Source organism: Acomys minous, assembly GCF_964271855.1.
Source record: "Acomys minous genome assembly, chromosome: 16".
NCBI classification, from domain to species: domain Eukaryota; kingdom Metazoa; phylum Chordata; class Mammalia; order Rodentia; family Muridae; genus Acomys; species Acomys minous.
This window is the reverse complement of record NC_140498.1, coordinates 37,778,845-37,923,023: the sequence shown is the minus strand read 5'-3', so window position 1 is coordinate 37,923,023 and position 144,179 is coordinate 37,778,845. Positions and strand designations below refer to the sequence as shown.

General features: G+C 45.7%; 2 protein-coding genes and 2 long non-coding RNA genes across 10 annotated transcripts in view; 2 read left to right on the top strand and 2 right to left on the bottom strand.

The window, feature by feature from the left end:
* LOC311587059 overlaps positions 1-1,838 on the bottom strand; it is an 11,472-nt gene extending 9,634 nt beyond the window's left edge. The window contains exon 1 of the long non-coding RNA XR_014775764.1: positions 1,706-1,838. This is a non-coding gene — a long non-coding RNA (uncharacterized lncRNA). The remainder of the gene's footprint in view (positions 1-1,705) is intronic.
* Positions 1,839-16,439: 14,601 nt separating this feature from the next.
* Positions 16,440-19,194, top strand: NKX2-5 (NK2 homeobox 5). The gene is made up of 2 exons (XM_084761190.1): positions 16,440-16,848; positions 18,173-19,194. Exons 1-2 carry the CDS (start codon positions 16,515-16,517, stop codon positions 18,793-18,795), a joined length of 957 nt encoding a protein of 318 aa, XP_084617316.1. The 5' UTR covers positions 16,440-16,514; the 3' UTR covers positions 18,796-19,194.
* A 34,989-nt stretch (positions 19,195-54,183) lies between these two features.
* Positions 54,184-129,516, bottom strand: CREBRF (CREB3 regulatory factor). 7 transcript variants are annotated; one of them, XM_084763851.1, is made up of 14 exons: positions 129,387-129,516; positions 105,348-105,544; positions 103,054-103,179; positions 99,699-100,785; positions 86,638-86,832; positions 84,861-85,050; positions 83,172-83,245; positions 81,956-82,078; positions 64,888-65,159; positions 63,028-63,120; positions 59,721-59,812; positions 56,856-56,957; positions 55,675-55,793; positions 54,184-54,794 (listed from the first exon to the last, which is right to left on the bottom strand). In XM_084763851.1, the coding sequence occupies exons 2-14, from the start codon at positions 105,354-105,356 to the stop codon at positions 54,598-54,600; spliced, it is 2,679 nt and encodes an 892-aa protein (XP_084619977.1). In that variant the 5' UTR covers positions 105,357-105,544; positions 129,387-129,516; the 3' UTR covers positions 54,184-54,597. The 7 variants fall into 7 exon arrangements, with proteins under 7 accessions (XP_084619977.1, XP_084619979.1, XP_084619978.1 ...); XM_084763853.1 differs by having other exon boundaries at positions 105,348-105,515; positions 129,387-129,474; XM_084763852.1 differs by lacking the exon at positions 129,387-129,516 and adding an exon at positions 128,023-128,606.
* Positions 64,305-67,597, top strand: LOC311587264. Its single transcript, XR_014775807.1, has 2 exons — positions 64,305-64,738; positions 64,940-67,597. It is a non-coding gene; the product is annotated as an uncharacterized lncRNA (long non-coding RNA).
* Positions 129,517-144,179: the final 14,663 nt, after the last annotated feature.

Genomic DNA, 144,179 nt, shown 5'->3' with positions numbered 1-144,179 from the left:
GAACCTAAATTTTCCAAAGCTACTTCCCCCCTAATGAAAACAGACGGCTAGGGGCGGCGCTCTGTGCTACTCTAGCGTAGCCTGGGTGCTGTACTCAACACTTAAACAGTCCCCAACGGGAAAACTCGGCCATTTCATCCCTGGCGCCTGGCTTTAGGTCTCAGGACAGAGAACAACCACCCCGGCTTGGTGGAGGTCTGTTTCTGGGTCTCGGAGCTGATGCGGAGCCGTCTTCCAAGTGAGATCTGTTTGGTTTTGCATGGTTTGTTTTGATTCGCTTTGGTTTTTTTGTTTTTTCCTTTGTTTTTTCCAAGGGCGTAGTTTGCAGTTTTAAGGAGTAGGCGGGGCTGCATGCTGGGTGGTTCAGTGGCAGAGCACTCCCTTAGTTTACCTCGTCGCCGTCCCGCCCAATGCCCCACCCCCACCCCGCCTTGAAATAAAGGAAACAGAACAGTGTCTTCAAAACTGTGATCTCAGCAGCGGGTGGGTTTTGTTTGCCTGTGTATCTCATGCGCACTGGTCCCTCTGATGGTCTAGGAGGATTTAAGGAAGAGAGTGGGGAGGAAACTTCAGGGTTACCCTGACCTGCGTGGTCATCAGGACACTAATTCCCCAGCCATTGACAGGGGGCATCCAAACTTTTCTCATCTTCAGCAGCATTTTTAATTGACATATCATAATTACATACATATGAAATTACATATATGTACCATGTGATGCTTTGATATGTGTGTACATTGTGGAATGACTAGATTAAGCTAAGGAATATGTCCACCAGTTTGCCTAACTCTGATCTTTTATATTGAGACATTTGAGATCGACTCAATATGAAATTTTGAATACGTTACTCCTTTCTTATATTTGAGTTGTGTAGAACATTATGCATTACTATACAATCCGTAATACACTAATGATTATTGCTATATCAGCGTACAACAATATATTATGTATTTCATAATCAATATTAATATTTATATAATTATATATACACAACAATTATATATTGTCAAATTCACACTGCCATGGAGAAGGTCTCTAAATACATCTCTCTCTTCTCCCTTAAACACAACCACGCCTGGCCCAGACACACTTTTCTTTCTTTCTTTCTGTCTGTCTGTCTGTCTTTCTAAGGGAAAGGGCTGGCTGTGCACAGGGCTCATGGGCCAGTTTTCCCATAGGCTCCTCCTGGCACTTTAGTCCCCTGCAGACCTAAAGTGTAACTCAAGGGATAGGCAGGTGAAGAAATCTAAGAACCCCCTTCCCTGGTACCAGCCTGCCAGTCTTGGGGGAGGGAGGGAGGGAGGGTTTCCATGCATTGCTGGAACCTTCTCTCAAACACAGAAAGTTTGGCTCCCCTAAAAGTACTCCCCCTTCTTTTCACCTATGCCCTACTTTCTCTTCTCAATTTTCTCTCCCCCTTTCTTCCACCCTTCCTTTCTCCATCTCCTCCCCGCCCCCCCCCCCAGGTGCTCTGGGACCAGCAACCCGAAACACTGGCTGAGCATGCAGCCTGGCTAAGGCCAAGGTAAGAGGACTCGGTCTAGGACAAGGCCCTCGAGGCCTGTGAGTGTGGAAGTCTGGGACCACTTAATGACCTGTCCAGAAGTTCTTGCCAATTGTGGAAAATCTGCCGGTGCCGCTCTGCAGGCTGCAATTTCCAGGACCAGCATCCTCAGGGAGCTGAGGAAAGGTGGCACGCACTCACCAGGGAAACAGAAGAAGATGCCCATAGGGTCCAGCCCTAGGATGCTAAAGCAAAGAAAGCCAGAGGGCAGCTCACCGGTCCCCTTGTACTGGTCTGAGCCTCTGCTGCAGTAGCCAACCGTTTCTTCCTCTCTGAGCCCCTGGGAAAGACAGAGAAGCAGTGTGGGAAGATGCATGGGACTTGTCAAAGCCTAAGTCAGGAATACACACACACAGAGAGAGAGAGAGAGAGAGAGAGAGAGAGAGAGAGATCGAAGGAACCTGGCCTAGCCTGAGGGCTGAGGCAGGGGGATTAAGGCCACACGCAGACCCCCCCCCCCAGTCCTTTGCAGTGCAGCCTGCAGGAAAGCAGGCCCTTGGTGAGTCCCTGTACTGCTCCCTGTACGGGCCAGCAGCATTGAGCACCTGAAACCCTGCCCAGAACAGGTGTCAGCTAGGCAGGGGTGTCTACCTTCCCTCCAATGATTCTAGGACTCCTGACCTTTCCTTGGCCCAGGATCCACATCCCCAGCCTTAATTCTCCAGAAGTCCTCACAGGCACCAAAGAGGTGTATGGTGACGAGGTGCCTCAGTAGTTACAAGCAAGGACTTCTCTCCCCATCCCAAGACCTGAGGCCAGTCCCCAGCACCCACAACTGGGAGGCTCTAAACCTCCCAGCAGCACTAACTCCAGCTGCTGGGGACTCTAACACCCTCTTCTGTGGCCCTCTGTGTTCACCTACCCTCCTGTGCACACATAATTAAAAATGAAATTAGCCATAAAAAGGAAGGACGGGGCACCAAGGTGCCAGAAGAGCCTCTGCTGTTTCCATGGTGACTTGCTGTTTGGAGCTCCGGAGATGGGGAAAAGAGAAGCGAACACTGAGGGCCAAAATGAAGACATCTCAAGTAGAAAGACAGATGCCTGGGGTGGGGTTGGCTATCCTGCAGTGAGCCTCTGTGCCTTTTCCCATCCGGGAGAATATGCTCTTATGTTAATGCTTACGGTCTTGTGGGAAAGTGTGCCTGGTTCCTTCTTTTATAGGTGAGGACATCAAGGTTTGGGAAGGGCAAGCTCTGTCCTGAAGTAAGATGCAGCCTTAGCCCAGAGCCTGGGTCTCCTCACCAGACTTTTCTGCAGTCATTCGCCTGAATGTCATCCCAGACGGACTCTTTCCTTCCCCAAGCCTGACTTCAGGAGCCTTCCCCTCTCTCCACTGGTTGCTTTGCCTACTAGAAGTTTCTTTCTGATCTTGGAGAATCCACTAACATTTGCTCTTCTGCCTTCTCGGATTTGCTGCCTAGGATGGAAATGCCAAGGTTAGGCTAGTCTCTAAGGACACTTACCCTGGGCTCCTGGTACTCAACCTAAGGAAAGCAGCCTGTGACCTTTGTCCTGTGGTGTCTCCTCCACTGCATGCAGAGCCCAGTCAGTCTTTGCCCCCTCCATGGCCCACAGTAAGTCCTAACTAGGAACCAAAGCTCTACTGTGTGTGAATATCCATTTTATAAATTACCAAGTACCCCAAAAGCTAAATAAAACTTTTAAGAAAACAAACAGGAAAATGGTAAAATAATAATAATAATAATAATAATAATAATAATAGTAATAATAACAACAACAACAACAACATGAAAAATGACAAAGGGTCACTAGCTAATAGAAAAAAAGACTTCAAATATCAGTAAGAAAAGAAGTAAAAGGCTGGGCGAGTGGTGGGCGCATGCCTTTAATCCCAGCACTTGGGAGGCAGAGGCAGGTGGATCGCTGTGAGTTTGAGGCCAGCCTGGTCTGCAAAGTCCAGGACAGCTAAGGCTACACAGAGAAACCCTGCCTTGAAAAACAAAACAAAAAGGAGAAGAAGAAAAAGAAGAAGAAGAAATAAACATCCCAATAGTTAGAAGATACAAATAAAAACATTAATGGGTCACAGACACTTTAAAATGATCGAAATAAGCCGAGAGTAGTGGCATGTCTTTAGTCTCGGAACTCAGGAGGCTGAGGGAAGTGGATGGATCTCTTCAAGTTTGAGGCCAAAATGATCTACAAAGTGAGTTCCAGGACAACCAAGGCTACACAGAGAACCCTGACTCAAAAATAAAATAAAATAAATCAAAACAACTTAGAAAATCATATGCTGTTTTTACCTAATATTCCAAAAAAAGTGTTTAAGAACTACCAACTTGCAGGAAGACTTTAATAAATTATGCTCATATTTCACTCATATTCCAAGAGAAAGGGGTGTGTGTGTGTGTGTGTGTGTGTGTGTGTGTGTGTGTATGTGTGTGTGTGTGTGTGTGCGCGTGTGCGCGTGTGCGCACGCGCACATTTTGGGCCTGCAGCCATCACAGTTCTTTAAATGCGTGAGGACATTTGAGACAACCTGGGGTTCAGTGGGAAAATGCACTTGCCACCAGCCTAACCACCTAAGTATGATTCCCGGACCCCACAAACTGAGAGAGAACCCATTCCTGACATTTGTCCTCTGGCATCCCTGTGTGCACTGCCATGGCATATACACCCAAAATAAAGACGTTTTTAATAAAAGTCTGAGAACACATGGAATTTAGGACTTAGGGGCATGGCTAGGTGGACCGTTGCTGGCGAGGCCTTAGATCCTGTTCTTACACCAACTACAAGACCAAAACAACAGCCACAGCCACGGGATTTAAAATCTGCTTAAACTGCTTGGTAGGATCTGGCCCATCACTGTATGCCAAAGAGAGGGACACATGGTGATAAAATTAGCAGATGGTTCTATGGGCATCGACCTCCCCCTAACCCAATTTGATGGGTCACTGAGGCAGGCGGGGATGTTTTAGCAATTGTGGGGAAAGCAACCGGAACTAGCTCTGGGTTCTGTCTTCAAGGCTTTCCTCGGTTGCAGGTGCTGTAGTCCAGAGCCAAGAAGACAGCCCAGCTGCAGACACCCAGACACATCGTTAGTAGGGCCACAACTTCAAGGCTAGAGGAAGCATTGTCACTGGACCAGAGGGTTTTTTGAGTTTTTGTTTTGTTTTGTTTTTAAGGGTTGTCATATTCTATTAAGAAAAAAAATTAAAAAAAAAACAACAACAACAACACCTCAAACAGGAGCCATGTCAGGTAGCACATGCCTATAAGTTTGAGGCAAGCTTGGTCTACATAGTGAGTTCCGTGCCAGTCAGGAGCCTTGTCTCAAATACAAACAAAAGCAAAACAGCAACATTAAGGCAACAAGGTAGGTAGAGTGGGCAACCGTGAGAAGCTGCTGGCACAGCAGGAGCAAGCAACTGTGCGGTAAGCGGCTGTCTCACAGCGGGGCGATTGTGCAAAACAGCAACAGAGTTCAGAAAGCCCGGAAGAGTGTATTTGAGGAAATAGGTATGTTTAACCTGATTTAGGCACTTGACAAACCATCTATGTAATGGGAGCATCACATAGCACGTGCAATTGTTATAAATATTGTACCAGATAAAATAAAGCCTTAAATGAGCAATTTTAAGAATCAAATAAAAGCACACTAATGAGAGTGAGAGACAAAAGATATAGACAGGCACTTGGATAAATATGTTAAGAAAGCCAATAAGCTAGATAGCCTCCCCCCCCCCCACCGCCAGAAGGCCTTAAACTTTTTTAAACAGCGTTGAAGCTGCAAGTCTCATCCGCCCTCAGAATGAGTAGACTTTCTTCCAGCAACGTGGAAAACTGCTGAGAATCAACTAAAACCATGTCTGTGAACAATCCTATGCCCCAGCAATGCTACTTCACGGGTGTTTATACAACAGAAAAGTACGTGGAAAGGCAGGCGCTAGAGTGCTCAGAACAAGCACAGTGATAGTCAAAAAAAAAAAAATTTTTTTTTAAACCAGGAAATTTTACAAGAAACCCTGGCAGGCCAGAAATGGCAACAGTGCATGGGGCAGAGCACTCCTTACCTGAACCACCTCCCGCCAGAGCGATGTGGGCTCAGATTGCTTCAGACGTTGGGATACTTGCCTGGGTAATTGCTAATAGCGAGCCATCCCAGAGGTAGAATTCCACTACCAACACGAAATCCATTTGCTTACGGCACATACTACCTGACCTTCCTCAGGTCATTTTATGCTGTACGTTGCTGTCCTTTCGGGTTTTGATTGGAGCACAGAGCTTGGGTGTGCCGGGTACAGGGGTTGTTTCAGACTGTGGGCACTTGCTCAGGGATGGCCAACCTCGAAGAATATGTTAACACAATACAAGCAAGAAGGAATTGAGAACTACATCTTGGCAGGACCTCATGAACAGACATTGCATATTGTCAGGCACACCGTCGTCTCCCTCCCTTGTGCAATGAAGCTCAGAAGTGGGTGAGAATTAATCTGGGCTACAAGTCAAAGTGATACCGGTGTGGCGGCCACATCTGTAATCCCACATCTGTAATCCCACACTTCCCTAAAGCACAGGAAAGATAACAACAGCGGCAACAACAAAATAAAAATTGGGAATTGTTATTACCTGAGGGAAAAAACAGGGCTCAAAGGGGCTCTGGGTATTATGTTTCTTAGATCAGGTGTTCATCGCCTGTGCTCAGTTTGGGGAAATGTAAAATTCCATTCACTTTTATTTTATGTGCTTCTCTGTCGGGGGAATCAAAAAGTTCCTGAGAAGCAGGAAGGCTTCAGAGAGCAGAGGGGCGCTGTGGAAGCTCTGCACCTGAGGTGTTCCTGTGGGTGGCAAGGTAGGGCACAGGGAGAGCCTCCCAGAGGTGTTACTGGGAGCTCTTCCCTGGGTCACCTACCTCACCTCTCACCTCTACTGAAGAGGCAGCCTCAGTACAGCCTCAAGAAAAGGTCTGAGCTGCTGCCATCGCTCTCCAATCTCCTACTTTTTGTTAGAAGGAAAGATGTCCCTAGTATTTCTTCAAACACAGCTCTGACTGAGTGTGGGAAGTAGCCTTCTGCCGGTCTGCCAGAAGGGAAGACCCAGTCCTCAGAAAAACCCGCAGTGGATAAAAGCCATGGCTCCCAAACCGGTGAGGTGTTCAGCTTGCAGTCTGCCGGTTTCAACACAGCACAGCTAAGAATCAAGTTCAATTAGGGCTGGGATAATATGGACGGGGCCGCCAGGGAGAAGAAGGAGATTCAGAAAAGCTTCTTCCTTAGCAGGAAGAAGGCAGTGATGTTTGCCTCTACTTTGTTTCCTTACAGAAACTGCTATCTTAGGTAAATAAGCCCTGATAAATGACGAGCCAGATTTTCCCAAGGCCTTAGATTATCCTCTCGCTGTGTTTTGGTGGGTGGTCCTCTCTCAGCAGTTGCAGTAATCCAGAATGATCCTGGGCAATTGGAACGGAGCAAGCCTGTATTGAAGCCAAGCCGAGATCTCCCCGACAGAAGCTCCCAGGCCCTGTGTATCAGTGTGAAATAAAGGAGGTGGGACATACCTGAGGCCGACCTGGCTGGAGGGTACTGATGGGGACTGGCAGCATCTGAGAGGCTTTATTTTTCTTTGTTTAAAAAGGAAGCTACAACTGGCTGAGTATTAAAAGAAAGAAAGAAAGATGAAGGACGGGCACACAAGGGTGCTGAGAGACAGCCAAAAGGATCAAGGCCTTCCATCTTCTGATAGGATGTCTAGAAACACAGGCAGCTGAGGCCAGGGCCCAAAAATTTCACCAGCACTCCCTCACTACCTTAAGAAAAAACTGGCCAAGTGCCGGCTCTTTGACACCTCTGCGGGCCTTTCTTTGTTAAGATCATAAACCCACTCTGGTTCTCTGCAGGCTAGGAGTGGAGCAATTGACACAAAGTGGGAATGGAGCGATTCTAAGGTTCCCCCTGACCCTTGGGACCCTCGGTGACTCAGGAGCTACCATCTCCCTCCCCTACCAAAGTCACTTAGAGTTAAGGAGAAGCTCTCTGAAGTCCAACTGGCCCCTTCGAAGGGTGGGCCTGATTTTCCTCCACGTAGAAGGTCAACACGCTGTTACGCTTTCCCCATGTTCCTGGTTAGACAACTGACCAGTGGCCCCTTTCTGACAGTGCACTGCATTGACCCCATCCGCGTCCCAGAACCTTCACCGAGCCCTCGCAGCATCTCCTCCCCACCTTCCAGGACCACAAAGGACAAGTGGAGCCGAGGGGGCAGCGCCTGACCCCCAAGCGGAAGGGCCCCAGTCTGGGTCCTAATGCGGGTGGCGTCTCTCTTGACAGGCAGCGTTTGGGGACAACAGCGGGAAAGGGAGATAAGGTGACATACCAGAGCAGATTTGGTGTGCGCGCTGATACTCCTGGCCCGACAGGAAACTCGGAGCTATTTAAAAAGACCCTATCGATTACTTTATCTTCCCTGGAGGAAAGCTTCTTGCCGAGAGACAAAAGATGCCCCCTACCTAAAGATACAAGGCCACACAGCAGAGGGGTTTGCACAGGCGAACTGCAAGTAGGGCTCTGGGAGCGCAAAGATGCGTTAACACTGGCAGAGAGTGCCTCTGGGTGCCCGGGACGGCCAGGCTGGAAGTGGCAGGAGCCGCGCGTGTTGTGCACACTAACTGGTGTGCCTCTGAGTTTCATCCGTACTCCTCCCAAGTTTACATGCTCCTTTTAAGGGCTTGAATGTCTGCGGTCGTCATGTGCACCTTGAAAGCGTGCCGTATGACATCGCATTCGTTTAGCGTCTCCATCCCGCTTTCCTCCAATTCGTGTGCTGTGTGCTCTCGGTGGCTCCGGAAGCTCGGAGTTCGATGTCTTTCCCCCCCCACCCCCCCCAAAGTACCCAGCCGCCCAGATAGCCTCTGGGTAGACCCTGATTCCCAACGCTCCGCAGTCTGGGCTTTCCCCATCCGACACTTTGCCACCTACCAGTTCACAATCCGCTCAGTCCGTGTGGAAGAACGAAGCATTTCCTGTGGGACAGCAGCTTATTTTATGCACGCAAAGGGTTGTAAGGCACAACCTGAAAGGAAGGATGGTATGGCGGGAAAAGGGGGCAACGACGATCCTAGAAACGTGACCACTTACACCCGGACTCACGCCCACCGCCCACCGGAGACCGCAGCAGTCCTTCAGTCAGGCAGAGGCTCGGCGGCTGCAGTCTGGGTTTCAACCGCCGCGATCAGTTAATGACTCTTCGACTCCCACTACAGCCTGCGGTGCCTCGGAAGCCCAGCTCGCCGGCCAGCGGCTCGAGAAGCGAAAACACACTCACCACCCGGCCCGCAGGCAGCACTTTGCTCAATCTGAGCTCTCACGCCCCAGGCGTCTGCAGAGCTGCCTCCCCGGAGCTCCACGCCGCCGCTCTAGCATTCCTCTAAAAACGTTGTTTTCTTCTCGCCGCAGTTTGAATCCTTGTCCTGACTTTTCAAATTATCACCTCCTGAGAAGGAATCGGAGGGAGCCGCAGAGCCTCCACCTCTGCGCGCTATTTATGCTGTAGCAGCTTGGTGCGGTCCGGGCAGGTGGGAAACTTTACTGGCGCTGCGGAGCCCAGAGCTGGGCGAAAAGTGGATGAAGATAAGAAAACCCACTTCAGAGGTCGGAAAGTGGCTCCCATCGGATCTATCAAACCGATCCAGGGAGCGACCAAAGAGAAATATCGCCTTGGAAACACCCCCGCCAACAGCGCAAGGAAAGTGCGCGCAGCAAGATACTCGGGACAAATTTTGGGTGTCTGCAAAAATAGAAAGGAGCTATCAGAAAACATCCTGCAGTTTGACACATTTTCCATAAACATGCAAATAAATTAAATCTGCAGAGGATGTACTCCTTCAAATCTGTGACAGACCCTCAACCGGCTAACGCGGAAAAGCTCACTAAAAATGTCAGCGTTTTTCTGTATTTCTCCGAACTTTCCACATGCCCAGACTCACTTACTTCACGGCCCAGATGATTGTATCCCAGACTTACTATGTCTCAATAAAAATTAATAGTAGTCGGCACTTAATAGGCATATGGGCCCTTGAGTCCAGTCGCCAGGACAGGAACAAGTAAATTTTTTTTTTTAATTTTTTTTAAGCCTTGGGTAAGGCAACTGGGAGCTGAGGAGCTTGCCATAAAAGTCATCCCTTTCCATATCTGTAGTATGGTTTTTACGATGTGGTACTTTTATTTTATTTTAATAAAGGTAGTGGTTGCCTCGACTGTTTTATTTATTGCTAAGGAAACCAATCACACTGGGACAGGATGCAGGTTTCCTCAGCAGGGACAGGAAGCAGCTTGAATTGATCAAGCTCATTAAATTCTTTGGGAAGAGGGATATTGTTCGGCTTTGCTTTCTATATTGTTTTGTTTTGTTTGTTTGTTTGTTTTTTCATATGTTTAACCCTAAGGAGATAGGAGGACCCAGAAATTTTCTGGTGGCTACGTGTGGTAAGCACACATATCTCCTCTGGGAGCCGAGGGCAGTTGGACTGAGCGATTGAAGGCTTGGGAACTCTGTGTTCGGCTCCTGAAGCGGCAGCTCAGTCCCGCTCTAGGCAAAGAGACCATTCTATGGGATGGCTGGGGTGGCATACCTCTACCAGGAAATCTCTAGTGAGAAAGTGGAATCTGAAAGTGGTGTCCCTATGGGTTCAAGAGGTCCAAGCCAAGGACCCCAAAGAACCATGACAGGTGGAAGAATTTAGGACCAATGGCCACAAAAGTCCCCACCGTATACAAGGGGGACCCTGTAGGAAACATTTGTACCAATTTCTGTACCCCAATATAAGAGTCACCTCAATCTTGTTAGTAAGACTATAGATCTAGCTGGGGCTTGTCAGAGAGGTGCCTTGAGTTCTCCACTCATCCGCTCACCCGCTCACCCGCTCACCCAGAGAAGAATGGACAAACAGGCCTAAACTAGATTAGGCTGTCAAACTCCGCTCCCATCGGAGGCAGAACCTGGCAGAGGGGTGTGTGTGTGTGTGTGTGTGTGTGTGTGTGTGTGTGTGTGTGTGTGTCCACCCCTGTTAGACAACCTCCTTCTCCCAGGTTAATTGTAGAATATCAACCACCTGAGCCCCTTGGCTCACTGATAGATGTGAGAGGTTGTCTTTCAGTGAGCCAGCACTCCAGTGTGCCTTCAGGTGGGCTCTGGGGACCAAAGCCCACTTCAGGAAAAAGTCAGAGGTCAACTTTGCTGGGGGGAGGGGCCGGGATCAAGTCCTGCTGGACAGAGGACACACACACACACACACACACACACACACACACACACACCACTGGGGCCCTTCTCCACCCTTTCTGACCCACCATGATGAGTTCACTGGACTGTCACTTGGGCCCTCTGCTATAAACTGTGCTCACCATTGAGTTTTAAATTTCCAAAATGAGAGGAAAGGCAAATAAATCTACATTTTTAACAGTTGCCTCCTAAAAGTCTGGTCCAAATATTTCCACAGCTTCAAAAGCAAAAACAAAGCAAACGAACAAATCTTGTCCTCTCAAAATTATTATAATACACTGTGATGTTTAACTCTTTACCCTCCCCTCATTTTCCTCCTTTGAAGCTTCCTTTAACATTTTTTAAATCCTTAATTTAAAAAAAATCCACAAAGTACATGCAGGGATAGTGTCTCAGACCTATCGGTCCAGCACTTAGGCTAGAGGATTGCTTTTAGTTTGATGCCAGGCTTGGCTTCAGGACACCAAACAACAACAAAAATGGAGAGTGTTGGTGGAAGATTAATATAATCTCAGGACTTGGCAGGAGAACAGGAGTTCAAGGCCAGACTTTTGAGACCCTGTCTCAATCAATAAAATCCCTGAATGCTGGTGATTGGTCTCCTCGGTAGTTAAAAGGTGGTCGCTAACAATCCTGAGGAACTGACGCCTATCCACGCATTCGCTCACACACAAATGTTAAATAAATAAATTAAATTAAAACTTTCAGTGTTGCTCGGTGGTGGAGGGGTTACTTGCAAACACAGCTCATCAGAAAGGTTTGCTATTTAATGTGTCACAAAACGTATCCATACTGATAAATAGAAATGCAACTCCTTCTCTCTTACGTGGTATACTAGTATAACATGACTTTTAACTAGTCTTCCAACATAAATATACTGTATTGGTTTTAAATATTTTCATCCTTAAAAAAAAAAACCTAAAATGCAAAGAAAGTGTTTTCTTTGCCTAGGCGTGTGTATCTGCAAAGAGATACCGATACCACCATGAACACATCCATGCGTTTTGCATGTCGAAAGAACCAGACTGCTCCAGAGAGGCTTCTCAATTTATTCTTCCACTGAACCACAGAGAAGGTCACTGGGCAGAAACCATCAGCCCTGGTCTCCAGGCTCAGGCCTCAGGGATGTCCACTGTACAAATGGATGTGTAGGGCTTTTTTTTTTTTCCTTCTTCTAATTTTGTTCAACTTCATTATTTGCTAAGATGCTAGGGATATGTTTGTTTGTTTGTTTTACATTTGTCAATTTGATATATAAAGTATTTTAAAGTATTCACCTCTCTGATTTAGTTGATACCTCTTAGTTTTATTTCTTCTTTACTTTTTCCCAGCAAGTCTTGTCCAATATTTCAGTTGTTCTTTTGAGGAATTTTCTTACTGATTTACCAGAGGAACTCTTTCTATTTATACTATTAAAATTCATAATTTTATCATGTGCTCCTAGAATTGTTCTAGGAGTGTCAGCATTTTTACCCACCTGGCCAGTGGGGGTTGACTCTGGAGACACTGGGAAGCTGGAAGACTTCTCTAGACAGAAAGACACACACTCCTTTATCCGTTGATCTGTTTCTTCTTCTGTAGTTTTCGGTTGCTCCTGTGACTGGGATAGCTTTGCCTGAAAACAGCACCTTGGGGGCTGCTTGCTGCTGCCTTAGTCAGGCTGCCTATGCCTATAGCGCTGTACTTGGGGTCCATGGAAGCCTAAAGCCAGGCTAGTGATCAGGACCTCAGATATATGGGGTTAATATTGCCGGGGTTCTGTCTGACAACCTAGAAAGCAGGGCCATCAACAAATACTGTGGGCTCAGCCGGAAAGGAAAATCTGGAAACTTGTTTCAAAATCAAGATAGAGCAAGAACAGAACGCTGGGGAGGGTGAGGTTGAGAGTAGGGAGAACAGAAGGTTTTCCCAGGCTGTAGGGGTGGAGTGGTGGGCTAGAGGTTACTCAGAAGAGCAAAAAGTGAAAACACCCAAATGTCAATCTAACTTACTAATGAACTAGTAAAATAAAGGCCATATTCGCACTACTGAATATTACTTAGGTGTGCTAATAAGTGTCCCTGGGTGAAGGAACTTGGGAAACATTATTTGAGAGATACCAGACACAGAAGGTCATGTAGCACATGATTTTATTTGTGTGAACCACTCAGGAGAGGCAAAATGAAGTAGATTAGTGCTGACTGGGGACTGAGGGGGGCGGAGAGTGGGAGTTGACTGAAAGTTGCAAGATTCTTTGCAGGGTGATGAAAATGTTCATAAATTGATTGTGGAGTATCTCAGTAAGGCCTTAGCAGGAAGTAGAAGGAGAAAAAAAAAGCAAGTAGTTACATCTCAAAAATCTTCCCCCCCCCCCGCCCCCACTTGTGCAGAATTCCTACTGACAAACAGGAACCAGCCCAGCTCTGGACTCAGCTATGTAACCACCGTTGCTTCCAGTCTGAGCGTAAGCCTTGAGTGAATCAATCCCTCCTGCGACCTCTTTCTCTTAGCCGAGGGCCTGGTTACAGGACCGGAGACGCACCTCCTAGGGCGCTGGCTGCGGTGGAGAGGGGGACTGGGTACCTGCAGCCAGGGGCATCCCTAGTTGCAGAGCCAGCGGCCCTGCACGACCCTCGGGAAGGAAGCACGGGCCAGGCCAGGAGGCGGCCGTGCTGCTCATCCATCAGCCCGACGAAGAGCAGAGTCGCGCTCTCGGCCCTCTGTTTGCTTTCTCGCCAATTATTGCCGCGCCGCGGCCCCTTTGTTGATACAGTAGTCCGAAAAAGTGCTAATGTTCATTTATCAGGGGGCCCGCCGGGGACTCCCTAGAGTTGCGATTCTTCCCAAAATATAAACATGGGGCGAGCGTCCCAGACAGAAACCCCCATCTGTTTCCCCGGCGCGGGCCAAGAGAGCGAGGCGTTGTTGAAGATAAAGCTACGGATAACGCTGCCTGTCTCCAATGGACGTCTCCCCGGCGCATTAATGACATTCCGGGTGATAGTTGCAGCTTATCTTTCAATTAATCATATATACCTTTTGCGGCCGGCGCTGCTGATTGCAGGGAAAGGGGGGGCAGTTCAGGCTGCGCTGATCGCTTTTCAATCAATAATTTATTTACGCAGAATGCGCAGGAGCTACCTGGGATTTGACTAATCCTAAAGCACCAAGTCTTTAAAAGGCGAAGAAATAGCACCCGCAGATTTTCGCTGTCTCCTCCAGTCTCCTTTGTCTCTCCCCTCTTGGCAGACGGTTGAGTGTTTGGCCAAGTGCTTCTCAGAGCACACTGGCCAGGTTGAGCCAGGCGCCCTTGGGGAGAAAGATGCTTCCCTGTTATTGTAACATATATGTGTACATTTCTTTGGTAGTGGCTTGAAGACAGGCCGGACAGAAGCCAAGTTGGAAAGTGCTCTGGACAGCTCTCTGCAGAAACCCCCATTGGTCACTCTAATTCTGTTTTGCCTATTTATCTCTCTCTGTCTTGCTTCCTCTCCAGAGAGAAAGGCCAGGGCCTTTTCACCGAGGTTGTAGGGAGGGTGGGAAAGTCACTGATTCTGTTCAAATTAGAAGGGTTTTCTTCCTTTTTCTTGACACCTGACCTATAGATCTGTCAGCTCCGGGAGCCCTTATATCCGAAAATAGATGATAATCCTCACCACATTGATTTGCAAAGGAAATGCCCCTCCATCAGAACTATTAATTTAAAAAAAAAAGGCTTAAAGCAGAGATCCCGGATGCAGCCCCGATATGCTCCTCCCCCATTAAACGGTAATATTTCAGGCTTGGGCTCACACTAATCTTTCAAACTGTCATCGCGATCCGCAGGGCCAGCCTATTCACTTAACAGGGCTCCTAGGACCCTCGCCCGAAGCTGTTTTCAGCAAGACATTTAATTGAATCGGATGTGGCTCGTTTGCCAGACGTCACCGCCTGGGTGATAGGCATCCCCTCCAACCCCCAGAAACCAATCCTCAAAAGTGACAAGAGTCCCCAGCTAGGGTTGGCTCAGAGAATGGAGGACCAGAGCGGAAAGGGATTTTGCACCACACACTCTGGAAAAGGCTTCCTCTGAAGAATGGAGCTACCAATTTCAAAACGCTGCTACTGCGTGGCCCCTGGGTTGAGGTCTCACCACCTCAGTCTGGCACTGGCCACTGTGTTGGGTTTCCAGCACACTTCACAGTGTGCCTGGAGCTAGGTCTCCTTTTCCCTTAATTGAAGGCCCAAGGCCACGGGAGTTTGGGTTTAATGAAAGGCAAGGAGGAACTCAAATCAGGCTAACGCCCAACAGCCCACTGTCCTGCCAAGAGGGACAGTCCACGCTCTGCACTGACACAATTTTACCACTCTGGGCTTTGGGTCCATGATGTAGGACTGACTTGTTTAGCTAACCTTTGACCTTCACCCCGCCGTCCCCCCCCCTTTTCTATTCCAAGTCCTCCAAAGCCTTCCCTGTCCAAGCTCTTCGAGGGGCAAGCCTTACCATGCCTTCAGTGGGGTAGGTTTTGCCGGGCGGGGCTGCACCTCCTCTTTCTGAGATTACAGCAGGACGAAGGTCTACTGTGCAGCCTGGGGTCTGGGAGGGCCCATATGTGCTCCTTAGACCCAGGGAGTCTCTTAGTACAGAACACTGGCTCCTTAAAACAACACGGGACTGAAAATGCCCCTCTATCCTTCCATCATCTGCCCCCGTCCTCTGGCTTTTGGAGTGGAAGCCTAAGTAGACCTCTGGGGGATTGGAGCTAGAAAGGGTCTGGAGATCTTGTTTGGTGGCTTGGGAGGGGCAGGAGAAGGAATAAAGCAGCTGGGGCTGCTGGAGAAGCCAGGTGGACACCCCCAGAAGGCAGAGCTCCCCTGGGAAGCACAGCTGAACCTGGTTTGGCCTCCTCTCTAGAGTCAGTCCCTCCGTGGATGGTTCTCCCTGGGAAGGAGCTGGTACAACTGAGTCCGCAGGCGGCCCCTCCCATCCCACAATCAGCCACTGCACCGTTTAGGTTCCACTAGCTCAGAACCCCTTAGAACTTGCTTAGAATCCCCTCCCCCTGCCCCCCCCCCCCGTTGAAATTGGTCCTTAAGTCCTGCCCGCCTCCTAATTCCTAAATTGGTTTGTTATCATCCCGGGACAACTGTCTTTTGTTCTTCTCTTCCTGTTCAGGCTACTCTCAGTAATCAATATTTTAGTGATAGTCTTGATCCCTGTAATAACTCCCCTCTCCTGGCTTCCCACCCCATCCTCGCTAGCCCATTAAGTGATGGGTGCAGAAGAGTATTTATTCAAATCCCAGGCCCATCCCAACTTTGCGCCTGAACCCAGCACAACAGAACCAGGTGTTTGACTGCGTCTAGCTGCAGTTTTCAGGCTAACAGAGGAGCGATCTCCTGAAAGGGGCAGAAGACCATTCCAAATGTGTCGCGGCCCCTTTAAAAAAAGGCTGAGCAGGATTTTTTTTCCCCTCTATCCCTAAGTCTATATTAGGTGGCGCAGAACTGCCCGTCGCTCCTGTCATCGAGGCCCCTGGCCCAATGGCAGGCTGAATCCCCCTGGCTCCGTCCTGCTCCCGCCTCTTCTGCCCCTGGTGCTCGGCGCTACCTGCTGCCGCGCCACTTCCAGGGCAGAGAGGCGGGTGCGCGGGCGGGCGGGCGGCGGGCACCATGCGGGGAGGCTGTCCCCGGGGGTGGGCAGCGCCACTCTCTGCCGCCCACCTGGCGCTGTGAGACCGGCGCCGCCACCATGTTCCCCAGCCCTGCGCTCACACCCACGCCCTTCTCAGTCAAAGACATCCTGAACCTGGAGCAACAGCAGCAGCGCAGCCTGGCCGCTGGGGACCTGTCTGCGCGCCTCGAGGCCACCCTGGCGCCCGCTTCCTGCATGCTGGCCGCCTTCAAGCCCGAGGCCTACTCCGGGCCCGAGGCCGCAGCGCCCGGCCTGGCAGAGCTGCGCTCGGAGCTGGGCCCGGTGCCTTCGCCCCCCAAGTGCGCTCCTACCTTCCCAGCCGCCCCCACATTTTATCCGCGTGCCTATGGCGACCCTGACCTAACCAAAGACCCTCGAACAGATAAGAAAGGTAAGGGGAACCCCAAGCCCTTTCCCTCTGGAGTCGCTCTCGTGCCCAAACTCCTGGGCCAGGAATCTCAGGCCTGGCAGAAGTGTGTCTGGGCTGCGGGCTGAGTTTGGAGTGTAAGACTCCAGGTTTATCTTCTCAACCTGCAGCCAATCGGAAGTTTAGAGGGAACGCCAATTTTAGAAATTGAGAGAGAGAGGGGGGGGGGAGGGAGTGAGTTAAAAAAAATTGTTTTCGGCCTACAAAGCACCATTCGGCGGGGCCTTGCTCTTGGACCTGTTATAGGAGAACAAGTCTTCGTATTGGAGAGTTACAAATCTCTTTTGGATTTCGGGGTATTGTGAGACATTGAAAATTGCTAAACACGGAGCCTGGGCCTTGTGCAGCCCACCCTGCCTTTCTGGGCCTTGCTGCTTTGTGCCAGAAGAGAAGCATCTGGGGACAGGGCCGTGGTTTTGAGCTGTAGTGCTGTGGACCCCATGAGCTGAGGTTGGCTTTGTTTTCCCAGCACAATTCCCAGGCAGGGCCAGGCAGAAATTCTCTTCTGGGAAATGTTGGAAAATACAGAAGGAATGGTGGGGAGGGAAGGGAAGGTGGCCACGGCTCTCTCAACGAAGAGGAGGGCCCCTGGCCTGCCAGCAGAATGGGGTCACACTGGGAAGACCCAGGCCCAGTTCAGGATCAGAGCAAAGCCAGAGAGGCCCAATGGCTTCCGTGAGCTAGGAAAACATTCCTAAGTTTTTCTAGGAGTAGAAAGAAGGTCCAGGAACATCCGAGGACTAGAATTGACTTCCACCGGCTTGAATCCTGCAGGGCCAGTGTAGAGGCCTCTAGCCTCCCACGGAAAGCCGGGGAATCGCACACACATCAGCCCTGCTTATAAACTTACACCTTTGGGCCTTCTAGTTCTTCAACTACTTAGTTAAAGACAAGCTGACCACCCGAGGATAAAACCGGAGTGTTCCTGGGGTAATTCACCCCCCACCCCACCCCTGTGCAGCATCCTTATTGTTTTATGTGCTTTGCAAACAGAAAAGCTAAGTCACAGACTGCCATGAGAACATGAACTATCTAGAGAAAGGGTTGCGGGGCTGGTGGGGGGGGGGGAGAGAAAGCGAGATTTCTCTTGTTTTGTTTTGTCCTGCAGTACAGGTATCCACGCCACTTAGGCTTTCCCCAGATGCTCAATTGCGCCAACATCAAAGCCTGAGAGCCCTGTGCCGAGATGGGTGTCCCACCACAAGACAGGGCAGGGCAGGGTGGCACCTCTCTGAGCTCCCGGGCCCGCCGCCGCTTTAACGATCTCAATGCCTTTCCTCCGCTTCAGAACTGTGCGCGCTGCAGAAGGCGGCGGAGCTGGACAAGGCCGAGACCGACGGCGCCGAGCGACCACGCGCGCGGCGGCGGCGGAAGCCACGCGTGCTCTTCTCGCAGGCGCAGGTCTATGAGCTGGAGCGGCGCTTCAAGCAACAGCGGTACCTATCGGCACCCGAGCGCGACCAGCTGGCCAGCGTGCTAAAGCTCACGTCCACGCAGGTCAAGATCTGGTTCCAGAACCGGCGCTACAAGTGCAAGCGGCAGCGGCAGGACCAGACTCTGGAGTTGCTGGGGCCGCCGCCACCGCCCGCGCGCAGGATCGCGGTGCCGGTGCTGGTGCGCGACGGGAAGCCCTGCCTAGGGGACTCGGCTGCCTACGCGCCCGCCTACGGTGTGGGTCTCAACGCCTATGGCTATAACGCCTACCCCTACCCCGGCTACGGCAGCGCGACCTGCAGTCCCGGCTACAGCTGCGCCGCCTACCCCGCCGCGCCCCCAGCCGCGCAGCCCGCCGCCACGGCCAACAGCAACTTCGTGAACTTCGGCGTCGGGGACTTGAACACCGTGCAGAGTCCAGGGATGCCGCAGAGCAATTCGGGCGTGTCCGCGCTGCACGGCATCCGAGCCTGGTAGGGAAAGGGCCCGTCGGGGGCTGCCCGGACCGATTCCCACCTTTAGAAGAAGGGCGCTGACTCCGGGGATGGAAGGGCTCCCACTATGACCTGTCCCTCGGATTTCACATGCACCCTTACCCAGGCCTGGGAACTTTCTCTGCTCCATCCCCTTGGTTTCCTGGTGCGTTGACTCAGCCTGGGGTCTCGGCCTAGGGAGTGCCCTTCCAGAGTCACGGACACCTTCGACGGATTCCACACTAGGACCCCGAAGCCAGGCACGTGGACTTAGAATCCCGGAATCTGGGCCGGGCGCCCGGGCCCTGGCTGCCTTGCTGCCTCCCACCCATCCCCGTATTTATGTTTTTACCTGTTGTTGTAAGAAATGAGAACCCGCTTCCCATTAAAGTGAGTGCGCTGACGCCGCACGCGTGCTTCCTGTTAGGATTTCCGAGCGTGCGCAGAGGCCGCTTCCAGACCTCAGGCATAGGCTTAACACTGGATAAATTCGTAGAACCTGTGCTGATGAAAGCTAACGCACCCCGTGGCCCTCGTTTGCGTGTTTTCTGAGGCTGGTGTTTTCGAAGGGGTAGCCTCTTTATAAGGTTAACCGGTGGAAGGCGGGAGGTTTTACAACTCGCCTGTGAACAAATAGGTGTAGCCCAAAAGGTCAGCTTCTCGCTTCAGGGCGGGAGAGCACCTGACCAGAGAGCCCAATTTCGGCCCTACTCTGCCTCACTGTCGCTGGGAAGTGCAGCATCCTAAATCGCCTTGCCCCAAAGCCCGTTCTACGGAAGGAAAAGCCAAGGACTGTTGTCCAGCCTCCTAGACTCTGCTCCTCTTGGAAGCGGGGATGGGGGCGGTTACGCGGGGGGGGGGTCCCCTTGCCAGCTTCAAGGGCTGCACATCAAGATTAAGCACAGAGACAGAACCTAAACTCACATCATTCTCTTGGGGATACTGTAAAAGTCCATGCGTTCAGGGGAGACCCCAGACCTGACTGGCACCTTCCCTCGGTACGTCACTAATTTCACTGTAGTCAACACACCTTCATTTGGCCAATGTAACCGCTTACAGATGGGAGAACAGGTTTGGTGAAATGGAGTAAAAGCCACAGCTGTGGGCCTTGCCCGCTTTGCTTTTTGTACCAGGGCTCAGACTCCGGCTTCTCTCTCCCCAGTACTCAGGGCCAGCTTTGAGGTTAGGATGGATCCCGGCTTTAGGGCCCGAGCTCTGAAGCGAGCTGGTGGCTTCCGGAGTGACCACTTCGAGGCGGTGGAAACCAAGCGGCTTGCCAACGTCATCTCCTAAACCCCATTTTGGAGGAGAGGACTTGCGGGTGCTGCTACTTAGGGTCTTAGAGGGTAAAAATGCAAACAGTTGCCTTTGGCGGGCTTCTGGGCTGGGCTGTGTGAAGAAAGAGAAGGGCTCTCAGAGCGCCCCACCCCACGCCCCCATCCCCTACCCCCCGCCGCCCCATGCCCCTGAGGCAGGCCAGCACTGCCGCAGCTAGGTGGATGTAGTCAGCCCAGCCCCTGGCATTCCGTTTCCTGCGTCTAAACTAATCCAACACTCAGCTGCCACTGCTTGCATCCAGGGTTAGCCGACACAAAACCATAAATTAACTTAACACACCATCGTTTTTTCCGCTCCTTTTGTAACTCATCAGTGAGGTTATCAAGTATGAACTTTGTAGATGGCGTCATCTTTCATGTTCTCTGTTGCTGGGGGCAAGGCAGTGTGCTGTCATCTCTCCGGTGCTCTACCACTGGTCAGCCCAGGGTGCCTATCACACAATCTAAGTTCAAAGCCTGGGAAATCACGACACATTCTCACTTTTACAAAGATTAAGTTTTGCCTCTCTGGGTCCCTGTGGAGCCTCATCTCTTGTGTGCAATACCACCGGAATAGGATTTTTTTCTCACTTAATATTATGTATCACCCCTGCTCTCCTCACTCCCCTCAGTGTCAGGGGTGGTACCCAGAGCCTTGCACATGCCAGGCAAGCCCTGTGCTGCTGAGCCGCATCTCAGTCTTGGCGGCTTTTTCCATGTTTCCTTCTTGGCAATTCTTTTCTTTCAGGGATCTGAAGAATGACGTGGTTGGTTGGTTGGCTGGCTGGTTTTGGACATAGGGTTTCTCTGTGTAACCCTGGCTGTCCCGGAACTCTGTAAACCTGGCTGTTCTCCAACTCAGAGATCCATCTGCCTCTGCCTCCCGATTAAAGGCCTGCACCACCAGCCACCATGGCCAAGCCTTTCCTTTTTATTTTCCTCAGGAAGCTCAAGAGGGCTGTCTGCAACCAATAAATAAAAGCGAGAAACTGCAAATGGCCCAGGCCCCTGAGGGGTTTTCATCCTGTGAAGGTACAGCTGGCTGGTTCCCCGAGGCTCACAAACTGAGAGAATCCCAATCCTCCTCACAAGCTGGCGTATTACCCTCACTGGCCAGCAAACCAGGTCTCTGAGCCTGTGGAGCACACTACCACTACCGGGGTTTTCAGTCCCAGAGTCAAGGCACCCCTGGGTCAGGCGCATCCCAAGCTAACACAGCTACAGCACTCACCCTGCCTCCCCCTCCCACATGTGGTGCTAGTTGGTTTGTTTTCAATTGTAATGTAAAACGATGTGTGCAGGATTAGAAAATTTCAGGGTGGAAAACATGGGAGGTGGGGAGGGGGCCTGTTACTAGGCAAAGTTCACACATGGCGAGGTGCAGGCTTGGCATCGGTCTTGTGCCAGCCATGGTGCTGGAAAATGCAGGGAGCTAGCTGCATTTGTTTATTCTATTTTTTTTTAATTAATTCACTTTTATTTTATGTGTGTTGGTGTTTTGCTTGTATATATCTCTGTGTGAGGGTGTTGGATCCCCTGGAGCAAGGATTACAGACAGTTGTGAGCTGCCATGTGGGTGCTGGGAGTTGAACTCGGGTCCTCTGGAAGAGCAACCAGTGCCCTTAACCTCTGAGCCATCTCTCCAGCCCCCGCATTTGTTTATTCTAAAACATGCTTGAACAGGCCATGCAGTTTACAAATATTCTGAGAAAAAAATCATGGCGGTAGAGGAGGTGAGCTTCTGGAACTGGGTTCTGGCAAGTGAAGCCAGGCCACCACTCCCCAGCCCAGCCCTGCATCCTGCGGCACCAGTTCCAAGGTTTTACCAGGTTGGAACACTTGCTGTCTTAATTAGAATAGGCCCGCCTTCTTTATTAACATCATTGTTGCTTGGAGTGTTGTTTTGTAGGTGATGTTGTTTGAGTGCAGCCATGCAAACATCAACACACACACACACACACACACACACACACACACACACACACACACACACACGGAACTTTGGGTTCCTGGTCTGCAACTCATGTCCTGACCCTTCTCACACCAACACCCGGTTGTGTAAATACCAGTATTTAGCCAAACAGGCTGGTCCTTCAGATCCAGATCCGAGAAGCACTCACATGTGGTCCCTCAGGTCTTTGAGAGCTCAGCCTTCCCTCCTTTCCCAAACTCTGTCCACCCTGAGCAGGTCTTGGATGGAGAGAGCAGCCCCAGTGTCCCCTTATCCTGTAGGCTGGGCTCCTGGAAAAAGGCACAGGTGACCTGGTGTCAGTCAGTCATTCACAGAGCTGAGCAGTGGACTGACTGCTTCCCTGCTTTTAGCTTTACTGCTGGGGGGGAGGGAGGTGAAAAAACCATCTAGTCCCCCATCCCCAAAGAAACAGGCACTTTCCCAAGAGCACACAGGCAGAGCTTGGTTCCAAACCCCAGCAGCCCAGCTCCAGGGCCCCTGAGACTGTCTGGCACCATTCCATGCGCTGCTCAGGGCTGGCAAAGAGCAGACACCAAAAAGGTCTTTTAGTCAGTTAAGAAACTCGGTGATGAGATTAGCTCCCACTTGAGTGGGAGATCTCCTTGTAGGCCCCTGTGAAGCGTCTCAGCGGGAACGCACGACAGCTAAGCTCCTGGATTGCTGGATTGGCAGCCTAACAGTCTGCACCATTCCGTTCCTTTCCAGAGGAGCGTTTGCCCCCAGAATATTGCGGGGCAGGGAAGAGACCTCACAAGGTGGTAATCCAGAGCCTGTGTGAAATGCCACCTCCCCCACCCCCTACCCCATTAGATGGGTGTGCAAAGGGCTTGCTGCTGCCTCACACCTTCTGGTACACACTGGGGCTGGGGCTGGGGTGGAGGGATAATGCTAATTGCTGACCCTGCACATCTCTGTTGTCATCTTCCAAGGAGAAAATTGATACCTAGACAAGCAAAAGACATCACCTACCTAAGGCCACTGGGGTTTGAATCCAGAAGTGTCCAGACATGAGGGTTCTGAACTGACTCCCTAGGCACTCAACGGCAGTTCTCAAACTTGCCTGCCTAGTGCACAATGGGTCCCGCGGCCAAGCTGAGACTGTATTGATCACAGACAGGCACCCTGACCTGGGAGAAATTTGGAGTCAGAGTTCTAGGCCCTGCTCCTTGGTGACTCTGTAGTCATTGTGATCCCAGGAGAGACACACAGCCCAGCAACCCTCAGGACCCTAGAGAGAGGGAGGGGGTTGTGGGGAGCGCACGCTTGCGGAGTTCCACTTCCCTTGACCCAGAAGACAAAGGGATCCCTGTCTAGCAAGCCAGCTCCTTCTAGAACTGCATCGGAGGCATTTTCTTTCCCCAGATTCCAGACTGCACCTTGGCACCCCACAAGAAGACAACACTCAGCCCGTGTCAGTGTTGTGAGGCCACTCCTTGTGCCTTCATTGTACAGCAGAAGCAAAGAGCAGCTTTAAAAGGTCTCCTGTCTTGCCCTGTCCCTACATTTAGGAAGTAGCTAAGCCAGAGGCCGACTCCAGCCCTCTGCTTTCTGGTAAGTCACTGGCCCCCCAGCTAGTCCCCGCTGAACTTGGGGAGAGCCACACCTGGTGCAGGTGGGTTCTGCTACTCCTACCGTGACAGATCTCTACACAATGGGGTAAAAGGGGCTTTTATCCCCAGGGAGGCCCTTAGAAACCTTGCACAACCTCCCGTCGGAAACATGGCTCCCTGGTGACTTTAGTGCAGATGCCTCCTTGCATTCAAAAGAAGAGTTTGGGGCCAGAGAGATGGACTGGTGGTTAAGAGCACTTGCTGCTCTTGCACAGGACCCTGGTTCGGTTCCCAGCACCGGCATAGTGGTTGACAGCCATCTGTAACTTCACCTCCGGTGGATGACACCCTCTTCTGGCATCCTCAGGCACTACATGTGCTGCATGCAGGTGGTGTACTCGTCTATATACATAAAATAAAAATGAAATAGTTCCCACCCCCCTTTTCCTGCAAATTCATCAAACGTGACAAGGAAGACTACACTGGCGGCTTAGAAGTCAGGGCGCTGGCTGCTCTTGCAGAAGACCTGAGTTTGGTTCCCAGAACCGACATGGAGGCTCACAACCACCTGCTACTCCGGTTCTGGTGGATCTGATGTCTCCAGTGGCACTCCATTTGTGTGGTGCACAGACACACGTGCAGGCAAAACACTTGGACACGTAAAATAAAAGCAAAGGGCAGGTGGTGGTGGTGCACGCCTTTAATCACAGCAGCACTTGGGAGACAGAAGCAGGTATATAGGTGTATCTCAGTGGGTTCGAGGCCAGCCTGGTCTACATAGCTAGTTCCAGGGCAGCCAGGGCTACACCAAGGAATCCTGTCTCAAAAAACCAAAAATAAATGACAGATAGATGCAAAGAAGATATTTTAACTTTTTAGGAAAATTCAGAGGAAGTATAAAGGTCAAAACATAGCGGAGATGTTCATATTAAGGAAGGTGGGGAGATCTTTCCCTATCAGACAAGGAAGCAGGCAACATCACAGTGTGACCCACAGACCAGTGAAATGGAAGAGTGCCCAGAACCAGAGCCACACAGGACCTGGCAAAAGTGTGTTCTGAAGATCAGTGGGGGAAACGTGGATTTTCTATAATTGCTTCTCACACCCACAAACTAACCCAGCCCAGTCCCACTAAGCCTCTGAGAACAGGCCTTCAGGGTCATGTGGCTCTAAGTCTGCATAAGACACAGACCGAATGAAATCAACTGCCTACCTCACACCACTCACGAACCACCTCAGGGTTGGTGAAATAAACCTGTGCAAAATAAAGCCTCCCCAGCGTTCAGAGATAACGTTGGAAGGTGCTCCCTGGCCTTAGGGTAGGAAAGGAGCACAGGGAGAGGAAAGAAAGACTGATGACAGCATTTAAACCAGCTCCCCAATACACCACACACAGAGGGGGAGACAAGACCAACTGGGGTTGGAAGAAGAGCTTGGCCATATATATCAAAAGAAAAAAGAAAAGAGGGCCTGGAGAGATGGCTCAGTGGTTAAGAGCACTAACTGCTCTTCCAGAGGTCCTGAGTTCAATTCCCAGCAACCATATGGTGGCCCACAACCATCTATAATGAGATATGGTGCCCTCTTCTGGCCTGCAGCTGAATATGCAGGCAGAGCACTGTATACATAATAATAAAAAATAAATCTTTTCTTAAAAAAAGAAAAAGAAAGAAATGAAAACAAAAAGAATGAACCCCCAGAATATTTAGTAAAGTCCTGCAGCTCTCTGTTGCCATCGCACTCCAGCCACTGGCTTCCCTGAAGTTAGCACCACAAGCCTAGCACATTTCTGCCTTGGGCTTTTTGTAGTAGCTGCTGTTTCTTTACCAGATAGCTGCCTGGTGAATGTCTCCTATTTTCAAATCTCTACTCCAATGTTACCTTGTCAGAAGGTCCACCCTGGGTATTCCATTCATTTTATTCTTTTCTTATTATTTTATTTTATTTGAGACAGGGTCTCTCTATAAGGTAGCTCTGGATGTCTGGGGACTTGCTAGGTAGACTAGGATGGTACTGAACTCACAGAGACCTACCTGCATCAGCCTCCTGAGTGCTGGGATTAAAGGCATGTGTCACCATGCCCTTTAGGTATTCCATTTAAAGTAGCAATCTACACACAGTCCTGGTGGCCTCTGTCTGCTGGTTTTTGTTTTCGGTTTTTTGCCACTAGCTTCTATGACTTTTGTATATTTGTATGCTGGGGCTTGAGGCTTTATCACAGAACTTAGATCCAGTCTCTCCACCACTTTCTGATGAACACTTTGTTCAGCGATGTAATCTAGCACCAAGAAGGTTTAGATGGGATGGATGGATGGGTGTATGTGTGTGATGGACAGGTGGATGGATGGATGTGGTAGATGGATGGATGGGTGGATGGATGATGGATGGATGGATGGATGTGATGGATGGATGGATGGATGGATGGATGGATGGATGTGGTGGATGGATATGATGGGTGGATGATGGATGGATATGGTGGATGTGATGGATGGAGTAGATGGATGTGATGGGTGGATGATGGATGGATGAGTAGATGGATGGGTGGATAAGTGGGTGGATGTGATGGATGATGGATGGATGGATGGGTGGATGGATGATGGATGGATAGATGTGATGGATGGGTGGATGGATGATGGATGGATAGATGTGATGAATGGATAGATGTGATGGATGGATGGATGTGATGGGTGGATGGATGTGGTGGATGGATATGATGGGTGGATGATGGATGGATATGGTGGATGTGATGGATGGAGTAGATGGATGGGATGGATGGATGATGGATGGATGGGTGGGTGGATGGATGGATGGGTGGGTGGATGGATGTGGTGGATGAATGGATGGATGGATGGACGTGATAAATGGATGGATATGATGGATGTGATAGAAGTGATGTATGTGATGAATAGATGATGATGGATGTGATGGATATGGTGGATTGAATGGATAAATGTGATGGATTTGATGGATGGATGTGATAGATGGATAATGTATGTATATATGTATGTATGTGATGGATATGGTGGATGAATGGATAGATTTGATGGATTTGATGAATGGCTGTGATGATATGGTGGATGGATGGATGAGTGTAAAGGAAGTATATGGTGGATGTATATGGTAGGTGGATGGATGGATAGATGGATGGATGTGGTGGATGTAATGACAGATGGAAAGGTGAGTAGGTGGATATAAAACACACAAATATTTCACACCATCTAAGGGACACTCTTATGTCAAATGTTGCTTTCCAAGCATGTTCCCGTTCCTGGCTCACAATACCTCCGTGTGATAAATCCAGCTGCTGTTTAAACAGAAAATGCAAGTGAAGTAGATCGACTGAGTCAAGGACTAGGCCGGCCTCCCAGGTGAGAATCCTCTGTCTCTCTGACCAGCATTGTCCATCTCTCCCAATCAGCCTGGGGAGAGGGCAGGCAGAGAGGCAGAGGGGAAGCATGCCACATGGGTGGTCAGTGGTGACCTCCAGCACTACACCAGGCAATCTCCCTCAGACCTCACATGAGCCTGGCCACAGGATCTCATGGGAAGTACAGTTAGCTCAGGGCTAAGTTTACAGTACCCGGCAATGGATGGCTTGGGTCTCACTCCTTCAATGTACACAACTCAAACTTTCATACTGTATAAATGGTTATGGTGGCACAGGCCTGGGCAGGTGGACCTCGAGTTCAAGACCACCCTAGGCTGCATAATGAGAACTTAGCCTCAAAAAGCTTCATATATAAGCTCTGACTTCCATATTGTCTATTGTCTATAATGTACATCAAAACACAACATAAAGTCTTAGCATGTAAATTAATATACTTGTGCAGCATGTCTGAGAAAGACTAGGCCACATTGGGTGTTGCTGCCTTCTTCCCAGGCCTCTGGTGCTCTGGTCTGTGTAGCTGTAGCTGAATCTCCACACAACAGTGCTTTGTTTGGAACTTCCACAGCCTAGAACATTCCTGCAGAATCTGGATCAAATATTGACTACTTAGCACTTTATGCTCATTTTTAAAATGTTGTGTATGTGAATGTGCTTACATGTGTACGTGTGTGTGTATTTGTTCATGTGTGTGCACATGTGTATGTATGTGCGCACATGTTCATATGTGTATGTGTTCATGTGCATGTGTGTGCTTGTGTGTGTGTGCATGCATGTGTGTGTTCATGTATGCAATACATATTCACTTCTGTACTTGTGTGGAGGCCAGGAGACAACACTAGGTGTCACAGTCAGGAACACCATCTGCCTCCTTTGGGACGGGTCTCTCACTGGTCTGGAGCTCAGCTGAGTGGGCTGCATGGCTGGCCAGAGTCCGAGGATCTGCCTGTTTCCACCTCCTGTTTGGATCACAAGTGCAGGTCACCATGCACAGCTGCTTTTTTATTTTTCCCTGTGGGCCTGGGATTGAACCTAAGTCCTCATGCTGAACAACGGAGCCATCTCCCCAGCCCCACCCTCGTTCTTAGCTTCCTAAATGCATGTCACTATGAGACAGCAACAGGATCAGCGCCACCCTCAGGACTCACTCCCTTTCTGCCTGGCTCCTGGGCTATGACTGGCAATTAGGCTGATGCACTTGAGTCTGGGCCACACTGTGAATGAACTGCAATCTAGGAGAATTTTGGGATACAATTGCTATCTCCAAAAACTCCAGGTCCAACCCTCCTAGACTCAGGAGGTGCTCAGCCTTTGGGCTGGGGGTGTAGCTCAGTGGTAGAGCATATATACTTAGCAAATGCAAAACCATAGGTTCAATACCAAGACAGCCAGAGCGCCAGAGAGTGAGACCAGTGTTGAGAGGACAGGAAAAGTGGCTGGGTTCCCCTTAGGCCAGGGATCAAACCCAGGGCCTTGCTTCCACTAGACGTGCTCCCACTGAGCTACACCCCCACGCCCTACTAGAACCCCCTTCAACCCAGTGTTCACTGTATAGAATCCATGGCCTTGGTTTGGTAGGAGAAAAAAAAGTCCATATAAAAACATTGACTAGGCTGGGCATGGTTGCGCATGCCTTTAATCCCAGCACTTAGGAGGCAGAGGCAGGCAGATTGCTGTGAGTTCAAGGCCAGCCTGGCCTACAAATCGAGGCCAAGACAGCCAGGGATAACAGAGAAACCCTGTCTCAAAAAACAAAAACAACAATAATAAACAAACAAAACATTGACTACTCTGGGCTTGAACTGTGTCCTCACTCACTGTGAAAGTATGAGGACCAGATTCAGGATGCCCAGCACCTGAGTAAATGCCAGCTGGGTGTGCTGGCCCGCATGTGACTCCAGTCATTGGGAGGCAGACACAGAGGCTCTCCTGAGCAAACTGGAGGACTAGACTAGCGGAAATGGCAAGCTCTGGCTTCCAGTGAGAGACCCTGCCTTGAAACATAAGATGGAGAGCAACTGACATGCAAACACACTCGCACGTACAGGTGCTCATGGACACTCTCTCTCTCTCTCCCTCTCTCCTCTCTCTCTCTCTCTCTCTCCCTCCCTCCCTCTCTCTCCCTCTCTCTCTCTCTCTCTCTCCCTCTCTCTCTCTCTCTCTCTCTCCCTCTCTCTCTCTTTCTCTCTTTCTCTCTCTCTCTTTGTTTTGTTTTGAAAACAAGGTCTCCTTTTGGTCTATTCTCCACAGGGCAGCCCAAGTGATCTGTTCAAAGCCAGCATCAGCCAGGTGTAATCTGGTGTTTCGGTGGCCAAAGCAGGGAAATCACTATCCTGGGCTACTGGTGAGCACTGCCTAATAAAACAAAATTAAGAGAGAAGAGTGGCAACTCCGTTCCTCACTCCCCCCATACCCCCCTGCATGAGGGCTCCAGCCTTCCTGCCTCCCAAGCTCCCCACCTCCACCTCCACCTCCACCTCCCTGTCAGGTCCATCACTCACTCCTCTTGGCCTGTATCCCTTCAGGACCCAAATGTCACTTTCTCAGAATGGACGTGCCTGAGCTCTGTCTGACCGGGGTCCTGAGTTCTGAGATCTGCTGCCTGTGTGCTGGCCCAGCAGCAGCCATGGTAACAGCAGGGACTGTGTCCTCAGAGCTCCTACAAGGGAACAGGCGGCACCTGCCATGCTGCAGTGAGCACTCACAACCCACAGTCACCCTGCACATAGACACTGTCCCCTGTCCTCAGGTTTTACAGATGTGGCTTGAGTCTCAGCCCGCAGGACAGAGGTAAGGAGCAGAGGCAGCATGGATCTGAGTGCACTGTCTCCAGATCCTGCGCCCTCGTGCATATGGGTCCACACCTCTGGGCGTTTGTTGGTGCTGGCCACGCAGTTGTTGCACAATAAACGTGCGGCACATACAGGGATGCACTCTAGAGGTTTCCTGTAGTCTGGGTGTAGTCTGTATAAACCCCATAGCAATATTAAGGGGCAGTGGTACCTTCAAATGGTGGAGCTTACAGAGAGGGAGGTTTGGGGTCATTTGGGACATGCCTTTGGAAAGGAATAACATAATGTATATGGGACCCCAGTTGCCCCAAATCATTACTGGGAGCCAAAATAAATGGACGTGAGCAGGCAGCAATGAGGACCGATACAGAAGGAATCGGTGCAACACCACCTCAGTACACACGCAGATAGGCTGTCTGCACCCAAACGCACTCACTGTGGGCTCTTGCCATCTGCCATGACATGACGCAGCTGGGAGAAGCCTCACCAGAGCCTGTGCCGCATGGTTTGGGCTTTCAGCCCCTAAATGCTTTAGCCAAATAAAACTATTCTTGTTATAAACTGACCACCTGTGGGTTTTGTCTGTTTGCTTGTTTTGAGACAAGCTCTCACTGTGTAGCTGATAGTAGCCTTGGACTTTTTATATGGATCAGACTGGCCTTGAACTCACATAAGTGCCTGCCTCTGCCTCTTGAGTGCTAGGATTGAAGACTTGTGACATCACACGTGGTGCACACGTAGTGTATTTTTATTACACTGACAAACAGCAGACGAATGCAAGGTGTAGTGTTAAGGCTGCGAATTTGACGTATTTTATAGGGAAAGTGGGTCTGGACAGGCATAGTGGCAGCATCCATGGAAATGAAACGCTCAGGAAAGCTCAGATGATAACAGCGTCAAACTATGTGGAGCCACCTGTGGCCCAGTGCCTGCCCTGTGCGACTCTGTCTTCATCTTCCTGCAATTGAAACTAAGTCCCTGAGTGGCGGTGTTCACAGACAGGGCAGAGCCGCCTGGAGAATGAGGGCTTTAAACCTGACAGTCACCCTGCAGAAAATTAGCCTGCTGGCCCTGAGGGAATCATCTTCAAAGCCGGAGAGTTGGGTTTAAGCGCACGTGGAGGAGGGCTGATGGAGCCCCAGCCAGATGGCTGGACTGCCCCTTCTCTTGTGACACAAGGGGCCTGTCCCACGCAGCTGTCCAAGCTGTGGGCTGACATCAAGACCTGGAATTCATCTTTTGCTCTTTCATCCACAGCCTCTGGGACCTGCGGTCTGGAGTCAAGTGCAGGTTGAGCCACCAGGACCGTGGCAGGTGAGGCCTTGCTGACAATTAGCCTCCGCGCCCGCCCTGCTGCTTGCTCCTCTTTATGCCCCTAATCGTTTTAGCAGCAGCACTGCTGTCTTCTCCAAGCTGTGCTAGCCGGGGGACCATCAGTCTTTCAAAAGGACTAGAAATGAAGCGTTTTCAAAGGTCCCAGCTGACTGTGGCCCCAACTCTGAATTAACAAGTTCCCAAAACATCACTGGAGAGCCAAGAAGATGGCCGCCAGCAGGCCAACGATGAAGATCTGTACAGAAGGAATTGGTGCAACAGCACCACAGCACACATGCAAATAGACCGGCTGCACCAAAATAACGGCTTTGCACAGCAAAGGACAGAGCGGACAGAACAAAAGACTGCAGGTATGGGAAAGGAGTGTCTGCAGACAGCACGTCTGTTGTGGACCTTAACCCAGAACATACAGCAGCCTGCAACAAAAAACGATGGTGATGAGAAGCAAGCACAATGATTTAAAAACAGGCAAGCTCCCCAAAGAAGCCCCTCAAATGCTGACACGTACACAGGAAGCGGATCAGCATCACCAGTCAGGGGATGCAGGGTAGAGCCGGAGCTAGATGCCCCCTCCCTCCTGTAAGATGTAGTGAACTGCTGCAGTCCTGATGGAGAGTCTATAAAATGGCGCAGCTTCTAGGCCAGACAGCAAGCTTCCGACGAGGCAGAGGCAAAGCTGTACCTGGCTTGGTGTGTGTAAACCACCACGCTAGTCTCCAGCAACGAACCCCCAGGAATAAATGTGTCAATAGTTGAGTGGGACCCACACCAGCCCTGTCCTCCTCCGCTCTAATTGTTTTAGACTCACCTTTAAATTCTCCTTAATGGGCTTTAGCCTGCACTCACCAAGTCCCCAGCCTTCATGAGCCTGTGATTACAGCTTTGACGGGCCAACTTTCCCTCCCCAAGGCACTTGGACATAAGCCAAAGCTAGGAAGTGGTGCGCCCTAGCCCTGGGCGGTGAAGGGTCTGCGTGGTTAAGGCTGACTCACACCCTGAGCGCTCAGCACTGCTGCTCAGGCTTGGATGGGTTTCCGTGTGTCCGTGTCAGATGTAACACCTGGCTTTAGGCAGCCGGGCAGCTTCCTGAATAGGGAAGAGTTCTTTTTAAGTAGGGAGATGTGGGTCCCTGCGTGCGCACCCAGGCCTGGATGGCTAGGGGGCACTGTCCATGGAGGCAGGGCCCCTCCATCCTCCCAAGCCTGTTGGAGAGGCAACCTGGGCAACTCCTCCCCATGTGGCTGCTGTCTGCACCCTAGCCTCTGGTTCCCTGTAGCCGTGTTGTCACCTCTGTTGGTCACTACCACAGTCAATCCATGACAATCCCGTCAGCCCTGCCTCTCCCCTCTAATTCGTTCTCCTCACTATTTTTGAAAAGTCCCCTGTGATGGTCTTGTCCAACCTGTCATGGCTTCAGGGCTCTAGAGCCAAGGTTGCCCCTGGGTGTGCGGGTTACCTGGGCTTGCATGCAACACTGCCCACAGTCTGCTGCGGATACAGGAAGTAGGCTCACTGCCGATGCCCACCCACCCGCCCGTGACACTCAGCTCAGGCTGGCTCCTCTTCTCCCATCATCATCCTGTTTCTCAGGGCCTAGTGTGCCAGGGACACACTGCCATCGGAGGGGCTGCCAGCTGGTGGGCGGGGCTGGGTCCCGATGCTCAAAGCAGGTGTTCTATCAGCAACCTCTGTGCTCCCTGTCTTCATAAGCATGCTGAATGGAAAATCAGACTTGGGGCCGTGAGATGGTTCTGCGCATGGAGGCACTTGCCTACAGACTTGAAGAGTTGAATCCCACATCCCATAAGGTCACAGGTTGGCGCTGGTGACTCCCAAGAGTTGTTCTCTGACCTCTACACACAAATACAGACCTTGAGAACTGAGAACTTAGGACACCTGGCCAAGGAGGGTGACCTTGTTTCCCCAAGCAGTCTGCCTGGGGAGGGGACACCCACACTCTAACCTGTCACAGCCACACCACTCCCTATTGTTTCCTGAGTGAGTTTGGGTCCTAAGTATTCTGCAGCACAGTGGGGTGGGACCTTCAAGGGGTGACATCTTGTAACCTGTCACCAGGGTCTCTCTTCCTCTTAGTCATTTCCCAGCAGGAGCTCATGAATTTGCTCGGCTATGTGTCAGCCTTTCCTCACCCACAGCAACAAGGACAAGTCGCAGAAAGCTGACTGACACAGTCTTCAAGAATCGGCTGCTGCTTCTGTGGCCCAGCTGAGAACAGAAAAGTCCCAGCATTCCACAAGGCTGGAGAAACTAAAAGCAAGGACACAAGATACAGAGGAAGAATATCCTTCTTGGGGAGAGCAAAACACCCCATTGGCTTTCTTCTTTCACATGGCTGTCTTTGTGCGCAGGCCTTGGGATGTGTAGCACTTGATCAGGTAAGGCACAGTCCTCGGTGGTGTGACACAGCCATCCAACACAGTGGTCAGGGTGAAGGCAGCATGCTACACCAGGGGTCACTGTGTGGAATCCTGTGGTTTCCACATCATTTGTTCCTCCCTCTTACTGTTTCATTTTGTGGTGCTGGGAATCAAGCCCAAGGCCATGCGGTTGTACGGAAAGTCTTCAGCCCCGAAGTTTATTCTGACCTGTGGCCTGATGGGAATCAGCTCTTCCTATCTTTTTCTGAAATTCGTTGTCAATATGCAGCAGAGGACTCACCGTCTGAGATGGCTCCACCACCACCACATTCCAGGCAATGAGATGGGGGGAAAGCAGGGCGGGTGCTCTCTTGTTCCTTGAAGAACACAACTGGGGGCTGGAGAGATGGCTCAGTGGTGAAGAGCACTGACTGCTCTTCCAGAGGTCCTGAGTTCAATTCCCAGCAACCACATAGTGGCTCACAACCATCTATGATGTGATCTGATGCCCTCTTCTGGCCTGCAGGTGTACATGCAGACAGAGCATTGTATACATAATAAATAAATAAATAAATAAATCTCAAAAAAATTAACACAACTCAGCATTCTCATTGCTGTTCTGTTATCTGAAAGTTATCACTACACAATAACTAGATAGCTACAAAAAAGACACCCACCGACAAGTGTGAGTTTAACCATGTATTCATCTGCTTTTTCTTCTTCTTTTTTAGACAGGGTTTCTTTGTGTAGCCTTGGCTGTCCTGGACTTGCTTTGTAGGCAAGGCTGGCCTCGAACTCACAGAGATCAGCCTGCCTTTGCCTCCCAAGCTCTGAGATTACAGGTATGCGCCACCGCACCCAGATAGTTGGTTGCTTTTAAAAGACATATTTGCTCACATTCTGGGAGGCTGGAAGTCCATACAGCATTAGTGCTAGTTCTGGTGGGAGGACCTCCGCCCTGGGCATGTCACTTCATGGTGGGAGTTGTAAGGGGTGCTGTGAACCACTGTCCTCTTGGATGTGACATGGCTCCTGCACATAAAAGAACTCATAGCAGCTGTGGTCACCTGCACAGCATCAAGTCCGGGTGGCAACATCTCCATGTGCTTGCCGCCCTCCATCTTGCTGCCTTCCTTCCTCCCCAGCTTCCACAAGCATAAGACACATCACCGACTGTGGGGACAGAGATGCCAATGGCATGTTAGCCAACAATGTGGCAGCAGAGGCTAGGGCAGTGGGCACATGCCCAGACATCCATCTCTTTGTGCAGGGGGCATGCTGATCTCTGTGTTCCAATTGTAGTGTGTGTGCTGCAGAACTGAGCACTCAAGCTTGCGTTTTTGCCTTCCCTGTGAAAGGGGCAGGGGACTGTCAGTTCTGGGAGACAGCAAGGCATGCCCAAGCAGACCCAGTGTCCCTGGGTTGGCCAGTCTCATCCAGTCCCCAGGTGGCTTATGGAAGCCATAAAATGCAATGCATGCTTGCTGCTGTGTCCCACTGAGATTCTGTAGTATACTATGTTGCGTGGCACTGTCATGACTGTTGCAAACTGACTCAAAAGGAGTTATAAACATGCAAGTATAATATGACTGGGCAATACTATAGTAACAATTAGAGGTGTGGGGTTTATGAGCCAGACCGTATCCCCTTAGAATTCATGCTTCTAAACTCTGCCTTCCTCTCCTTCTTCCTCTTCCTCCTGCCCCCTCCTTCCGGTCTCAGGGCTACCTCATTTTTGTGAATGGGGATCTCAGACCAAGGTTTGCCCATTGGTGCTCAAGGACGCACACTAAGGACACTCGTATTTGTGCCTCGTCCACCCCCGCTGGCTAGAGAACAGTCCCATCCTCAAATCCCAGGGGGCTCATAAGAACCATTTGGTTCTCATGGGTTATTTCTAACCCTGAACACCATGCCCGTCTCCAGTCCCATCCTTTCCGTGACACAGTTTAACTCCTTCTTGCTTGAAACTCCATTGTTCTTAGTGTTTGTTCTTGTGTGAGGAGAAATTGAACCTAGGGCTTCAGGCACGCAGCCAAAAGACAATCCTGCGGGGGGGGGGGGGGGGGGACCGCGGTAACCATGCCTAAGCACGAACCCTTGGTGTGACAGATGGGAACCCGACTCCTTGGGGAAGCTGAGGGCGAGGCGCAGGAAATGTTCTTCCACAAGACCCACAGTGAGCTGGGAAATCACCGGCTTTGCCATGGGCTCATGGGTCCCGAGCCTGACACTGCGTAAGAGCCCTTTGGCAACTTCTTCCACGTCTGAGTCTTTGTTGCCTTGAGTATGAACTAAGGCTGGCAAACCCTACCGTGCCCTGTTGTGGAATCTTGGAGTTTATCTACAAATACAGGGTTTTCTTCCCTGCCGTCCCATAACTTCAGCTAGAGAAGGAAATTGGATCCTGGGCAGTTCCCACTCAAGCCACCAAAGCCAGGATTCCTCGTCGTGGTCACTGCTGGCGGGTGGAACCCAGTGTGGGAATGAAGAGCGATCACCTCACCGCCCAAGGCAGGCAGCCCCCAGCCCTGCTTCCCAGATGTGCCGTCTTCATCAAGGCCCTTTCCCAGGGAGCGGCTCCCTTCCACAGGGTGCCAGTGGACAGGGAGCGGCCCCCTTCCACGGGGTGCCAGCGGACAGGGAGTGGCCCTCTTCCACGAGGTGCCAGTGGACAGGGAGCGGCCCCCTTCCACGGGGTGCCAGCGGACAGGGAGCGGCCCCCTTCCACGGGGTGCCAGTGGACAGGGAGTGGCCCTCTTCCACGAGGTGCCAGTGGACAGGGAGTGGCCCCCTTCCACGGGGTGCCAGTGGACAGGGAGCGGCCCCCTTCCACGGGGTGCCAGCGGACAGGGAGCGGCCCCCTTCCACGAGGTGCCAGTGGACAGGGAGCGGCTCCCTTCCACGAGGTGCCAGTGGACAGGGAGCGGCCCCCTTCCACGGGGTGCCAGTGGACAGTGAGGCCCAGGAGCCCACGGCGGCTGTTTAAGGACTGAAAACCCACACAATGGGTCTGAATCGGAGAGTCTGGTGAGAATGACGACGCCATAGGCTCCACTACTGCTCCACAGCAAGTGGCCTGTGTGATCATCTCTTACAATGAGGTCTGCCCAGCACACTGTCCACTCCTCTATCGCGGTTCCCTAAGTACATTGGGACCATTTAATGTACCAGAAACAAAAGGCGTAATGGGCCAGGGTGCGCTGGAAGGAGTGAGTGGCAGCCCCAGGTCTGTCGTATGTGAGTGCCACACGCTGGAAGGGGGCTGGAGGCGCACTGTGGCTTTCATGTTCTATATTTACCACTTGCTGGTCCATCTGATCACTGTCCAGCGCCTGCCTGGCTCCCGGGGCACTGTTATCATTGGGCTGGACACCTTATCACCAAGCAAGGCCCGGGCGGCATTCTGCTTTCAGGTTGGAACCTCCACAAATCAGACTTTAAATGCCTTCTACGTGACAGCCTATGCCTGGCCGTCATCGCTCTGGTCCCTCTCACGTTGGTCTCCGCCCCTCCATTGTAGTCCCCTGACCTTGGTCTCCGCCCCTGCACTGTGGTCCCTGGCCCTCCGCAGTGGCTCAGAGGGGGTTTCCCCGAGAAAACTCTCCCACTCAAGCCGCTCCCAAACCATTCTTTGGCCTTCTGAACTTTGCTCCCAAAGTGGTCAAATACTATCACAAGGGGCCTACCACTGCCTGCTCCCATGATGAGCCATCCTATGACTATTCTAGAAGCTCACACCTCTCCCAGGGGCTTCCTGCAGACCCTTCCCAAGCTGAAGGATGCTCCCTGGTCCTCTGCACAGCCCTCCACTATCTGTCTTCCCTCCCTGAACGCCTCTCAGCTGAGTCATGCCCAATGCCAAGTCCCCAGAGAGCCCAGACCTGAAGCATAGGGCTCCCTTGGAAGGGCAGACATGGAAGCCTGTACACAGTAGGACTTTGAAGACCCCGGGAGCAGGGGCCAGAGGAAATCTCAGAAGGATCCATTAAAAGGATCGAGGCTCACCACTAGGAGGAAGACAAAAGCAATAAGAAAACCACACTTCTGCCAGCAAGGACCTTGGCTCCCCAAGCTCAGCTGTGGGGCCAGAGAAGAAAGGTCTGGAAACCAAGCCCTTCTCATTACAGCTGATGGGCTGCGGCCCTTTCCTCATCCGTTCCTTTACTGTGTTCCAGTCAGAAGGATTCATAGAGGCCTGTGGATCTGTCTCCATTGGCAGTGTGACTGCCCCGTATGCACAAAGCCTGGGGTTCAATCCCAACTACCCAGTAAAACTAGGTGTGGTGGCACACGCCTTTAACCGAAGCACTCCGGAGTGGAGGCAGGAGGATCAGAAAGTCCAGGTTATCTTCAACTAGTTGGCTAAAACAAAATTAACACACTGGCATTTTTGTTGAACTTTTTATCTCATTTTGCTTTGTTTGGGCTCTCTCTCTCTCTCTCTCTCTCTCTCTCTCTCTCTCTCTCCTTTTCCTTTTTTCTTTTTTCTTTTTGGTCTTATTGGTCTTCTGCTTGCTTATTTTATTTTCATTTTTGTGTTTTTTGTGGGTGTTTCTTGTTGTTTTATTTTTATTTATTTTAAAGAGAGAGGGAAAAAACAAAGGGAGGTGGGGAGGATCTGGGAGAATTGGGGGGAAGGGAAACATGGAAACATGATCAAAGTATATTGTAAAAATTTTTAATAAATATGTTTTTTAAGGTTTTTAACTTTTAATTGTGTGTATGTGTGTGTATGGGGTGGGAATGTGCGCATAAGTGCAGAAGCCCCCAGACGACAGAGATATCAGATCCGCTCGGAGGGGGAGTTACAGCAGTTGTGACAGACCACTGAGTGCTCGAAATTAAAGTCAGGTCCTCTGCAAAAACAGCATTCTAGTTTGCTTTCTGATAAACTCTATGATGAAGAACTTAGTGGATGAAAGAGTTTATTTGGCTCACAGTTTGCAGCTCATCACTGAGGGAAACCAGGTCAGAGGCGTGGGCTTGCCGCCATGCTTTCTGTAACTCACTCAGCTACCTCTCTTACATTACTCAGGACCGCCTGCTCTCAGTGGGCGGAGCTTCTCCCAATCCTTAGTCAAGAAAATGTCTCATTGACATGCCCACGGGCCAATCCAATGGGGCGAAGTTTTTCTCTTCCCAGGTGTCTCTTAACCACCGAGCAATCTCTCCACCCCCTAAAAACGTCGTTTTACTGGCCCGCCCACCATCACGTGATCAGGCTAGCAGAAGACATCCAGAGGTCTGCCCACCAAGTGGCCTGCCCACCGTGGGCGCCACTGTGAGCAAGTATGTGGTGGGGAGCTAGGACAGAAAGCGAGAAGCAGAATGGTTTGTGCACTCTGAAGAGAGGCAGAACTGGGGGCTCAAGGGTGGTGAGGACCAGCCTGACGATGTGAGTGCCTGCATGGCCACCTGAGGCCGTGCTGATGTCCCAGGCATGCTGCCTCTGAGGGCCGTGTCTGGGTCTGTGACCCTGCAGCAGCGGAGGTCTGTGTCGATGTCCATGGCCCATGTTACCACCTTAGTCTGGGCTGCCACCTGGGTTCATATGGATGTCCAAGGACTGCACAGAGCTGGTCCTGTCTCTCACCGGCTGTGGCACTCGGAGAGCTGGCTCTGGTGATACCACAGGAGAGCTGGTGGACTGACCAACTCAGCTTCAACCCAGGGCCAGATCGAGGGCTTTGTGTTGGCCCGCCCCAACATTTTCCCCATCTATGAACCGCTGGAGCACGTCAAGGGCCTGGTCCTGTGGATCCGAAGTTGCCGGATCTCCATGGCACAGGGCAATAACGGGACATCTGAGAGGAGTCCCAGTGAGGATCCAGTACTGACAGTGTAGCGATGCCGGAGGCCTCGAACCAGGCTTGGCTCATTGCAGTGAACATTTGCAAGTGAAACTGGGCAAAAGGATATACAGTGTCACATACTGTGATGCACCACAGCTTCCATGGTGAGATGGGTTTTTGTTTTTTAAATTAAAAATTTTTAATTTATTATTATTTTTTTTAATTTTGGGGGGAGGTTGCAAGGGCAGAGGCTAGATATGAAGGCACAGGAGGATGAGTGGGATTGAGGTGTGTGATGTGAAATTCACAAAGAATCAATAAAAAAATTTTTTTTAATTCTTTTACTTAAAAATGACTGTAGTCTCATAGCCAGTTGCAAAAGCAGCTCATAAGAGCTATCCCCTGGGCCAAGTGTGGTGGGCGCACGCTTTTAATCCCAGCACTCAGGAGGCAGAAGCAGGCAGATCTCTGTGAGTTTGAGGCCAGGACAGCCAAGGCCACACAGAGAAACCCTGTCTTGGGGGGAAGAGAGAGAGAGAGAGAGAGAGAGAGAGAGAGAGAATCCCCTCAGTGGTATTATTTAATTATATTACAATAAATATAATATTTAATTATAATAATTAAATAATTAAATATATGTCATGTCTCAGTCACTGTTCTGTCACTATGAGGAGCTCATGAGCAAGCAACTCTTGTAAAAGGAAACATTTAATTGGGGCCGGCTTACAGTTTCAGAGGATGAGTCCATTATCATCATGGCGGGGAGCAGACAGGCATGGTGCTGGAGCAGTAGGCAAGAGCTTTACATCTGCAGGCAGCTGGGAGAGAGAGACAGAGACAAAGAGACACACAGAGACAGAGAGAGACAGAGAGACAGAGACAGAGAAAGTGAGACACACAGAGAGAAAGAGAGACACAGAGATGGAGCAGAGACAGACAGAGAAACGGGGCCCGGTGTGGCTTTTTGGAACCTCAGAGCTCACCTCTGGTGACACAGCTTTTCCAACAAGGCCACAACAGCTTCCCAAATGTTTCCAGTCCCTGATGACAAAGCATCCAAATAAACACATGACCCAAATAAACGACCCTGGGGCCGTTCTCGTTCATAGCCCCAGCTGTGTTTCCCCACAACACCTGGGTCAGCAGCAGACCACACACACATGATGGTGCCTACATCTGTATCACATCGCTTGCCTCAGCCATCTCCATTTGTGTAAGCACTCTCTGTGACATCTGCGAAAAGATGAATGTCAGACTGTACCTTGCAAAACGTCACACTTGTAATTCAACATCAAAAGGCAAATGAAGGCAGGTGCGGTGGCACAGCAACAGGAGGCTGAGGCCTATCTGAGCGACAGAGTGAGCTCAGGGCCACCTTGGGAACCTTAGTGAGGCCCTTTCTCAAAAACAGTAAGTAAAAAGAGGGAAGGTTGGTGCAGTAGTATAGTGTTTGCTTAGCAAGCACAAGTCCATGGGTTCAACCCCCAGCACTGGAAGAAAAAAAAAAACCCAAAACCAGTAAAAAGATCATGTCCCGTTCCACCATCACATGGGAGCTCCTCCATGCTGCTCCTGTGCAGTGACACTCTGTCTGCTCCCAATATCAGTGGCCACATCTCTGGAGAAGGCGCTGCCGTGGACTCTGTGGCATGCCATCTCTGCTGACTGACTTTCCACTCAGCGCCATTCCTTTATGAAGCAGCCAAGCTGCTCCCCAGATCAATACCTGGGTGCTCTTTACCCTCCTGAGCTGTGTTCCATGGGTACCCCAGAGTGCCTGCGGTTACCAGCTCACTGGAGCAGGCTGTCACAGCTGCTATGGACATTCGTGCAAGGGAGTGGGTCTGGAAACATCTTTTCATTTTCCTAAGGCAAATACTCAAAAGGAAGGGTTTTTGTTTGGTTTGGTTTGGTTCTTTGTTTGTTTTGTTTTGTTTTGTTTGAGACAGGGTTTCTCTGTGTCGCCTTGGCTGTCCAAGACTCGCTTTGTAGACCAGGCTGGCCTTGAACTCACAGTGATTTCCCCTGCCTCTGCCTCCCTGAGTGCTGGGATTACAGGTGTGCGCCACCACGCCCAGCTCAGTCAGCCATTTAAATTGAACTCCATCCCCACATGAGGTAACTGTACATGGGATCGTGAAAAATGTGACAACAATAGAAAGGTTTCTGAACACTAAATGCCCAAAAGTTGATCCAAAGTCAATGTGTTACCAAATCTGGGCTGTTTCATGCCTAGAGCATGTCGGGACTTCGCCCTGGTTCTGAGCATGCGACAAGTGCACTCTGGATTGTGCCATGTGGCCATACCATGAAATGCCAATAAATGCTGCCTGAACCACCTCAGCTCAGACCCGTTATGTGTTGTGAACCGCAATGTCTTTACTGGACACACAAAGTTCTCTGCCTTTGCAGAAACAGTAAGACTTAATTAGGGGAAAATGAAGACTTTTGTTATCTTTCCACACCATTGCTCAACACACAAGCATCTCCTTAGCATGTCTTTGGTTGGCCTGTGTTAGGAGGCTTGATCTTAAAAATAGTTGTTTGTGTTACTGATGAATTTGACATTTTAAAACGTCATCCCCATGCCCAGCGGTGTAGAGCACGTGATGTTCTTGCAGAAGTTTGATTCTCAGCCCTCATATCTGTGAGGTCATAATGGCCTATAACTCCAACTCCAGGAACTCTGGCACCCTTTTCTGGCTCCCAAAGGCACCTGCATGCAAGTGGTGCATAAAACTCACACATGCAAACGCAAACACACAAAAGTAAAATAAATAAATAAATAAATAAATAAATAAATAAATCTTAAAAATCACTCATTGAATTTTGCCTTGGCGTTAGACTAGAATTTCCAGCAAGTTCTGAAGTAGCCCTAAACATACTCTTGCCAACTGTATGTACATTTATGCAAAACAGCATTCTCAGAAGTGACAGTTATAAAATACACCGTGCAGCATCCACGTCAGCCACGGCCTCACCGTCCTTCTCACCCGTCTTGCTCTCCGAAGTCTTGGGATATACTAGGTCTCACCTCAAATAAGCCCAGGCCTCCAGCCTGGGAGACACTCCGGAGACTTTTGCAGCAAGACGGCCATGGTCAGATTCGGGTAATAGGCAAAAGGAGGCGAAAGGAAAGGTGATTTGGGAACTAGTCTCCCGGGTATGAGGTGACAGCACAAGGGATTTCAGACTGCCGAGTGTGGCCCGAGGCTCTGCTTCCTGCCTTCCCGGGTCTTTCACTAGTGTGCGTCTTACTCAACTGGAAGAGAGCCCTACTGTCCTCTTAAATCTCCGCAGAAAAGATAAAGCAGAAAAGGAGGGTGGGCAGGAGACAGTCCCTCGGGTCAGGACCCTGAGCTAGGCCTGGTCTCAATGCTGCCCAGGCTCCCGCAGCTTTCCCTTCAAGCCGGGGCCACTCGGAAAGGTCCTCGTCCACTCACAAGATTTACTGCAGTAAGAAAGGCAGGCATTGTACATCATGTACTCAGTATGCATGAATGCACTGTTCTCACCTATCTTACACTAGTGGACTTATGAAGCATTTGTCCCTTTTGTTCACATCCATATTCCTGGGTTTTGTATCTGGAGTCAAGTAAGCGTACATCAAAACTATTCAGGAATCGGGGTGCCGAGATGGCGCAGCAGTGAAGAGCTCTAGCAAAGGGGATGGGTTGGGTTTCTAGCACCCATCAACAACTGCAGTTCCGAGGGATCTGTTGCCCTCTTCTCGCCTCCCTGGGAACTGCATGCATGCAGCACACAACATACCTGTGGGCAAAACACTCATACACATTTTTTTTTTTTTAATTAAAGCTCAGGGAGAAAAAAATGCTATCTACCATCTCACCACAAGGTACCACACTCATCGCCTGAAGCCACCCAGAGATGATTTATGGAGGCTGTGAACAGCAGGTGCTAAGCAAATGCTACCCACCCTTTTATATAAGGGACTTTACACTGTGGATTTTGGTATGTAAACTGGGACGAGGCCCACAGTGGCTCACGCCTGTAATCCCAGCACTTAGGAGACGGAGACAGGAGACTCTGAGTTCCAGGTAGCCTGGGCTATGTAGAAAGGTCCAGCCTAGCCCAGGAAAGACCCTGCTTCAAAAAGAAAAAAAAAAGGAGTAATAAATGAAAATAAAATAAAATAAAGAATAATAAATGAAGTTGATGGTGGCAGTGTAGCTGAGGTGTTAGGGGTGCCTGCCTAGCGTGTACAAAGCCCTGGGTTTGATCCCCAGTGCCACATACACCACACGTGCAGTTGTGCATGTCTGTCATCCAAGTAATCAGGAAGTGGAGGAAGGAAGGTCAAGAGCTCCAGGCCATCCTCGGGTGCATATTGAGTTTGAGACGGGGATACAATAAATAAATAAATAAAAATCAACCAGTCCTACAGGGGCTGAAGGATGACTGTACAAAACATTCAACTTACCACACCTACCCCTTTTTCCCAGAGACAGAGAGAGAATTGAGGCCAGGATGTAGGTTAAACGGACATCAGAGAATCAAAAAGGCAAAAAAAAAAAAAAAAAAAAAGTGGATATGGGGGCAACCCAGGCAGGAGCTAAAGGACAGCTCCACCCTGCAGCCCACTGAAAGTGGGAAGAGGGGGAGGGCAGAGACTTGTATCTGGGGGGGGGAGGGATGTGGGGTGCTCTCCAGCTGGTGCCAGTGCCTCTGCGGACACTGTCAGAAGCAGGCCTAGGAATGTGGGGACAAACCACAAGCCAGACCAACTACAGCTGTAAAATCTATCATCTCGGCCACAAGAAAGAAAGATTTATACTGTATGTGTTTGCTAGAGTGTCTCTCTCCGGCTAAGCTCGACCAGTAATGCCCGCCGATGGCAAGCCACTCTCTGCCTTCCCCACACACTGCTCTCTCTCTCTGTGTGTGTGTGTGTGTGTGTGTGTGTGTGTGTGTGTGTGTGTGTGTGTGTGTGTGTTTGCCATTCCCTCCCTCTAGTGATAGCACCCGGACCTTCTCTGTGGTGACTGCCCCCCCCACTTCCTTGTCACATGTGTTCTGCCACCCTCTCTTCCTCTTCTCTCATGGGGGTCCTCTCCCCAGCCTCATGACACATACCCCGCCCCACCACCACCACACACATATGCAATAGCTATCTGAGTCTGGCTTATGTTGCTTAACACAGTAACTTCTGGCTCTATCCATTTTCTTTTTATGCATCTTTCGGTGTGGCTAAGTAAAATTTCGTTGTATATATTACCACATTTTCATTATCTATTCATCTATTGACGGGCATCTTGGTCAGTCCCATTTACTGGCTATCTTGAACAGTGTAGCAATAAATATGGAGGTGCAGGTTATCTATGTGGCCAGGATTTAACATCCTTTGGGTACAGATCCAGGAGAGGTGTAGCTGGGTCATACGTCATTCTGCTCTTGTTTTTATGCTTATGTACGTGTGTCTGTGTGACAGGTATGTCACATGCCAGGTACCATGGGAGGCCAAAAGAGGGGGGCTAGGTCCATTGGAGCTGGAGTTCTGGGCTGTTGTGAGCCACTTACTATGGATACTGAGAGTCAGCCCGGGTCCTCTGCAAGAGAAACCAGTGCTTTCCATCACCGAACCATCTCTCCATTCCAGGTCTTTCTATTTCTATTTCACTTTATTTATTTATTCTGGTCTTTAGAGACAGGGTTCCTCTGTATAGTCCTGGCTGTTCTGGCACTCACTCGGTCGATGAGGCTGTTGTGGAACTCAGTGACCTGCTTGCCTTCTCCTCCCAAGAGCTGGGATTAAAGGCATGCGCCACCACACCTGGACTATGTTTAGTTTTTTGAGAGACCTCCACAGTTCACACTCCCCCAGCAACAAATAAGAAATCTTTGTCAGCATTGGGTTTTGTTTGCTTGTTTTTTAATCTCCTTTTTGTGTTTAACTTTTATTTGGCTGCGTGTGTCTGTATACAGCGTGCCTCGTGTCCATAGAAGCAAGAGGAAGGTACCGGATGCCCCGGAACTGGAGTTACAAATGGCTGTGGGCTGCCACGGGGGTGCTGGGAATTGAATGCGGATCTTCTGGATGAGCAGCCGGTGCTCTTAACCGCAGAGCTACTTATCTCTCCAGCTCTCATTTGCTTTCTTGACCTTATTCTTGATGTCATTCTGTCTGGGGTGAGATGGAATCTGAGAATATTAATTTTTGTTTGTTTGTTTGTTTGTTTTTTTCGAGACAGGGTCTCTCTGTGTAGCCTTGGCCATCCTGGATTCACTTTGTAGACCAGGCTGGCCTCGAACTCACAGCGATCCGCCTACCTCTGCCTCCCGAGTGCTGGGATTAAAGGCGTGCGCCACCACGCCCGGCTTGAGAATATTAATTTTTGTTTGTATTTCCCTGGTGGTAAAAAAATGTTGAGCACCTTAAAGAATCTTTATTGGCAATCTATGATTCTTTTTTTGAGGACTGCCCATTCAGGTTATTGGTTCATGTACTGGCTGGATGATATGGGGATTTTCTGATGTTTAATTTCTGCAGTTGTTTTTTTTAAAGATTTATTTATAAGCACAGAGGGATGGCACATGCCTGTAATCCCAGCACTTGGGAGGCAGAGGCGAGCGGGATCACTGTCAGTTCGAAGCCAGCCTGGTCTACAAAGAGAGTTCAGGACAGCCAAGGCTACACAGAGAAACCTGTCTTGAAAAACCAAAACCAAAACAAAACAAAAAGATTTTTTGTGTGTTTTTGTGTATACAGCACTTGATTTGCATGTATGACCTATGACAGAAGAGAGCATCAGATTTCATGATTGGTGGTTGTGAGCTGCCTTGTGGTTGCTGGGAATTGAACTCAGGACCTCTGGATGAGCAGCCAGTGCTCTTAACCACTAAGCCATCTCTCCAGCCCTAATTTCCACAGTTTTTTTTTTTTTACATATTCCAGATATTCACTCTTCGTGTGAAGTGAAATTGATGAAGGCTTTCTGTGATTCAACAAGCTGTCTCTTCACTCTGGTAACTGTTTCCTTTGCTGCACAAAAACCCTCTGGTTTCAGGTGCTCTGACCCGCCGATTCTAGAGTTGCTTCCTGTTCGGCTGGGGGCATCCAGAAGGTTCCTTCCTGAACCTTGAAACGCTCTGTCCCAGCAGTTTTGGCATTTGAAATCTTTCATTAAAGGCTTTGGCCCGTTTTTAATTGTTTACTGTGTAAGGTGAGAAATATGGACTCAGTTTCCACATTTGGGCTTTCTTTTGTGTTTCCATATAAATGTTAGGATTTTCATTTCCAGCTCTGTAAAAATTGTCCCTGGAATTCTGATGGGGTTTTTGTTGAATCTGGAGACCACATTTGGTAATATAGAAAATTTCCTAATTTTTTGCCAGCCTGTGGCTGCTCATTCATTTTCACTACCACTTACCGTTTCTAAGTGGCACAAAGATAAGATGTCCCCTTGGACGCACTAGGTCCTGGAAGCCCCTTAGGGCACTTCCTATCCTTTGGTGTATTGTCTGGCTTACAGTCAGCTAGGCTGTTGGACCTGAAAAGCAGTGTGCTTGTCCTCTTCTGTCTTCAGGACTCAGCAGCGTCCCCACCCCCACCCCCGTCCCTACGTCAGTCACACTCCCACCAAGAGCAGGATGGATGAGCGAAGCCACTGAGGAGCTTGGCATGTCTACAGTCACGCCTGGTCCTCTAACCAAGCCACCTCAGGGTGGGGGCAGAAGTGGCCAGATGTGATGGTTCTTCTTAGTTGTCAACCTGACCATATCTGGAATTAACTAAAACCCAAAACTGGGGTACACCAATTAGAAACTTTTGCTTAGTTTGAAGTGTGAAGTGTGAAGAACCCAGATCTTCGAGGGAGGAAGACCTACCTGTGATCTGGGCCATGCCTTTTGCTGGAAGGACATGGAGGTTTTTGCTTGCTTTTACCTCACTAGCAAGTCCATTCCTTCACTAGCATTAGAGCCTGCTTCAAGATTCTGGCGTAGAGCCAGGCGTGGTGGCGCACACCTTTAATCCCAGCACCCAGGAGGCAGAGGCAGGTGGATCGCTGTGAGTTTGAGGCCAGCCTGGTCTACAAAACAAGTTCAGGACAGCCAAGGCTACACAGAAAAACCCTGTCTTGAAAACAACAACAACAACAACAAAACAAACAAAAAAAGATTCTGGTGTATACTGAAGACCAGCTGAGACCAGCCTTGTGGACTAACAACTTCTGGATTCTTGGACTTTGGATTCATAGGCAGCCATTGTTGGATTAGTAGGACTACAGCCTGCAAATCATTCTAATAAATCCCCCCCCCTCTCTCTATATATATATAATCTCTCTATATAAATATTCACATATATGTGTGAGTATATATGTATTCTGTAAGTTGTTCCTGTAGAAACTCCTGACTAATAAACCAGGGAAGCAACTTTTATAGGTGCCATGAGCCTTGTTTGAGACTATGACATTTTGGTTGGGAGCACTCTTGTGGGTTTTTATGCGAGGGAGGGAGCAGGGGTGGGTGGGTGGAGGTGTCATATCACTCAAGCCTTCAAAGAAAGCTGACTTGTTCACACTTGAGTCCCTATTAATTTGCTACTTTTCACTTCACTTTGCCTAGGGATTTCCTGCCAGCAGACAAGATCATTGGGGGAAGGAGAAAAGTTTGAGACTCAGAATGAAAGGAGAACGTCCCACACAGCAGTTACGAATTTTACCCAGTCACCTCAAGCAGAGTGAGAAAACCAGCATATGGCTGAGCTGCTCTGCTCAGGCCTCGTCGCTTGAAAAGGTCTGCTGTGCCCTAGGTGTATCAGTCAGGGTCTCTTGAGGAACAGAGCTATAGGTCGAATATATATTCTAGAGGCCCTTTGTTAGATTGGAATTCCATAATACAGGCTGTGTAGTCCAACAATGGTGGCCTGCACACTGAAGAAGATGAGAGTCTGGTGGTTGCTCTGCCTATAAGGCTGGGTGCCTCAGCAGAACCAAACTAGTGCTGGAGGCCAGGAGGGTTCCTAGAGAGCCGCTGGTCTTCAGTCTGTGTTGGAAGCTGATGAAACTGGTTCTGATATCACTAAAGGAATGCAGCAGCGGCAGCGGCAGCAGCAGCAGAACAGATGCATACACCAGCAGGGAGGTGAGTGGGTAGGCAAAAGAGCACAGCATTTCTCTCCGATTTCTTACTATTTGAGTGAATCTCCCAGAAAGTTCTGCCATATTGTGCCCCCTCCTCAGTTACTCCTTCCCCAGGAATTCCCCTCACAGAGTCCCCTGGAGATTATCTTAGCTGATCCCAGATCCAGTCAAGTTGCCAGCCAAGATTACCCAGCACACCTGGTCCTGATTCCTCACCAATCCCAGCATCTCCCTCTTTATCTAAGCACATTTTACTCAAAATGAGAAAGGGAATGATTTTCGCTGGTGGTATCTGCAGAGGTAACTCGTGAGTGGCTGGCATGCGAGTGGCTGCTGGGTTTATCCTGTGATCTTCCTAGGGCCTTTGAGACACTGGTACTGCTGGAGGTGCCCCAGTCACAGACAAGGAAACCACAGCACAGAGGGTGATGCCTGAGCCCTGGGACACAGGCCAGGGAGAGAACAACTGGGACGCAAGTCTCCCTGACCATGCTACCATGGCCCATTTAAAGAGCAAGGAGGGTTAAACATCATGCCCAGGGCTGTGGGTCCCTGGGCATCTTGTGTCGCCTGAGCCCACTGTTGGAGGCTACAGGGACAATGGGGTGATAACACGGCCCCCCAGCCCCAGGCTGCAGCCCTTCATCCCTGACAGCACTGCCAGACCGTCTATCTTTTAGATAGCTACAGCTATTTTTGTTCTGCCTTTGCTCAAGCACAACTTGGGCAAAGCTGTGAGTACAGGCCCAGGGAAGACCACGGTTAACCCAGGAAGAAAAAATAATTTGTATTGCTGTTTAAAAAAAAAAAAACCAACAAACTTTTAAGCTAGGCATAGTGGCACACACCTTTGATCCTAACATTCAGGAGGCAGAGGCAGGTGGATTTCTGAGTTTGAGGCCAGCCTGGTCTACAGAATGAGTTCCAGGACAGCCAGGAATATACAGGCAAAGCCTGTCTTAAGAAATCCCCCTTAAAATCCGTTTAAAATATCTCTGTTCCTTGAAGCACCTCTAAATTGAATCCCATTGCAGAATCCTCCACTGGGCATTTAGAGGCCAGCTACCCCCGGCAACACAATGGAGCCAGAGTGGCTGGTTTGGTAGGAGGAAAGCAGTCTTAGCTTCCTAGTTTGGTACAGGTCTTCGAGAAGATGGGGTGGGTAAAGGAAGAAGGGAGAGTGTTGAAGGAGAAGATGATTATCCTCCACGCATCCAGGATCTCAGGCCAGGCTATAAATTAGATTGGCAGGAGGAAAGCCACACCCAGTTATGTATGTGCACACGAATATCCTGCCAAACAAGGCAATGGTTGATATTTCTCCAGCATCTGGATAGATCAGGAAGGGGAAGGAGGGAACGGATGGTGACTTTTGGTTGTCTTACAAAGATAAACACCACTCAGGGAGTCAGGTGTCTGAAGCAGCCCTCTGCCACACAGATATGGACTGACATCGTTTTCCTTTATGGAGTCTCATGAATCACAGCTCTCAGGGCCTCCCAAGTGGGTGACTTCCCAGCATAGCCATCTCAAGATATACTAGTAAAGTCAAGCTTTAAATCTTTATGTGCTGTCCTCCAGCACTCAGGAGGCAGAGGCTGGCAGATCTCTGGGTTCGAGGCCAGCTTGGTCTATAGAGTGAGTTCCAGGACAGCCAGGGCTACAGAGACCCAGTCTCAAATAAATAAAATAATTTATTTTGTGTGTATGAGTGTCAGGCCTGTTTGTGTGTAAATGTCTGATGCCCACGGAGATCAGAAGAGGACTTCATATCCCTTGAAACTGGAGTTACTGAGAGCTGTGAGGTGTCATGTGGGTGCTGGAACTGAACCTGGGTCCTCTGCAAGAGCAACAGCTGAGTCATCTCTCCAACCCTCAGAAAAGTCTATCTTGAGTAACTTCTTCTGGTGTCACACACATTTTGGAATGGCATCTTTTCAGCCATTAACAGGATCCAGGAAGAAGTGTGTTAGGGAACACAGAGCCTGGAGAAGGGCTATGTGTGGGGCAGGGGGAGGACACAGGGGCAGAGATGCCTGCAGTCCTGTGCTCCGGAGGAGGCTGCACTGTCCTATACCTGGGACCGTTGTCGCTCTTCCCATAGATGACTCCATAGGAAGCCTCTACTTCCTATAAGCAGTAGGTGCATGGACCTTGGCCCTGAGAGAGACTGGGCAGGGGAGAGCAGAGAGAGCGGGATCTAAGTGGGGGTTTAAAAATGTTCAGAAAATGAACAATACAAAGAGAAAAGAGCCGACAGAGAAATGAGAAAAAAACCAAGATGGTGTGCCTTCTGAGAGCTGGTTAGGCTCCCCAGGCCTACTGGGTGGGTAACCCCTTTTCTATCAGCTGCTCACCTTTTTTTTTTTTTTTTTTTTTTTGTAAAGACGGTTTCACAATGCAACCTTGCCTGGTGACCAGGCTGCTGGGCCTTTGACTCCTGAGTGCTGGGATTAAAGGTGTGTACCACCACACCACACCCTGACCACACTTCATAGGCACACTTGCACTCTCTCCTCCACCCAGACACTCCTTAGGTGCACCCACCTCCCCCTGCACACTCACAGCCCTGCACACTCATGCTTCTTCCTTGGTGTCCTAAGCAATGTGAATGCTAGAAAAATACTTGTTACACTGCACTTGCCAGGGGATGATGACAAGTAAATTCTATATGATGTATAATTTTTCTTTTTAAAATGTAAAGTTGGCTGAATCAGCAGACGGGGAACCCAAGGACGCAGAAAGCCCAGTGCATTTTCTGACATAATGAATGACATCATTTGTTATCTGTTCAGCTCGCCCACAGCTCCGTCACACATGCTGGGCATATAGTAGGTGCTCAACAGGTGTCTCTTGAATGAATATTCCCTTGAAGGCTGCTCTGGACTTCTAACTCCGTTATCATTAGCCAAACAAAATGTAGGATATGAGCTCGCCTTATTGCTTAATCAAATATTAAGGGAACTTATGGAGCAAACCCCAACCAAAACACACAGAAGCATCACATCTTTAGTTGTCTTTTGTTTTACACACACACACACACACACACACACACACACACACACACACACACACACACACACACACACACCTACCTTTAAAGGTAGCCATTAGAGCATTTCAGCCGCTGGAGATAGCTCTGCTCCTACAAGAGTGCAGAGTTAAGTGTGGACACTGCCCCCTCATGGCTGAGTGTGGAAGGCTGCTTTCTGCAATTAACCTGGTGATGAAGAGTTAGGCTGCCAATGCGTTTCTGGTGACTCCCCTGTAAATAGGTCAAATCAGACTCTATTTTCAGAAGACAAGTAAAAGGACAAGATGCCAAAGGAGGAATTTTCAGGTAGTGCAGAGCTCATACATTTCCACATTGTGAGGATGTTGATGATCAGTGGAAGAGTAAAGAGAAATGCTAGGACAAGAAAATCTCTGCCTGATACCATCCCCCGCTGCGCTTGCAGCTGGGATCCCAGTCACGATTTCCCATCACTGTTCCGCTTTCAGCTTAATTCGACTACAGTTTGTGTGTATAATTTGCACCAAGTGCCTCTGGAGGCTAAGAATTGTTTAAGAGTGTGACTGTGCATGTGCGTGTGTGTGTGTGTGTGTGTGTGTGTGTGTGTGTGTGTGCAGTAATTCCTCCTTTATATATCTTATCTGTGACTTTGCTGTTCATGGCTTTAACTATCTATGGCCAGCCACAGATGAAAATATAAAATGGAAAATTCCAGACCTGAACAGTTCATGGGTTTTCAGTTGCACACCATCCTTAGTGGACTCTCATGATGGATCCATCAGTCTGCCCAGCATATCCTCTCTGTATATGCAACACACCCACTACACCCTTAGGAGTTTTTCCAGTCATCAGACCGACCATTCAGTGCTAGAGTGTAGGGCTTTGTACTACTGGGCCAGTAGTTTCTGTCACACATACACACTCACACACACACCCACACACACCCTTTTCTACTTACAATGTACTCAGTCAGTCAGTCTGATGTATACAGCCAACAACACATACTTCGTCCAAAGATGACCTGTCCCTTGACAGTGGAGGCTTTCACTCCTGCTACCCATTGCTCAGACAGGTCTAAACAGAACTGCCTTTCCCTGGCGGCTTCTGAGGAAGGCCGCCTGCTGTTGCGGTAGGACCCCTCAGGGTTTAGAGCTCCCAGCATTTGTGAGGCTGGATGAGGACCCAGTAATGAGAGAGCTACACCCACCACTTGCTAGCTCCCTTTCATCCAAACCAGCCCTATTTGTAGGACCACCTGTAATCAGGCTCTTTGTCCACTTTATTGGGTTCGTAAATCTACCACTCTTCTCCATCCCAATCCCTTTCAACGCCTCAACACTAGGTAGGCAAGAAAGAAGGTTAGAGTTTGGGAAAGGGGTTTAGACCTCTTTAGACTACTTTCTGCTGATTAGGGGCATCGGGTTCCTTGGAGTGAGTCCAGTCTTCTTCAGAGTATCTCCAACCAGAAACCAGCAATCCGTTCATGACAAAAGCAGCAGCAGGGAGCACCAGCAGCAAGGAGAGCAGGAGCCACAAGCCCTCTCAGGGCTCTCACATTTATACCCTCTCAAGAATCTCCAGAATTCTGAATGTAAATTATCTGCAGCTGGCAAAAATCACGCCTCTCCTAGAGCATAAGACAAATCATAGTCAGCTGCTGTGGACAATCTAAAGCAGCCCCATATCCCATGCCTGGTATTAAAACAAAAACATAATTCACATAACATAACTGTTTTTTTTTTTTTTTAAAGAAACCAAAATTCTCACTTTCACTGTGCAGATGGGGAAACTGACAGCAACGTCAGGTAATTTGCTTGGGGCCATGTGGTTTGAACCTCCCCAGTTCTAGGCCTGTGCTGTTCCACATATTTTCTGCCTCCCAGGCTTGCCAGGGATATGAGCAGTACAGGCAAAACCTCAAGGACAAGACCAGCCAGGCTGACAGGATGGAGTGGGGGGTGGGGCACTGGAACCTCCAGGGCTGGCCTAGCTGGGAGCCTGTACCTGGAACACGGACAGAACTGGGCACAGCTGGGTGTCAGCTGTACTGGCTTCTCACTCTGCCACACTCAGTCTGGACCAGAGAGAAGGGAGTCAGCAAGCTCCTCAGTCACTGCAATAGCCGGGCTCTGCCAGGCTGGTGGGAGAAAGATGTGTCTCAGCTCTGAGATGCTACTGTGGGCTGCGCCAGCGGCGGCTATTTATAGTCATCTGACATCTCTCTTCTGTTGTTGCTGGAGCGAGTCAGCGTAACAATTGTAATGTCTGGTAATGTCTAGGAATTGGCCTGTGGCAGCTTCGCCATGCTTCTGTAATTTTTTTCTTTTGCTTATTTGTGTGTATGCAGACACGTAACACAAGCCACCGCTGCACAACTTCCTGGAGCTGGTTTTCTCCTTCCAGCTGTGGGGCCTGCAGATGGAGCTCAGGTCATCAGATTTATGAGCAAGTGCCTCCACCAACTGAGCCATCTCACCCTCAGTAAGTTAAAAAAGAGATGAATGCATCTGAGTGCTTGCATGTATGTATATTCATGTACTATGTGCCTGCCTGGCACCTACAGAGCATCAGATCCCCTGAACTGGAGTGAGGTGGCTGTGAGCTGCCATATGGGTGCTGGGAACTGAACCCCAGTCTTCTGGAAGAACAGCGAGTGCTCTTAACTGCTGAGCATCTCTCTGGCCTCAGTAACTCCTTGTTGAATGAACAATCTTAACTCCATGTCCTAGGAATCAAACACTCTGAGGCATGCACATTCCCAGAGAGATCTCTTATCAAATTAAGCATTTATCACTCTGTATAATAAATGAGGTTTATTCAGGGAGTAGCCGTGAGCTGTCATCACCGTCTCTCCCACAGGCCTCTTCTCTCTTTCCTCCACCAGGCCTCAGGTCATGGAGAGAGGAGGTGCATCAGGTTCCAGGGCTGAAGAGCTCCATGCGGCAGCCACAGTGCTGGGTGGCCGGGTGGGGGTGGCGCTCTCTCCAGGTTCCCTTTCCTTCATTCCACGCAGCCCTCTTGCAGGAGGCTGGGCTGCTGAGCTTCCCTCCACTGGGCTCACTGAGCAAGCCGAGGGAGAGGGGACGCCCAGTTTGGCAGCATGGCCTGTCCTTGAGAGCCCCCCAGTCCTGAAGCAGGAGCGCAAAGGGCCACAGCTGGCAGCTCTCCCTTACAAAAATGGAAAGAGGCGCTTTTTCACAATATAGAGGACGGTAGCAAGGAACAGAGCCAGGGCGAGGAAGATGAGAAGTTTGTCTGTCAGTTCTCGGCGGTTGTATTTTGTGATGAGCTTCCGGCCCAGCTGGATGGTCCCCGACATGGACTTAAACTCTTCGTTTGCGTCCAGCAGAGTCCGTGAGGAGCTGACTGCAAGAGAGGAGGAGCCCGGCTCAGATCGTGCCACCCGGATGACAAAGAGCTCAAGCAGCTGGCGCGCTGCCAGCAAGGCCAGTGCCAGAGACAGGGGTGGAGGGGGCGTGGGGACTTATTTTTGTTATTGTTAATTATGTGCCTATCTGTGTGGGTACACACATGTGAGTGCAGATGTCCACAGAGCTATAAACAGTTGGAAGCAGCCTGACGTGAGTGCTGGATACTGAACTTGGGGCCTCTTCAAAACCAGTTCTCCCTTTTAGCCACTGAGCTATCTCCCCAGCCCCTTCCGACTAGCTTTCAGATGTGCCGAGCTTTTCCTGGATGATGTGTAGGATACAGGATGAACTAAGAGTGAATGAAACAAGGGGGCTGTGAGTGGCAGCCAGGAGAGCAAAGTGGGAGGTTCAAGAATTAGCCCAACCTCGCTGTCTACTCTGCTTGACAGGTGAAGTCTTGTGAAGAGCAAACGCTTCCTGTTCCCACCGCCTCCTCTGTGGCCACTGGCTGCTACATTTAAAAGAAAAGTAATGGTTTTGCCAGTGGCCCTAATTCTCAAACCTGCCTGGCAACACTAGACCCATGAGCTCATGCTGCCAACCAGATCCCTAGACCCATCACAAGTGATGCTGACACCATTTCCAGAGAGGCTGGCCAAGTCTGCTCTCACAGGAGCCTAGCAATGCTGATGGCACGTGACGTGTCTAGCACAGCTGCATATCAGAGAGAAGAGGAGGAGCAGCATGCCTCTTGGGAAGGACTGAGCTGTCTCGTCATCTCCTAAGGCATAGTTAGGAAGCTTCCGGTGGGGAGAGCCAGGGAACTGTGCAGAGGTGCAAGGGCATGTGTTCTGGAGCAGCGTCCTCCTCCTTACCCAGAGTCTGCACAGCCTCTTCGCTCTGCTGCACCTGCTGTGACATCATCCTGCTGATCCCCATGAGGCTCTCTGTGATGGTGCTGGATGTCTGGGCCAGACTCTCTTTGGTGGTTTTCCTGCAAGTCCCGAGGAAGAAGCAATAGCAACAAAAGCCTAGCTTGCCAAAAGCACCATTTTCAGCCTATCACATTAGTGCTTTTTCTGATGTGCTCTGAGATGGGGTCTCCAAGTGTAGCTCAGCCTGGCAGAAGGTAGAATGTCCTTGCCTCAGCCACCCCAAGTGCCAGGGTTACAGGTGTGTGGTAACACAGCCAGCTAGCACCCATTTCTTTTTTCTTTTTTTCTTTCTTTCTTTTTTTTTTTTTTTTCTCGAGACAGGGTTTCACTGTGTAGCCCTGGCTGTCCTGGAACTTACTTTGTAGACCAGGCTGGCCCCCAACTCAGAGATCCACCTGCCTCTGCCTCCTGAGTGCTGGGATTAAGGGTGGGCACCACCACAGATCTGCATGCACATTTCTACAACATCAGCCAGTGTGGCTAAGGATGTATGCTGGGCTCAAGAACGTGGGTTAGGAGGAGTGGAAAACAGGCTGTCTGCCATCTGTAAAGCAATTTGTACTAAATGTTTGTGCACTCTTCATACAATACTGAAAAGGCAGAAATGTGAACACACCAACAGGGCTGGTTACTACAATAAACACTGTGCATGCGTGGTTAAATAAGAGTCTTTAAAAAATTATCAGGGAGGCCTGGGATAGGGGGACTGGGAAGGCTCAGTGGGAGGGCATGTGCCTCTCCTCCATGAGGCCCTAGGTTCAACCCCCATTACTACCTACAAAAAACCAAACCAAACCAAAGAAAAACAAACAAACAAACAAAAAACCCCAACCAACCAACTAAACAAAACCCAAAACAAGAACCGAGTTTAGTCAGATTTAGTCAGGGTGGGGCTGTAACCTGGCTGGTGGCGTGCTTGCCTACTATGCACAAAGGCCTTGGTTGGGTCTCCACAACTGCAGAAACTTGGTGTGGTGGTGCACACCTGTAAGATCACAGCAGGTTTGAGACCACAGTGACGTGTACAATTACATAAAGTACAAATGTTATGAAACCCAAGGCTTCCTCACATGGTGTGAGGTGTTGTGTTATCTGAGCCCAGAATGACAAAGAGGTGATACCTTTGCCTTAAGGAGTCTCCTCTTTGCAGAAGTTCTGCCTTTTCCAGGTTGTCGATGGCCATTTTGCAGGTAAGATTGGCTTTCCGCCATGAGGTCTGGTTGCTGGAGGAAGAAGGGTCACACGTGAGGTCCTGGTCGCTCCAGCTGGCTGTGCAGTCTACGCAGTTCAGCCTCACTTCCCACCACCCCCTGCCTCCGCGGCCCTGGCAACTACTTTAGCATAGGTCCTGGCACCTCTCCTCTGAACCTCTGTCCCTGTCACTCTCCTGCTAGGCAGCTGGGAGACCAGAGACATGGCACTCTGCTAGACACAGACCCACAGTGGCTTTACTGTCTGTGCTGTCCCTGAGAACCACGGCTTAGCACCCTCCTCCACCTCTCATGCTGGAACCACCACTCCTGCTATAGGGGCTGCTGGAGGGTTAGAGCCACAAGAACCAGAACCTCCCCCACATTCCTCTAAGGCGTGCTGCCTTTTGTCTATCTGCCACTGATCATAAGCTCGACACATATCGCAGGGCGGCCTGACTGGCCTGATTCGTTGTCATTCTTCACCCACTCCTTGGCAAACGATGCTCAAATGCAAGAAGCGCTTGAGATTAGCAATCCTTTCTTCACTGACAAAAATGCCAACCTCATCCCCCTGAGACTCACACCCAGCTCTCACACAGCCAGCTCCACTCAACCGTGCTAAGGCTGGACACATGAGGTACTAGAACAGAGCACTTAACTATTAGGGCGCTTTCTTTTTAAAAAATTAAATTAAAGTATGTATGTGTGGGACTGGGGCGGGTGATGCAGGTACAGTGTGTGTGCAGTGGTCAGAGCACAATTTTGTGGAGTCACTTTCTCCTTCCACATTTTTTTCTTTTGAAACAGGGCATCTCTGTTTAGTCCTAGCTGTCCTGGAACTCACTGTGTAGAGCAGGCTGGTCTTGACCTCATAGAGATCCTCCTGAGTTCTGGGACTAAAGGTGATCTTCAGATGGGCTTCTGGATGCCTGCACAGCACCTGTTAGCACTGGCTAGCCCATGCCACACCTGCCACTTCAAACAATCAATCACATCTTCAAACTCTTCACAAGGCTAAGTAAGTGCTTGTCTTCAGGGAGCTCACAGGGATTAGGGAGAAAGGTAAGCAAATACTGTACAGCATGACACACGTAACTGCTGCTTTACATGAGTTCCCTGCTCTTTCCTCAAGCCTTTAACGCCACACCAGGAACATGCTTTGTTTTACACCCACTGAACTCTGACAGTGCTTCGTTTAGCTTACTACACTGCACACACACACACACACACACACACACACACACACACACACACACACACACTCCTACTGAGTTCGTCTTATGATCTGAGAACCCTTGGTGGCATAAAGAGCCGGGCACACTTCACCACCCACTCCCATGTCTTTGGCAGTCTCTCCTCACACCTGAGTGTCAGTGAGACTGCGGCTGGAGAATAATGGAACCACAAGCAAGTAGTTGTGACAAAGGAGAACCTATGGGAGTTCTGACATGGCAGAGACCATGGAGAGTGCCTTTAATACCAGGGGGCTGGGAGAGGTGACAGAGTCCTTGGTATGTTTGCAATAACAGGACCCATTTGAGTTATGGTACAAAAGTCAAACCTGAAAGGCAGAACAGGAATTCATATTGCCAGACATCGTTTAGAAAGTTATATTCCCTGAATTATAGATAAAGAAATGGTACATATGGCTTTATAATCAAAGATTAGCACACAGTGCAATGTCACCAAAATCTCAATTCTAACATAAACATATTTACATTTCTGTGCGTCACTTACTCAGAGAAAGCCACACGGAAAGTTAAATTTGCTCTACCTTAGGCAGGCTCACTCTCAGGCAGCCTCTTCTCATACCAGTTATTCTTGAATAGAATTAAATTCACCCTTGTACTACTAAAGTAGTATTTTTTTTTAAGTTTAATTTTTATTATTTTAATCGTGTGTGTGTGTGTGTGTGTGTGTGTGTGTGTGTGTGTGTGCGCGCGTGCATGTAAGTGCAAGTGCTTATGGAAGTGAGGGGCAAATCAGATCCCCTGGAGCTAGAGTTACAGGCAGCTGTAAGCCACCTGCAGTGGGTGCTAGGAACTGAACTCAGGTCCCCTGGAAGAGCAGAACACATTCAAAACTGCTAAGCCATCCATCTCTCTAGCCCCACAAAGTAACCACATTGCGGTTTTCAAATATAAAATGTGGGGTGGAGTATAGCTTCATTGGTTCAGTGCTTGCCCAGCAGACACAAAGCCCTGGCTGTGATTCCCAGCACCACAGAAGCAGCATGCAGTGGCACATGCCTGTAACCCCAGCACCTGGGAAGTAGAGACAGGCCAACCAGAAATGCAAGGTCATCCTCCGCTACATGCTGAGTTTGAGTCCAGGTGGGAATACCAGAGACCCTGTTTCAAAAAATAAACAAACAACCTGGCCCACGGAAATGGCTCAGAGGGTAGAGGTGCTGGTATGCAGGCCTGATGAGCTGAGTTCCATCCCCAGATCTCATAAAATAGCACATGCGTGCACGCGCACGCACACACACGTGCAAACACACACACACACACACACACACACCTCCCACACCCACAAAATTGAAAAATGCTCAAATATACACAGTACAGTATAAGGCTAACTATGCAAACATATAAACAACGTGCGCACTGTAAGCACGCACAGCTCCTCCTGCCCATGCAGACTCTGCTTCTTTCTCTTCCGTTTGAGACTTTCCGATCTAGAGAACGTTCAGCCTGTGTGTGTTAATGTCACCACTGTGTCACCATTGAGCCAGGCTCATTAGACAGCCAGCAAGTGGCCAGCAGAGGTGGCTGCAGGCTGCCCGCATACCTGAGCATCTGCTTTTTGTGGTTCTCCACTTCCTGCAGCAGAAGCTGTTTCTCCGACTCCTTGTCTTGCTCCTTTGCTGACTGCTCAAGGTCCTTGGAGAGGAGAGCAGCTGTTAGCTAGTGTGAAAACCCAAGAGTGCTTCTATTTCTTGCAGGGGCTCAAAAGCAACAGAAGCATCCTTTACAACAGGCACTTGGGAGTGAGGGAGCATGTCCAAAATAATATATCCCTTTAAACACATAGACAAGTTTGAAAGAATGTAGGCTCAATTTTCCTAGCAAATATATTTTATTACGAACTTATTAACCGAGAGTACCTCACTTATGACCTGACTAACCTAAACAATAGGAAAAGAAGATTAAATAATACGATAATGAAATTGTAAAGATATCAGTTCTGGGGAATGATTCTCCTGGTCTAATCAGCAGGATTTCTTCTGCTAGAACCTGGAGCAACCAGAACCCAGAGCCTCAGCCGGAGCCCGGAGCCCCAAGGCCCGAAGCCTTCCCTCGAGTGGTTCTCTCTAGGAGCAGCTCGAAATGCAGCGATGAACAGCCAAAACTATCCCCAGTCTCCAAAGGCTCTGCTTTTTGTTTTTGGCTCACATTTATACCTCCTCTTAGAATTTGTTCAAGGATGTTTTTCAGCTGGTTAATAACCAATCTCCCCCACATGGTGGTTCGACTTCTAAGGGGATAAACATCACCTGCTCTCTCACAAGTCTTTTCTCATCCCCCACTTGTGATCTAAACAAAAAACATGTTTATCTCTCTTTCACTAGAAAGACAAGGAAATCCTGGCAGCTCAAAGGTGAGCAGGAACCGGGTGCTGGAGTGGCCAGTTCTAGAACAGCTGCCCTGGCTGGAGCAGGGGTTGCTACTCCTACAGCACCGAGGCTGCTGAAGTACAGGAAAACACTCACAGGAGCCCACCCATCCCCACTCAATACCAGGAGGACACCACACTTTTATGTGTTTCCAAACATTGCCCATTTCTGTACCTCCTCCAATTTGTTTTGATTTTGAAGGGGGATGGCAGGGGTGTGCTATGGACTTTGGACAAAGGGAAGATTCATTTTTTCCTGAGTGCTTGAGAACTGACTGGGAGAGAAATTAACATAAGCAGTGTCCCCAGAATTGTGATAATCCTGGAGACTGAGAGAGGTGCCTGGCCAGGCTGCAGAGAGGCAGGTGTGCAGAAGGTGAGTTCTTCTGATCCAAAATGACCGAATACCACGGACAGTCTGCCATAAGCAAAGGACAGTGACCAACAGCATCCGACCTGACAGTAGAGCCGTCACACACACTGTCAGGTCTCATACCACCTTGTGTCTCAAGTCCTATTTTCAGTTTACAAATTATAAGTTCTACTTTCAAGCAAGACATAGGGCTAAAACATCAACATATTAGCTTATTCAGATAATAATCTACTTATTCCTATGTGAATTTGCATATGCTGGCTTGTAATATGCACATGTATCTATGTGTTATTTTGTTTGTTTTGTTTTGTTTTTTGAGACAGGGTTTCTTTGTGTGGACTTGGCTGTCCTGGACTCTCTTTGTAGACCAGGCTGGCCTCGAACTCACAGCGATCTACCTGCCTCTGCCTCCCGAGTGCTGCACGCCCAGCTTCTATGTGTCATTTCAACAAGAAAAAAGGTGAAAATTTTCCCAGTTATTTGACATAATTGTTTGTTTAGAATCCCCACTGCCTACAATGCAGTCACTGCACAGAGACTTGTATTGTGTTTTTTGCTACATTGATCAGTTTGCCTGGCGGTGTGGGTCACTGAGAGGAAAGATGGATGGATAGGAAGAAGGAGAGAGAAGAAAGGAAGGAGATGTGTACAACTTTAGTAGAGGCTGCTTGGAAATTGTCACAGAGACCTCAGCATCTCTGGAGAAATGAAAGGTGTACTGTTGCTCTCAAATTCCAGCGGAAGAAACACAAATTCAAAGACAGAGATTTACACACTGCCATGCCCAATATCAACTACATAGGGAACAGCCTAATTGTGAAGACATGCGGCCAATTCTCTTCTATGAACACACAACCTTGCTGAAATACACAAAAGACATTCACTTAAGTGCTTTTTGTGTTTCCAGATATAGCTAGAGTATGCAAATGCTGAGGAAATGCAGACGAGAGCTGGGATGTCAGTCACTGCATCTATGCTCACAGATAGGCTGTAATGGTGGGAAGAGCATGCTAACCATGTAGATGTACTGGCAAGGGTATTCACTTAAAACCAGGAAGGAAATAAACACCAGGGAAACGTGCAGGTACATATGCAATGGTGGGAGTTAGGAGTTGGGGAGTTTGAAGAAAACAAATTAGCTCTAAGAATCAAAAGAGGGAAGCAGCCCAGATGAATGCCTGTTGGTAAAGAAATGGCTAGAAAACAGCTACAACTGTCTAAAAAGGCTGGGAGGCTGTTCAAGTGGAGCTCTTCCCAACACAGGTAGGCTGTGGCCCAGAGCGGGAAGAATCAGCAAAGCAAACTCTGGGACGACAAGGACACAACAAATTAGAACAGTCGCTCATTTGGAGGAGGGGCTACAGGGAACAAATAAAGGACACATCACCGAGACACAGACCTGAGACCAACAGCTGCAGACACACACAATTGTAACACCCAGGAGCAGGATCGGCTCACAAGTTCAGAAAGAGGATGCAGTGCTGGGGACAGAGGTCACCTAGGTGCAACGGTGACAGTGCTGAAATTCTGAAGGCAGCTCCTAAGGCAGAAATCAGCTCATTTGGAACTGCCCTGGAAAAATTCCTCAGGAGGGTAACACAGAAGAAGCCCTGTCCAAGTTGCTACCTTTCCCTCCAGCTTTAGAAGAGACAATCTTTGTGTGTCAGGCAACCAAAGAGCTGAAGGACAGCTTTGGGACAATGTCATTTACCATACGCAGCAAAAGCAGGCAGTTCTAGACCCACCCAGTGATGGGCAGATTCACAGCACCCATTCCCAAGGGCAAGGCAGTGGAGACAGCTCTGCTACTCACGTGGCTCCTGCTCCCTCTCTTGTGTTTTGAGACAGTGCATGTGCCATAGTGAAGTCACGTGGGCAAAAGGGTAGCATGGAAACCTTCCAGGACAAGCTGGCAACGGACTCCAGCAGAAAACAAGTGCGTAGGTTCCAAGCTTTGTTAGTCCAGTCATCCTCACTGTCTCGATGCTCCCTACTATCTCCAGGTGACATGTGACGAGCCTGGTTGACTCTCAAGCACAGGCTCTTCCGGGCTGGAGCTCCCAACCCTTCTCCCCACTCAGCTAACAGCAGTTCTGTAGCCTTACTTACCTGTATCCTGTGTCTTAACTGTTGAAACTTTTCTTTCACCTTAGTATTCAGTTCAGTGAGCTCACTTAAGGGTCCGGAACAATCTCGAATATCCTAGAAGACAAAAAAAGATAAAGTGCCTTTCTTCAGTCAATAACGTGAAATTTGCCCAGTCAATGATGTGAAATGCTGGTCATTTGCACAGTGAGAAAGCTGGTTTAGCTCGCAGCTAAAGTTGGCCTAGCTCTACCTCAATCAGGTCAGGGCTGTTCTCCTCTGCACAAAAGCAAAACCATCATTTTCAGTTTCCTCATCCTTCTTAAGAGTAACACTAAGATGGATACATAAACGCAAGCAAGAATGTAGTTTAGCAGTACAGCACTTGCACAGCATACTTGGGGCCCTGGGTTCCATCACCAGCAAACTGCACGCACACACACACACACACACACACACACACACACACACCTACCTCTAGTACATACTATATGTGTGTAGATAAATGAATAGCTAGTCTGATTTTACAAACCATCTGCGGCCAAGCTTTAGAGCAGGCTCTAGACTTAGGCTGTGTATATTCACATCCTGGTTACAGCACTTTATTAGTGCAATCTTGAAAACCTTAAGTCCTCTGTGGCTCTGCAGCTTCATCTTACCTACCTCAAGATCGTGTTTCTCTGCCTAAGACACTTAGCAGAGTGGCTGGAACACCATGAGAATACAGTGTATGTGTTCTGCTTGCTCATTAGGAGCCACAAGAACCCAAAATACATAGGTCACAAAAGAAACCTAGCTAATATGAAATGTTATGGTAATATAAAGCAATATGATAATATTTGAAAACACGAACCTTCATATTGGATATACTCCTTTTTCTTTCTTTCTTTCTTTTCTTTTTTTTTTTTTTTTTTTTTTTTTTTTTTTTTTTTTTGAGAAAGTACAGGCTGGCCTTAAGTGCATGACCCTTCCACCTCTGCTTCCTGTTTTATGTATGTCTATGTATAGATGCCTTCTGAGCCTTGCACATGGCTAAACTCTACACTGACCTACATTCATCCCCAGCCCCTGGTAATTTCACTTGTATACACCCGCTCTTGTTTATTCTTCTAGAGCTGGCTCATACGTTTTGTTGTTTACACATCTCAAGAGTGATGTTTGAGAAATGTAAAGTTTGCACCACGTTTCTTCAGTCACACATTCTCTAGCATACTCACGGAATCACTTCCTCACAGCACAGGGTAAACGACTAATGCGCTATCGTGTGCATCTGGCTTATGAGACAGCACTACCCACCCACTCACACACACACCCTTTTTTTTTAAAACAGGGGCTCATGTACTCCAGCAATCCCTGGCTTTTACACCGGATAGGGAAGTCCAAAATGCTTTTCCTAAACTGGCTTTCCCCAATCAGGTCCTAGGGCACTGTCTGCCTTCTGACCCAGGATTTGGCACAATATTTGATTTCTTCATTCAAAATACTACAACCATAGTCCAGGGTTGCGTTAGCTTCGGCCTGGAACTCCCGTGCCAGGTGGCCTAAGGTGCCCTCCGGGACCCTAACCCTGGAAAGGGGGTGTGGGCGGCGACAGGGGCGGGGGCGGGGCGGGGCTATCGCCGAGACTGCGGGTGGGCGGGCTGGTCCCGGAGCTCCACAGTGTAACCAGGGACGTGAGCGGCGTGTGGCGGGGATTCCTCACGGACCAACAGTACGCAAAAGAAGCGCGTTGGAGGTCAGTGATCCCAGGGAACCGACCGAATAGAACCCGAGGACCCGGCCTAGAGTAGGGTAGCAGGGCAGGGAAAGCTGGGTCGGGCGCGAAGGTTCTGGAGAATGCGAAAGCGGCTATCGAGAGCCGGGCAGGAGCCTAAGAATATGTACCTGGATAAGAGCCTTCACCTCCAGGTCGAATTTAACAATCTCCTGGTTACAGATCCGGACGTGGACATCCTGAGGAGCCGCCATGTTGGAAACGCGACTACGGCGAGCGGTGCTGGCCAAGCTTGAGCGCGTTCGCGTGGCGCCTGCCGGCCTTCTCTGAATGGGGTTTCGCGGGGAAACTTGGTGCGGAGCAAACCAAGTCTCCAGCCCAGCCGGACCTGGGGACTTTGCTTGACACGACGAACACGTACAGCCTCTCTCGTCTGCTCCTACTGAACGGAAAAGTGATTATGAAGAACCATTAGGGTTAGGGGGCGGGGATACAACTCATTGGATGATGAGCTTCCCCCGACTAGGCTTTGGATTTTATTCCCTGTACTAGGGAAACAACAAAAACACAGCGGTCACTTTCCATTATTCAGGGACCAGCTATCCTAGTGACTTTTTGCATAGGAAAAAAAAAAAGTACCAATTAGGATGTCACCAAAGTTGCATTTTTTTTCTTTAAACTTTAAAACAAAATTTCTACAGTAAATATGAATTATGGAGTAAGACACAAAAATCTGTAATTTGTAGGTCACTGGGGGCATTTCCATCAGTACAGCCATGATCCTGGGGCTTTCTCATATACAGAGTCTACCCTTGCCATCCTTACACATCTCTGGCTCTGGTTCCGCTCTTTGTGAACTGGATTACATGTATTTTGTAGGAAGTAGTTCTGATTGCGTTGTGTAGTTTTGATAGAAACAATGTGAGGGCAAACCTCATAGAAGGGCAGTGCTTTTTAAAATGATTATTTCTTAGTAAGTCCTCAAGGCCATTGGCCACTTTGCCTTCTCTTTCCCCCACCCTCTGGGATTCTCCGGGCTCTGTAGCCTTGGATGTGGGATTCCCTCTTTTTAAAATGTTTTAAACTCAAAACTGTACCCAGCCTCTTAGGTGGCGTAGTACAAGTCAGGCTCCACACTTGTCTATTCCTACAGCACCCTGTACCACCCACTGCTAAAAGGTACCCCATGCCTCACTGGAAGTAACAAAGGCCTGGGTTCCAGGCCTGTAGTTGTCAACCCTGCTCATTTCCTCTGAGGCTAATGTGACCACCTGTAGCATCACTCCTAAGGTTCCTGGGGTGTGGACGGGGTATTACACAAAATGCTTTAAGCAGTATTGATAATGTGGTACTGAACTCAGTGCTTACTAGGTGCTGTTCACGAGTTAGTAAGCAACACTGGGAGTGCTCCCCTATGAGCAGGCTTTTCCTACTAAGTGCCTCCCTTGTAAGGTCATACTTGATCAGTCTGGCTATACAAAGTGGAAGGCGGAGGATTGAACAAAGGTAAAAGGTCATATGGATTTCATCTTTGCTTTTCTGAGGCAGGGTTCATGTAGGCCAAGCTGGCTTCTTACTGCCTATGTAGCCAAGGGATGACCTAGACCTCTTGATCTTCTTGCCTCATTCTCTCAAGTGCTGGAATTGTACTGTTTACCACAACTGTTCAACACACGTATTTTAACTTCACACAAGCTTTCCTATTTCTTTTCTGAGTGTGGTGGTACTCGCCTTAATCCCAGCACTCAGGAGGCAGGCAGATCTCTGTGAGTTCCAGGCTAGCCTAGTCTACATAGTTTCAGACCAGCCAGGACTAGAGGGAGGCCCTGTCTCAAATAAAATAGAAAATTCTCTCCATACTGGTTCTATCAGTTCACATTGCCCCAGCAAAATGGCGTGGTGTACTGACCCTGGGATTTCTACCATTTAGTGTCTTTCTCAAAAGACACCTTTATTTTTGCATCTCTAGTAATGAATGAGATTGAGAAACGTTTACTTTACTCATTTTTTACTGGGGCCATCAATCTACTCTGTGCTAATTTCCAGGAGCCCTTTGTATTAACATGAGTTGCAACCTTGGTAGCATTTTGACTTTGCTGATGGTGCATTTGATTTTAAAGAGGATTTAAATTTTCATAGTTGCACATAGCGTTGGTGGATCTTTATGACTCCTGGGTTTGGGTCTACATTTAAAAAGTCCTTCCCATTCTCAAGGATTTAAGGTTGTCCACATCCACTTCTGGTGGCTATGATTTTAACACCTGGATCTTTACCCATTTTGAAATACTGGAGAGTGAGATGAAACACCAACTTGACATTCTCCAGGTTACTCAGTGGCTCCAACACTAGAGAAGGGCCCTTTTTTCCACCTTGGTTCTGGATGCCACATTGACCAAGCTGTTTTTTCATTTATTTGAGTCTACTTTCAAGCTCACTATTTTAATGCACTTTCCTGTCCATTTATACACTAAATGGAAGTTTTGGGGGTTTTGTTTTGTTTTTTTTTCAAGACAGGGTTTCTCTGTGTAGCCTTGACTGTCCTGGCCTCACTTTGTAGACCAGGCTGGCCTCGAACTCACCAAGTTCCATCTGCCTCTGCCTCCCAAGTGCTGGGATTAAAGGCGTACGCCACCGGCTTTAAATGGAAATCTTTATACCGTCTTTTATATGATAGGATTAAATATTTGATTCATCCTCTCCCAACCACATGTTTCAACTATTTTTTTCTTCATAGCGTAATATACTCTTGTTTTGTTAAGATGGCACATTGTGTTTTTAGTATGACTCAGCACCAGGCCCCATTCTGGAATCTGTTATGTATTTTCGTTCATTCACATTTCTTTTGTACTCCTCACAGTAAACTTTTCTTTCAATTTTGTACATTTTCTGTTCTTTATTCCAATCACTATTTTAAGATTACAAACTTTTAAAACAGATTGGCATTTACTCAGAACTCCATGTTCTGAGTACCATCGCTGGCTGGATGCAGGGCCAGTGCTGTCATCCCAGTGCTGCCAAAGACTCTTCTATAGAAGGAACAAAGCCTCCAGCCGCACAGGGCCTGACAGCAGATGAGAGCTCTTAATAAGGCAACAATTAGTGAGGCTTAAAGATACCACCCCCATACGTAAGGACAGCCACTACCTTCTAATTCTGCATCTTTTAGCTGAATTAGGATAGCACTTCTCAATATCTTCCTTTCAAATTCTTCATTGCACTACAGCTTATGAATTCACCAGTTAGCTGGCTTAATGGAGCAAGGCTTTAATCCTAGTATTTGGGAGGCAGAGGCAGTCAGATTTCTGAGTTCAAGACCAGCCTGACCTGGTCTACAGAGAGAGTTTCAAGACAAGCAGGGATGTTATACAGAGAGTAGTCTTCATTAAGGATGCAGATGCTGGCAGATCTCTGTGAGTTTGAGGCCAGCCTGGTCAGCCAAAGCTACAGAGAGAGAGACCCGGTCTAGAAAAAAACCAAAACACAACAAAACAAAAAACCATACACAAAGAGTAGTCTTCAAAGGTAAATCCTGAAAGAGAATCAGCCCTCAGAAGAGCACATCTACTTTGCTATTTTTATGGCCTCAGTATGAGAGAAAAGGCAAGGCTGGGGGTGGGGTGGTGGTGGTGGGAGGTCAGTCTTATGTGTCTGTGTGTAGGCCAGAGGTCAGCTTCAGCTGTCATCCCTCAGATGCTGTCCTGTTTTGGGACAGGTTTCCAAGTAGGCTATACTGGCCAAGTGTCCACACCCTACCTTGCTGTTCATTTTGGTGCAGGGATGGAACTAAGGACCTCAGGCTTGCCTGGCACTTTAACAAATACGCTATTTTCCCAAGCCTCATTGTCTTAACATCCTCGCAGGATGTCAGATCTTGAACCTTTCTTGTGTTTTCTGCCCACATGTCACTCCCTTTGGTGGACTGATTTTATGGAGATCTCTTCTATCCCTCTGTAAGCCAGCACCTACCCACACATCCTGGCCAAGTAGGTTCTCAACAAATGCTTGTGGATGAAGAACATTCACTTCTATGCTGCCTTTACCCAGGTAGGTCCCCCTGGGTTAGGCCCACAGCTCCCCTAGCCTGAAGGATGTTTTGCTACTTTGCTTTTCTTGAAGAAATCCTTGTCTAAATTATCAAAGGATAAATTAAGTATTAAATATTGTTTACAAGGAAAGCAAATGTTCCCATCAAATAAATTTATGATATAGCTATATCTCACTGAAAATTTAAAAGCCCAGATTAGTGTCAATAAACCTTAGCTCTCTGTATATGCCCCAAAGAGAGGCAGCAATTGGCGCCCACTGCTCTGTGCGGCTCGAACTGTCTTTGAACAGGCTGTCTTGAGGAATAGATGACTATTGTGTTGCAGACAACAGGAGAAAAGGAGAAAAGACAAAATATGAAGCGAACGATTCAAAACCTTTTCATATTTTTTTATTTTAAATTACAAAGGGTGCTGCATACACTGATGATTCTGTGTCTGACTACAAGTGCTGACAGGTTAGAGGGTGACAGAAAACAAAGCAACCTGTGCATGGCCTTCTGAAAGGAAAACTGCACAACTATTAACCAACACGGAGTCATTTTTAAACAGCTCATGCGTGAACAAGATACAAATTCTTTCTAGACAAGAGACAAGACTGAATCCAATAAAGTGTCACAGCTCAGCTGGGGGCAGGAAACAAACAAAACTACCAAGTATTTATGATATCACAGACAGGCTCCTAAGTGCAACTATTCGAAGAGGCCGCCAAACCATAGGAGCAAATGCTTTGTATTCTTGTCCTTCTGTGTAGGCGGCTCCGGAGTCACTGTGAACCACAAATGCTACGCTACAGGACAGATTCTAGGGCAAGAAGACAATAGCAGGCAGTGGAGGACAGTGCGTAAAACATGTGGTGGGAAGGCAGATACAGTACACATATACAGTTTGTTATTTAGTTCTGGGGAAAAAAAAAGGGCAAGACACAGAATCAGTCCCACTCCCGGCACCCGGAACTGAGTCAACTACACCAGGTGTTTACACTGTTAGGAAAGAGGCAAGCCCAGTTCACACTTGGCACGCTGAGACAAAAACCGGGGTGCTCTTTACTAGCCACCAAGTCTTCAACTCCAAAATACTATTTGGAAGTAGCTGTGAGGTTCTGTTACCTTGTTACCACCTCCAAAAGTCTCTTCAAAACAAAATGGCAATTTGGCATAGTGCAGTTCCTAGGTGTAATTTCTATTTCAGTCAGTGTACTAAGCACGGGGACTATGCTTCAACACATAATCCCCCTTGCCTACGGAAGTGTGTAACTCTCAGTAGTACATTTTCATCACATTCCCCCACATGCTTATTCCTTAAAACGAAACCACCATCCCTACAGTTGACATTCATTCGTTGTTACATCCCACTGTGTTTGAAATACTAAAAAAGCATGGAGTCATTTTCTCATAATGCCCTTATTAAGATGACAAAGATGACGGAAGAATCCACAAGTATTACAGCACTGTGTGAGACTCATTTGTCACGATCCAGGGAAGAACAAGACTGCAGTTCTGTGCAAAGTTGTGCAAGTGGTCGCAGTTCCATGGGAAATGGTATTCCATAAAAGACTCCACTAGAAACATAGTTGAGACCTTTTCCATTAACACTGAAATTCAATGCATTCTCAAAATTCAAGTTTCAAGATTTGGAGAGATGCTAACATTCTGTCACATAATTAACTAGAAAGTAGTCGAACAGAATTTTAGGAAGACTATATAAAGAAAGGGAACATGAGTTTTGTTAATTCTTGCTGAAGGCAACTTGAATTCATTTCTTAGGAAGTTAACTAAATCTTAGCAGCTAACATATAGTTTAAATGTATGGAATAAAGAAAAGCACATCCATTCTTGACATTTTGGTGAATAAACTAACAGCTTTATTAATGAAGGCAAACATCAGATAACTATATGAATATTATATATAAAAGAGAAATCCATACCAATAGCATTGTATTTCAAAAGTACTGTACTTCAGTTTCTTTTAAAGAGACTTGTCATCTGTGGTAAAAAAACAAACAAAATGGGTACTCTTCTCCTAGAAAGTTCTGGAAAACAAAACAGTCACTTTCAAGCAGATGAGGTGAACACACCTGTCTGCAGATGCAGACTTTTGCTAAGAAGCTAACGAAGCCAAGCATCAGAGAGATGCAGGACAACCTCACAAAAGCCAGAGAGAAGGGATGTAGCAAGATTACTCAAGGATCATTCAAAACTGGTCTCTCATACAAGTATAAAATAACTACAAAGAGAGGGAACTATGGAACCATGCCCATCTGGATCCTCCATGATGCTTCTGGAATAGTTCTGAATCTCTTACAAAAAAGACAAAGTTAAGGTTTGGGAAGCGGGAAGGAATGAAGGTGTTTCGTTTAAGTTACAAGTAAGGCACAAGATTAAGCCACAGCCGAATCTTTCATGAAGGACGTGGAAAGGATAAGAACCCATACATGGTACAGCACAGCAAGCAACCACACTGACTGAAAGACTCACACACGACCTTAACAGGAGCAGCCCAGCAGCGTGCTCTCATGTGGGCACACACTAAAGAATCCAGTGTATCTGAAACCAGGAAGCAGAAGGTTCATTGTTACGTTTTTACTGTAGTAGTACTAGAGTCAGGTTATGGTTGCTTTTGGAACAGTGGGTTTATCTGAAAAGAATTCACAATGCCTTCACATAAAGGAAGGTTCTAGACTTCATGAGCTATCTGTATACCATGTATGAACACAGAAAACCTTGAGACAGCTCTCACTCTAATGATTTCCACCCAAAAATACATGCACGATTTTTAAAAACACCATGTACAAGTGCTGGGGTTTTTACATGTTAGTGAGAACTGTCTGTGATACACTAGGTGTAGGTATTTTAAAGACAATAGAGGAAGCAGATCATTACTGGCATTAAAAGTACAACCATTTCTAGACGGTTTTAAATGCCACAGAGTCCCCTGGTTAAAATGTAAAGCTGCACAGCTTGCCTATGTCATCTTAAACAGCAAGAGGGTTTAACTTGCACTCTACATTTTACTGCCAGGTTTTTATTTAGATCAAGTATCGCTGCAGCGTTCTGACCAGCCCAGGTTTAGCAGCAAATGGCAGGAATCATATAAAATGCAATTTTATAACAAAGTGCTTTTCTAAGATATACGTACATATATAAATAGGTACAAAATAAAGTGTCAACATTAAAAAGCTCAACTATTTAAAGGCTTTCAACTATTTAACTTAAGTAGTACATATAAAACACTGAAATGCACGGGTATGGAATCTACTAAACAGATTCAGAGTCTTTTGAAATGCAAGACCAAAAAAATCAAATTCTGGTTTGCAGACAAGAAAGGGGTATCAAAAAACCAGAATTCCTAACAGGGCAGCTAGAAAGGGGCAATTTTATAAACTTCACCAACTGAATCGCTGTCATGAAGCGATGTTGACTGCACAACTGCCATATTCTGGAACACTTTCAATTTACCAGCTACACACTGTCAAGATTTCATATACTTCTATTTGTGAACCTATGCTTTGCTTTTTCCCACCTAAAAAGTAAAAACTTGAATTCTACTAACCATGAGATGTGAGCCCATTATCTTTTAGGGTGAAAGCACTAACAGGTACATTTCCACCAAACACACAGGAACCTTGTCACAGTTCAGCTAACGTGTCAAGACAATTCTTGGTTTCTTAGTTTCATGATGTCAAAGAGGCAAGTAAGACACATTTTTGGATTGTTACTGTGTTCTAGAATCGAACCTTCATGTGCTATAGCTTACAAACGGGGAGGAGGGAGAAAAAAGGAAAAGAGATCAAGGACAACAATTTTAGTTCTATCGATGGGTAATGGAGAAACAGCAACCATGTCTGAAATTTCAGGCTTTTCTTCCAGATATGTTTGTTTTTACTTTTAAAGCCACCAGTTTTCATAGTTCCAAACACAAGATTTGAAATAAAACCATCAAGAAAGACAGGATGGAAGGACCTGTGGGGAAGGTTTATAATGCTGCCTTGACATAAGGAATTTCTCATCAAGAGGTAAAGCTTGAGCACAGTTAAAAACTGACTAATAAAGCCATTTACGTGAGCAAAGAAGAGCACCTAAAAACTAAACGTGTTCATGTTTCTCAATTCTAGAAACTACAGAAGATAAGTCACATGTAAGTTTGAAGAAAATACCTGTACAAAAATATAAAAATTTATAAATCTGTTTTAAGCTTGTGTTGATCTTTGAAAATATTACATGCACAATAATACATCAATTGGAAAAGTGGCAACTAAAGTATTAGATATTTTTAGCCTTTTTTCTTTCTTTACATATATATACATAATACAATAAAAATAATCTATATTTTGGTTGTTTGGTGGAAGTATACTACAATAAGCTAAATAAACTTTAATTTTCAAAGTCAAAAACTATTTTATCAATAGCTTACTAATATGAAATATATTAAAATTTCCTACAATAAGTGCAGAAATAAAAGACACCTAAATGGCCACCAACTTATCTACTATGGAAGCAAACTAGAGGAACAGCAAAATAATATTTGTATGTATGGATGCTCCTTCTGTAGATAATTGGACCCAAACAGAAATAAAATTCACAGTTGAGTAAGATCCCTAACCCTGACCTTTTAATTTTTTCTTTTTTCATACATTCATACAGTATCATGTAAGCTGTGCAAAACTTTACTTAGACTGGCAGTCTGCCATACCAGTTGCATTTGTCTTTGGTAGAAAAAATAAAACAATCGCAATAATGTGCAAGTAGTTTCTTCCGGTCAAGTACCGAAATGAGTTTTCTAGAGCCATCTTTTTTTGTTTGTTTTTTGTTTTGTTTTGTTTTTTTATACAATACACAGACTCTGTGGCATATATCTACATTTCAACATAGTCCTATATACATTCAAAAATTTGAAAAAGAGTTGGAACAAAAAGACATTTAAACCCCATAATTTTCTCCTCTATATATCTTGTTTTTCCTCATTAGGGTTTTCATCATACAAAATATTACCAGTTTTAGAGTTTCCCCAAAATACAAGGCACAAAGAATATGCTTTTTTCTTACTTGCACAGACAATTATATATATGTATATATATATATTTATATATCATATTGAGCTCTGAAAATAAACATCTAAACATGGTACACACGTGAGTGCTGGGTGCACCATATACAAGTGAGATTAATGGCTGTGAAAAATTAGAACAAAAAGCAGTCATTCTAAAAACAATCTAAATGGACTTCGGAAAAAATGCTTCCTCGGTATTTTTTGTGTGGTTCAGAGCATAAGCCCACCTTAATACTTGGCATTATACTAGTATATTCACTCCTCCAAAATGTTTTGTTTTAACAGATGGTTACTATCTGTACCTCGCATTTATTTAACATGTGAGCTTCATTCTGATGCCAACAGCAGGGTCACTGGTTTATGCTCTGAAAATGCAATAATCAAGTATTTTGGATCATGCTTCACTTATGCTACAAGTTCTTAAAACAATGTAACCTAATTATAAGTGTTTACATAATGCTAATTGACATGCAAAACAGAATGAAAATTTACAATGGATAACGCGACAAAAACAGACATTTCTGACCAGTGGTCCAATGAGGCTGATTACACTTTTGATGCTGGTATCCTTAGTCCTACAAGGCCTCCAGTGGGGTTGCCTTCAGCAGTCTTCCCTAACACTTGGTTAACAAATTCTGAGGTTTGCCCAGCGACTGGGAGACCTGAAGAGAATAAAAGGCACACTTTAAGACACAAATATGGAGAAGGCATAAAGAAAAGGGAAGAAGTCTGAAACACTGCTAAGGTTCCACTATCTGCTATAGCAGCCCAGAAAACCCATCCTGTGGCCGACTCCATCTCCTACAAGTCTTCACTGCCTAGGCATTTTAAAGTGGTAGATGACAAGCAGCAATGCCCAAAGGAACCCAAGGTAGGCTGTTTCCTAAGCCTGTGAGTTTACTTCCTGTGTCCTTCAACTATTTGGACCTCACTGTATTCTGTGGTAGATACACACATGCAACTACAACTGTAAGCATGAAAGATACACCTAATAATTTTTTAAATTATTGGCAATTTAAGTGTCCCCACCCCCTTTTATTGGTTAGGTTTTTTGAGATGGGGCTTTTTCTCTTGTAGTCTTGACTGTCCTGGACTTATTTTGTAGACCAGGCTGGCCTGGTCTCACAAAGATCCCTGCCTCTGTTATTATACCCAGCCTCTTTCTTTACGTTAAATAAAAATGAATGAATAAGAAAAAGTGGAATAGCCAGGCACAGTGGCACATGCCTGTAATCTCAGCACTCAGGAGCGAGGCAGAGGCAGGAGGATCTCTGAGTTTAAGGCCAGCCTGGTCTACAAAGTGGGTGCAGGAAAACCAATGCTATACAGAGAAACTCTGTCTCGAAAGAAAAGAAAGAAAAGAAAAAGGAGGAATAAAAGAGGGGAAGAAGCCAGGTGTGGTGGCGCACACCTTTAATCCCAGCACTCGGGAGGCAGAGGCCAGCCTGGTCTACAAAGCGAGTCTAGGACAGCTAAGGCTCCACAGGGAAACCCTCTCTGTGGGGGGGGGGGGGAAGAGGGGAAGAAATTAAGAACAGTACAAATATGCTGACTTCCTCATTCTTTTCACCTTGGTTGACCAGGAAAGTAGTTAATGTTAGTCTTTAAATGGCACAAGCATAAGAATGTTATAGGCTAAAAAAAATTTTTTTTAAGTATTAAGGAAAATGAAACTAGGCAGGGTGGCACATGGTGGTAATATCAGCACTCAAGTGATTAAGGCAGGAGCTCATTGTAAGCCCTTGTCTGAGGGTGAAGGGGAGGGGGAATGGAAACACAGACAAGGAAAAGGAAAGAGAATGGAAACATGGAAACATTACTTTAATTGATGATTATAAGACATATAAAAAATCATAAAGATATCAAAGCCACCCTAACTCTTCAAGTCAAGCTCAGGATGACCACTAATAAAATCACATCACACTCTTGACTAATGGAACAGGAGAGGTATACAATAAATTCTTGACTATCTTGGCTATCTTGGGCTCAATCAGTGAATCACTTTCTATACAAGCAGGAGGTCCTAAGTTAGATCATAACCATGGGTTTAGTGGTATGCCCCAGAGCTGCAGAGGTGGGGACAGGAGGATCCCTGGGGCTTGCTGACCATCCAGCTTAGCCTAAAACCTTTCTCAAAAAACAGGGTGGATGGCTCTTGAGGAACGATATCTAAGGTTAGCCTCTGGCCTCCACACAGGCCCCAAAACATATGCATGTGCACTGTGCATGCCTGTATGAGTGTTAAGTGTGCACATGCACTCACACGCAGACACCTCCACCCCCAATGTTGGGGTACCCAGAGAGCCAATTACTTAAAAATTTCATTTAAAAAGAAAAGAGGCAGAGGAATAATAAAAAATAAGAGATCTAATTAAACTCAATGATTTATTCTTAAACAGAACACACACACACTCTGTAAAAGGCATAACTAAGTAGGCAGGGGGAGTTGGTGTAACTATGCACTGGTACTGTGGCTAAGAAGACACATTTGCTGGATGTAGTGGTGCACACATTTAAATTCTAGTCCCCAGGAATCAGAGGCCAGCCTGATCTACATAGCAAGTTCCAGGACAGCCAGAGCTACATAGAGTGACCCTGCTTCAACAAAACAAAACAATTCTTGTTTTAAAGAAATGCATGCTGAAATAGGAAGAATCATGATACTTATAAGTTAGCTCCAAATATTCCCACAAATACACATATACACAGGAGCAGAAATAAAACAAGTAAAAGTAAAACTATCAGCCATTGGTGGAATGAGGTCAATGAAATATAGCCATATACTGGGCTATTTTCTTTCCTGCTCTTCCACTGTAGGATTCAAATCTTTGTTGTTGTTGTTTTAAGACAGGGTCTCTCTGTGTTAGCCCTAGCTGTCCTAGACTTGCTTTATAGACCAGGCTGGCCTCGAATTCCCAACGATCTGCCTGCCTCTGCCTCCCGAGTGCTGGGATTAAAGGCGTGCACCATCATGCCTGGCCAAATCTTTTTCTTTTTTTTAAGATTTGTTTATTTATTATTTATACAGTATTCTGTCTGAATGTGTTCCTGCACACTAGAAGAGGGCACCAGATCTCATTATAGATGGTTGTGAGCCACCATTTGGTTGCTGGGAATTGAACTCAGGACCTCTTAACCTCTAAGCTATCTCTCCAGCCCCAGGATTCAAATCTTAAGTGCATAATAAAGATCTAGTAGTACTAACCCCGATTCAAGCATTAAGCATCTCAAAGCAAAAACAAAATAGGAGGTAAAAACTCAAAACACAATTTGAGAGCCTTTCTCAGTTCTATTCAGAATATATGGACCTACAGGCAAAAAGGAAGACAACATAAAAGGGAAAGGTGACCTGACTAAAACATCAGTCAACAAAACATACATGGGAATCTTAACAGAAAACACATCTTTTTTGATACTCACAAAATACCTAAAATTGTAATAATATATTTGGCAGTTAAAAAATTTCAACAAATAATAATACTAGTAATAAACCAGAAGATCTTGTAAAGCCAAAGTATTTCTTGTATTTTGGAATTTGTTTTACTTTTTGGGGGGGGGGGGAACAAGGTCTTATGTAGCACACGTTGCCCTGAACTCCCAGTGTAGCTAAGGATGACCATGAACTTCTGATTATCTTGCCTCCACCTCTGCCTCTATATGCAATTCCAGGAGGTCAACATCATGATAGGGTAGGAGTCTGTGATGTCTAGATGTAGCTGATGCTCCTGCAAGCAACCCTTTACTCTTGTTCTCCAAGCCAAATAAACTTATTGGTTCACCAAGATGGACCTGTGAGAAATCATTGCTTTGTTCTATTGTTGGTGTTCATCCAGCACCAATAGATGTTAGTTCATGTCTCTCCAGGAAAATTCACACAACAATCTGTAATTAACTGATCCAACACACACACACGCACACACACACACACACACACACACACACACACACACACACGAATTAAAATGGAGCATGTACCATCGGCAGAGAAGAAACTAAAAACGAAATACGACTTTTGTGCAATTTTAGTAAATTTAAGGTTCTAGAAGAAGAATTTTCTAGGACTATATAAATGATCAACCTGACTCAGAAGAGGATACACTGTACAGCTTTCCACAAAAGGGATACAAGATTTCCAGAAGAAAAATCTCTCTCACACACATTAGCCAAATAGCTGCTCCAAGTATTCTAGCAAACCACAATAAAGAAACCACAATGCATTTTACCTGATACTACAGACTTTGGGATGATAGTTGTAATGCCCCCCCCCTCTCTACACACACACACACACATTTTTTAGGATGAGTGCTTCTTTGTATTGGTCAGAATGGTCATGACATGAACTCACAATGAAATAACTGTGACGTGTAGGCATGTGTCACCACTTCTGTAGTAGCAGAGATTTCATTTCTCCACATAAAACAAGTAGACAGGCATGGTGCATACCTAAAATCCAAGCCCTCCATGGCCACATAGCAAGATCCTGTCCCAAAAGAACAAATTAAAACACACTCCAAAAAAATTCTACCCCTGAAAAGCTGAGCTCAGCAGCGTTTGTGTCTACAGTCTCAGCTATCCAGAAGGCTGAGAAATGAGGACCACTTTGGCTCAGGTGTTAGAAGCCTCCATCAACTCTTTCTGTCTTTGAGAAGAGGTCTCCCTATGAAGTTCTAACTGGCTAAAATTGGGCTTTTCCGGTCTCAGCCCCCAAGTGTTGGAAATACAGGTATGAAGTACCACACTTGGCAGAAACCCTGTTTCTAAAAACAGTCAGGCCATGGAACATGAACGAGTAAAAAAGAATCTTCATGAGATCTGGATTCTTCTGCATCTATAATGTTCAAGAAAGTATGAACAAGCTACCCAGATCTGTAAGACTCACTTGGTGTCAGCATTAACAGAGTCTATGTGAGACAACCAAATGAAACCAATGGACTTGAGAACAAAATGTCTAAGTAGTTAAACAGGTTATTCCCTGGAAAGCAGCGCAGTCAGCAAAGTCCATGCAGGATTTTTTTCAACCCAGCAGTAAGCATAAGGTGAGTGTGAGGAACTTCAAAAAGATGCAAAGAAAATTTAAAAAATTGTAGCTGGTACTCTGCCAGGACAAGAGCTGGTAGAAGCCAAAAATCACTGGTGCTAGAAGGACTGTAAATGAAACTGACAACAAAGGTAGGAAATGTATGAAAGGACAAGATAGACTAGATAAAGGAGAACAGAAAACTGTAGGAAGCAAGCTGCCATTAACTGAGAAGGGAGGACTCCATGAAGCTAGAAACACTAATCTGAAACAGGCCAAATGGATAATGAAAAGGTGTTGGGTGAAATTTTATCCATTTGTAAAGAAAACTAAAATCATGATAACTGCAGGAAAATGGATGGATTCACTAAGCATTATGTTTAACAAGGTGATTCAGAAAGACAAAGCCTCGTGATCTCATGTCAATCCTAGCTTCTATCTGTCTGTATGTAAGTAAGGGTGAGTGTGGGTATAGGCTATGAAACGGAAAGGGGAAAAGAAGGGTTCAGAGTGTGGGGGAGGACAACAGGACACAAATGACACAAAAATGGGAAAGTGGCCATGAACAGTGAATGGAAGGGGAATGGGGAAGAAGAGGTGAGGAGGAGAATCAAGTAAATTTGTTTAAAAATGCCCAAACATTTATTATACATACATACATATATATATAAACAATATATTGTTTGTGCTTGTTATTTTTTAAATAGAACATTTTCAGGAAAAAAATAGAGTCAACAGAACAGTGTCAAGATTAAAACCCATTGTCTCAGGTCGACAGGCACGAAGATTAGCTTATGAGCAGCTGGAAAGATGGTTCAGGAGTTAAGAGCACTGGTTGCTTGTTTAGAGGACCCAAATTTAGGTCACAGCACCACAAGGTAGTTCACTACTACTACCTGTAACTCCAGTTCCAGGGGGCCTAAGGCTGTCTGGCCCCCAGAAAGCACCAGGCACACATGTAGTATGCAGACATATATACAGGCAAAACACTCATACACATAAAATAAACAAATCTTTTAAAAAAGATTACCACTTGAAAGAACACAGTGACAGATACAAAGACTGGAACACACCTCTATCACCACCCTCTCAAGGGCTACATGTGAGGGACAGAGCATGTGAGAGAAAACTCATAGCATACAAGTGTGGTACACAGTGGGCACTACATAAATGACCTATAACAGGCCACTTCTATCTTCAAAAGTGCCTTTCTCCTTAAAAAGGTATTATTCTGTCCAACTCTTGTTCAGGGACCTAAGAACCTAGCAAGATCAGCAGGTGTTCTCTGGACTCCCATACCCACCGAAAATACCATGAAAGTTGTTTTAAGAAAAAAAAGAGAAAAAGAACATATCTACAAATAATGAAAGCATGCCTCAAGACTAGATCACAAGTGTCCTAACCCCTTTCAAAATAAACTCAACAATATTAAAGAAAATGTTCATAAGACATGAAAAAGGAAAAGGACAGGTAAGAAGATGTCTCAGTGTATAAAGGCCTTTACCACCAAGCCTGATAACCTGAGTTCCAGCTATGGATCCAGATGGTACAAGTTGTCCTCTGACTTTCACACTCATGTTGTGGCATGAAATACAACCACACATAACAAATAGTTAATTATAAAAAATAAAAAGCAAAAGAACACATGAAGGGAGGCTAGAACAGGAAGGACTGCCTAAGTTTGAGGTCAGCCTGGGCTACATAGAAAGACCTTCAAAAAATGGAAAAGAGCTGGTAAGATGGTTCAGAGGGTAAAGGTATTTGCTGCCAAGCCTGACAACCTGAGTTTGATACCCACGTGGTAGAACAAAAACAACCACTCCTCAAAGGGGTCCTCTGATCTGGTAAGCATAGAACACAGAAAATAAAAGGAATATTCCTTAAGCCAAATAAATAAATAAATAAATAAATAAATAAATAAAACGAAACAAGAAGAGGTGAGCCTCCAGCTCAGTGGTAAGAGTATTTTTCTTTATCTTCTCTCATATATTATATCCAGTGGTAGTACTCTTGCCCAGCATATTTGAGACCCTGACTTCCATGCACGCGCACACACACACCATGACACAGGAGTACTGAATAAGAGAAAGTGAAAATGAAAAAGGGGGGGGGGATTTTTTAAAAAGGTTAAAGAAGAAGTAACAAAGAACAGAGATAAGTCAGGGAGATCTGACCTACAGGTGATAAGGCATCCCAAGAAGCAGAGCAAAGTCAAGTAACACAGAGATCTCAAAGTGCACACTGAGAGAAACAAGAGGAGAGCACGAATGAGGATAGTTTATCTCGAAGCAAAAGAAAACAACCCACCAAGAAATACCAATGCAAGTATCAGCTCCTAAGAGAAACATTTTATGCCAGAAATACCCTCAAGCTGGTTAAGGAAAGGAAATGTGTGCTAAGCATTTTGTAAGAAGTCAAACTGCTAGTGTAAGCACATACACACTAAGTTTTTAAATTATAAACTAAAAAAGTAAAAAGTAATTTTATTTCATGATATTAAGTTCTCCTTCAAACTAATCCATGAAAACTGAGTTGCATTTAAAGAAAAAGAATACTGGCAGTATTTGGAAAAGCGCATGAAGTTGTCCATCTACTTAGGTCAAGTTGCCTTACTGGTTCCTGTGTGCAATTTCAAAGGCCCTAGGTGATTATCTAGGACAGTACTGGCATTGAGGACCTGCTCTTCATCTGAGATTGCTTTTGGTTGTACACCAGATGAACAACTAGCTTTTTATTGTGACATGTTTGGGATTTTCCGAGACAGCAATAAGCTGTGCAGCCCTCAGGAAATGTGCTGACAGGTGACTTGCTCTTACAGTAGCTGAGCTCCTGTCCCTGTTGCATCTCAAATTTATGTACTAGATATTCCTTCCCCAAGCCAACACCCAGCCCGGACTCTCTGATCCTGCCTCTCCAATCCTCTCCAGTGTACAATCTGGTCAGGGATGAGAAACCAGATATGCAAGTTTGTTAGAACCCTGTGAAAATGCTGAGGGAGATAAATTCCTCCCACGAGGTGGGGGTGGATAGGGGGGAAGAACACTGAGACATGAGTTTCCTTAAAATGAAAGACTCTGACTCTGGCACCATACACCATAAGCTGTTGTTACCTAACAATGTTCTCCTTACCAAGTGTGTCTTTAATGAGGATTTCAAGCTTCTGCCCCATGCTGGGTCCTCTTTCCTCTCTTGGATTCTGAACTCGGTTTACAATGTCTTGCTTGATGGAGTTGATTACAAATAATAAATTGTCTATAAGACAGAACAAAAGTACTTAGAATATGACATGAACATGAAGAATTTACTTTTACTTTTGTAATAAAACTATATCCAATTAAAAATAACAGGACTGTAAACATGGTTCAGTGGTTGAACCTCACTCGTGTGCACAACACCCTGGGTTGGATTTCTAACCATGAAAGAAAAAAAAAAACATAAGAAAGAAAACAACAAAATAACCAAGAATATGAGGAATGTCAAAAATATGGCTTCTGCTGGATATGATGGTGCATACCTTTAACCCAGTCCTCAGGAAACAGAAGCAGGAGGATTTCTCCAAGTTTGTAGACAGCCTGGTCTATATACAGTAAATTCTAGAGTTGAGATATTTAACAACAATAACAATGAAAGAAAAAAAGAAAGAGAGAGAGAGAGAAAGAGAGGAAGGAAGGGAAGGAGGGAGGGAGGGAGGGAGGAAAGAAAAAGAAAACTCTGGGTTCTACTACAATTCAAAAGATATAAGAAAGTCCAGAAATCTATATTTTAATAACTATACATGGATTTCAATGTGCAACCATTGTGGATCTGAAAAGCACAGATCTACACAATTCAAGCGAAGGGAAATATTCAAGTCAGTCAACCGCACAGGCTAACCTAGAAACACAATTACAAGGAAGACCTGGCCATGGATTAGCTCATGAGGATAGTGACGTTTGTCTAAGGGACCACAGAGCCAGTCACTCTTATAGATAAGAATGAACTGACAGTAGGCACGTAGCTTTCTGAATAAATAAATGCAAAACAGAAGAGGCAAGCTGGGTGTGGTGCACACCTTTAATCCAAGCATTCAGAAGGCAAAGGCAGGTTCATCTCTGAGTTCAAGGCCACCCTAGTCTATACAATGAGTTCCAGAACAGCTGGAACTGTGTTGTCTCAACTCTTCTCCCACTACAGAAAAACAAAAACAAACAAACAAAAAAAACAACAAAAACCCCCAAAAACCCAAAAACAACAAAACAAAACAAAAACAAAAACTACCACCAACAGAGGTGAGCTAAACAGTATGCAGAGCTCAGGGAAGAACATGCAAGGCAAGGAGAAAACAAAGCTAAAGACTGAGGTTTACCGTATTCAGTATTGAGGCCCCACAACTTTACTTTATTAGCTTCATACTGGGCTTTCTTCTTTAGCCTACAGGCTCTGTGAAAGGAAGAGTTATTATTAATTCATTTTCCTTTTAAGAGACTTCAGAATGTATTTCCTTAAATAAGAGAAATTCTTTAAAAGAATATGCTTCCTTTTGCCACTATCAGACAAACATTTTTCTCTTTGGAATTTTCTTCTTGTGTGTATGTTAGAGAGTGAGAGTGTAAATGAATCTGTATGTTAGGGAAAAAGAGAGTGTACATGGATGTGTGAATGTTCAGGTACATGCCACATGTGTGCAATCAGAGGGTAGGTTTTAGAAATTGGTTCTCTCCTATTGTGGGATCTGAGAACTGAACCTAGATTATGAGGCTTGATTAGCAAGTACTTTTACCTGCTGAAGCCATCTCAGTGGCAGCCATTAGGCATTTTCTTTTCTTTTTCAAGATTTATTTTTAGCCAGGCAGTGGTGGTGCACATCTTTAATGCCAGCATTTGGAAGGCAGAGGCAGGTGGATCTCTATGAGCTTGAAGATAGCCTGGTCTACAGAGTGAGCTCAAGACAGCCAAGGCTACACAGAGAAATCCTGTCTGAAAAAACAAACAAATGAACAACTTACTTTTATTTATTTCTGTGTTGGTGTGAGTGTATGTTTTATGTACGCAGGTGCCTGCAGGGGGCAGAAAAGGTTGCTGGATCCTCATGGAGCTGAACTTATAGGCTGCTGTGAACATCATGTGGGTACTGGGAACAGAATTTGAGTCCCTGGAAGTGTTTTTAACCTCTGGGCAATTTCTCCAGCCCCCAAATGTTTCTAATAGTAACTAAGTCACTTGTTTACTGATGTTTATCAAAGATCTGAATTATAAACCACACATCACTACTCACCCAAAATTACATTTAAATATTAAGTACACATTCAAAAACTAAAGCTGTTATATAGACACTTATTAACGTGACTTAAAAAATAATAAAACAAGCAAAAAGCAACAGACAAGGCCCCAGCTGTAGAGGATGTGAAGTAAACACAGCTCTGTCTGTCCAGGTGGGTGTCAACCAGTCCTCAGAGCTAATCTGAAAGACATTTCGGTTGATAGATTTTGTTTTGTTTTGTTTGTTTGTTGTTTCTCCCCTCCCTTTCTTTTCCTTTGAGACAGGGTTTCTCTGTGTAGACCTGACTGTGCTGTAGCCCTTCACTCTGTAGAGCAGACTGGCCTCAAACTCAAGAATTCTGCCTGCCTTTGGTTCCCGAGTGCTGGGATTACAGGCATGTGCCACCACCACTAGGCTTTATAATTTTTAAGGTGACAAAAATGTTAATAATCTTGCCTGCGTTAGTGGCTATATAACTGGATACATTTCTCAAACTCATAACAGCATACCTAAGTCAATTTTATTCTAAACAACTCAGCCTGACTTACCAAAAAAAGCAAACATTAAGTTTAAAACTTTTCAGTTATACCATAATATAATGAATGTACTTACTGTGTTTGCCTCACCCCCAACTTTTTCCAAAAAGCATAAATGCATCTTTCATTTAAGCAACAACATCAACAACAAAAACCCACCCCACTACAGTATTCAATAAATTCTTTCTGAAGGTCACTTCTACTGTGAGATCTTACCTCCTAGAGACTATTCACATGGGTGAACACCATTAAAATTTACCTGGAAGCCAGCTTATTTTTTTCTTTCCTTGACCGTGGCCGGGCTGTTAAGGGAAGCTCACTAACTGGAGTCAGGTCACTGATCACCTTATTCAGCTTCCGTAGTTCATTACCAATCTGGAGTAGTTTTTTAGGGTTTGGAGTCAGGTCTTCCACATCAGTTCTCCGTGACTTCTTAACTGCATATTTCCCTACAGGTCATTTGAAGGGAATCTCGGTTAGATCGTTTTAGTGAGTGAGACATGCAATTTCTATAGCCACCACCATCACCCAGCCACTTTTCATTTTAGATCTCCTGGTACATGTCAGGAGACACAGAGTGTCCTAACTTAGAAGGGCCAGCCTGCCTGTCTATCTCTTTCTCCGTCTAGTCCTGTGGCTAGAGCAATAAAGTATCCTAAGGATGTAGCCCAGTACATGACAGAGTAATTAGCTAGCATACACAAAGCCCTGGACTCAGTCGCAGGCTGGCATCACTGTCACAGCACTTTCTCTGTGGTGCTCTCCTCCAGCTCTGAACCTCGGTGTAACAGAGTCCAAACTCTGCACAGTAGGGCTAAGTATCTTATATCTCAGCATGGGACACGAGCTCAACACAAAAATCCAGGAGTTTACCTAAACCAAGCTGTGACTTGGGAATAAGTAAGTTGTCAGACAAAAGTGAGGGTTAAAATTTCTTCTTTAGCTCCCTCCCTCACTCTTCTCTCTCTTCCACCTCTCATAATTGTCCCAACCCAACAACCCAGGGCCTCAAGCATACTAGGTAAGCACTGACCACTGGACCACACCCCAGACCCAGCCCACTCCTCTCAAGTACTACAGTACACCCAACAACTTTCCTAACTCATCACAAGCTACAAGGAATTATTTACTGAACTTTATTGTTTCTTTTCTGGTTTCAAGAAAAATCTGAATGTAAAAATTCCCTGAGACATAGTAAAGACCACAGACTAGGAAAACAAGGCCTGAGCACACTAGGAGCTAGGTCTTGCTTTCCAAAATGCTCATCAAGTGAAATCTGTGGCATGATTGTGCTAAGCTCACTCATACTGTCCCTCTGACTTTTTGGCAGAGTTCTTGATGCTGATGTGAAACAAGAGTGACATTCTACTTAATCACAGCTTTCTGGATTCACAACTCGAGTCTTGTTCTATCTAGACCATAAGCTTCACCTGATTCCCATAAACTCCTCTCTCCATCCTTTTTTCCACAACCAGGTTTCCTTTTTTAACTCTCCTTTTCTCCCCACCACCTCTGAAAGTCAACCCACCCCCATCAAAGTAGGTCTAGGATGGATGAGAACAGAAGAGTGTGATGAGGAAGGTCATCTACTTTCTCCCTAATGTGTTGCTTGTTTTCTGACAGGTCAAGAACCAACAATCTCTTGGCCATTTCTTGGACTAAGTGGAGGAAAAGGGGACCAGAAATGATGGTTCTCCACACTGCTGGAGGCTATGTGTAAGAAGGAGCAGTTGTGATAAAAAAAAAAAAGCTCTCTTTGATGGCCTCTCCAGTTGGCTGTGAAAGGCTGAAAACCCAAGCACACCAAGCATCAATGTCCATTACAGAGACACAAGCATGTATGGTGGCATATGCCATATACCTTACAGTCCTTGAATCTGGAAGGATGATGCGGAGGGAGTCAAAGTTCAAGACCACTCTGTGCTACACAGAGAATTGGAGGCCAGCCTAGATTACATACCAAGGCCCTGTCTCAAAAAGAAAATCCACCCCCTAAAAAAGAGAAAAGGGCATTAAAATTTTTGAACCATCCTTACCATGATGTAAGCCATTTTTCTGGTACATGTTACTTGGCAAGGTGTCTCGGTTCCACTCAGATGGCCTCAGAATCCTCTCTTGCTGTGATGGTGTAAGTTGTTCACTGTACTCCCAGAAGTACCTTCTTTTCCCTCTCTTCCGAGAAGATATAGAAGTCATCTCCTTCAAGTCCTCTACAGAGTCATTTTCATAGCCTTAAAAAACATGGTCCCACAACTGTCAAGCTTCATATATTCAATAAGACTCTCAGAACATCATCATCATCATCAACCACAACAAATCCATCTATTTGTAACGTGAGACATTTTCTTCCATCACTGTCATGTCAAAAATATTAAATCATATATATATAAACATTAAATCATATAACTCATACTATCCAGAAATAAACAAACATATAACCACACAGCTATCTGGCATGAGCTTCCCTTTAGTTTTTGGAAATTAGCATAGATATTGTAGTATTTTCACATGATTAAGAAGACAATTAAATATTTCCATAGAAATCAAAGTGCCATTACACTAAGAAACTAATAAAAAATGGTGTCAGGTACCACAATAGAAACACAACTTCGCTGATGTCTGGCTGTTTACAAATCAAGTATGCCAGATGTCTCTATAAATCTGTTCAGAGGATGCAAAGCCTAGAAGAGATGCTACTGCTGGTGATACTCTGAGAAGTACTGACGCATATGCATGTGTTTTGAATTTTTGAAATTAACGATACAACTATGGAAAAAAGTACCCCAGATTACCATGTTGGCTTGGAGTTAGACAGAATTGGCCTAGAAGAATTCAAATCAAATTTATTTCATGTGTACAAGAGTAATGCACTGTATTACATGTGTAATGCCTTAGCTACATGGGGTTGGTTACAGAAACTAATAGTCTGGAAATAAAAAGGTGCCATTATAAATACTACAATGTGACTTCTAAATGTGTTCCTTTTAAAGAGCTGTACACACTTCTACAGTAGTGTCTGAGTTTCATAAGCAGCAGTCATTTTTTTCTCCTACTTTTTATTCTACTCCTTTTGAAAAAGTACAAAAAGACAGTTCCCAAGCAAATAAATGTACAGGTCCATTCTAGGTAATTCTTTAGTGGACTTGGTACTTTCTATACCATTGAAGGGTAGAGCTCCCTTACTAGTGAAAGGTTCCAGAGCTGCTGGAACAGTTGAACAAAATCAGTACAAGAAGCCTGGTAACTTAAAATGTTTTCAGAAAATGATGATCAGAGATGAAGTCCACAAGGCAGCAGGGTGGGGAAGGTACAATGCCAAGAAAAAATGATCACATTTTTCTTCTGAAACGTGACTCTGGAACTTTCCCTACAAAGTCATGACACTTGTTCATTGGGGAGAAACCATTTTTTGTTTTGTTTTGTTTTGTTTTTTCGAGACAAGAGTTTCTCTTATAATACTGGCTGTCCTGGACTCGCTTTGTAGACCAGGCTGGCCTCGAACGGAGAGAAAGCTTTGAATGTTAGAATGTTATCAAGTTTTCTTTCAAGTCACAATCAGGAGAGTATGATTCTACTTACATAAAATCTAGAAAAGGCAGAAGTTAAGAGACACTGTAGCTCTCAGGCTTCAGGTGGAGTAAAGCCATGACTACTAAGGAACACAGAGGAATTTAGGAGTGATCAAAGCACTTTCTGCATCTTGTTGTAGCAGTTATTACATGAGTGACTATATACATTTGTCAAAACTCATACACCCAAAGTATTCATACAAGGGTACACCACAAGCAGAGTCAATGAGCAGGATTTACGAAGAAGAAGAAGAAGAAGAAGAAGAAGAAGAAGAGGAGGAGGAGGAGGAGGAGGAGGAAGAGGAGGAGGAGGGAGGAGGGAGGAGGAAGGAGGGGAGGGGGAGAAAGGGGGGAGAAAGGGGGAGGAGGAGGAGGAGGAGGAGGAGGAGGAGGAGGAGGAGGAGAAGAAGAAGAAGAAGAAGAAGAAGAAGAAGAAGAAGAAGAAGAAAGACGATGACTGCATTGTAACTCAGTGGTTGGGGAACTTGCTTGGTATGTGTGAGGTTTATATTCCAAGAGGCAGGGTAGTTAGAGAGATAAATCCAGAGAGCAGAAAGATGCCTGAGCAATGGTGCAGACAAACTTTGTGCTTCATTCCTAACATTTATAGTACATTCCTGTGTGGCTCAACAATGTAGAAAAATGTGTAGTTGAATGCCTTCCTTTCTCTGGCACGCAGAGTATATACGTAATAGATAATGAGGCATGCACTGCTGTATACACTGAATGTGTTTCACTTCATCCCTGGCCAAAATATGTCACAACCAACGTAGAATGACTTTCTTCAAAAGCAATGTGGACTGCAGTGAGACACTGAATCCTAGGTTCTTCTCTTTTAAAAAAAAAACAAACTGGTGCAAGGGCAACTGAGATGATTCAGCAGATGAAGGCACTTACTGCTAAATTCAACAACCTGAATTTGATCCCCAGGACCCACATGGTGGATAGAGAGAACTAACTCCTACACGTGTCCTCTGATTTCCACATATGCACTCTGGCACCTCCATGTAAACAACAAACAAACAAAAAGATAAAAAGAAAAATTTTAAATCCTTTAAAGATGGTATAATGTATATATTTTATTTCAGATAAAGGATTTTACCTTATTCTAGTTATCAACCCACCTTTGGAAAAGAAGCAAGGTCACATTATTCCACTAGCCGAGGCATTTTTAATTAGCATTTGCTCCACAGTAGCTAAGCAAAAACTTACTGGCTCACGGAGATTACATACCCAAAACAGCACCCGTAACCAGTGTTTTACACATTTAATTCTACTCAAGTCCAAAGTATAAGGACAGATTTTGCTCTACTTCCTTTAGCAACTCCCCCTTCCTTCCACATTCCAATGCGTTCTCTCAGCCAGCATCTCCATTTGCCAGTGTGCGGGTGGCAAGACATTTACATTCACTCAATACTCTGCAATTCACTTGGTGTTTCTAAGAGCCCATGAGGAAGGCACTGCCTCGGTTGCACGAGCTAACATGCTGAGAGAGGCCTGGCATCAGCAGCAGCACTGAGGTGAGTCAGCTAGAAGCCTAGCTCTGAGTCCACATTTCCCTCCCATACCTGACTGGTTGAGTTAGTGGCCTAAAGTCTTGCTCATTTCACGCTAAATTCAGAGTCACAGCAATGTTTATTTCTTCGTTCCACCCAAACCAGGCATTAGATTTACTTATGTGTCCAATCTTTTCCCAAGGAGCATTTAGGAGCTGGAGGTTTCTGAACCAACCTTTTGTAGTAACGTGTCCCATACATTTATTGCTACCCCACTCCTAATTCACAGAATGTCTCCATGCTTTTCAATATAAAAGTCATGATGACCAAGTAAAATGCAGAAAAATGACATGTTTGCATCACTGGCCTAACATCCAGGGCCATATTATTCATTCTTCTCACAAAATATGCCCCAAGAAACACTTTTCTATAACAGAAGTCTCACCACCACCACCCAAAAGGAATCTGTGTCTAAGTTAAGTTTTATAAAGCCACAATCCTGCATCCTTAGCTGGCCAAGCCACACAGCACATACATATATTGAGAGACTCTGAAAGAGCCTGGTGTAGTGGTGCACACCTTTAATCTCAGTACTCAGGAGGCAGGGGCAAGCAGATCTTTTTGAGTTTGAGGCTAGCCTGGGCTACAGATAGACCCTGTCTCAAAACATAAAAATAAGAGTGAGAGATTTTGGAAGGAGCTGGAGAGGCTGATCCATGGTAGACCTAGCTCCAGCATACCATGAGGAAGGCCCAAGGTTCCATCACCAGCATTGCAATGGTAGGGAGGGATGAGAAATCCTAACAGCAAATAAATCTGTTCAACTCTAAATTTATTAAGGCAAGGGTTATATTAATCTTTATATAACTAATACCAAATATACACAATTCCTAACACAAAAAGATAATAAAACATGTCTCAATAAGTGATTTCTTTTTTTGTTTTTTTGTTTTTCAAGACAGGGTTTCTCTGTGTAGCCTTGGCTGTCCTGGAGTCACTTTGTAGACCAGGCTGGCCTCCAATTCACAGCAATCCGCCTGCCTTTGCCTCCCAAATAAGTGATTCCTTGATTCCCTTCTCCAACCTCCTTTTTTGTTTGATAGATTACCATAATTATCTAACTCACTCCTTGCTGATGTGATTAAAAGGAAGTTAAGCTAGAGTGGTGGTGTATACTTTATCCTGGTACCTGGGAAGTAGAGATGAGAGGATCATGAGTTCAAAATCACTTGTAGTTCTATACCAAGTCTAGACCAGCCTGGACTATAGTAGAGCTCATGTCTCAAAAGCAAAACAGTGACAACAAAAAGGGGTTAAAATGCCATATTTACAAATTCAAGTTGCACATCTCTGGTTTGTACAGACTACAGGTAAAGTCCACTGTGAAAAATGCTTAGTGAGAATTACAAAATAGGCTCTCACTTTTAAGAGAATGAGTTCTTGTTCTTGAACCACATACTTTTACAACCTCCGAACAGTTGTAGCCAGTCTACAGAATAGGCTCGATTAGCACTTTGCAGTCAGTCCAGAAGAGGGACTGAAACTCTATTTTGCACCTCTCCTGAATTTTGCTGTAACTTTGCAGGCACATCAACTGCACAGCATTTGCCAAGAACCAGCATCTCCGGATCACAGAAAGGCCTTTGTAAACCCAAGCCCAGTAGTGTTCTGATAGTAGTATAACTAGCCTTACTTTAGTAATTTATAAAAAAAAGTCTTCCTATTTCTCGCCCACAATTTACTTTTTTACCCCTCAAGTTGCTGGTTTAAATCTTTCAAGAAAAAATAATTTGCACCAGATTTTTTTTAAACCCAAGTAAGTTCTGCAAAATTGTGCTACTTTTATGGTTTAAGTATGTCATTCACTAACATCTGGAGAACTGTGCACGCAATACTAACCAAAAGATTCACTTCTAGTCAATTGAAAATAAATAAACTTAAATGCCATATTCATCCAGACATTTAGCAGCATTCTTACTTAGATCTAAGAAGAGAACCTGATTCTACTAAGCGCAATCTCCCAATCAAGTCATACTATGGAAGAAAAGAGGGTGTACCAGACAAACTACAAAACTTATATTCTCTATATGATTCAAAATTCTGAGAAAATAAAAATGGTGGTGTGAGGAATGACAGTATTTGAGTTCACCCATGTGATCTCAAAAAACTCAAACTGCAAATCTTAACACAGTGGGCATACCACCATGATCTGTTAGAATCTCCAGGGAATAAACTGGGGAAAGCTAGAAGCCAGTTATCCGAAACAGTGAACAGTGGCTCCAAATCTGTAGTCTAATAGAAAGGAAAGCAGAAACATAAAAAGCAGAGGAGGTCCTTTCTGATCTGCCAGCTACAACGAAAGTGATGTCAAGACACAGGCATCTGGGAAAAACCGTTATAGGCAGGCCATCACACTCATGCAGAACTCTCAGACATGGAAACCATAAAGGCCTCAGTCAAGGATAGGATAGACTTCTTCCTGATCAGCAAAAGCTGATCTTTGTTGGTGAGCAACTCCAGAGTGATGTGCTTTATCTGACACAAGATTCAAAGGAGTCCACCTTCATCTTGTGTTGAGACTTTGTGGTGGTGCTAAAGGAAGAAGTCACATACTACTCTCAATAATAACCTTAAAAAAAGGTTAAGTTGGCTATATTGAAATATAAAATAAAAACAAAATAAAATAAAAACGTAATAAAACAAAAACAACAAAAAAGCTTGCCAACTCAAAACTCTTGGTGAACTATAAAAATGCAAGACAAGCATTACTGGACTATATGCTGAAACCTGATGAGCAGACTGACTAAAGCATGTGAGAAAGTCTGCATCAGAACCACAAAGTACTCAACAAGGAGAAACATGCATGCGAATAGAATTGATAAAGGAACATAGACGTAAGTGTCAAGCAGCCTTGGACACTGGAAGAACCATGCCAAAGACTACCAGTAACCTGTGACCCCATCTCTGAAGAACAACTCAGAATTTACATCTGGGAGAGCAGGAAGGACCACTGAGAGATGAGGCTGCAACCAGCAATCAGGCTGCATTCAGACATTACACCCATCAAGCTCTTCCTTTTGCATTTAATACTTCTTTATTCAATATCCAGTGCCAATTGGTCAAGTCAGTCTGTCCTTCTGTTATCCTCTTACTCCTTCCTAGTCCTCCAATCCCCTTTGTTTTCTCTTCTCCCCTAAGCCTATATTTTCTTTTCCTTTTCCATTTCACATGTTTTCCCAAAGAATATAGGCTAGCCTGGTTTGCATAGTCCCCTAATCTCAATCTCCTGGGACCTGGGAATCTTTTAGATAACTCTGACTGCATTTCTTTACATTGTCCTTTCATTCTCCTTCATGCAATCTGGCTCATCGTGCTCCTTCTCTCTTCACTTTTCCTTCTTCTATTTTTTTCATCAGCCTGATATTAATCACTAACTCTTCTTTCTTCACTTCTACTCATCTGACAGTAACTAACATCTTAGTCTATCGTGCTATCAGTATTCCTTTATTTCCTAAAATAACCAGAGCTTAAGGGGTGATTGTTATTTTACTGTAAATTCATAGTGGGCTGGTATTTTCTGGTGACCTTTTTTTCTGCAAACAGTATTTTATTTTCCGAGTCCTGAGGACTTAACTAGTGCACCAAACACCAGTATAGCAAGCAAAATGGCATCTTAATCCTGTTATGACCAAGTCTCTCTTAAATGTTTTAAACATTTCTACTAGAAAAGAGTGATTCAAAAAGAAAAAAAATCAACCAACAACCTAAAGCCAGATGTATACATCTCTATGCAAAAATATGAAAACAACAAATAAAAGGCAAAATGCCCCCTCCAAATTTTACCAATCCCACAATAATGTCCTCCAATTAGATGAAACTCCACAGACAAAGAAATCCAGAGAACAATTATAAGTATATTTAAAGAAACAAAAAGACATAAACAAATTCCTGAATGAATTCCAAGAGAACACAAATAGCTAAATAAAAAAGGAAGTCAACAGAGAACAAGAATGCTAGCTAGTTTTTAAAATGATAAAAAGCAGGCTAAAGAAATTGTTGAACACCAAAACATACAGAAAATACCTGAAGGAATACTCTGACCTAGGGAGAAAGATAAATCCCATGAACGGATCTGCTTGCCTTATAAGGACACGTATGTGTTTTCTCTCGTTTGGTGTTCCTAGATTTACACACACAAATAAAATCATAAATGGCATGCAAATACAAGTGATACCACTGGAATAAGAGGAACTAAACAGGAAGGAGAAGAGCAGAGATAAGGGGGTAGTAAGGCAGAACCTTCCTAATGCTGTGATCTTTTAAAGCCTCATGGTGTGGTAACCTCCAACCACAAGACTATTTCATTGCTATTTTATAACTGTAAACTTGCTAGTTATGAATCATAATGCAAATATCTAATATACAGGATACTGGATATGGGATCCCTAAAGTGGTCATGACCCACAGGTTAAGAACTGCTGTACTAGGTAGGGTATTAAGGGAATGTATTCAGTATATAGTCTTGTGTGCATGACAAAGACAGTCAAACACAGAGAGAGACACACACACACAAAGACAGAGAGGCAGAGAGAGAAAGAAGGTGGGGGGGATGAGAATGTATCAATGAGAATATCAAAGGAGCTGGAGAGACAGCTCCATGGTTAAGAGCACTGACTGCTCTTCCAAAGGTCCTGAGTTCAATTCCCAGCAACCACATGGTGGGTCTCAACCATCTATAAGAGATCTGGCGCCCTCTTCTGGTATGGAGGTGTACATGCAGCACAGCATACTGTATATAAAAAAATAATAAATCCTTCTTCTTTTTTTTTTTTTTTTTAAATCCAAGAACTACAAAGATTGGGAGTATACCACAGTGGTAGAATACTTCCCTGGCACATGCAAGTCCCTAGGTTTGTTCCCAGCACCTCAAAAACTACATGCAGACAGTCAGAAATTGAGTAAATAATACAAATTGAGTAAATCCTTACCTATCAACATTAAACACAAATACAAAGTGAAGGGAAATGCCTGTAATCCAGAACTTGGGAGGCTAAGGCAAGAGGACACACGTTCAATGCCAGTCTAATGTACGTAGCAAATCACAGACAAAAGAGACACTGAAATCAAAGTGAGATGGTGGTCCATGACACTGTGGGTGCCAGACTTGGAGCAGACTTTAAGCAACAAACTATTACTAAAGACAAGAGCTGTCCATACTGATAAAACTGTTAATTCATCAAGAACTAAAATACCTATAATATAAAGCAAATAGTAACATTACTGAGAAGAAAAGAATGTATAGTTTAGTGGTGAGGGACTTAAATACTACCATCTTCAATGGTGATTACACCAAAGTTTCCATCCCACAGCAGTGAACTACACGTTCACTTAGAGAATAAACAGTATTTTCCAGGATAGATTGTTAACTTAAGCTAAAAAACTAAACTAGTCTCATAAACATATGAAGGGTGAAACCATATCATTTTTTTACTTCTGACAACACACACACACACACACACACACACACACACACAAATTGATACAACAAAAAAAGTAATGTTTTAAGAATTTTACTGGCAGACATGGTCGTTCTTGTTTGTAATCCAGCATTCAAATGTCTATGGCAGGAGGACTGCCATGAATTTAAGAAAACCCTGTGCTACATAACAAGCATCAGGCCAGCCAGGGCAATACAGTAAGACCTTGTGGTAAGAGAGAAAACAGCAGAGAGAAGGAGGGAGGGACAAATAGATCCTACAGAACAGCAGCAAAGGCCAATTAAGTTTTTCCTTTTCTTTTTACACAAGTGTAGAGATTTGCACATTTAACACACAAAAGTTGTTTGTTTTAGGAAGTTTGAGTAAAAAAAGGACCTCCAGAGACTGGAGAGATGGCTCAGCAGTTAAGAGCACTGACTGCTCTTCCAAAGGACCCAGGTTCAATTCCCAGCACCCACATGGCACCTCAAAACTGTCTGTAACTCCAAAATCTGACACCCTCACACAGACATACATGCAGACAAAATATCAATGCACATAAAATAAAAATAATTATTTTAAAAAAGCGTCTCCAGTTTAATGTGGAGGCAAATCCCAGAAGAAAGGAGGAGAAGAGAAGTATCAAGAAGAAAAAAAAGAGGAGGTAGAGGGAGGAATAAGGAGGAAGAAGCAGGAGGAAGTAAGGAGGAAATAGAGCCAGAATGGGGAAGGCCATGGATCCACCTCAAGTAACCAAGCTGATGGAAGGAAACACAGGAGGAAGCTTCTTGATACTGACCTGGTAGATGAAAATCTTAGAGGTAAAAACTCCACAAGCATAGGCAGTGCAAGTAGAAACGAGGAATGGGATTTCATCAAGCTAAAAAGTTTGTGAACAACAAAACTAACCAAAACAGTAAAGAGACAGCGTATAAAATGTATAAAATATATGCTAAGAGTATATCTAATATTGAGTTAATATTTAAAACATTAAAAAGAAGATAGCCCATCTTACAAACAAAATAAAGGACCTACATAGGCATTTCTCAAAAGATATCCAAATGACCAACAAGTATATGAAAACAGTCTCAATACCACTAATCATCAACAAAACACAAATAAAAATCAGAGACAGTACACCACATTGGTCATAATGACACCTCAGAAGTTGGACAGCAACTGTTATTGAGGAGATAGGGCTCTTGTTTCATTGTTGGTGAAAATGTAAACTGGTATAGTCACATGGAAAGGAGAATGGAAGTTCATCAAAAAAGTGAAAATAGCCTGGCATGGCAGCACAAACCTGCAAGCCCAGTGCTCAGGAGGTTGTACTGCAAGAGGGCCCCAAGGTAGAGACCAGCCCAGGTTACATACTCCAGTGCCAGTATAAAGTAGATAGCCAGACCCTTGCTCAGAAACAGCAGGCCAGGGCTGGGGGGTGACCCAGTGATACAGGGCTTGTCTAGCACATGCAACAACCAGAGTTTGATGCCCAATACAGAAAAACAACACAGAAACCAATGGCTACAGGTAGAGCTCAGTAGCAGAGTAGCTACCCAGCACAGAATACGCAAGGCCACAAGTTTGAGTAGAACATCTAAAATAACTATATAAAAATAAAAGTTCCAAATGATCCAGTAATCCCACCTCCTTGGAAAGAGGCTTGAAGAAATAGCTCAGCAGTCTCTTTCAGAAGACCTGAGATGGAGTCTCAGTACCAACGTCGGGCATCTCAGAACTGCCTGTAACTCCAAATCCAAGGAATTTTGACACCTCTGGCCTTCGAAAGCACATGGGCTCTGGTGAACATACCCACACACAGACATACACATAATTTTTTAAAATTAAGATTTATTTATTTTATGTGTATGAGTGTTCTGCCTGCATGTATGTATGCAGACCACATGTGTGCCTGGCACTCAAGGAGGTCAGAAGAGGGCATTGGAGCTCCTGAACTGGAGTTATAAATGGTTGTAAGCCACTTCTTGGGTGCTGGAAACTAAATCCAGGTCCTCTGCAACTGCAACAAAAATGTTCCTAACCACTAAGCCATCTCCCTAGCCTCTCAAAAAACAGTTTAAAATAATAAAAATAGATCTCGTTTTGGCTTGTTTTAAAAGGTTAATCAGAAGACATGGAGACAGAGGTATGCAGATCTCTTGTGAGGTGGAGGCCAGGCTGGTTGGTGTAGCAAGTTCAGAACAACCTGGGCTACATAATGAGACCATGTCTCAAAAAATTAATAAAAATAAATAGCATTCTCCTGAAATCTACCTGCACTCCTACATTCACAATACTCCCTAACATCCAAGGTATAGATACAAAAATGCAAATACACAGACTATAAAGCTTACATTTATGACAAGATGAATTTACTTATTATGCCAAGTAAAACAGGACAGACCACAAAATTTCCACAAGTGGGATCTAAAGTCAAACACACAAAAGCAGAGAGCATGGTTGTCGGGTGCTAAAGACATGTGGACATGTGAGGTTCTGGTCAAAGAACAAATTTCTGTTTTGCAGAGTAAGTTCTAGAAATGTAATGTACAGACAGCAGAGTGAATGTAGTTAATATTCAAAAAAGGAAACATAATTAATTATGTTAAGTGATGGGTATGTTAATTAGTATGTGATAAAAATGTAATAAGTGTATCAAAATACCATTCTATATATAATAAATTTATCTCAATGAGGTAGCACAAAGTCGAGGAAAAGCAAAATCACAACCAATATGCATGAACAGCATAGCCACCGCTTGCCTTGGTGATGCTAAAATTTACTGATCCTGGGACCCATCTGTGTGTAAGCATCACTGGAGAAGGCACTTCCTCCCCACATTCCATTCCCCTTAGTTACCTAAGAACTGTGCTTACACTCCCTTAGCATTTGACTGGATTCTATACTCACGCTTAGATCTAATCTACCAGACTTTAGGAGCCACACCAGAACAGCGACAGAGCTACACAAATTACTCTTACTAGTCAGACGTGGTAATGCATGCCTTTAATCCCAGCACTGGGGAGGCAGAGGCCGGTGGATCTCTGTGCATTTGAGGCCAGCCTGGTCTACAAAGCATCCAGGACAGCCAAGGCTACCCAGAGAAACCCTTTCTCAAAAAAAGAAAGAAAGAAAGGAGAGAGAGAGAGAGAGAGAGAGAGAGAGAGAGAGAGAGAGAACCCCTACTATCCCTTAAACAACAATAGAGACTTTATCAATATACTATGGGAAATAGGGTCATGGCAAAGAGAAAAGATAATTCTATATAGATTCTAGGATTCTAAAGTAAACCAAAGGGGAAAAAAGGTATAAGGCCTTTTCCTTGACAATAAACCTGAAGTTCTGTTTACATACATTAAAACTACCAAACCAAACAACTTGTGGTATCAAATGCATAAATCTAAGCATCTGAATTTTAAAAATTATCTAAAATGAGGAAACATTTGATGAGTAAGAGCACTTTGGAAGGGTGTGACTCAAAGGTAGACTTACCTGGCATATGTGAGGCCAGGGTTTAACACAATGCTGCATCAGGGCACCCACACTCACCCACATGTGCTTGCACAGAAACATCCACTTCCGCACACATACAGGCACACAGATACAATTCTGCACTATGGCATAGTTACTGTCTAGAGTTTCAGAAAAATGTCAACATCTAGAGTGCTTGAAATGCCAAAGCCCACCGTGTTTAAAAGAACTCTTTGATAACATAAAGTTTCATCTTTAACTGGTTTTATGCAGAATTATTAGTATCAAGACTAATTTTGGAGCAAGTAATTTTTGCATAAACTTGAAAATCTTTACTTCTTTGGGTATTTTTAACTGTTTGTCATGCCAGTTGGCCGTAAAATTTTTATAAATAAGGTCAGCCAATAGTGGCTATAGCCCAAACATGTAAATGCTGAAGTGAACCAGCTCCCCAGAGAGTCTGTTTCTTTTCCCCTTTTATTTGTATGTACTGTACACAAATATGTAGTCCTGACTAGCCTGGTACCAACTACACAGACCAGGCTGACCTCACAATGCAGTGATCCTCCTGCCTCTGCATTCAAGTGTTGAGATTACAGGCATGCACCACACTTGACATAGCATATATTTTCCTAATAAAATACAGCAGACACAAAGAAAAGGCTTGCCTTCAAACTGTTCGCTGAGGAGTCTTTGGTTAGTGTAAGTATGAGTGATATGAGCTGACATCACTCGGTTCCCCATTCTCTATACACCTATCTTAGCCACAGTAGAGGGACACATGCAGAACAGTGCAATATATTTTAAACCAACATACTCTTGTCATCTTTACTTATGTCTCAAGAGGGTAGAGCAAAGTAGGTCACTTAACAACAAAAAAAGTATCTCAAAGAACCAAGATACAAACTATGACATAAGGCACAAATGATCCTAAACATAAATAATGGTCTTGGAACCACGTGAATAGAAAAAGCTACTCTTGATCCAAATAAAGACATTAAGTTATTTAATCCCCAAACTAAAAAGGCTTCCTATTTCAAACAGGGAGTAGAAAGGTCAATTTAGTAAACTCTCAGAGTTATACCTGGTTCAGAGAACGTGTCGCTAATATCATCATCTCTGTCATCCTCATAATCCTCTTCCTCTTCTTCTTCCTCTTCATTTTCAGAAAGCTCATGCTCACTGCCAAACCCTTCATCATGGTCCTCATCATCAATATCATCTTCATCATCCTCATCATCTTCAGGACTGCATTTGGCTGGCTGTTCTCTCATATTGTCAGAGACAAAAAGAGAATAATTGTGCTCTTCTTTTTTCTGGGATGAATCTGAAACAGAAATGCTGGCAGAAAGGCTGCCACTCTCTGCTGTGGCAACTGACCCAGGCCCATCCTGGGGCAGAGGACTAAGTAATAGTTCCTGGGTTTCTTTGAAAGGCAAAGCAGGAGTGCCATGACCCTGATGAGGCTCCATCCCCCTTTTCTCCTGTCTCTTTGCCACAGCTCCACAGTAGCAGGTGTTCTCCTTTGCAGCATCTGTGTGTGCCTGGCTCAGCAAGGGCCGGCCCTGTTGCACAGGGTTGATCTTGACCTTTGCTTTTTTTACATAGTCTTTACATTCAACATGAAAATTCACCTTTTCATTGTGATACATGTTGGTCTTCACCATGATCTGTGTGCTTGAAGTAGGTTTACTTGCTTTTTGGACACAGTCTGATGATGGGACCTCAGCCTGAAGTGTCTTTGAAGAACATACAGGGGCAGCTGCTCTACTTGTGATCTTTTTACTAGGGAATGAAGGGGGCAAGGGATTTTGTTTGACACTGAAGAGTGAATCAGGATAATAAAGGGAATCAGAAACAGATTGTGAGTCCTCACTATTAAGCTGGGCCAAGGTTGGAGTTTTACTTATGACCTCTTCATCTTGATAAGGGCTAGAAAAGTCATCAAGACCCAGGTAATCCACTTCTTTTGTCCCCCAGATGTCACAGCTGGTTAGTTTGGTATACTTAGTTAAGTCTTCACAATATGTATCCCACTGTTCCCAGTTTGAGGTTAAGGCATCCTCATTATCCAGGACATCTGTGAAAGACTCCAGATTTTCAATGTCTTTGCAGTCTTCCAAAGAAAGGAAGTTGTCTCTAGGATTCTGCTGATAGTTCATCTCTCTATCCTGAGGAAGGTTTAAAACGGGAAGTCACATACCATGCTTTAGGAAGAAAATATTCACCTCCATCCACACCTGCAAATATCAAAATAAACCCTCTACCTTTGGTCTGTTTTAAGCTACTGACATGATACCTTCCTCTTAGATGTATGCACCTTCATTTTACTGGGCAAGAAAAAGTGGGAAAATTCATTCTTTGAGAGGGTAAAGTATGGGCCCAAACATTAAAGCCTCTTGTGATTTTAGAGGCACTCTTTAGAAATTAACTTCAAGTAAAAAGCAGACATTGAAGACTTTATCTTCATCACAGAATACCTCAATATTCTGGGGAATTAAATATGGCGGCAAAGAGCCGGGAGAGTACTAAAAGTTAACTGTAAAGTTAATGAACCTAGTGTAAGACCTAGGTAACAATTCTTGGCACGGGAAGTCAATTATTCCTCATGCACTGCCAAGATGTGGCTCTATAAAGTAGTGAAATGCCAGAAGTGGTGGCACACACCTCTAATTCACTCAGAAGGCAGAAGCGGGATGATCTATGTGAATGTGAGACCAGCCTGGTCTACACAGCAACTCCCAGACTAGCCAGAGTTACATGGTAAAACCCTGTCTCAACAAACAAAAAATAAAATGTAGTTACATTCTACTGTCATGGAAAATGAAGTTGAGCCCTAATGCACTAGCACAAAAGGCTATCCATCACATATTTTTATGTTTGGAAAAAGCAAACTCCAGCTGAAGGGAAGGCTCAGTAGGTAAACAGGCTTAATGACAAGTCTGATCTCAGTCCAACCCCTGGGACCTACTAGATACAAGGAAAAAACCCATTCTCAGTTATCTTCTGACCTCAACACATACACTGTGACATGTGCGCAGACACATACAAACTAAATAAATGTGGGGGGGGGGGACAAACTAAAGTATATCATCCATCAAAAGTCAAAAGCATATTCAAATGTTTACATATTCATCTGTATGCTATCAGTGGTTACCTTTTGGGGAAAATCTGAAGAGTGGAGGCTCAGAAAGGAAATGGATTTTTAGTTTTCCAGTTACCTTTGTTCCATTGGATTTTCAGTCTGTGTTTTTTATTTCACGTTGGGCTGTGTGTGTCTCCCCTATATATGAGTAGCTTCATTTAAGTACTTTCTATCTGTCGTACCCTACTTTTATAGAACTCAATGCTTTTATGAATCCACAGACTTATGCACTCAACTTCACAGTTTTTCAGCATTTCTGTGGTGCTTAAATTAGGGCTAAAATGACTCAGCAGTTAAGAGCACTTACTGCTTTTCTAAAGAACTAGGTTTTACTCACAATCACCTTTAACTCCCAGCTCCAGGGAGATCTGACACCTCTGGCTTCCCTGGACACAGTCACTCATGTGCAGAGTTAAAATATGTGTCATCTTCCCACCTTTGGACTAGGCATGATGGCACAAACCTTTAATCCAAGAACTCATAAGGCAGAAGTACCCAAGTGTCTGTGAGGTTTGAGGTCAGCCTAGTCTACATAGCAAGTTCCAGGCCAGCAAAGGCTACAAAGTGAGATCCTGCCTTCAAAAGGCAAAAAAAAAAAAAAAAAAGGGGGTGGGGTGGGGTTGCTGCTCTTGCAGAGGCCCTTGGTTCCATTCCTAGCACACCTGGTAGCTCTAAACTTTCCAGTTCCATGGGATCACACACCCTCTTTTGGCCTCCATGGGTACTGCACATATATAGTGCACAGACACATGCAGGCAAAATACCCCCACACCCACACCCACACAAAAGAAATATTTTTTTCCCCTTGGAAATTTTGTGTCTACTTCAGAAACAGATCAATACACTATGACACTGCTTGGAGTTGCTAATTTGTCTTACCGTCTCTACCATATATATTGTGCAAGTATCATTACTTAATTTGTAAGCAGAAAAGCAATTTAGCAGTTCAGTGTATCACACACACACAGCTTACTTTCTTCATGAACAATTGGACTTGAGGGCAGATAATCTCTTCATGCACTACTTTTATCAATTTGGGTATCTTTCTAAAATTACCAGACTTAGTCACAAGAATCAAACCTGGCCACTAGTTACATCCTTTTTCTTGTCTTAAAACCAGTCAGTGTGCCCTCCACAATCCTCCTTCCTCAGCCTCTTGGGTAATGGTTTTACCTGTGTAGGCCTCCATTATCATGTATATTGTTTTCTCTTTTCAGGCATTCATAAATAAAAACTCTATGATACCATTTTGATTCAAATAACTTAAAACAAAAACGAAGAAAATGTTGCTTACCAGCTCATACATGAAATCTGGATCAGAACTGTTGGCTAAAAGATCTGTGCTCATCAGAGTCTGTTCTGAAAAGGTGTGGCTTCGAAAGGCATCCCCAAAAGGTGGGTCCATTCCGCTTACACTGGGCTACAACAAAACCATTTTCTCATTAGGAGGTTAATGACAGCTCCAAGTTCAACTTACTACACATAAATGCATCCTTACCCCGGTACATAATTTGTTTCAGGAAATAACTTTGTCTCTTCTGTATAGCATACCAAGAGCTTTCCTAGCACTAAACATGGACCTCTACAAGAAGAAGGCCAAGATGTATAGAAAACAAAAAAACAAAAACAGAACAGTAAATCTTAATAACTTCTAAAAACTGAAGTTTGGTCATTAGAGACAGCATACAACATTGGGTTCTTTATTTTTTAAGCTATATAAACATTCCTTAAACTCCTTCTCTAACAAGACTCTGTTCTAATTCCCCTAAAGTAGGGAATGCCCTCCTGTTTTCTGAGGGCTGCAGCAGTAGTAAGTTAGACTTAAACTATATTCCTGAGTCCAATGTCTTACTTCCCTAAACAAAGATCATCCAGGTATCTTTTAATAATTGTGTGGGGAGGTCATGTGGAGGTCAGAGGACAACTTGCTGAAGTCAGTTCTCTCTTTCCATTAGGTGGGTATGGGAGACTGAACTCAAGCCAACTGTACTCCAAGGTCAAAGCCTTTACCCACTGAGCTATCTTGCCAGCCCAATTTAGGTATTTTCAGTCCAATCAACAGGAACAACACAATAGCCACCTCAGACATGGCTAGAAAAGGGGATTTGCTCTCCTGTTTCCCCCTCCCCCTTTCACATTTCATCACCTATCCAAACCACTTCAGTCACATAGCCTGGCTCAAATAAAAGAGAAGTCACACTCTGAAATCTAACTGCAAATACTATAAACACTTCTTACTCTACCACAGTTGCTGCAGAGAAGAGTTTTATAAGGTATTAGTCATCTATCCACTTATTTTCTACTTATAAACATCCTACATACCCTGACCTGCCTTCTCAGTGCTCTTATGGTACTCCCATATCAGGTGTTTTGCTTTGTTTTATTTTCCCCAGACCTTCCAAAACTTTGGGGTCTTTCTTCCTAGAAATGTTTAGCCTAAGAAAACAAGTTTTAGAGTCCTAATTCAAGCAGTCAATAGACAGCAAACCGTACTGTTTGGACACAAACTCTAAAAAGAGATCTGTGGTTCTCTGGGCACAGAGCTTGGAGTAGAAGTGGCCTCTGGTCCTTTAAGTGTCAGTTACCAAGTCCTCTTCTTTAGTCTCTGCTGCTAAGTCATCAAACAATCCTGACCACTGTTTGATCCCTGTGCGCAAGGAATCACCTTGTACAGTCCCGCCTAGGAGTCTCTTAACTGCTCATTATTTCTAGATTTCTTTACAGCACTTAAACTGGGGATGGGAGTGAAAATTAACCATGAAAACAGAAAGAAGAAAGTTTGAATAAGAAGAATGGGGACAAATAAGCTTCTGGTTTTTATTTCAGTGATTGACTCAAACCCAAAGAGAACAATTAAAAGGAGTTGTCTCAGCCTGGTATGGTACTGTATGTCTGATTCCAGAATTTTGGGACCAAAGCAGGAAGACTGTAAAATTGAAGCTAGTTTCAGCTACACAGCAAGACCAGGTCAAGAGAAAGAAAGAGCCACACACGCAGGGAAGGGCAGGGGGACAGGGAGAGGAGGAAGGGAGATAGAGAGGGAGAGGGAGGGAAGGAAGGAAAGAGGGAGGGAGGGAAAGGGAGAAAGGGAAGGAAAAAGGGAGAGGGAGGGAAGAAGAGAGAGGGGGAGGGAGAAATGAATGAATGAATGAGACTATATCATTCTTGGCTATGTTTACAAAACAGAGATGTATGTGTTTCCATGTGTGAAGACAGAATCAGCACTTTAGAACTGTTGTAAATAAATGAAAAGGAAGAGTTGGGATGCAAAAAATTTAGAATACCAAAAAATGAGATTTGGGCAGCAGATTAAATTTCTGGGTAATTCATTGTCCTCATAAAGCCAGCAGATTTCGTGACTAGCCTACTTACTCACCATGTTCCTGTGTCAAGCTCACTGAAATCTTTAGGCTACAGGAAATGAGGAAACCAAAGAGCACGTGCTCACATCTAGGGGAGGGCAGGAATACGATGTCTTTGAAGCTGGTATGCCAAGCTGTGCTGAGATGCAGAAGGCTTCCAGCAGCAACACCATGTCCCTTCTACCATCATAGAGCCACACTGTACACTATTCCACATGTGGTTTACCTGAGGCATTGCCAAGCCCAGATCCTGTGAGTCCAATTCCAAACTTCTTCTTTTTCTTGTTTGTAAATTCCTTTCCAGCTTTACTTTTAATTCCAAGATCAAAGATGACTTTCACAATAAATAGCAGGTTTTCCCAGAATACCTTCAGTTCAATTCCTTGAGTCACCACTTTTTTAAAAAAAAATAATTTTGCGGTTCTGTCAAATAACAGAAAGTAACTTCACTTAGCTCCATTGAAAACAAGTTGACCTTTCAAAAGAACATTAATAAAGAACACTGTGCTTTAAGTAAGTCCTATAGTTGAATTTTCAAGAATTTAGTCATGCTGCAATAACCACTGTTCTGAAACATACCCTTTAATATTGTTTATTTGAGATAATCAATTAGCAGTTGAAAACAATGGCATACACCTATAATCGCAGCACTCTGGAGATGAGACAGGAACATCACAAGGTTGGGCTACCCTGAACTACAAAGCAAGTTTTAAGTCAGCCCAGGATACTCAGAAAGATTCTCTATCAAATAAATAAGCAAGTAAACAAATAAGTCGGCAACAGTCTTTTAAAAACACTTTAATATATCTTCATCTTTTTCTGCAATTTGAACGATATATTAATCTCAAAGTCAAACTTTCATTCTTTTTATCATTTTTGGGAAGAAACAAATCTTAACATTTTACTGTATAAGCATGGCTGCAAAAGTAATCTACAGTTTACATCTCTTGTAAGCTACAATTGTCATGAATAAACAGCAAGAGAATTTTAACACATCCTCTACATTAAATATCACATCTGTAAGTTCATCAACATTATCCTTTGACTTATATATACACATAAAAGCTGTCCTTTAAAAATTACTGTTTTAGGCTGTTAAGGAGCTTTCTGGTTACTGCCCAGCCCAGGTCCCACAAGCAGTATACTAAACTATTGCTCCCAAAGAAAAAGTCATTCCATTTTAAATGGCATGAATATGATAAATGGGACAAGAACTACCCTGCACAGTATTTCCAAGGGTTGGGGTTAAGCTAGGTGCAATCACCTAGTATGGGGTCTTGAAGAGGCCGAGGCTTTCTTTCCTTGCTTATGATGACCATAAATGGAGAGGAACTGAAATGCTACATTCACCTTTATCCTCTCTAAAAAGTGATTCTTAGAGTATAATCCTAGGCCCATCAACATCAACCTGGGTGCATTAGAAATGCAGATTCACAGGCCCTAGTACATACACTGACGAAGTGGTGCTCAGCAGTGTACTCCTGATCTCCCTAGAGCTAACAACCAGAGGCCTGGTCTTACCCTCATTCAGTTCAGTCACAATGTCACTTCTTAAAAAAGAAAGAAGGCACCACTCCTTAAACTGAACTGCCTTCCGCAGTTCTCATATTCAGCAGATTAGAGGATAAGAGTGGCACACTGTTCAGTTCCAGAGATGGATTGTTTGAACAAATGAAAGTGGAGAAGGGATTCTAATTGTTCTATTTAATTAGTCTAATGATGTGGCAGCCATTTGTATTTCCTGGATGCCTGCTAGCCCTTCCACAGCTGGCTCTCACTCCTACTTATACTGGTCCAGCCGAGAAAACACTGGCCACTAAGGCCTGGAAACAGAGTCAACAATGCCTTTCAGTCCCAAGCAACAGTCTAAAGCAGAGGTTCTCAAACCTCGCCTCCTTTGACCTATCTCCAAAAATATTTATATTACAATACATAATGGAGCTGCGCAGTTATGGTGAACACCTTTAGTCCTAGCACTCTGGAGGCAGGTGGATCTTTATGAGTTCCAGCCTGGGTTACAGAGCAAGTTCCAGGATAGCCAGAGCTGTTACACAGAGAAACTCTGCCTCAAAAAACCAAAACCAAAACCCAAAGAAACAATTCATAACAGTAGCAAAATTACAGGTATAAAGTAGCAACAAAAATAATTTTATGGTGGGGTAAATCAACACAACATGAGCAACTGTATTAAAGGGTCGCAGCATTAGGAAGGTTGAGCACCACGGATCTAAGGAGTTAAAGATTATGCACACACCTGGCAGACAAGTTTTTGCTTGTGTTATTTCCTGATGAGCTCCTACAGGTATGCAGCCTAGTCCTACTCTCCCCCTGATTCCTGTGGGAGGTAATTCATGTCATCTTTTCTAGACTTATTTAGTTTCAAGAAGGCAACTTCTTCACTCAATCAAACGGACTAGTAAAATCCTGTTAGTCCATATAACCTGAATTTAGGGCTGTTATTCTCTAAAACCTGAAACTCACCATTATGAGCCTGAAGATATGGGGAGAAATGAAGTCCTAGCCAACACACACTTACTGGTGGCTACTAATGATGCTACCCTAACAGCCTGGTCTAGCAGAGAAGCCAGAAAAGGGTAGGCTCAATTAGTCAGTTTTCACTTGCATATTACACAGCATTGGGTAATAACAACAGTTTTAGGCCTCGGTTTTGTCACCTCTAAAAGGAAAAAGAAAATGGAAGAGAGAGGAGAGAGGGAGGGAGACAGAGGGAGGAAGGAAGTAGGGAGGGAAGGAAGGAGGGAGGGAAGAGGGAGGGGAGAGGGAGAAGGAGAGAGAAAGAGAAAACACCTAATTGGTGCAATGCCATGTCTGTAATGCCAGCTACCCAGGAAGCCTGAAGCAGAGGGTGGTGAATTCAAGGCCAGCCTGGGAGGCATACATAGGGAAGCTCTAGCTCAGTGAGAGGGAGGTAGGAAAAAGAGGCAATGGAATACATGACATTAAAGCAGAAGTGGGGGCTATTTAGAGCAGGAATGAGGTAGAACACTGGGAAAAATGAATAAGAACAAAGTATAATTACATGTATGTACAAAAGTGGCTTAATGAGACCCATTTCTTTGTAAAGTACCTTTAAAGACTAATTAAAGGGCTGACCAGATCATTCAGTGGACCAAGGTCCTTGCTTCTTACCCACCCCAGGTTTTTTAAAATTTTTATTCTTGTACATATATATTTATATTATTACACATATATACAATAGGTTACCTATGGCAAAAAGAACCGTGACACAATCAGGAATGTAAATCAGTCTCCATCACACATTGTCATTATCAACTTAGAACACTTATCTAGACCTAAAAACATCTTATCCCTTAAACAATTAAGCTTCATTGTAAAACTAAGCTACCTGGTCTTCAACTCCCTCAGAGACTTGAGAAGGAGTAAACTTGATTATCCGAGTATGCGAGGAGTGGACCCTTGCTTCTTAAGCCTGAGCTCCACTCCCAGAAGCCACATAAAGGCTGAAGGAGAGAAGTGACTACACAAACTTGTCCTCCAACATCCACATGTACATTCTCACATGCATGTGCATCCACATGCATAATATTTATTTTTAAATCGAAAGGGCATGATACACACAGCTTTAATACCAACTATTAGGAGACAGGGAAAGGCAGATCTCTTTGAGTTCAAAGCCAGCATGTCTACATAGTGAGTTTCAGGCCTGCCAAGGCTACAAAGCAAAGCCTTGCCTTAAAATTAAATAAAATAATGTATTTCTTAGATCTGTGATATAGGTTATTTCTCTACTGTGTGACAGGAGTGAAAGAAAAGATAAAGGTATCTATTCTATAGCAATTACCATCACACAGCATCTCCTATAATGGGACACTGCTCTAAAACTGTATCCTCTAATGAGCAGAATATACAAATGGGACATTAGTATCTGTTGAGTCTTGAAAAGGCCTAGGTACTTAGATGGTAAAATAATACCAAGGAGGAAGGTATAACAACTTGTACTCAAAGAACTTTTATACTTCATTGGCCTCAAAAATATTCAAAATTTTTATATCAAAATACATTAAAAGGCGGGGTGGTGATGGCACATGCCTTTAATCCCAGCACTCAGGAGGCAGAGGCAGGCAGATCACTGTGAGTTTGAGGCCAGCCTGGTCTATAAAGTGACTCTAGGACAGCCAAGGCTACACAGAGAAACCCTGTCTCAACTGCCCCCGCCAACAAAACAAAACCAAAACATCAAAAGCAATGGTTGTAATTTCCCAAAATGTGACTAAAAATACCTGTTACAAGGTATAGTTAATCAAAGGACTGCTATGGTTTGGAAAACAATGAACAAATACACCTACTGTCATTACTGCTGAACTCTGCACACCTTTAAGCAACTGTTGTGCACTGTAAATCTCAAGAGTTAAGCACCGCATATACCATTTCCTAAAGCTGTTCATGAAATCTTCCTCCCAGCCCCAAAGACTGACAGATAAAAGACAAATAAGGAAGAGGTTAAAATTTCCCAGTTACTCTTCCTTTTGCCCACAGCACTGGTTCACCAGTCCTCAGGACAGCTGTGTGTATTTATCAGGGGAGACAAAACTGGACCATCAGAGTATCTCATAAAAGTTTCTGTACCTAGACTTTTAAAAAATATTCAGCATCATTTCCTAGGTATCATAATCCTGCACTAGAGAGCAGCTCTCTGAGGCAGGGAAGTGAAGTCAGTAAATGTTGAGCAGCAAACAGTACAGAAAGAAAAAAGATAGTTCCAATCTCTTTCACAGCCCTGTCAGGTCCTGCTTTCAGGTTTTTGGTTCTCGAAACTTATGCTAAGCCTTGCTGTATATGTCATACAAGGCCAACAGCTAAAGCAAGAGAGTACACACATTTAGAGGACAGCTTACAAACGCTTATCCCTAGCACTGTGCAAACCATTTGTCATAAATGACTTCAAATGCAAATTCTAAGAGTTGACTGGTGAGTTCCAAGCTTCTCTGCCTCAAGAGTTTGGCTTACTCCCTAGTCAGCTAGTCACATCAAGAAACAGAAGCCTCTTTAGAGACTAATTGAACCAGGGTGGCTCATACCAATAATCCCCACCATTTGGGAATTGAGGCAGAGGGATCACTCCTCAAATTCCAGGCTAATCTGAGCTACATAGTAAGTCAGAGTGTGTCTGTCTATCTGTCTCCGTGTCTCTGTCCCTCCTCCCCTCCTCCCTCTATCTTCATTAAAAAGGAGAGAAGGCCAGGCATGGTGATGGAGCCTTTAATCAGAGCACTCAGGAGGCAGAGGCAAGTGGATCTTTGTGAGTTCATGGTCAGCCTGGTCTACAAAGAGTCCAGGAGAGCCAAGGTGGCACAAAGAAACCCTGTCTCCAAAGAACCCCCCCCCCGACACACACAACTCTCTTTATAAATAAAGTATCTTATGAATAGTAAGCAGATACCATACATTGACAGAATTTCTTTTTATTGCAGTAGTTTAGGCCACTGACTCGTTTTAGTTACTTGAAAATAGCTCCTCACACTAAGAAGCAAAATACCTCCTGAGTCATCCACCATCACCAGAGCAATGTTTAACATTTTTGACACACCCAATAGGATAGCTGCAATCTGAAAAAATGGAAAATAACAAGTGTTGAAGAGGACAGGAATAGTCAGAACCCTCATGAACTCCTTGCTGATGGAGATGTAGAATGATACAGATGGTAAGGGAGATTCTAGTAGCTCCTCAAAAAGTTAAAAAATGATCACAGGATCCAGCAACTCTATTCTCGACTTAAACATCAAACATCCAAACAGACGTGTACTCCCACATTCATGGCAGCATTAAATGCAATAGCCAACAGGTGAGACAACTCAAATAGCCATCCATGTACACACAACAGAATATTGTCTGCCCATACGGATGAATGAACTTCTAATAGATAATACAATAAACCATGAAAACATAAGTAAGTCTGATATAAAAGGACAATTGTATGACCCCACTTTACATAAAGTGTTTAGAAGAGAGAAAATCCATAAAGACAGGAAGTTGAACAGGGGTTACAAGAGGCTGGGAGCTGTGATTTAATGGACAAAGTTTCTCATTAAGATGGTAAAATGTGCCTGGCAGTGGTGGTGCACACCTTTAATTCCAGCAGTTGGGAGACAGAGGCAGGTGGATCTTTGTGAGTTCGAGCCCAGCCTCAGGACAGTCCAGGACAGTCAAGGCTACACAGAGAAACCCTGTCTCCAGAAAAAAAAAACATGGTAAAATGTTCTGTAAACATTAGTGATGGCCACACAATACTGGCAATATACACACTTAAAAATGGTAAAGTGATACCAGGAATGCTGGCTTATGCCTATAATCCCAGCACTCATAAGGCTGAGGCAGTAGAGTTGCCACAAATTTGATGTGAGTCTTGACTACACAGCAAGTAAAAGACCAGCCAGGATCACACAGTGAGAACCCATAACAAACAAATGTGAAATACTTTTAGGTATATTTTACATTTTTAAACCACTGTTTTTAATTAAAGTTTTATTGTAAAAAAAAAACTTGCAAATAGGGCTGGAGAGATGGCTCAGAAGTTAAGAGCACTGACTGCTTTTCCAGAGGCCCTGAGTTCAATTCCCAGCAACCACATGGAGGCTCTAATTAATGTGCACTGTATACATAATAAATAAATCTTAAAAAAAAAAAGCTTGCAAATAGAAGCTACCACAACGCAAGATTAGACAGACTTGAAGTCTATCGGTCTCAATGAACTTCCAAACTGAACTTCTAAGCTGAAGCTCTGAGGTTCACTTTCAATTTACACTTTCAAAATCCATTATATCTTTATGTGCATATTCATCACAAAAAAACCAAAAGAATCATGAGTTAAAATCAGAGAAACAAGCTAGGCGTGGTAGCACCTGTAATACCAGCACGCAGGAGGCAGAGGCAGGAAGATTGCTGTGAGTTCAAGTTAGCCTGGTAACAGAGCAAGTCTGGGACAGGCAAGATAACACAAAGAAACCCTGTCTCCAAAAAACTGAAAAAGAAAACAACAACAACCACAAAAACCAGAAAAACAATTAGCATTTTATTTTTTTTCATAACTCATGTGTCCATTACTTGAGTTCCATCCTTTCTCATAATCTCATCACATATTTGCCCTTTCTTGATCTCCTATGTGTTATATTATACCTGTATGTACATTATGTGTATATGTACATATACACACGTTATAGGCTAGGAACCGCATGAAGGGACACGTGGACTCCTTCTTTGAGATTGTGTGGCCTTGATTAATATTATACATAATAATCTACTTTATATATGTACCAGATTTTCATTATCCATTTACCTGTTGACAGGCAGCTAGGCTGTTTACAACCTTGCTATAGTAAATAAAGCAAAAACTACTGGGGGGTAGGAGGCTGTGAAAATTTCTTACTATTGTGTAATTCATAGACCATTGTTTATTTTGGTCTGTCATAGTCTTTACTAGTCTGTACTCAAGATTTTTTTCACATGATTAGAGGTCTTGTTATCTACTATCTTTATACAGACTGTCCATTGGGTACCTTGCTCACATCTGCTATACCAGCATTCAGTAGATAGAGGCAGGATGATCTTGTGAGTTATGAGGCCAGTCTGGTCTACACAACAGGTTTCAGAACAGCCAGGAGTATGTATAGAAAGACCTCAGTTCATAAAAACAAACAAAAAACAGGTGGAATTGTCCCAGTAACTAACTTAAACAATGGGTTTCTCCAGAAGCTTAAAGGAAGTGAACAAAAGATTGTAGAATAGGAAACGTGAAAAAAGGGAAGAGAAGAGGAAGGGAGGAAGAGAGGAGGAGACAGTAAGGCAGAAGACTAAACTACTGATTTGGTCACATACAAAGGTTACACAATGGGTGAGGCCCCAGCGGACTTCCCTTGTTTGGGAAGAATGGTAGCATACCAGCCATCTAAGTACCTTAGCAAACCAGAGCCCATCTGTCACACATGGGCTACCCTGCTACACTTAAACACCCTTTCCCTTCTGAAAACTACTCTACTCTGGTCAAAATAATCCTTCAGACATTAATTAAGCCAATGTTTGCTAGTACAGCAGAGCTAAGAAGTCACAAGACCATCACACCATTGAGGAAAAAAAAGGCTTCTGCAAGGATGCACTGGAGAAAGATCAGGGTCAAGAGCCCTATGCAACCCAGTCCTCCTGCCCTGTGTAAGAACTTCACTACAGTTTACACTTCAATAGCATCTTTTAGACTCAAGAATTCACAGACTTGTAAATTCCAAAACAGAGAATTACAATTTATGCCAAGAATTATTAGCATATGACCCTCATTACTTATTTTTCAAGTCCTACTATTGCTAGATCTTAAAAAGAAAGACAAGGTAAGATGAGAGGGGCTATGAAGGCAGATTAGATATATGGTTTTTAAAGATCAAGGGAGTAGACTGGAGAAAAGTTGAGGTGAATATGATCAAAATGCAGTGTATGCATGTATAAAATTCTCAAAGAATATTAATAAAGATTAAAAGGTTATTTCAGTAGCCCAGACAGTACTTAATCACTGCACTCCTACCATGTAAACCCCTTTATTGTATAGTCAACTCAAATATTCTATTAGTCTCACAGAATTCTAAAAATATAGGGGCTGAACTAGATTTGTGACCAAAAACTAAATAAAATGAAAGCCACATTCTGTTGAAAATCCTGAGGAACTAAGAGTATCTAAGTCTCAAAAGTGCTTTCTCTTAGGGCTGGAGAGATCAGTGGTGAAGAACATTTCTTAGCCAGGCAGTGGTGGCGCATGCCTTTAATCCCAGCACTCTGGAGGCAGAGGCAGGCAGATCTCTGAGTTCAAGGCCAGCCTGTCTACATAGTGAGTTCTAGGACAGCCAGGGCTACACAGAGAAACCCTGTCTCAAAAAAAGTTACTTGTTATTGCAGAGGTTCAGTTCTCAGCTCCGTCATGGTGGCACATAACCATCTGTAACCCCAGTAGTTCCAGAGGATCCAAAGCTCTCCTCTGGTATCTGTGGGCACCAGGCACATACAGTACACATACATATATGTAGGCAAACCACTAATACACATAATAAAATAATCTTTTTTTTAAAAAGTGATCTTGCTCCTTGAATTAAGGTCTTGAAGACACAAAACTTCTCATACTTTTGTTCAATTCCTTTGGAAGGCTAGGCAAAAAAAAAAAAGCCCTTTTAATCTTTAACCAATGGGGAATAAATACACTGAAACACTTCTCTGGATCAATCTAAGTTAGATGGAAGGGTTACTTCCATCTTATTCCTGAAAACTAATGACTAGAAGACATTAGGGGTGTTCTGTAGCCTGAGTTTTTGCATTTAAATTGTTCCAGAGCACAAGGGCAGAGAAAAATTCTTCATAGAAGCAGAGAAAGCATTTCCAGCCCAGCCACCCTTAGTGATTGCTATAGACAAAATATTCAGCTTATATTTGTAATGCTGTTTACAGATTCAAAGCACGATAAGAATCTGGTGACGTAACAGAAGGCATTGTTTTGGTGAAAGTATACTGGTGGAAGTTCACCACTGTCTCATGCTCTCTATTTTACACTTCAGCAAGTGTAAGAGATCTGCCTAAGGTCATTAACTAAATGATGCCACCACAAACACTCTACTCTCAATCCCCCAATATCCCAAAGATTCCCAAATTCCCTTCAGCTTCCACATATGCATACATGTGCCCACCATCTCCAGCTAGGGTATCTCCCACCACCTCATAGACACGATGCCAGCAACTCCAGCAAAGCACTCCTATTATAAAACAGAGCCATCTGTCTCTGATTGTCGGGTGTGGAGAACTGAGCTCGGTTTCAACTCTTCCCTAACCACTTTACTAAATTAAGCTGCTACTTTTTTTTGATAATAAAGATCTACTAACCACACAGATACATCCATCTACCTTTAAGCTTTACTTAGCTCTCATCACCCTCATCATTCCAGTATTTGCCTATAGAATTTTCCTCCCTCTAGTGCTTAGGTTTCACTTCCTTTTTTTACTTTTCTTTTCTTTTTGATTAATTTTGAGACAGGGTTTCATTGTGTAACCCTCGCTAGCCTAGAACTAGAAATCACTATGTAGATCAGTCTGGCCAACTTCTCCTGCCTCTGCCTCTCTGGGATTAAAGGTGTATGCCAACAAACCCAGCTCATTTCCCTAAACTCAGGCTGACCCTGAACTCAATCATTCTGCCTGTGCCAGCTGAATGCTAGATTACAGGTCTGTGCTACCACACCTGGCATGAGGCCCCATTTTGAAGTTGATCTCCCTTGTCTGCCACATCTTACTTAGTACTTTTTTGGTTTTTTTCGAGACAGGGTTTCCCTGTGTAGCCTTGGCTGTCCTGGACTCACTTTGTAGACCAGGCAGGCCTCAAACTCACATTGATCTACCTGCCTCAGCCTCCTAAGTGCTGGAATTAAAGGTGTGTGCCACCACGTGCGGCTTTTTTAACATTTATTTTATTTATTTATTATGTGTATGGTGCTCTGCCTGTATGAATGCCTGCAGACTAGAAGAGGGTATTAGATCACATTATAGATGGTTGTGAGCCACCGTGTGGTTGCTGGGAATTGAACTCGGGACCTTTGGAAGAGCAGACAGTGCTCTGAACCATTGAGCCATCTCTCTAGCCCTTACTTAGCACTTCTAAGTCTTCTGTAATGTCTAAAATATTCATGATAACAAGTGAAACAATCTTCCCAACCCTGCTGCCCATTTGAAATAAACATGAATATTAGACATAGCGCACCAGTTTCCCTGGCATTCTTGAGGTGCTTACAATTCAACTTCACTTCCCCTAAGGCTCTCTAACAGTGAGACTTTGGCTTGTGTACTTTTGCTCACGTTTTCCTTCTTTCTTGATTTCACTGACAGTGGCCTCTCTGAAACTAACCATGATATTCCTTTGTCTATTTCACTATAGTGCCAAAAGAAATGCCTTTTGTGGGCAGCTTGGCTGACAATGAATGAAAAATCTCCGAAGACCACAGATCCTTGGGGACAATGAGTCAGAGGTAAAGCACTCTGACTTTCATACTCAATGATGTCATTAGAGAGAAGTCTGACATTCAATACTTACTTACTGAACACTCTGTGTGCCAAAGTACCTCACAACAGCTTCCTAATTTGTCTTTAAAACACTAATATCAGATAGTAAAAATACTAAAAGTTGAACTCTTGATTTTTTTTTTTTTTAATTCCCAGAAACTCTGTATAAACTTGAGTTGATTTTAGAGACCTGCAGTAATTCTTGTCGAGGGAAAAGAGGGTAAAGGAATAGGATTTTAAAAGTAAAATCCAACAACCTGGGCTTTCAACAGACATAGATGTTATTTATTCAAACTGTTTAAAATAATCCATCTCCTTTAATGGATGGTTTTCTCAATTGTTCTACAGAATCTACAAAACACAGGAAGAGAAACAGTATGATTAAGAGTGCCAGATTGGGGCTGGAGAGATGGCTCAGAGGATAAGAGCTCCACCAGCTCTTCCAAAGGTCCCGAGTTCTAGTCTCAGCAACCACATGGTGGCTCATGACCATCTATAATGAGGTCCAGTGCCTTCCTGTGGTGGGCAGGCACACATGCGGGCAGAATACTGTATAAATAATAAATGTTAAAAAAAAAAAAAAAGAGTGGCAGCTTGAAAACCAGCCCTGGTGCAAGGAGCAATGAATAGGAGTACATACCAAGACAAGGAAACACCTGGCGGTACCCTCACAACTCTAGTACTCTTGGTTCTTAGGGACTTGAGCTGCTCTTCAAAACTTACTGTTCCCTTCTTTTTCAGATTTCACACCTTTCAATGATACAACAAGCTGTACCAGAAGCATGACACTAAAGCAACAGGGTTTTGTAACAAGTTACAGACACAGGGCTAAAGAACTACAGAGTGAAGTTTGCAGTCACCTTTTTTCAACTCAAAGACAAAAACTGAGTGTTGTTTTAATGTCATGCCCAGAAAGACTTCTATGAGAAGGAGTCTAGATTAAATACTCTGCTTAAGAAGGACACAGAGGCCTAGACTTGAAATTCCAGCACTAAGGAGAGACACAGACAGAGGCAGCAGCAGGATGATGATTTGAAGCCATCTTAGGAAACCACTGAGTTTCAGTCTGGGCTACATTAAGATCCTATCACAAGAGGGCTGGAGAGATGGCTCAGAGGTTAAGAGCACTGGCTACTCTTTTCAAAGGTCCTGAGTTCAATTCCCAGCAACCACATGGTGGCTCACAACCATCTATAATGAGATCTGGTGCCCTCCTCTTCTGGCGTGCAGTTGTATATACAGGCAAAACAATGTATACATACTAAATAAATCTTTAAAAAAAAAGATTCCATCTAAAATGGCTCAACAAGTTTGGGGCTCTTTCAGAGGACTGGGGTTTGGATCCCAGCACCCACTTTGAGTGGCTCACACCTGCCTATTACTTCAGCTCCAGGGACTCCAAAAACCTCTTTTAGCCTCCATCAAAACCCATATGTGAGGCTGGAGAGATGGCTCAGCAGTTAAGAGCACTGACTGCTTCTCCAAAGGATCCGGGTTCAATTCCCAGCATCCACATGGCAGCTCCCAACTGTGTGTAACTCTAAGATCCCACAGACATGCATGCAGGCAAAACACCAATGAACATAAAATAAAAAAATAAATTAAAAGAAAACATATGCAGCTGGGTGCCGCGGAGACCACCTATAATCTCAGCACTTAAGATGGCAGAGGCAGGCAGATCTCTGCCTCAGCCTCCTGCACTTTGGGGACATAGGCTTGACCCACTCTGCCTAAATTTTGTTGTTTTAGGATTTAAAAAAAAATTTGTGTGTTCGTGCGTATACATGCATGTAGATGCCTGTACTTGCGTGTGTGCTATGTGCCTACTGAGTCTAGAAAAGGGGATGGGATCCTCTGGAGATGGAATTAGAAGTGGTTGTAAGGTTTCTGATATGGGTTCTGGGAACCAAACTCTAGTCCTCTGTAACAGCTGCAAGCACGAGCCAGACGTGGATCTCTGAGTTCAAGGCTAGCCTGGTCTACAAAGCGAGTTCAGACAGCCAGGGCTGTTACACAGAGGAAACCCTGTCTCAAAACAAACAAACAAACAAACAAACAGAAAGGAGTTGCAAGCACTCTTGACCACTGAACCATCTCACCAGTTCCAGTTTTTCCCCTGAAGATTTATGTGTGTGCGTATGCGTATGCCACATGTATGTGGGTCTTTTTGTTTTTTGAGACAGGGTTTCTTTGTGTAGCCTTGGCTGTCCTAGACCAGGCTGGCCTCAAACTCACAGAGGTCTACATGCCTCTGCCTCCTGTGCTGGGATTACAGGTGTGTGCCACTGTGCCCGGCTTATAGTTTTTTGTTTGTTTTGGCTTTTTTTTTTTTTTGAGACATAGCCTCACTATTACACAGCCCAGTCTGGTCACAAACTAATGACCTTTCTGGTTCAGTCTCCAAAATGCTGTTATTACACGCAAGTACCAGCATGCTAGGAAAGAGTTCAATTTCTTAAGTAAATATTGACAACATCATTCATTCCAAACATTTAATTGCCTTCCTACTTTGCAGGGATATTGTAATTCTGCGATTAAATTGTATAGCCAGAACGCAAAATAGACAATCAATAAATGAAGGCCATTTTCTCAGATTCCTTCTTTGGTATTTAATCAAGTTCCTGGGATCCTGCTGTTACAAAGGCATAAACTCAAATTGAGTTCAGAATCAAATTCCAAACTTACTACAAAAACTCAGCTGCCTGGAACTAAAGTGAGCGTTACTCAAGCTGAGACTGGTGGCATAGCCTATAATTCCACCTTCTAGGGCGGTGGTTCTCAACCTGTGTGTCACTACCTTTTGGAGGTTGACCAACCCTTTCACAGGGGTCACATATCAAATATCCTAAATAGCCGGGCTGTGGTGGCGCACGCCTTTAATCCCAGCATTTGGGAGGCAGAGGCAGCCAGATCACTGTGAGTTTGAGGCCAGCCTGGTCTACAAAGCAAGTCCAGGACAGCCAAGGATACACAGAGAAACCCTGTCTCAAAAAACAAAAACAAAACCAAAAAAAAACAAAATATATATCCTAAATATCAAATATGCATGCTCTAGGGGATGTATACAGGGTACAGGGTACAATCTCAAGATAGAGCTCAGGCACTTAAAGGGGGCCTTGGGGAATATCTCAATGGTAGATCACTTGCTAGAATGTAGGAGCAATCCCTATTACCTAAAAAAATATAATATATACATTTACTCAGGCCATTCAAGGTTATTTAACACTCTTGTCTCAATTATTTGAGGGTGACTGTGAATTATGCTGGCTTAATCAGCATAAAGATCTTGGAATTCACAAAACAGTTCAAAACCTGCCAGCTAGTCATCTCTGTACCACAAAAAAACTAGCAGATAGATTACAAGGGGATAGAGCGTCTTCAGAGATCACCGCTCTTATTTTTATAGTTATACAGCCTTCACCACAGATTCCAGGCAAATCACATCTATAATTCTTAATACCGTTTCTAATAAATGGAAAGTTTGATCTATGCCATGCTTATCTCAAAAAGGGTCCAAATAAAACAAACAAGTGAAACAGACTGTTCCAACTGTCATAAAAACAGAGTATTGAAAAGAATCAGCAATTATCCAAGGAGAAAAAGCATAGAATACCCAGAACCCGGTCCTACCCAGCCTTCAGGCAGGCACTCAGTTTCTTCTTGTTGTTGTTTTTTCAAGACAGGGTTTCTCTGTGTAGCCTTGGCTGTCCTGGACTCACTTTGTAGACCAGGCTGTCCTGGAACTCACAGTGATTTGCCTGCCTCTGCCTCCTGAGAACTGGGATTACAGGCGTGGGCCACCATGACTGGCAAAATGCCTTTTTAGTAATTTGTTAATTCTAAACGTGGAGATCTGGATCGGCAGGATAGCTCAGCAGGTAAAGACACCTACCACCAAACCTGAGCATTTGAGCTCAATCCCTAGAACTCACATGTTGTCCTCTCACTTCCAGATATGTGCCAGTGATAAGCTCATACACATAAAATCAAGGTGTGGTGACGCAAGCCTTTAATCCTAGCTCGGAGGTATAGGAAGGGGGATTTCTGTGAGTTCAAAGCCAGCCTGGTCTACAAAGTGAGGCCAGGACAGCCAAGGCTACACAGAGAAACCCTGTGTCAAAAAAAACCAAAATAAATAAATAAAATGTAGATTTAGGGGTTTGAATAGTAAAAAATTTATTATACTCAGCTACTTAAGAGGGGCAGGGTGAGCCAGAACCTGGAAACAGCCTAAGTGTCCCTCAGTAGAAGAATGGATAAAGAAACTGTGGTACATTTACACTATGGAATACTACTCAGCTATTAAAAACAAGAAATTCAGGCGGGCGTGGTGGTGCACATCTTTAATCCCAGCACTTGGGAGGCAAAGGCAGGTGGATCAATATGAGTTCAAGGCCAGCCTGGTCTACAAAGAGAGTCCAGGACAGCCAAGGCAACACAGACCCTGTCTTGAAAAACCAAAACAAACAAGCAATTTCTGAAATTTGTGGACAAATGGATTGAACTAGAAATGATAATAAGTTAACCCAGAAAGAGTCAAATGGTATATACTCACTTATATCTGGACACTAGCCCAACGGGCATGTCCCATGAAAGTCTTCACTTACCAGGAAAGTGGGACAGAGGGGAAGACTTCCTATTGGGATTCTAGGTGAGAGAAGCAAGAGAGAATGAGGAAATAGAAGGATCCAGCGGGTCCTAGAAACCTACAAGTAGAACATTATGATGGGCAGATCTGGGCCCAGGGGTCCTGCTCAAACTATGGCACCAGCCAAGGCCAATACGTACAGTAAACTTCGAACCCCTACCCAGATCTAGCCAATGGACAGGACATTCTCCACAGTGGAGTGGAGAGTGAGGACTGACTTTCACACGAACTCTGGTGCTCCATACGTCCCCTGGATGGGGAGGCCTGGTGGCACTCGGAGGAAGGATAGCAGGCTACCAAGAAGAGACTTGAAGCTGGGCGTGGTGGCGCACGCCTTTAATCCCAGCACTCGGGAGGCAGAGGCAGGCGGATCGCTGTGAGTTCGAGGCCAGCCTGGTCTACAAAGCAAGTCCAGGACAGCCAAGGCTACACAGAGAAACCCTGTCTCAAAAGACAAAAAAAAAAAGTCTTGATACCCTATGAGCATATACACGGGGAAGGAGGTCCCCTCAGTCACAGTCATAGGGGAGGGGAGTAAGGGGAAAATGGGAGGGAGGGAGGAATGGGAGGATAGAAGGAATGGGATAACAATTAAGATGTAATATGAATAAATTAATAAAATATATTTTTTTAAAAAGAAGGGGAGGATATGCACTAACTAACGCATTCTACCAAAAGAAAGTGCAATTAAAGCAGAAGACTGGGCTGAGGATGTAACTCAGAGGCATATAGCTCTGCTGGCAGACTGAGTGCATGCCTGGGTTCCATCCCCAGGACCAAATAAACCAGACATGGCAGTGCACACCTGTAATTCCAGCACTAAGGAGATACAGGTAGGAGGAGTTCCAAGATCAGCCTCAACTACATAGTGAATTCAAAGATCACCTAAATACCTGGTAGCTTGTCTGGACAGTAAATAAAACCAAAGGCAGAAGTCAACATTTTAAAGCACAAGTCTCAAAATGGACCACAGCCAGAAATCAACACCCACAGAATGCTTCTGTTTAGCTCCCATACAAGGTTTTCTTGGCTTGGTTGGGGATAGTGTTTTTAACATTTTAAAATTTAACCTCCAGCACTTAATGTGGACATTTCAATCCAAGTTTCTAATTCCTACTATTACTCTTTTTTCTGGTAAAAAGTTAGACCCAACACCACCAGGCACATACTCCTAAGAAGATGACCACTGCAGCCCAGTGTGACTACTTCCTCCTAACTGTGCTCCCTAGCCTTCTCCACTCTCTACTCAGACCATTTACACACAGGCATCTAAACTGAAAGATGCTCCAGACTATAGCTCTTGCACAAAGCTGATTTATGGAGGCAGTGAACTCTAGGAATTTTCTCTCAATAGTTCTGCAGGGATGACAAGTAAAAGACAGTATTAGTTTTTGTGAGGGATGGAGGAACAGGAGGATACAAGTGATGGGATAACAATTTAGATATAATCTGAATAAATTAATAAAAAAAGCGAGAAAAAGTTTTTGTAAAAGAGTGGAACAAAAATGTTTTTAGCCACCATTCATAACAGCCTAAAACCTAGATCAACTCAACTACCACCAATTGGTGAGCAAAGAATCACTGTGGTAGCCACAGGATGACTGACAAGAACCAAACTGACACACAGGGGATCTCAAGAGCATTAGAGGTCAGACTCAAAAGACAGTGCAGTGTATGACTTCATATATATGAAATTCCATTGCTGACCATAACAAGACAAAGCAATTTCATGCCTGGGGCCAGTGGTGAGGGAGGAGGTCTAACCACAAAGGAGGCACTATGAAGTACTGTACAGTGACAGGAATATTACAGAGTTAGTCTTAGCAGTCTACTTATTAAAACTGAAAATTCTATGAATGTTGTTCCCTTCTTCCACTTTTTCTCAGAATAGGCAGTGCTGGCTCTGAATGAAGTTTCATTGATGTGGCATTATTTAATAATGCTAACTTTAAAGAGGTGTCTAACTGGTCATGGAGGCACATGGCCAAAACTTCAGCACTCAAGAGATTATGCAGAAGGGCTGCCACAAGTTCAAGGCCAGTTTGGGCTACAGAGTGTTTCAGACCAACCTGGGCTACATTATGAGACCCTGTTTCAAAAAGCAAAGTAAGGTAGGTGTGGTGGCATACTCCTTTAATCCCAGTACTCAGAGGACAGGTGGATCTCTGTGAGTTCTCAGCCAGCCCGGTCTACACAGTGAGCTCCAGGCTAGCTAAGGCTACATATACATAGTACAAATAAGTCAGAGGAAATCTTGTAGGAGTCAGTTCTTTTCCACCAGTGGAGTGAACTCAGAGTATCTGGCTCCTCAGCTCCCTCCATTTGCTTTGTATAACACGGACAGAATGCTAGAAGCCTTGCTGTTTTAAGGTATTCTGAGCCTTTGTTCAAAAGATGTATTTATTATTTTTCTGTGTACAAGTGTTTTTCCTGGATGTGTGTCTGTGCTCCAAATGCGGGGAGTACCTGCAGCAGCCAGAAGTAGTGTAGGATCTCCTGGAACAGGAATTAACAGATAGTTGTGAGCTACCACGTGAGTGCTAGGAACTACATGGGGGTCCTCTGCAAGCACAGCCAGTGCTCTTAGCCACTGAACCATCGCTCGAGCCCTTCTACACTGAATCTTATGAACAGACGTCCCTAGCCCTTCCCCATAACCATATGGACTTCTTTTTCTACTCTTGTAGTGTTTCAAATTCCTCAGTGAACATCAAGTCTGTAATAGAGAAGGTGACATGTCTATCAGGATGAGCAAGCAGCAACAAAGTAGTTTATTTAGAGCAGCACCTCAAACCCTCAGACACAGTATTGTACTCAAGAAGGTATATGGAAACACCCAAGAAGCCAGCTTGTATGGAGTGGTGGTGCGCATCCAGTACTCAGGCACTTACATCTCTGAATCCAAGGCCAGCCTGGTCTACAGAGTGAGCTTCAGGACATCCAGGACTATGTAGAAGAAAAACTACAAAAAATTATCTGGAAAAACTAAAAGATTAGCAAGCTTACCCGAGCACTGTGAGACTGGCCTTTAACCCTAGCATTCTGGAGGCAGAAGCAGGTGGACCTGTCAGTTCAAGCCCAGGCACCATTACATAGTTAGACCTTAAGAAAGAAAAGATAGTTAAGTGAAAACATAACTCTGTTACCAAAGATATTGAAAGGACAATATAGTGCCTGCTGCTGTAATCACAGCACCTGAGAAGTGGAAGCAGGACTATTGGGAGTTTAAAGCCAGTCTGAGCCATACAGAGTACAAGCCTAGCCTGAGATGGTCTCCAAAAAGACAGATGAGAAGAAAGAATTGGATAACTGGAATTAATGTACAGCATCTTAGAGAACTGCTTACAGTGACTTCAGATACAGATTTTTGGGGGAAAGGTCATAAACTTGGTGAAAAGCAGAGAAGCCGTGGCCAGTGATGGAACAGACCAGTCCTACAGACATAAAGTAACAATGAAGTCCTCTGCATATCTCCTCGTCTACTTAGTCCCACAGGTGTGACTCAGACTAACCAGCAAGAACGATCTTACAGGCCTGGCAAGATGTCTCAGTAAATAAACCCGGGCGTGGTGGCACACGCCTTTAATCCCAGCACTGGGGAGGCAGAGGCAGGCAGATCGCTGTGAGTTCGAGGCCAGCCTGGTCTACAAAGCCAGTCCAGGACAGCCAAGGCTACACAGAGAGACCCTGTCTGGGGGGGGGGGGAGATGTCTCCACCGGCCCTCAGTTTCATCAGTAGGACCCACACAGTAAAAGGAGAGGATCAACTCCTACAAGTTGGTGCCTGGTCTTCATGTGCATGATATAGCACCCGTGTGCCTGGACATACATTTTCAATTATAATTTTTGAAAAAGAATTTGTGTTCTCCACCCCCAAGGAATGACCTTGCTATATCTAAAACAAACAAAAAACAAAAACAAAAATAAAAACAAGCAAAAACAATTACCACAAACCAGATCTAGCATGGTGGCACATGCTTTTAACCCCAGTGCTTAGGAGGCAGAGGCAGGCAGATTTCTATGAGTTCAAGGCAGCCTGGTCTACACAGAGTGTCCCAGGACAGCCAGGGCTATTTAGAGACCTGCTTCATTCCCGATCCACACACACATGAAAAAAAAGAAAAAAGAAAAACATCACAAACCAGTAAGGTACAAGGCTCTTGTGAACATGGTAGTAAACACATATAATCCCTCAGGAGAAAGAGAAAGGCAAGAGAATCAGGAAATCAAGGTCATATTTCAGGTCATATAATGACTTTGAGGTCAGCCTGGCCAACTGGAGATCCTATCTCAAAAACCACGCAAAAACAACAACAAAACATGTTGCAGCCCAGTTCAAAGCCAGCCTGGAATACATACCAAGATGCAAGTCTCAAAAAAGGGAGGCAGAAGCACCTCTAAAACAAACAGGACTAGCTGGGCAGTGGCGGCGCACACCTTTAATCCCAGCACTTGGAAGGTAGAGACAGGTGGATCACTGTGTGTGAGGCCAGCCTGGTCTACAAAGCCAGTCCAGGACAGTCAAGGCTACACAGAGAAACCCTGTCTTGAAAAACAAAACAAACAGGACTATACCAATAGTTACTTCAGTTTCAAAACATCTAAATGGGTATTTAATATTCTAAAATAGGACTGTGCCCTACGTTTCTACAGTGGAACTTTTTCAAGGCAAGAAATATATGTTAGGCTACTGATCCAATACTATCTGACGTGTGTATTTACTCCTCTGCAATTCCCTACCACTCGAGCACTTCAAATTCAGGCAATGTCTTCAAACAGAGGTTAACAATGGCTATGGGCTACCAACAGGCACAACTTGCTCTTGTAAATAAAGTTTTATTGGAATATGGACCAAGTACATTCTATATGCTATCTTTATGTTAGCCATCACAATACAAACTGCAGAGCTGAACAGTCATTATAGAGATTATTAAACATTTACTATTTAATCCTATACTATAAAAAGTTCAGGGGGCTAGAGAGATGGCTCAGAGGTTAAGAGCACTGATTATTCTTCTAAAGGTCTTGAGTTCAATATCCAGCAGCTACATGGTGGCTCGAAACTATCTATGATGAGATCTGGTGCCCTGTTCTGGCCTGCTAGCTCACATGCAGGCTGAATACTGTATAAATAATAAATAAGTATTTTTTAAAATTCAACAATTCTTACCCTTGGATAGTTAGAACCAACAACTAAACACTGTGGTGTATCAATATGACTCCAGGAATGCAGGAGGCTAAAGCAGGAAGATCATGGGGTTCAAAGCCAGTCTGGGCAACAGCAAGACCACACCTCACAGGACCAAACAAAAAGGTGTGACAGATTTATGACCAGCCAATTTGCTTGCCTTGAATGTCATAAAAGTCAGGGAGACCTTTCCAAAACATCCAGTACAAACCTAACTGGAAATAAGCCTATGCTAAGGAACCTCAAAAATCCTATCACCAACCTTGACTAAAATCAAGCTTTAAAACCTAATGGTTAGCTGGGCGTGGTGGTGCATGGCTTTAATCCCAGCACTCAGGAGGCAGAGGCAGGTAGATCACTGTGAGTTCCAGGCCTGCATGGTCTATAAAGGGAGTCCAGGACAGCCAAAGCTATATAGAGAAACCCTGTCTCAAAAAACAAAAAAACAAAACAAAACAAACAAAAAATCTAATGGTTAATTTAGTTTTACTATTTTAAGAACCACTTCACTGCTAAGTGTGTGGTGGTGCACACCTTTAATCCCAGCGCTCAGAAAGAAGAGACAGGCAGATCTGTTAGTTCAAGGCCAGCCTGGTCTACATAGTTCCAGGACAGCCAGGGCTAGAAAAATATCACACTAATACAACTGAGATACAATGTTTGTACTCCCACTGTCCCTTGTATTTAGTCACCACAACCACCACCAAGGACCTTAACAGTTATCCTTTTTTTCTCTAGAACTCACACCAACCAAACAGGTTATTTTCTTCATCTAAGTTTTAGTTTGTTATGAAGCATTCAGAATGACAAGGCAAATAGAGAACACAACATTGCTTCTGGAAATATCTTTTTGTTTTGTTTTTGTTTTTTTGAGACAGGGTTTCTCTGTGTAGCCTTGGCTGTCCTGGACTCACTTCGTAGACCAGGCTGGCCTAGAACTCGGTGATCCACTTGCCTCTGCCTCCTGAGTGCTGGGATTAAAGGAGTGCGCCAACCACGCTCGGCCTTGGAAATATCTTTTTCTATTCTTACTATACTGAAAATTCCAGAGCTAGGCACAGTGGTACTTGTCTGTAGTCCAAGCATGGAAGAAATGCTTGAGGCCCAGGAAGAAATGCTTGTAACCAACTGGGTTACAAAGTGAAACTCAGTCTCAATAATAATAACAATTTTTTAAAACCCCGAAGATTACTAATTTACTTACTTACAATTTTTAAATCCCAAAGTATACTAAGCATATCAAAGAATTTAGGCCAAAAATAAACTCTTGTGTATATATTTGCTATTCTTAAGAAATTATTATATAAGCAACGAAAACTGACTTTTCAAACAAAATGACAATGAAAACTGCCTTGAGTAAGTATCCTGGGTTTCAGTGAAGCAATTCTTGCTTGGTTTTAACTTCAGTTCTATCCTTTTATAACTGATTATGGCAGACTGGGACTTATCAATGCAATACAAAGTGACAAATTATAGGGCTAATATTTTATTTACTATAAAATGTGTATGTAGCCGGGCCATGGTGGCCCACACCCTTGACCCCACCACTTGGGAGGCAGAGGCAGGCGGATCTCTGAATTCTGAGGTACAGAATAAGTTTCAGGACAGCCAGGGATACACAGATAAACCCCATCTCAGAAAAAAAGAAACAAAAAGTTAAACTTAAAAATACATCGAATAACCTGGGGTTATACTTTTGCAGTTCTTAACAAAACCAAGGGTCAGTTACATAGGTTATAAGCTCATGTTAACAGAAGCCTAAATAAGCATTTAACAAGGCTAACATGGTGCCAAAACAATCCCAACACAAATAAGTGTTCTAATTAAATATCCACATTACTTCCCCCTTTGGTGTTCTCTCAGCTATTTTAGATTAGATAACACTGAAAATAACAATTTAAAGTACAGTCAAGTGGCAATCATTTTACCATAAATCACAAGATTTTTTTTTAAAGTCCTATTTTCTGCATTTAAAAAAGAAGTCAGGCCTTGATGATCCTTTCTCACCTGCTGGAACTGGAAAGACAAAAGTCCTACAGACTCTCTCAGACCTAAATACTTTTCTCAAAGCTCAGTTTTCTCATGAAGTTGGTGTGTGCCAGCTTCCAATTTATGAGAGCAAGAAAGGCTCTCATAGCGCCCAGCCCTCAACTTTGCTTTTCGGTCTTGGTTTTCTCTTTGCAAAAACAAACAAACAAAACAAAACAACAACAACAACAAAAAACAGAAAAGCAGAAGTTCCTCTGACTGACTACCTCTCTCTACCCGCGGCCTGGTACGAAACAGACCGCTAGTTACCGAAATACCTCTTTAAGGTAGTCTTAAGACTCAAAGCCTGCTCAGAAACGGCAGAACGGTTTGCTCCCTTGGGTTAAAGGAGGGCGATTACAGGGTTTGGCGGCAGGATCTGTCAAGCAGCAGAGGGCCGAGCAAGAGGGAGAAGCCAGAGACTAAGTAAGCTCCATCTAGTCCCAGGAACCGCCCCCTGGGAGGCTAGACAGCCCTCGGTACTTCCCGGCCCGCCGTCTCCACTCGGGAGCCCGCAGAGCCGGGTCAGGATCCTCCGGACGGCTTCCGGGTCCACTGGGACTCCGGCCGACACCCTGCCCGCCCCCGGCCCGGCTCCCGCCCTTTGCCCCGTCTCCGCCCCGCTCAGTGACAACCCCCCCCACCCCCCACCCCCGCCAGCCCTCGTCCCCTCCCATCTAATATGGCCGCCCCGCCCGCCCCACCCCCAGCACAGCCGAACTTCCTGGGGGCCCGCGGCACCGCCTCCCTGCGCCCATTGGCGCCGCGGCCCCCGCTCGCCTCCCTCATTGGACAGCACCGGCCGCCACTCGCCAACGAGGGCTCCGCCCCCGGGCCTTTCAAGCTGCTTAGAGAAGACATATAAACAAATCCCGAGAGGGAGGCCCCCGTCTCCCGCCGCCTCCGGGTAGGGGCCGGGCGGGGGAGCAGCAGCCCCACAACGCCCCTTGCCCCTCGTTTCCCCGGCCCGCGCCTCCGCCCCCGGCCCTCCGAGCGCCAGCCGTGCCGGTCTCCCTCACACGCCCCTCTCCTCCCCTCCCTCCCGGCCCCTCCCACCCGCTCGCCGCTCTTGACAGGCCGGTTGCCGGCAGCCGCGGCCCCCCGCTCCCGGGAGCGCAAAGGGACGGACCCTAGCGGGGCCGCCAGCCCGGCCGGCTTTTATGTAACCGTCGCGGGGCCGCGGGGGCAGCCCCGGCCGGGCTCGCACCGGCGGCCCCGCTCCGCGCGCCCTCGGCCCGGCGGCCCCCGCCCCGCTCGGCCGGAGCCAGGCACCCGCGCCCCCCACGCCCGCGGCCCTCCGCCCGCCGCACCCCGCCCGCCCCGTGCCGCCGCTCGGCGCTCACCTGAGGCTGAGGGTGGCTCAGGCTCTGGGTCCGGCCGCGCTGCGGCGGCCACGGCCCCTCTCCATGCTGCCTCGGGTTTGTTTTGTTTATGTCCTTCCTGACGGGTTCCCGGAAATCGCGTGACTCGCCCCCCTCACGTGGGTCGCGGCGAGGAGGAGGAGGGAGGCGGGGGCCCGCCGCTCCAGGCCAATCGCGAGGCGCCCTGAAGTCCGGCCAATCAGGGGCTCGGCCCGGCCGGCGCCCTGTCACGTGACACTAGAGGGGCGGGTTGCCGGGGAAAACCAGGAAGAGAGGGCGGAGCGGGGGCTCGGAGACTGCTGCTTGAGCGTGGGCGTGGGCCGCCGGCGATGGAGAGCGGCGAGCTCGTGTTCGTGCGTGACGTTCTTTTCAAAGGCTTCCATATTCAGCCTGCAGGCTCACAACTACGATGAGGTCCAAGGAGTCCGAATGCCCACTTTACAGTTTAACTGAACCACGGGGCACTAGAGGAATATTAATAAGTAGGGGGCTGCATCGACATTCTGTCTGGTTAATGACATTACTGTTCTCCGATAGAATTGGCCTCATCAGCTAATATTGATTGAGTCTGGACCCCCGCACCCTGGATCAGCTGCGTGCACCCTTGAGATAGGACTTATATTCACCTGTACTGTTACTAGATGCTCAGTCTAACCCGTGATCCCGTTGATTGGCTTATGCCTCTGAATCCTGTTGACAGTTTATTGGATGTGTAGTATGTGGTAGGTTCATTATCTCAAGTAGTTCTCCCAACAAACACATGCAGTAAGAGAACCATTTTTTCAAAAAGAAAAAATAAATTCTCAGTGAAATTATTGTTCAAGGGAATAATAGCCTACCTAATTATCACAGCCTGTGTTTCCAGAATTCTCTTTATACTCAGGATCCTCCTGTCTTAGTCGTCTGGGTGTGGGGTTCCAGGTCTGTACCCGAACACACATATGAACAGAGAAAACATGTTAAGGCATAGGAAAATAAGATTAAAGGGCAGAGAAACGTCATTAGATTTCCTCCGAATATCAGAACTTGGGAGTCGTTGACGCTGAAAATGCGGCTTCGAAGCGAGGGTTGGGGGGGTAGAGTGGTTGACCCCTGTGATCTCAACACTCGAGAGGTGGAGGAGGGTTTGAAATTTATTCTTACCTACACCAAGTTGCACGACAGGTCATAAGACCAGGTCTCAAACCACCCATAACCTCCCACCTCAAAATAAGGAAAGCTACCCCCATAGATCCAGGCAAGTGATAGAGTCCTCAAACTTCCTAATGCTGCGGCCCTTTAATGTTCCTCATGGTTGTGGTGATCCCCCAACCATGAGATCATTTTCATTGACACGTCATAACTGTAGTTTTGCTGCTGTTATCAATCGTAATGTAAATATCTATGCTTTCTGATGGTCACTGTAAAAGAGTATCAATATCACAATCATGCACTGGATGGGATGTTGACACAGATCTAGGCCTCCAGCACTGGGGAGCCTGAGGCAGGCAGGTCTCCATTCAAGGCAAGCCCGGGCTATGTTGTGATTTGCTCCCCGATTCGAAAGCAAATAGCAATGGACTTGGGAATAAAAAAGTTTGCCTAGATCATAATCCTGAACAAGGTCGGGTGGGACTGGCAGTGCCACTCATCCCCTACCCTCCGAGCAGACATACAGCAGGTCACTGTGTTACTAGCTTAGCAATAACCTGGATTGGTATCCTTGCTACTCCACATGGGAACCAGTACAAGTTATTTAAGCTCGATGAAGCTAAATGCCTACCTTTGTTTAAAAAAAAAAAAAAAAGGATTGAGGTTGGGTGTGGTGGTGCATGCCTTTAATTCCAGCACTCAGGAGGCAGAGCCAGGTGGATCGCTGTGAGTTCGAGGCCAGCCTGGTCCAAAAAGAGAGTCCAGGACAGCCAGGGCTACACAGAGAAACCCTGTCTCCAAAAACAAAAACAAAAACAGGAGTGGTGTGAGAACTGGGCGAGATAATTCACATAGGGTTGCTAAGATGGCTTAGTGGGTAAAGCACTTGTCACCCAAACATGAATTTGAATCCCCAGAACCTATGTAAAAGCCAGCCAGCCGGGCACGCAGTTATGATGAGATCCTATCTCAAACACGGTGAAAAGCAAGGCTGGACACCCAAGGCTGGACACTGGAACACATGTGCATGCCTACATTCACACACATGGGTCTGAGCACACACACACATATACTATATACACACATGCATATATAATATAAAATAAAAGTAAAAAGATTGTTTAAAAAAATAAGCCATATAAAGCACTTCCCAGAGTGCCAGGTATATGCTTAGCACACAATAAACAGTAGTATTAGACTATTCCAAGTGCTATTAGTATTAGTATTAGACTATTGGAAGACCAGCTCTAAACTAAATAGCAAGTAAAGATAACTCCAGACAACGCAGCAATATAACAGCCACTAGACCAAGCTAACCTCAAACTTGTGGCAGTCCCTCTGCCTCTGCCTCCTGAGTACATGTATTACAAGCATGAAACACCATGTTAGGCTAAATCAAAATTTTTTAATACTCCAGAGTAATAAGTAACTGTAGATACATAGTAAGAAAGTAAAACAGTAAACCTCTCTCCCAGAATGTCAACCGCAAGTGGGACCACAAGCCGGGCGTGGTGGCGCACGCCTTTAATCCCAGCACTCGGGAGGCAGAGGCAGGCGGATAGCTGTGAGTTCGAGGCCAGCCTGATCTACAAAGTGAGTCTAGGACAGCTAAGGCTACACAGAGAAACCCTGTCTTGAAAAACCAAACCGAACCAACCAAACAACCAAACAAACAAAACCCCAAGCAGGACCACAGTACCCAATGATGCAATGAGTAGTGCACGGGGACTAAAAAGTCCGGCCATAGCTCTTTGTAACTTTCCCCATTAGGTGGAATTGAACATTGAAAATCCAACAGAAAAAAACTGGCCTGAGAAGTTGGAGCCAGCCAGGTTCCCAGGTTCACGCTTTAAAATTCCAGGAGTTCCATCCTTGCTTAGCCTCCCACAGCTCTGTGTTTGGGAGCTTTCCAGTGGATGGCTCGCCCTGCTGCTACTACAAATCACCTTTCAGACACAGGTATTTACATAGCTACCAGGCAACACGTTCATCTCCTCTCACGGCTCTGCCATTGGTGGCACCTGCCGGCCACTTACACTGTCAGCCAGCCTTTGTGGTTTCTGTTATCTAGGAAGGGACAGAGTTTTGGCCAGTGGAGACTTTCCACCACTGTTTGTTACTGACTGTATCCTGCTCTGAATGGAATGAAACCAAGAGCTCCCAAATGACTGGTGTTTCTTTGGCCTTTATGCAGCCAGATTCTACCACAAAGTTGGCAGATAAGACTCGGGGATGGTGCTGGCTTGAGAGTTAGAAGGTTTTTATTCTAGCCACAAAGTGGTGACCAGATGACATTACCACTTCCAAAAGTGTGTAACAATGTTCCCTCTGGGAAATATATGTAGTAGAACACCCTGAATCAGAAAAACAAGATTTAACACAAAGATGAGACAATAGCACAAACAAGAGATAGCATTGGATGCTACTAAATTCTTCAGAGTAATTTACTTTTCAACGTGGTATAATATTCAAAGGCTCAAAAAGAGCCAAGCATGGTGCCTTGTGCCTCTATTCTAGCAGGGTCAGTCTGGACCACATAGCAAGTGGTATCTTGTCTCAAAAATAATCAAAAGGTAACTGTGCAGACTTCATAGGGGTTCTCTGTAGACATGGACATCTCTCCCACTTTACCCTTCATGTGCAGGAGGCTAAAGCAGGTGAGTTGCTTGGCTCCAGTGCTTTAGGGCCAGCCTGGCTCACACAGAGTGTTTCTCTGAGTTTCTCCCTCTCAAAATAAAATGACTCAGGGCATGGTGGTACACACCTTTAATCTCAGCGCTCAGGAATCGGAAGCAGGAAGATCTATGTGAGTCCCAGGCCAGCCTGGTCTACACAGTGAATCCCAGGCCAGCCTGGTCTACACAGTGAATTCCAGGCTAGCCAGGGCTATACCCTAACTTGAACTATAAGACCCAAGGCAACCAGGATTTCAGACTGTTCCCCATAAGAAATCCAATCATTCTTTCGGATCACGCATGCTCAACGGAGGAATCAAAAACAATGCTGAGCCATGCAAGGTAGCGGTGGACAAGTGCAACTGATAATTGAGATGACATGAAAAACAGACAAATTACTTTTTTAAAAAAGTTGTCAAAAGTCTTTCATTTTCTTACTATTTTTGGTTGATTAGAGACAGGGACTTATATGGCTGAGGCTGTCCTTGAACTCCTGATCCTCCTGCCTCTGCATCCCAAGTTCTGGGATTGCAGATGGACACCACCAGCCCTAGCTCTACACTGCCTTGTGACCTAAAGATTGCACCCATGTGTGACTCCTTATTAGCAGACTGGGTTCTGTTTGCTGACTCTGCACACATCTTTTTTTTTTTTAAAGCGTCGACCTTTTGGGACTAAGTGTTTCTCTCTGGACAAGTCTAGACTGTGGGATACAGTCAGATGTCACAGCTTCAAAAGCAAGAGTAATTAACTCAAAGCTGGAAGATCTCCAGGAAAAGCTGTCTGACATTGGGCACTCTCCCTGCCCCCTTTTTCCCCAAGAGAAGATGGCAGTATCGCTGAGTAGTCTAAAAGAGACTCATTGATGCTAGTCGTTGGCTCTCATCTGTCATTCATCTCATCTAGAAAGTACTCCTGGGGGGGGGGCTTCATCCTCACTGTGACTTCTCAGTGGGACAGTGTCCTTATGTGATAGCTCTGAGGCCCCATTTCTTATTTCTCCCTGAAAGTGCCAAGCTCAGCCCCAAATACCCCATTATTTACCTGCCCTGATTCCCCCAGCCTACCCCACACTCAGCACTGCCATAGCTTAAGGCAGACTTGTGGATCTGATGAACAGACAAAGATCTAAACCCTAGCCTGCCGTCCAAGGTTCAAGATACCCTCCCCCTCCGTGCGGTCTACTTTGCCCTCCCTCCTCTCCTTTTCCTCCGTTCCCACCTAAGCACAGCATGCACTTCACTGCCTGGGGTTATTCAGGCCGAGTGTGCTGGTGTTCATGTCTTCAGTGAGCCAAGTGGGCATATACACTAGTGTGCTACGGGGTTAAGCATCCAAGCCTATCTTTCCTGACAACACAGGGAAAGGAGAGAAATAGACATTTGTTTGCAAAGTACTGAATGTATACACGCGACACACTGTCCTCACCCTGAAGGACCTCGGAACCTAGTGAAAGAAAAAAATGACAGAATTCATGAGAAGGGTCCCTCATGGTGATGGAAGAGGGGACACAGCTCAGGGCCCTGTTCTGTTAGGTCACTTGGGCAAATTACTACACCCGTGATACTTTGTTCCTCTTTTCCCCTGCCTCACAGGTTGATCTGACAGACCAAACGGAGGGCTTTTGTGCAGAAGAGACTTCCCATGTCTGCCTCTCAGGGAAGCATGCGACTAGAAACTTCTTAGAAGAGAGGCAGTTAGAAAAGAAACATGTCTCCTGGCAGCGAGGCGGCAGCAGGCCGCTGAGCTTGGGCTCTTATCTTCCCGCGCAGCATTCTTGTCAAAATTGTTTCATCCCTTTTGCTGACTGAACACTCCTGGGACAATGAATTGGGTTTTTAATTTTGTTTTATCAGTGCTGAGCTGAACATACACTGTTCGGATCAGTGGCTGTAAGTGATAGCAAACCGGGAGGCCAGGCACTGAGAACAATCTAGCGTTTGTTGTAGAAAGCCTCCCTACACACAGGTACAATAAGACACTCTGCTGGCAAGGCCAGAGTGGGAGGATTAAAGCCAAAAGTGGAGGGACAGATGATAAGAGGCAGAGGCGGGAAGCCAGACTCACAGCCAGAATAGCTTGTTGAACTAAGAGAGGAGGCTCGTTCCCCCAAAAAACAAAACAAAACAACAACAACAAAACAAAACTCTGACTGGTGTAACACTGCAAGGCCAGCTTCTCAAGAGCAGGAAGTAAACAATTCAGAAAGGTTTCTAAGGGAAAGAACACAAAGCTAAGAGAAGGGAGGGTAGAGCAAAGGTCTCTGCAAACAAAGGTTTAATTTAGTGCAAAGTTACAAGCTGCCAGCTTTCCATGAGAGATGAGAACACTCAGGATGCGATCATCAGCTCGGTTTTTAGATTTTTGTTTTCACAAAGCCTAGGCTCACAACGTGTAATTAATGGGTCCGGCATTCCACACCTACAGCGACGGGTCACAAACACGATTCCCAGACCCAGTAGCGATTGCAGATTCAGGGATTAGCCTACAAGCGATCTCCCTAGGTCCCAGCAGGCAGAGTAGCCAAACAGTTCCCTACTGCACCTGCTAGGACTGCACTGAAGAGCGCCCTCCTTCGGTCAGCAGGAAGACTCAGCCCACAGAGCTGGCAACTAGCACCTGTCTACTGGAGGCAGTCCCCTCTCAAAGGAAGAAGCCGCCTCTGTGAGAGCAAAGTAATGATGGAATTGCTGTGGGAATTAGAGCAAAGTACACAGCGGCTACCCCTCCTCTTACTAAAGGAGGTAAGGACAGGACAGGATCTAGGCGCCTGCAAACACTGCCGGAGAAGGGAGGAACCACTGAGGGGGCGGGGGGACTTATCTGTTCGGAGGGAGGGTCTCGCTAACTTAGAAGGTGGTTCTATTAGGGAGGAAGCAAAGTGCCACGTTGCTCTTTGCCCTGCTCCAACACCCTTTAAGTCCGGCAACACAGGCCAGGCGTGGTGGCGCGTGCCTTTACGCCCAGCAGAGGCAGAGAATCCCTTTGAGTTCGAAGACAACTAGGGCTACACAGAGAAACCCTGTCTCGGGGGGGGGGGGGGGAGGCGGGGAAAAAAGTCTGGCAACATACACAACCAGCTCACACTTGGCAAGTGCTGCCTAGATGTTAGCTATTAATATTGTAATTATTATTTTGAGGTGCAAAGGCTTGGCTCTACTGTGCTAGTAAAGTCCCCTAGCTCCTTTTTTTCTTTTCTTTTTTTTTTCTTTTGGTTTTTGGTTGGTTGGTTGGTTTTTGATTTTTTGAGACAAGGTTTCTCTGTGTAACCTTGGCTGTCCTGGCCTCCCTCTGTAGACCAGGCTGGCCTCAAACTCACAGAGATCCACCTGCCTTTGCCTCCCAAGTGCTGGGATTACAGGCGTGCACCACCAGAACGGGCACCAAGTTCCTTTTTATTCTTAGTTTGGAACAGGGTCTCACTAAATTGCACAAGCAGGCCTCAAACTTGTGTTCCTCTGGCCTCAGCCTTCTGAGAAGCTGGGAGTAAGGCGTGCACCACTCCAACTGGCTGCTGTTACTAGTAAGGATGGTTCTGGACATTTCAGGGGGCCTAAAGAAAGCCAGAGACACTGGAATTTGTAGATGGAGCTTCAAGAGAGACACTCCTGTACACAGGACCAGTTATAATCTTCAGAGCCAAATAAATGAAAAGACAAGGACCCTTGCTCTAAAACGCTTGAGACTGCCAGCCTGTCCTGGTAATTCAGGACTGCCATCTCAAGATGCTAGGGATGCTGGCATAGGAGGGTAAGTTTAAGGACAGGTGGAGGTAGGGAACTGGGAATACAGCTCAGAGCCTAAGCACTTGCCTTACCCCAACACGTGCACAAAGCTTTGGGCTCCGCACTAAGCACAGTACAAACGGAAAGGAAGAGAAAGGTATCATTACAACTTTCAACCCAGGGAAGAACATCAAAAAGTCGCTCTAACTTTAGACCACTGTGACACTGCTTTGCGTAAACTCAATTCCCAAAGACCACAATTTCCTAAATTCAAAGTCATCTCCCATGGGATTCTTTCTTCCCATAGTAAGTTTCAAGTCAGTGAGCTCTGCTGAGAGTGTGGGGAATCAAATACTCGAATAGGCCAGCCGTGAGGGCTTACTCCTGGAATCCATGCAGGAGGCTTTCTAAGTGTTCAAGGCTGGAATCATCTACTCCATGAATTCTAAGCCAGCCAGGGCAACATAGTAAAATCTTGTCTCAAAAGAACAAAGCTAAAACTTGGTGTGGTGGTACACACCTTTAATCCCAGACAAAGGCAGGCAGATCTCCGTGAGTTTGAGGCCAGCCTGGTTTACAAAGTAAGTTCCAGGACAGCCAGGGCAGTTATACAGAGAAGCCCTGTCGTGAAAACAAAACAAAACAAAACAAAAAAATGACAAGTATGTTGACAAAGATAAGCAATGATTGCTGTGAGAACCCAGAGGGGCCAATTACCTCCAGGTGAGAGCCTGGGCTCTACAGAGCTAAGCTGAGACTAAGGAGGTGTTCTGCAGAGGGTAGACACTGGCCTAGAGCTCAAGACCCTTCCCCCCTTAGTCACCGTGAGTAGCTGGAATTACAGGCATGTGCCATTATGTCCAGCCCCTGTAGGCTTCCCACAGGAGGCACTGCATATGTTTAGGCATGGGCGGATGTGTCTGAGCTTGGGAAAGCTGGAAGACCAAGCAATTGAGAGTAGAGACCATGACTGATCACCGGGAGGAATTTTACCCTGGAACAATGTCAAGGACACTGAATGGCAGCCTTGGGCCCTAAGATCAGACTCTCCTGGGTCTCAGTTCATGTGTTTATGTTTTAATTATTATGTGTGCATATGTGTGCATATGTGTGTGTGTGTGCACTTGGGAGTGTGGGTGTCCACGGAGGCCACAGTAGGGCACTGGGCCCCTGGAGCTGGGAAGTTGTGAGTGGCCTGGTGTGAGTGTCAGGAACCAGGCTCGAGTATTGTTGTTGGTTTTTTGTTGTTGTTGTTGTTTTGGTTTGGTTTTTCGTTTTTTTGTTTTGTTTTGTTTTTTGCAAGAGCAATAGTGCCCTCAGCCCCTGAGTCATCTCTCCCGCCTTCCCTCAGCTGCTGCTGCCAGACCCACTGACCCGAGGCCCAGACACTGGTCACCAGAATGCTATGTTGTTACCAGCAACCATAAAACCAGCTCTGAAAGAGCCCAAGGTCTCAGACAGGGGATGAGATGTGGGTACAGGGTGAGCCGAGCACGGGCTGGTTGTGTTTATGCTTGGTTTCAATGTCCCCCAAAGCCTTTTGTGTCCAAAGCAATGTTGATCTCAGATGAAGGGTATTAAGAAGCCAGGCACCTAATCATAGCGTTTAGATGCCTTTGGGGGAACGATGGGGATTAAAACCTTTAGGGTGAAGCCTCTGTGCCTGAATCTCCTGGTAGTTTTACACGTAGGATATGCCTTATCTTTCTGCCATGCGATGCAGTGTGGTGCCTCTGGACTGTCCTTATTGTCATCACCCTACACTCTGGACCTGCAGAAGTGTAAGCTAAAGCAAACCCCTCTTCTTTATAAAGCAGCCTGCCTCGGGTATTTATTACAGCATGCCAAATGGATGTATATGCCTTATACGGCTGATAGGCAGCCGAGCCTCTGAAATGAGAGTCCGATGCCGCGTGAAGACACTTGGGAACCAAGCCAAAACTCTGAGGATAGTCTAACAGACTCTCGTTTGGATGGGAGAACACTGGGGCTTTCTTTGACCCGTGTGGGACCCCCAGCACATTCGTTGCCCCACATTTTCACTTTCTGTGTGGGCACACTCAACGTCAATGCTCCCTTTTCATCACCCTACACGGTCACTGTGAACACCTACACAAAAGGAAGCCACAGAGAGGCCTCACCCCAAAGGGTCTGCGCTGCCAAGGCCATTCACAAGTTCTGTGAATCCGCTGCTTCTTGCTGATTCAGAATAGCTTCTGTGTCTCAATAAGTCTGATTTCACTTCCCCTGACCCTGAAGACTTGGGGGGGGGGGATGGGAGGGGGAAGGAAAAAAATACTAAGTTTTTGGCAACAGTCCACAAGAAACACAACCCTCTCCCACAAGAAAAGCATGCATAAAAAGTAATGCACGCTTTGTGACCCCCTGAAAACTATACAAAATTGTGAAAGAAGTGATCACTTACAATAGTACCGTGGACTATTTCCTATCATGCATTTTTCTGTGGACAGACATTTCCAATCTGGAGGGATTTTATTTTAATATTCTATTATTTAATAATTGCCATTGTTTCTTTTTATTAAATTGTCACATTTGTATTTGTTGGGACAGGGTCTGATTTGTAGTACAGGCTGGTCTGAGTGGTCCTAGATTTGAGACCCTCCCATTTCCAAAGGGCTTTACAAGCATGCATCACAGATGCCTCGATAAAAAATATTTTTTAGGGGCTAGAGAGGTGGCTCGATGGTTAAGAGCACTGCTGCTCTTTTTTTTTTTTCCAGACAGGGTCTCTCTGTGTAGCCTTGGCTGTCCTGGACTCACTTTGTAGACCAGGCTGGCCTCGAACTCACAGTGATCCACCTGCCTCTGCCTCCCAAGTGCTGGGACTAAAGACGTGCACCACCACGCCCGGCTGCTCTTCCAGAGAGAGAACCTGGGCTTGGTTCCCAGCACCCACAACCATCTGCAAGTCCAGTCCCAGGGGTCTGATGCCATCTTCTGGCCACTGACGGCACTGCACACACATGGTGCCCAGAAATACATGTAGGCAAAAATAGCCATAAGCATAAAAAAGTTTTAAAATGTTAAAAGTGAAAGGTGTGTGTGTGTGTGTGCGCGCGCGCACGCGCGCGCACCCATATGCCACATGTATGTAGGTGCTTGAAAGGCCAAAAGACGGTATTGGCTCTCCTGAGCTGGGGTTATGAGTAGTTGTGAACTGACACTTGGGTCCTCTAAAAGAACAGAAAGCTCTTTTAGTCTCTGAGCCATCTCTCTAGTTCCCTATACAAGCCTTTTAATAGATTACATTTTTGCTGAAGAATGTGCTTAAAAAGTAAAAAAAAAAAATCATTTGAAATCATTTAAAGATACAGTGGTTTCAATGAGAATGGCTCCGATGGGCTCAGGGTTGAATACTTGGTGTTCTACCCAGTTGGTAGAACTGTTTGGGAAGGATTAGAAGTGCGGCCTTGCTGGAGGAGGTGTGCCATGGGCAGGCTTTGAGGCTTCTGGAACTTCTCACTATCCCTGTTAGCTGCTTCCTGTTTGTGGATCACATGCAAGCTCTCAGCTTCTGCTCAGGCACCTCGCCTTGCCTGCCTGCCTGCCTGCTGCTGCCATGCCTGCCTGCCTGCCTGCTGCTGCCATGCCTCCTGCCTGCCTGCCTGCTGCTGCCATGCCTCCTGCCTGCCTGCCTGCCTGCCTGCTGCCTGCTGCTGCCATGCCTCCTGCCTGCCTGCCTGCTGCCATGCCTGCCTGCCTGCCTGCCTGCTGCCTGCTGCTGCCATGCCTGCCTGCCTGCCTGCCTGCTGCCTGCTGCTGCCATGCCTGCCTGCCTGCTGCTGCCATGCCTCCTGCCTGCCTGCTGCTGCTGCCATGCCTGCCTGCTGCTGCTGCCATGCCTCCTGCCTGCCTGCCTGCTGCTGCCATGCCTGCCTGCTGCTGCTGCCATGCCTCCTGCCTGCCTGCCTGCTGCTGCCATGCCTGCCTGCTGCTGCTGCCATGCCTCCTGCCTGCCTGCCTGCTGCTGCCATGCCTGCCTGCTGCTGCTGCCATGCCTCCTGCCTGCCTGCTGCCATGCCTGCCTGCTGCTGCCATGCCTGCCTGCCTGCCTGCTGCTGCCATGCCTGCCTGCCTGCCTGCTGCTGCCATGCATCCTGCCTGCCTGCCTGCTGCTGCCATGCCTCCTGCCTGCCTGCCTGCTGCCATGCCTGCCTGCTGCTGCCGTTTTCCTGCAGTGAAGATGATGGTCTCTTATCCGTCTGGAAGTCTCCAGTGTACCCTTCCCTCAGTAAGTTGCCTTGGTCATGGTGTCTTATGGCAGCAATACAACATTAACTACTACAGAAGATCTTAGTTCTGTTGCTTTTCTTTCTAATCTCCTCTAGAGATACAGCTGTAAACAGAACTGGTCTTATTAGAATGTGGTGGTGGGAGGGACAGCATCTGTTTACCTATCTTCACGCACCTCTGTAATAACTGTGCATCACTACACTTTTTTTGGGGGGGGGGGTCAGGGTTTCTCCATGTACACCAGGCTGGCATCGAACTCAAAGATCCGCTTGCCTCTGCCTCCTGAGTGCTGGGGTTAGAGATGTGAGCTACCACCACCCAGCTCACACCTTCTTGATAAGCCTTTGGTCTGGGACACCAATGCTGTTTCCAGCCTTTCCATAATAAATATCCTTTACGTAGTATTTTGTGTTCTCTCTTTAAAATTATGGAGTTTCTACAACTTCATCCACTTACGTAGAAAGCTTTAAAGGTGCGCAGCATGGAAAATAACACATACTTGTTGTTTAACTCTTCATTTACACTGTAAATACATCTGTTCTCCAAACAGGGGTGTGGGTTATAGTCATTTTAAAATGCCTAGACTTAATGAAGCACTGACTAAAAAAAAAGATTTACTTGTGTTTATATATACACATATATATGTTTGCCTACATGTACGTATGTGCATCGTATGCATGCCTGGTGTCTGCAGAGTGAGAAGAGGACATCAGATCTCCTGAAAGTTGTGAGGCACCGTGTAGGTTCTAGGAACCAAACTCAGATGCTGTGCAGAGCAGCAAATGTCCCAGAGTACTGAGCTGTTTCTCCAGCCTAGGCACCGACCCTGACATTTTGGAAGATGAAATCCAGTGAGTTTTCAGTGTCTCCCCAATGATTTCAGAAGCTAGGTGGGGTAACCTAAGCACTCAGGGCACTGAGACAGGAGCACTCTGTCATTGGAAGCCAGCCTGGGCTACACAGTGAGTTCAAGGACAGGCTGGGGCTACATAGTAAGACTCTGTATCTCAAGGGGAGTAAAAAAGGATACTTTTCTAAAATCTAAATTTGCTTTGCCATGGCCAAAATGCCTTCCTTTGTTAAAAACTCAAAAAGATGTACAAAGTAGTTATGTTTAAAGCAACATTAAAAAGAATATATTGCCAGTTGGTGGTGGCCCAAGCCTTTAATCCCAGCACTTGGGGAGGCAGAGACAGGTGGATCTCTCTGAGTTCGAGGCTAGCCTGGTCTACAAAGTGAGTTCCAGGACAGCCAGGGCCACACAGAGAAACCCTGTCTTGAAAAACAAAACAAACAAAATATTACACACACACACACACACACACACACACACACACACACACACACACGTATAAATTATCCAATTGGCCAGTGACAAAGCTACATAAAGGGCTATAGCTCAGGGGCAAATACTTGTTGAGCATGTGCAAGGCCCTGAGGCACATCCATAACAACTGGCAGCTTTTCAAAACTATGCCAGAAACACTTCCTCCCAAGGCAGGAAGGGTGAGGTCCAACCACTCCTGTATCTCAGTGCTCCGGCCCAGCACAGGTGCCTTGTATTAATTTTTCTGGAACCCTCTAAGTCATAAGACTTATCAGAAGGGAAATCTAAGTAGGAAAACAATAACAACAACAAAACAGCCAGCTGTCCCTCTGGGTCCTATTCTAGTAGAAAAGCACCGCCAGCATGCCCTGAGATTTTGGCCATTTACTGGGCAAATATCCTGTGTGTATTACTATAATTTACAAGTCAGCCTCGCCACCAGAACCTCATTTGGTCATAGCTTTGCATAAAAGAAAAGGCAGGCAGGAGTTGGGTGTGTTGGCTCACACCTGTAACCCCACCCCTTAGGACACTGAGATATCTGAGTTCAAGGACAGCCAAAAGTGTGAGGTGAGCAGAGGGTACCCCAGCACACTACAAAGACAGGCAAAGTGAAGAAACCGCGGGCTCAAGAATAAACTGACTTCCTGGGCAAAGGGAATTCACCAAGCGTCCCCTCCATCCGGGTCTATTTCATTATCCCTTCATTTCAAAACCACTAGCACAGCTGAGTGACCACACAAGGACAGCACCTGCCCTTTAGAGGCATGCAAGCAATCTTTCTGAGAAGTCTTTCATCTCCAGTTTGGCCAAGAGGAATTCTTTTCTCCTCCAGAGCTCCCCTGCCTCACACTGGTGCCATGAGGCCTCATCAGGAGAAAGTCACACGAGGCCTGAGAGACAAAGCTGTAGGTGTGCAGGCCTTTCATATCCCTTGTGGGCTCCAGACCAGAACAGCCACTACTATGGAACCATCAACACCTGGCTGGCACAGCCCAGCCCCAGAGCCTTCCACGTGCACATCTGGCATTCACACCGTTGTGAGCATAAGTAACACACCAACCGCCCTTACCGACAACTGCAGGAAGCAACCCCACCAAATTGAAAACAAGATCACAAGTAAACAGCAGTGTGATCCAGGCCACTTCCTGATGAGTAATTTGATTAGAGCAAAGGAGAAGTGTAAAAGTGGATCAGTAAAGACAACACAACACAGACACAGACCAGCTGCCGGGCTTCGGTGCCTTCGGCTGTGCTGCCATTAAGCCATGCTTGTCATGAGAAGCACCCCCAAAGCTGCCTTCCTTCATCACTGCAAGGCGTGCCACAGCTAACGTTCTCCTCTATCCGCCCAAGTACAGCTACCCTGATGGGGTCAAGTGTGATACCCCTTGAAAAACCCTGTCCACAGAAGGCAACGCAGCGGAGGCTAGCCCTGCCAACACAAAGAGGCCTTGTCTTTTGGGGGCAAACAATTAGGCAGATGATTTAGCCTGCAGAAAAGGGGGGTACCCAGTGGGAAATATAAGGCTCCAGATGGGTTTAGCAGTGATAGTGGGCTGCAAGGCTTCTCAGGGAATCTCTGTCTATGACAGCAACACTTCTTGAGTGCTTGGAGCTGGAAGACGACAGAGCCCTGTGCACCTGCTGCCGCTTTCATAGG

What these genes read in the sequence shown, in the direction of transcription:
- CREBRF (XM_084763851.1), bottom strand. An exon ending in AGGTGAAGGCTCTTATCCAG is followed by an intron (nt 63,121 to 64,887) that starts GTACATATTCTT and finishes TTTGTCTTCTAG; the next exon opens with GATATTCGAGATTGTTCCGG. An exon ending in AGTTAAGACACAGGATACAG is followed by an intron (nt 59,813 to 63,027) that starts GTAAGTAAGGCT and finishes CTCCTCTCCAAG; the next exon opens with GACCTTGAGCAGTCAGCAAA.
- NKX2-5 (XM_084761190.1), top strand. Translation starts at nt 16,515, where the DNA reads ATGTTCCCCAGCCCTGCGCTCACACCCACGCCCTTCTCAGTCAAAGAC. An exon ending in CCCTCGAACAGATAAGAAAG is followed by an intron (nt 16,849 to 18,172) that starts GTAAGGGGAACC and finishes CCTCCGCTTCAG; the next exon opens with AACTGTGCGCGCTGCAGAAG.